Below are 136,369 nucleotides of genomic sequence, written 5' to 3'. Positions count from 1 at the left end.
TAATTTTATGTTCTGTCTTTGACCCTAACTGTGTACTGTGTCTCTCTGTGTACAGTATATAGTACCATAGTACTGTGCAAAAGTCTTGAGTGGCCCCTTGTTTCTTTCTATTTTGTAATGAACATGGGAAACAAGAGTAGTGATTTACTGAAATGTGCAAACATACATGGAAATTCAATATATAAGCCAAAAAAAAAAAAAAGAGTTTGCACAATTCCAATGAGCTTGACAGTCACCATTTTTGATGACCACCTTCATTCTTCAACACAGCCTGAGCTCTGTTAGACAAGCTTTCTTGAAATCTCTTTAAGTAGTCATCAGGAATAGTTCTCCAGGCGTCTTGAAGGACATTCAAAGCTCTACTTTGGATGTTGGCTGCCTTTTGTTCAGTTCTCTGTCAAGATTATCCCACACTGCCTAAATAATGTTAATGTCCAGGCTCCGGGGGTGGGGGAGCTGTTGCCAATCAGATGCTTTCCAGATGGATCAAATTGTGATTGTACTTTTCTGCATTCATAACAACGTAATTTATGACGATCTTCAACACCAGTGATTAAAATACAATGCCAAACATGGCAGAGCTATCACCATATTTTACTGTAGACACTCACTGTAACTTTCTTTTGACCACCTATGTATATCCTTGAAAGTTGTTTTTTGACAGCCACCCTTTTATTGCAGCCATTTCTGATGAGGCTTCAGTGAACTGTAGATGGATCAACTGAAGGGTCAGATGCTTCTCTCAGGTCCTGTGTCGCATCTTTTTCCCTGTTTCTTAAGGACATTTAAGGACTTTCCGACTGTCCTCCACTCGTCCAGTGTCCTCATATTCTTTAATAACACACTGCAGAGCGTGCTGAGATATGCCAAGTTTTTTCTAGTAGCTCTTTGGGAATCACCTTGTTGATGCAAAAATAGTATTTCATGCCTGTCACACCATGTTATCTTTGCAGATTGTAGATTCAGTGAAGGAAATAGGAGCAACTGTTGTGTTTTTGCAATAGCCTACAATAAAAAAAAGTGGCTAAAGATAGCATTTAAATTTGTTTCTTTGCTAAGTTGCCTGTTATGTTTAGACACAACACTGGTTCATCCCCTGAGTTAGGTGCCTTTTTATGCTGGAGTGATTCATAGGTCAGTGTTAAGAGGCTTAACGAAAGAAAAAAAATCATTTGAAGATAGGGTACAAGGAGTGAAAATGAGTGGGAAAGACGCCTGGAGAACTACTGCTTATGACACCTTTTGTTTTTAAATAACAACAAAGTCTGGCTCCTTGGAGGGAAAAATAAAGAGATGAGATTTGCACAGTACTAAGTATATAAACTATATAGCATTTCCATGAATATGTCAGGTCCTAAGACAAGACTGATCAACAACATATGGGGCGTGTGTGTTTGGCACAGCAGAGAGGTGTCAGCTTCTTCCCACTCCCAGTGTTTTTCTACCTGTGTGTTTATATGTGTGTGTGAAGGAGACAGAAATAGTGCCAGGGCAAGAGTGAGACAGAGTATACAAACAGAGACAGAGGGGAAAGAGAGAGAGAAAAGGAGAGAGTCTGCGAAATGAATGCAGATTGCTGGCCCTTAAATCTGGAGCCATCACAGTAACAGTAAGGGCTGGCAGACATGACTCATCCACTATTCATGCTGGGGGATGTGTGTGTTAGTGTGTGTGTATGTTTTCTGACAAACAACTGTAGCCTATATACATGTGTAAAATTGACTGCACTGTCACCTTATAATGATGCTGCTCTTGTTACATCAAAGGTAATTTACACCGCTTAGGGCCTTACTCGTTTTTACATTAAAGTTTCTAGGGCATCAAAAGTAGTCAATAAGCAATAAGTCATTCAATATCAAAAAGTCCTTTTATATCTATTCGTACATTACTGCCTTGTCTGGCTTGTCAAAGGGTGTGCAGACAAAGCTGAACAAAATCTATTTATAAATGTCTATTTAAAACCGTTTAATAAACAAATCGAAACCACCCAAGCGGAGTGTTCAGTGCTTCAGTGCAGCCTTTGATTCTTTTTCAGCTATTTTGATTTCGACTACAAAAAAAGTAATCACATCCTATATTGTATTCATGAGTCATACAAGGAGATTAAACTGATGCTTTTTATAACTGATGCTTAGAGTGATGGTTCTTTAAAAACCTGCGTTTAACGAGAAGTCTGCCTTTTTTTGTGTGTGCCCTGAAGTTCACACATCAGATAACTGTACATGTGGCCGTTTGCCAAATGTTGTCATATTAGGAGCATTCAGACATTCTGTGGACTATATCAGCACTGAAATGAACATCTTAACCTACACTCATTGTATCTCTTCTTATTCTTTGTCTGTTGTTTATTGTGGGCTTTTAGATGCATGTCCCTTTTCCTTTCTTTTTTCCCCCTGATCTCAGTGATCTGTCAGCATTTCAATCCTCTTTTCTACTACCATCATCCGTCTTCTTCCTTCTCTCCCTTCTTTTACTTAGTAAACCCCGTAGGGTTATTCTCATGTGCACCCTTCTTATTTCTCAGTTACCACCAGCCTCTCTTCCTCTTTTCCTCTCTCTCCATCTTTCTTGCCTTTTATCTGCCTGACGTCAGACAGGAAAAAGAGACAGGCTCAGCATCTGTGATTGGCCAGAGAAGACAACGCCCTCAGCCCAGGCTCACATCCTGAGTGGATGTTACAAATATGATATAATGTTATAATGTTCATGCTTAAACTGTATTTTTTTATTTCATGGAAGAACTATCATTTGAATAGAAAAAATATATAGTTAGTCATAAATACCTTTAAATCTTTATTACAGACAGTGCTGTAGGAGGAAGACAGATCCTCTCTGACCCCAGCCATCCTAGACTCTTCGCACTCCTGCTGTTAGACTAGTGGTACTGGATGGATGGAGACCTGCAACAGCAGCTTAAGAGACCGATTCTACCTGCAAACCATGAGGCTACTGAAATGTTGAAAACTTAAATACATTCCACAATCACCAGAATTACATCCCCCTTAACCTCTACAATAGAAAGTACATATTCATGTGTTTTTATATAAGTGCATATATATGTGCTCAACCCCAATTCCAAAGGAAAAAAAAACTTGTGACAGTGCAAAATTTAAATAATTGGAGAATGCAACGATTTGCAATTCTCCTAAAGCTGTATTTTTGTCACAATAGATCACAGAAAAAAATCTCAAATGTTTAAACCGGGGAAGTTATAGACCACAATATGTATAGCAAAAGAGTGCCTCCAGTATCTTACAAATCCAGTATTTTTGCACATTTAGTTTATAGCTACACTTACATGCACTGATACATCCCAGTGTAGCAACCATGATTTAGTCAGTGATGGTGTTTTACTTTACTGTATTATACTGAGTGCTTCAAGTATTCTATGCCCTCATGAATGCAAATAAGAGTGACAAAATGTAGCCATACTGAAAGTTTTCTAGAATTTTATTTATCATTATTATTTTCCTGATAGCCAGTAGGCTCCATATATTTATAAAGAGTGAAAATCAATTAAGGTATTCTCAAGATTTGATTAAGCCACTATACCTTTGAATTACAACACTGAAAACTTAAAGTATTATATTTTCTTTAGTATTTTCCATCACGGCTTCTGATACTTTTCAAGTAATCCGCAGTTCTTCAGAACTATGACTTTAAAATGCATACGTGGTATACAGTACACTGTGATGGATTGTACAACTAAAGAAATTCTCAAGAGTCAACCGATTGATTTTCAACCATACAGAGGTGGATGGAAACCAATATCTGCCTAGAAGGTAAGAAAAAAATCAATTTAAAACACTGAAATAGTACATCGGTATTTACATAATAGCCCACAAAGACGCAAAGTGTTTGTGTCGTTAAGACTATAAAATGGCTTAATGGTATAATCCTTGTGGTTTGGGGATGATGGGTCTGTTTTACTACATTTTGACTTATCCTATTATGAAAAGCATAGCTGTAACAATTATGGCCCCATTCCACTCCAGAAAGGTCCTAATTATGTTTATGCTGGTTCACCATAAGGGCTTTTGGGGATGCTTAGTTTAACTTGCACCTTCTATTTTGTGGGGGGGGCGGGGGGGGGGGGGGGGGGGGTCTTTTGGTAAACCAAATGTACATTCTCTAGAGTGCTCAAGTCCTTATTGGACTTGAGGGAGATTAGAGCATTGATGGAGATGCAATCATGCCGTACAAGCTCCCACCCGGCACCACCTCTCCTCAGCCTCAGGGTTTTACTCCTGTGATCGATTGGTTCACCACATTTCCATTCCAAGAATCCCTAAGCGGCTTATCAACACAGCTCACTTTCCCAAGGACACTGCCCATTCCTATATTCATGTTCCTGGATTCCTGGCCTATATTCCCAGTATGCAATCGGGATCTGGAATCCTCTAGCTTCAAAGGAAATGTTTCTGTCAGGGAAGATAGCTTTTACCCTGACAAAGAAACATACAAAATACTAATATGTAGTACAAAAGGATTGTTTTTATTGGATCTTGCATTTTTATGTGCATTATCAATATTCTGTGACAAAGAATACACAGAGATTATTTACACCCCATTAATACCTTTTATGCTTCACATCTTATTTTAAGCATTGTGCAGTGTACAGTAGTGATATGCATACAGTCATTGTTTGGTGCATTCACTGTGTGTTATAAGATTAAACGCCTTTCTGTATGTATGACAGTGTGTTTGTCTTCATCCTGTCTTACACAGATGTTGCATCATTGATGGCCTGAAAATGTATCCTGGGGCTCTCAGAGTCTTGACAGAAACCTTCATAGGGGGAATGATTTCACTTGCTAGGAAAAGACAAGAAGGTAGCAGGGATGATCACAGTACGGTACCACAGCACTTCTTTAGTTCTAAGACTATCATGAGAAAGCGCAAGTAAGATGTGTACATATTATAATGTGAAATAACCTTTTAATTGCATAAAATTACACAGAGAATTCCTTTAAGTTTATGATGGCTAGAACTCATCAGGGAATAACATAATTTTATTATCATTCAGGTTTGATACATAGATGTTTTAATTCAGGTCATTCTAGCCTCTTTTCTGCAAGAAAAGCACGAAGTCAGTCTGCCAGAGTAACTTTGCCATCAAGACAAATACTGCAGTAAGTCAATAAAAACTGGATGGATTATGATTCCCCGATAATTAAGTCTAACTATGGTTATCATCAGACTACTCTTTTTATGGTAATCTAATCTATTAATCTAATCATAAGCTCAAATTTGCCCATTACTTTGGTTTTATGATGCAATTCTAGTAAAAGTAATAACATTTACATCAGCCTCAGATTTACTTTGCTGATATTTCTTTTTGCCAAATGTTGCTATGTGAACATTGCCACAATCTACTGGACTGAAAAATGAAGGCCCTCCAGAAGTGCAGTGCTGTTTCTTGAATAGCCACTTACAGCTTAATCCAAAAGTGAGTCAGCAACCATATGCTCCAATTTTGAAATGCAGAAAGAGCAGAAGAGAAACGTGTTTACAGCCTGCCACCAAAGAAAAAGAAAAATCCTTATATTTTATTGCATTGTTATTACCACTAATTAGCAGCTGTCTGTGTGATCTACGCTTAAAGTCTATGAAAGTCTTTCCAAACAGGATTGAATACTTTGCGCAATAACTTAGCAGTCTTTCTTTTGTACAAACATAGGCACGTAGGTGATGTCAACAGTCATAATAGTTGAAGGCTTGAAATGCTTCAAGAAGCCAGTGCACAAACTATAAACCATGGGCATGCAGTGAAGAGAAGCGGGCAAGCAATGCATCAGTTTATTATTTACAAAAGTCAATGTGAGCTCTCTCTGTATGTGCTCTGTTTTGTAAAAGATCTCTTACTGTCTGTTTACATCCATCCTGGAAATAGTGAATCTTGTACCCACAGTTGCCTGTGGAAGGTAGCATGCTGGTCAGCTGCTAAATCTCATAGGTGTGGCAGTGTCACATCAGTGAAGGCTCAGAGGTCCTCATCAGCTTGATGTTTTGAATCTGAGTGTGGTGACAAATCACTTGCTAATAATTTATCAGTAACAAATTGTTAGCCAGTGAACATGTCCTGGATAGTCCTGTTTAGTGGCACTTAGAATGACTAAAATTAGCAACATTGACTTTACATGTTATTTAGTTTGACCTGAAATGAGTGACTAAGCCTGTTAACTCAGTGTTTATCTTGTGTGACGTGAGCTTACAGAGGTCCCATTTTCCCATAGACATCCATAGGATTGGAAGGCTTTCCATAATCATACCTATTATCTCCTGGTGGCCTCTGTGTTGGCTTTGCTATATGTAAAATTGTACATCTTTTATATACAGTCTGTGCTTACCATGCTTAAATAAGAGCATGAATTTGTCATAAATATACTGTATTTGCTTAATGTCATGTATTGTTGTTGTGAGCAGGTCAGCCTACTGATATGAGTTCAAAGAAGAGCATTACAGTGTTCCTACTGTGGATATAGATATGGTGACTATTTGACAGGGGCTCACCATTGTTACATTTTAAAATTTGTTTGAAATTTGACTTAAAGAAAATAATGATTAAGCAAACCAAGTATGTTTGCTGTGTTTCAATAATGCACAGATACACAGCCTACAGATTGCTGAGGAGATCTCCAGGTAAGGGAGAATGGCTCCCTGAAACATCAGCTTTAGCCTAAGTGTAAACAACAGAAGGCAGGGTTTACAGGAACTCCAAATCCCACGGTGAGGCTCCACACTCCAGCTGAGAAAGTGGGCCAAGCCCAAGAGTGTTTATGTCACCAAGTACCCCTAATGTCATACAACATGAGCATGAAGTAAAGTAACTAATTTCATCTCAATGCCTCCCATCAGTCCTTGCTTGCTAGTCTTCTCCCTTCACTTTAATTTAAACTTTCTTAATAGAGATCAAACAAATGTGAAGTAGCTGTCTTTCTGCACCTGCACAGTGCTGCTGGCATCATTTGAATTCAGTATACCTTGTGTGACGTGAGCTTACATACATTTTTTTATATGCTGAATTTAATAGGACAACAGCTAGAAGATCTTGGATGAACCGTTTATTAATGCAAAGCGTTATAAAGACTCAGTGTGTGAGCAATGAAATGAGCCTTACATTTTAAAATGCTTTTGCCTCTCACTAATCTGTGCTGTCAGAGAAAAGCACCTTCTGATGAAAGGAATATGTCTGCCCCTAGATCCAACAGGAAAGTAGGGGGGAAATGCATATTTCAGCCTTTGAAGAACTGGGAGTGAAGTCAAATCCTGGCTAACATGGATGATGAGTAGCATCCAGTGGCAAGGCCAGTCACCTCTCATCCTGTAGGAGTTGTATGTTCACAGAATAAGCATGCAGCTACCCAGATTGCGCTTTGGATGGATCTGGAGGAAGGCCAGTTTTCGCTCTACTGCAATCCCCCAGCTTCATCTCTGTTTCCCTTTCCTCCACTCTCTTCTGTTTTGGAGTATTTACTGTGCTGAGCCTCAGAACATCACCAAGCAGCCACTGCCACTGTGGTCTCACTGGTCCCACTAAAGCCACCACTGTAATTTCCAAGATGATCTGCAGTGAAAAATGCTGAAATCAGCATATATCTATATATCTATATATCTATATCTATATATATAGACACACACACACACACACTACATTTATTCACACTGCAATAAGAGCTTTGAACTTGTACATGCATACAAACTGTGTTCACACTATAATTTACTAAAGTACGGCATTGCCTTCAAAGTAACGTTTTATTTGATGCAAGGGGAGTAGGAAGGTACTTATTCATCAGTGTGTGGTAGAGCAGGTCATGCTCTAAATGAATCCCGCTGCACTGTGTTGCAAATAAAGACTAATAGCCCAGTTGGGGGCAAATAAGTCTACTAACACCAAACATTCCTTTTTAGTCACTACAGGCTTAACAATAAGGCATCCACTTAAAACCTTGCAGCCAATTCACTGGACAGTCTGACTGGCTTTGATGAAAAGTAAATGATCTGGGAGTAACTTAAGTAGACAATGTGATTTTCAGAAGGTGAAATACTTAATTATACACAGTCAATCTTTGATGTTGAAAAGGTTGCAAGAAGGTTGAGTGAGGAAGGGCAAAAGTAAGCAAGGATGACTGAAAGTGGGAAGCCACAATCATGCCCTTGTAAAGATAGTACCATATGAGCCAAGCATCCTATATCTCTCCTTTTTTCAGTTATATGAAGATCTATGTAGTAAGCATATCCAATATCTTTAGTTTGGGCAACCTTGTGCTACAATGATAAGAGTTTAAAGCTGTGAATCTAAATAATATCACATTGCCTTCCCTTCTCACCTTGCCCTTTTATTTTCACAACTGTGTGTCTTAAAACTACCTTCCACCCACACACACACATAAACATAGACCCATGTACACACCCCCGGGGCCAACACAATAAGAGCTTAATGAAAAGGTACTTTACACTGGCATCTGTGCACTGGGGATATAGCTTTGAATGCCACTGTTAATGGGAGGAATTAATAGAGAGCAGACTGTTCTGTATCTGTATGTGAAGATGTGCATCCCGATGGCAGCATGTAATACTTGGTCAAATGAGTCACTGCTCTTTTTTATATATATATATATATATATTGTGCTAGTTCACCAACAAGCAGTGTATAGCTGCAGTTCATCCAGCTGATTTATGGTCCCCAGCTCTCAGCTCAGTGGACCCTGGCTTGATTACAGTGTATGACTGCAGCTCCAGCCATGACCCCCCTGTGACCCAATAAATTAGCCCCACTGTATGAAGGAAACTCAGATGATACCGATCTACTTGAGCTGATTGATTTGACTACAGATATAATTTCAGTATATCAGGTATGCTACCCTGCTCTTTTCCTTCAAATCGAACATCTCGGTGGTGCAATCCATCACCGTTCCAGTGAGCCTAGAGGACCAGATGAAGATGATTGATGTTCTTTCATACGTCACCACTGAGAGACTCTGTTTAATGGTTACTGTAATGGTTCAAATGCTTGACAGAAAGGTGTAGAAAAATGTAGGCAGATCATGTTGCCGCTCTCTTATAACCTTAGCAGTAGTGCTAGAAAAGTAGCCACATTCTTAACTCTGGTTTTATATTGAAACAGGGTGGACCAAACCACTGCAGAATTTATCATTTTTGACCTTTTCTTGATCTTTACTCTGTCTGTGGCAGATATTTACAGAGTGTCACGGAGAGAAGCATGACTGATGGAGGGAGAGGAATAAGTGTTGTAGAGAGAAAATAATTTTTTTGTACGAAACTTTGCTCTTGTTGAGATGGCTAGCTTCTTCCACAACAAATGCGCTTTTAAAGAGCAGTTTGCAGAGCTGCAAATGGGCCACTAACATAATTTACAGTGACATAATCATTGTGTTTACCGTCACCCCGGGCTAAATGAGTTTACAGTGATGCATGTTAAAAAAAAAAGACATGTGAACTGCCACTAATGGTGGTATTCTTTCCTGATTGTCTCACTTAGGCTTAGATTTTAGATTGCCAGGAGAAGCACAGATGTGTGCAGTGATCAGAAGTAGAGCAAGCCACCACAGGGGGAGAGGGAGGGAATCGCACGTGACTGGTAGACTGCAGAGTATGTCTGCAAAGTCATCTGAGGTCGGTCAGTCTGTGTGATGAGATAAATGACGCAGAGTTTGGGCCCAGCTGAGTACAACACAGTGATGCACAGGCGCTTTGCATAGCGCTTTGCATAGCAGAACAGATAACAATTGAACCTTGGCTCTGTTTACAGACAAGAAAGCCACACAGAGAGTTTAAAGTGAGAAAGAAAAACTGGATTTATGCAGTGATATAAAACTGGATTTATATCACTGCATTAAGCTACACAATTAGGCTTCAGTACTGGCGGAGCTTCCACCTGGAGTCTGTAAGTGATAGAAATGACTTCTTGTGTTTCCCATACACATTTCTCGAGTCAGTGGAATCTATTCAGATAAAAACTTGGGGTAAAAGTTGTGCCTCCTTTCTTCTCACCAGCATCACCATGTAAGAATAACGTGAACACTGCGAGTTGCAAGTATTATGTTTTTGGTCTCTAGTATATATGTATATATATATATATATATATTAGGAGTGCAACGATATACAAAATTCACGGTTCGGTTCGGTTCGATACTTTGGTGTCACGGTTCGATATTTTTTCGATACAAAAAAAAATGTTCATGCCTTTTTAATTTGTCATTTATTAAAATTATAAATTATAATATAAACATATATTTTAACTCAAAAGTACAGTTTTTAAATTTAATGTTGCTGAAACAACAAAGTAATAAAAATAAATAAATCTATCTGATCGAGGAATCACTCATCTTTGGAAAAGAGAGTTTATTACAGAGAAATGGCTCTTTCCAAAATAAAAGCTATACTATACACTTCTTCTGGGCTATATTCTCAGCTGCATATTAAACATATCAGGACCCCATAAGGAGAATCATGTGCTAACGGCTGTCTAAATGACTCAGGTAAAGTTTGTAGCATGCGTGCTTGTTGTTTTTGTCTGCTTCCAGTCCTTGTCTACTTTAGTCCATTATGCACTTACCTTCAGAGTCATACGCCACATGAAAACCAAAATAGTTCCAAACGCCACATCTGACTGAGGGTGGGGGAGGTTCAATTTGCCATGTTGCAACGAGAGCTTAACTTCTGTCTCGCTAGCTTGCTCTGCGCTCAGTGAATCTGCGTTCGACTACTCCGCCTAGGCTGCACTGTCGAGCGCAGATCCACTGAGCGCTCAACACAGACAGCATCGTCAGAAGGAAAGTTGATAAAATAAATTAAAAATTTTGTATTGTTCAATACATATGCGTACCGAACCGAAAGTACTGTATCGAACGGTTCAATATCGATATGAGTATCATTGCACCCCTAATATATATATTGTATAATATTATATTAGATAATATAATATTATATATATATATATGATAAGCTCACCGTTTACTCACTTTGTGCAAGGAGGGTGATCTGGTGAGACACCTCACTCATGTTTTCAGAGAACAGGGGTTACGGAACAGATAACCCCAAGTTCTCTTTCAAACATTGGCTTCAGTGTGTCACTATGGGGATATGCAGACTTCCGTATTCCCAGAGAAGCTCATCTTAAGAACTGCCTGTGCTCTTAGGAGGTCAGGCAGTTCCCAAAAGGTTACTAGTAGAATGAGCACAACGCCCCCCGGGGGGTGCAGACCCATGCTGGAATAAGCCAATTGGATTGATTCCACAATCCAGTGGGAAATGCGTTGCTTGCTAACAGGCTTGCCAATATGTGTTTTAGCCCAGGAAACAAACGGCTGATCAGACCTCCTGACAGCCCCTGTTCTCTCAATATAGGTACTTAAAACCCTAACTGGACCGAGAGCATGGGGCTGCAGCCTGTGGAACTGGGTGGCAAGGGATTTTAAATCTCGACACACCGAGATTTAATGGTCGGTGACCTGGGCAAACGTTCAATGACTGGGTGGAGGTGAGGGCGGAGCCTGGGTCTTCCCAGGAAACTCGAGCAGGTAGGGTACCATGCTTTTCCCCCCAAGAGATCCAACAAATTCAACCATCTTCCACTCTCCTGGAGGACTATGATGTGGAGAGCTCTGCCTGCCGCCTACACTGCTGCTCTAGTGAAGTGGAGACACTGGTTCATAACAAAACCCAACACTTTCCACAGCTCACTAGCATCGGAGTTCTCACCTGCCTGGTCCTGGGGCTGTGCTGAAATAAAGGAGAAAGGTATCTTTGACCACAGGGGGGAAAAGAAAATGTCCTCATCCTCGTCCAAAACGAGATGTTCCGACCTCCCTCAGAGGATTTGCTGAGTAACTCCTTATTAGCCTTGAGTGAATCAGATATCGCAGCTTTGCAGTTGATAGCTATGGTGAGCTAGGATGACCTGACACTCCCTCTGTCCCCCCTATGCATAGTATGCAAGCAGCTACCAAACAGCCATTATAATTCGTCATACAATGCGAATAGGACAAATCAACAATTGACAATGACTAATTAATATTGTGGTGAACCCAGTCCAAAAGATTCAGTAAGCTACATCAGTGTCTACTGTTTACTATCATAGCCAAGTGACTAACAAATGTAAACAGACGTTTTCACTATCCCAACTAATTGATGTTATCTTGTTGTATCTCTGTTGTGGCCAGTGCTATCCTCTATGCCATAGATGTAAAACATTACATTTGGCCCGCGAAGCCATACCAAATTATTATTAGAGCTGGACTACTGGTATTATACAGCTAATATATATTGTTTAGTATTAAGCTTTGCTTGCTCCATATTCAGTTTTTCAGCAAAACTTGTTTGAGTCCATAAGAAAAGATTCATTCTTAAATCTGGAGGAAGATTTTTTTTTCAATAAATATTAATGTTAGCCCGCGACCTTGTTCCAGTTTTGAATTTTGGCCCACTGTGTATTTGAGTTTGACACCCCTGCTCTATGCTGTTGCATGCTGGGGCAGCAGGTTGAGGGTCACAGATGCCAACGAACTAAATAAACAGATCCACAAGGCCAGTAATGTTGTGGGGATGGAGCTGGACTCCGTTAGGGTGGTGTCTAAGAGGTAGATGTTGTCCAAGATAAAGACAATGTTGGATAACACCTCCCACCCACTCCATGACATACCGACTAGTCACAGAAGCACGTTCAGTGATAGACTAAGATTACCCATGATGCACCACTGACCTATCTTCCATTGGTTTTAATTTTGCACTCCAGTATGAACACCCATCCCTTTCGACAGGTTGTGTGAGACTTTAAATTATCAAACTGTAAATTATAAATTTTAAATTGTTATTGATCCCTTTACCCCGAGTCCTAAAGTGTATATTTATTTTCTTACTCTTCTTGTATTTATTGTTTGTTTACTTGCACTGCTGTAACTGGAGCCTCGTCGTCTCGTCTCTCTATATACTGGACTGTATGTAGCGGAGATGACAATAAAGTTTACTTTGACTTCAGCACAGCAGCAAGCAGGGGCACCGAGGGCTCTCGCGCTCACTTTTCGCATACATAATTTCGAAAAAACATCGGTGCAAATTATAACTCTGTGTCATAATGTCTGGTGTTTTTTACGGAGCCCCGCAGGGGACATGGGAGAAAAAAAAATTAAGACGGACTTTTGCGAGATCTCGCAAAAGTTTTGCGAGATCTCGCAAAACTAACTCGGGATCTCGCAAAAGTTTTGCGAGAGCTCGCAAAACTAACTCGGGATCTCACAAAACTTTTGCGAGATCTCGCAAAACAAACTCGGGATCTCGCAAAACAAACTCGGGATCTCGCAAAACTTTTGCGAGATCTCGCAAAACAAACTCGGGATCTCGCAAAAGTTTTAGCCGCATTCTTCCCATTAGCTTGAAGCTAACGGGAGGTCGAGACGTCCCGTTAGCTTCAAGCTATCGGGAGGTCGAGACCTACTACAGCCGGGAGGAACACCGCTTTCCCGGCACATCGTGCCTCGACCTCCCGGTCGGCTTCGAGCCAGCGTCCGAAGAATGCGGCTAAAACGTTTGCGAGATCTCGCAAAAGTTTTGCGAGATCCCGAGTTTGTTTTGCGAGATCTCGCAAAAGTTTTGCGAGATCCCGAGTTTGTTTTGCGAGATCCCGAGTTTGTTTTGCGAGATCTCGCAAAACTTTTGCGAGATCCCGAGTTAGTTTTGCGAGATCTCGCAAAAGTCCGTCTTAATTTTTTTTTCTCCCATGTCCCCTGCGGGGCTCCGTAGTTTTTTGTGTTTGTTGGTTTTTTATTTTGTTTTATTTTGCGAGTTGGTTATTAGATGCTGCTCCAGCCAGTCAGTGAATCCCCCACCGCCCCGCCCTCTCCTCCCTGTGCCGCAAGCAGCAGGTGCACCTCGCAAACGGAGGGCGCCCTTACTCCCAGCAAATGTGCGATAGAAAGCCAATCGGTGCCTATGCCATTCACAAAATGCGCTGGCTGACGTCGGGGCAGCATTTTTTTGCCGATGCCCGTGATGCCGCCCCCCACCACGATGCCGCCCCAGGCAACCGCCCGTGTCGCCCGTATCAAAAACCGCTACTGCACACACTTATTAAATGAGAAATGAGAAATGAAAGATGGCCTTTCCATCTCCACAGGATAAAACAGTAACCTTTAATCTGGACCACAACCCTGTCTGTTTCTACTGGCGACCAGACTCTACGTGTCCTCTGGTATCAGCTTAGTCGGGAATGTTCTCCCAAAACAACTCAACCAATCACTTATTACTGGTCTGACTGCTCTTCCTGAAATTACTGAGCTTTCTCTAAATCAAGTGAATTTAGTCTTTAAGTAGATAGTGGTTACCAACAAGGCCCCATGCACACTAACATTTTTACAGTTTACCTCACCTTTAAAAACCTCTTGACTTCACTCAGACAATGTAGCTGCATTTTCAAGGACAGTGGGTTCTCAGCAGAGGCTGAAGTCTCTACAGGCTAAATCGAACACATTGTAATTACAGCATGCCCTTCATATTGCACTTTTTTTTTTAAAATGGCCTTGCTGCTGACATTATTTCATGGTTGCACTTCCTTCACAGAGAGAATGCCCTTCACAGAGAAACATGCTTTGGTTTTTCCCAGTGTAATAATTTCTATGCTCAAGATATCTCTTAAGTAACTGTAATTAGGATTAATATTAACGGTAATGACTACAATCATTACTGCTGTAAGGTAAATTGCAATGTGTTTCATATAAGGATATTATTCTTTTTTAAATGTCTGTTGCAGATCTGAAAATTAGGTAAAAACTTTAAATGAACAACACATAGCACATTAGACTGTGGCATTATTTTATCAAAATTGAGCTAGAATGCAAAAACAGTGCATGAAAAATAAATTACACCCCCACTGATCCCAAAAGAAATAAATTTTCTTGATGAATTGATTCTCAGCAAGTGTAAGTACCTTTGTGAAAGTAGAAGTTTTGCAGTTTGCTCATTTGGAGCAACCAGGTGTGTGTTAAGACAATGCCAAGGTGGTAAGTCATTTGCAATGATCTTAAAGCAATTGCTGCTGCCCATCAAGCTGCCCATCAAGGGTTATAATTGCCTTTCCAAACAATATGAAGTCTAATCTATGAGAGTTTATTCACAAGTAGAAAACATTTAGAGAGTTGCCAATTTTCCCAGGACTGTCATTTTCAGTTAATTTATCCTAAGGCCAGAATCTGCAATGCTCAGAAAAAAATTGTGTCTCAGACACTACAGGCCTCAGCTAGTACTTTAACGCGTTAAATGTTAAAGTTCAAGACTGAACAAATACAGCTTGTCTCAAAGGGTTGCCACTATAAATAAAATTTAAAAAAAAAAACTCTTCTCTTTAAATTTAAAAAAACATAAAAGCATGATTTATGTTTGCAAGGCTGCATCTAAACAAATGAAAACAATGTGCTTAGACGAGACCAAAGTGGAGCTACATGGCATGTTTGCCAAAAAGCAAACACAACTCACCTGAAATCCTGGCTGATTGTGACCCACACCCGTTTTCACACCTTGGCTCATGTGATTAGGTAGAGGATCATCAGGGGGTCCTTTTGTCCATCTTTGGGGGGATACTGCCACGCCGACTCTCCACCATTTGACCCTAGAACTGAAGAAGCTTCTCGGATGAGAGGTGAAATGTCTTCAAGAAACCTAAAGAAGTCCAGACCCTTTTCTTTCCAAGCTCCTTAGACAGCATATCAGGACAAACACCCCATACCAACTCTCAGCATGGTGGTGGAGGAGTGATGATTTGTGCTTGTTTTACGCGGGACATTGGCACTTTGCAGTCAATGAATCAAACTCGTCTGTATACCAAAGTATTCTCGAGTCAAACGTGAAGCCATCTGACCAAATCTGGGTCATCCAACAAGACAATGATCCCAAGCACAGCAGTGATTCAACAACAGAATGGCTGAAGAAGAGAAGAATCAAGTTCATGCCCGAGTCCAAGTGCAGACCTTCACCTGACTGAAATGCTCTCTTTTTAATGACTGTATTTATTACCTTAAAGGAATTGTTTATTTATTTATTTTTAGTTTAATGAACTAAGATTGCTTTCTTACTAAGACTTAACCAAGAAGGTCAAGAGCATTCTCACAACTTTTGTGATTTTGTGGGGCAACTTCAACCCTATAATTTTGCTCAAAGACTAGTACGTTAGAGCTCACTAAGCCACAAAGATCTTAGTTATAGTGCTAGTAGACATTTTTTTGAACGTGGATACAGCCAAGCCAGCTTTTGCCCCTTCCTGCTTTTGCCAAATTAGTTAAATTGCATCCAGGCCTCCTGACTTCAGTTTCCTGCTAAATAAACAGCCATTAAAGTGGCATCAATCTTCTTATTTGGTCTCATCAAGACAGCAGATCAAAAAAAATTAAAGCATTATTTAATGCCGCAATAACTTTAAGTTCAATTTAAAAAAAAAAAAAAAAAAACAAAACAGTAAATTACAAAAGGTGAAGTTTTCATTTCGCTCTAACAAATGTGAAAAAATATACTTGTATGCGTTGAATTACTTTTAAGGCAGCTTGATTTAGAAACTGTGGCAAATAATGTTACAGCTGAAGAGGATTTTCAAGTGTCTTGAGAGCTGAAGAACGTGTTCTCTCAAAGTCATCTTTTCATTTTTATTTTTGGCACAATGGCCAAATGTGCTAATTATCTTTTTCTACCATCAGAGGAGGTTAGGCAAAGACCAGAAGAGGGATGATGGCTTAGATAACATCATTCTCACTCTAAAGATCTTGACAGGGGGCTTTTTTAGGGAAAATTGTGACTACTTTCCCTTTTTTTGTAAAAATGGTGACCACTTCATGCCTCACTTGTCATAGTCAGAGAGTGAGGAATAAAAAGTGTGAAATTCATTGCACAAAACCCCACCGATCACACTTAAAGCCACACTAATTAGTAAATCATGCCCCATTACCATGTAATTACCCACAATATTGTGGTTACTCCTTTATTACTTCACTACATGCTGCTGTTTTAAACTCAGCTCATCACCACTGCCTGTACTTAAGCACACACACACACACACACACACACACACACACACACACACACACACACACACACACACACACACATAAACAATGCACACACAAACTTATATCAGCAGGTTAATTAGAATGATTGATATCATCATAGGTATGACAGAAGGTTTATTTGCATGGGAAATGAGGGAAATGTAGCCTTTATTAGAAGTCGACCTCCTTGCCACAGGAGGCCTCCTAATTGCTGCCTGAGACATACTGCAATTTCCACCCAATTTACTTCTGGCAGGCATAGTGTATAGGGCACTCTTTGCTGCATGCCCACAATGCCAAGCAGCCTGCTCTATTTCATGTCACTGTAGCATAAAACTGTATAATGTAGTCTCATTGAATCTTGTTTAGTGCCTGACAGTAAAACAATAAGCACTACAGTACCTCGTGTGTTCTTAATTATATACAGATGTGAACAGAAGTTTGCATACACTCATGTGTCACAGTAATTTTGGGTTTTTAATGATTTCTTTGAACTGTTGTTTTCCAGGGTGGAATGACTTAATGACTTCAAAAGAAAACAAGAATTGGGCACACAAGTGTGTGTGTGTGTGTGTGTGTGCCTGTGTGCATGTGTTGTGTGTAAAATAAAGACTTGGTATTATGTAGCTGTCCTCTCTGACTCAAAGGAATACTCTGTCTCCAAGGTGACACTTTTACATTGTAGTCATGGACACAACCATCTATCATTCCATGCATGGCATGCTGAGAAATCAACAAATCAAAGAGGTGTTGCATGTTAGTATGGAACAAGCCAAACTATGTCCAAACGCAGCATGGCACAAAGATAATGATGGCAACTCTTATACGAAAAAAGTTAAAAACCTAGTGTCCGGTGAAAAAAAAGTTGCTGACTGACTAAATATCTCTGCGCTTAAATAGCTTGACATCTGCTGTGGAAGTTGTGTTATTGTTTTTTATTTTATCAATGGGAACCACGGGTCCCTTGTAGAAATGTATTCTATGGTTCTGGAGGCTCTAGAAGGCCACATGGTGCATGATGTGAGGTGAATGATAAGCATGTCCCCTTGGCTTGATGATATGATATTCCCAGCTGGGTCGCCACAGTTTTGCTTTGTCCTTCTTACAGCTCTGACTGCGAGTTATTGAGCTTGGGCCCTCCAGCTGTTTAGAGTGCTATATTTCAAGTAATTGAGTCGTGGGATACGAGAGCTGCAGAATAAGAGAGAGTGAGCGAGTGTGTGTGTAGTAGATGTTTTGACTGACATGTCAAAGGTAATTGAGTCATAGGTAAGAGGGAGTGAAGCTGCCAGCTGTCAGTCTCTTACAGGCTGAATGCAGCACTCACCATCACCTAAAGAGACAAGGTGTAGGTGTGTACGTGCGTGTGTGCGTGTATGTGTGTGCACTCATCCACTATGCATTCTGCTGCATAGATACAATAAGCACCTCTAGCAGGTAGGGTCAATGCCAATGACATGGCTACTACACTAGTTTTCTGGTATAGTAGATTTCCCTTTTTATTATTCAGTCTGAATAATGAATGGAGTTTGAACATGGTCATAATCTTAAAGTCAATCTGTTCAAGCTGGGAAAAAAAAACAGTTTCTCATTTGTAAGTCTGGATGATTCAGTTCAAAGAGCACTTTCCTTTGTAAATCCTTATTTAAAAATGAGCACAGCATTTTACTAAGGAAAAAGTGGAATAAAAAAAATACTAAACACAAATGTTTTTAATTTTTATATGTTGTTCATTGTTATGACATAAATAACACTACAGCAACAAACCAACTAATCAATCCATAAATTCAAAGAAACTGCTGACTTGCAGAACAGGCCATGGGCAGTTACACAGCATGTGGACACTACTTCACAACCATTTTCTCCTCAACAGCCTCCACAGTGCGACTTTAAGGTTTCAGCAAAAACTTGTGTCAGCACCTCTTACTCCAGCAATGATTAATACATTGTAATTGACAATGAGCTTTCATGTGCTGGCTGTATTTTTGGTGTATTCTTTTATGAAAAGATTTGCATAGCTTATGAAGCCGCTGCTGACTCGAACAACACGGAATCAAATCAGCGAACCCCAAGGAGAGAGGTGAACAGCCAACAGCTGTGCTGGTCTGCACATAATCTGTCTCCTCCAAGGTCACACTGAGTATCACCAACAAATCAATACCAATGGGCAACTCAGAATGGAAATATTAACATATACTATTAAAATGAAAAACCCCTTTGCAGCACGACTTCAACTGTGTTTGTATTTTCTAATTAGTTTTATAGATCACCATGAAATTTGAAAGTCACAAGCACGTACGACATGCAACATCATCCAGGTCCAAGTCAAATTCTCAGTTATTTTAACTTTTGTTGTTTGGTTGGCTTTAACTAAAAAAAAAAGCAGCTTAAGGCAGCAAGGTTGAGCTGTTCTTTCTTTGAGGGATTTTTTTTCAAGGACAGTCCCTTCAGCAGCCACAGTAGTGTTATGTTTCTCACACCTACAAGTGACCCATTTTTCGAAGCTTTGAGATGTGTCAGTTTTGACTCCACCAACACATAAAAAACTGTTCTTTATAGTCTGCTGTTGAGATCACAGCAGTAGGCTCTCATACATTTTCAAGTTATAAGAGACTCATTCTTGGGAACTGAATAGATTAAAACCATCTGTAACTTTGAGATCATGTTTTCAAAGAATGTAACTTGTTAGTGGATAGCCTATATCACTGTCCAAAATATGCATAGAAATGATAATTTCCTGCAATAGTTTTGTGTCATTAATGAAAAGCAAGTCACAATACTCTGCCATTTTGTGCATATGAGGTTATTTTATTTCAATCTAACAAGTCAGTCAATAGTAATCGTTTTTCTTTCTTCTGCTTTTCTTTCTGTCTGCTCCCTTTAGTGGTCATCACAGTGGATCATCTGCCTCCATCTTATCTATCCCTAACTGCTAACAATGAAAATCTTAGCATCTCCATCTCTGTCTCCTATCTTCAAATTATATATAATAACAGGCCTCACTACCATCTTGTAAACCTTCCCTCTGATTCTTGCTGTTATTCTTATGACACAACTCACCCCAAGTAATGGTCTCGGTCAGCTCTACCCTGCCTAGATTCTCTTCTTCACTGCTCTTGTGCACAGTATGTTGCTTTGGATGGTTGAACCCAGGCATCTGAACTTGTTCACCTTCACTAGTCCCTGCAACATCACTATTACGCGATCTCCTCTTATTCACACACAAGTATTCTGACTTGATTCTACTGACTTTCATTAATCTTCTCTTCAAAGGATACCTCCACTTCTCCAAGTAATCTTCCAGACGTTTCCTACTCTCATTACTGATCACAGTGTCATCAGCAAACATCATAGTCCACAGAGACTCCTGCCTGTCCTCATCTGTCAACCTGTAAATACCATCGCAAACAAGAACAGGCTCTGATGTCCTACCCCCCACCCTGAACTCAACTCTAACTCCTACCACATACCTTACAACTATTTCACTATTCTCATACATTACTTTATTCTCTGTCACTTCTGTCTTCCTTATACAGAACCGTTATTATTAGTAGTAGTAGTAGTAGTGATCATCATCATCAATAATAAAAACAAAAATTAAAAATGTAAATAAAGTAAACAAGTAACAACGCTGCATCGGTCATTGAATGTGCTCGCAAAGCATCCTTATTTTTTAATCAGTTTGCTTTTAGGCCCTGGAATGCTGTATATTCTATCTAATAGCAACACCTGGTGGGTGAAAATTAAATAGCAAACGCAGAGGCGTGAGCTCGGCCAATACATCGTATTTAATATTCTGCACGTCCCTACCACGGCGGCGTGCTATACATTACACGCTTTAAGTATCACCTGATCGATACCTAAATTAGCACGTGCTAATACTTTAGTGCTTTGTCACGCTGAAACGCAGTTTATATTGATGTGCGAGGACTGCAGCTTTACAGGAACCCATTTTCTTATTCTAAGCTCTACACGGAACTGAAAAAGGTTACACCAGTAATGCTAACCAGCTGTGCAGCTAGTGTCACCGGTGTTGTCGCTGACAGCCTGTCACTTACCTTGCTGCTGTAACTATAATCTTGTTAGTAGATACAGAGTTGAATGACAGTGGCTGTGTTGCCTGTGCGTTAGTGTTTTACTAAAATTTCGTGGAGCTGAGACGCTGAAAATGAGAGAAGGGTAAGTAGATGGCTCCGTAGCTAACATTGACGAGTTAGCTAGGTGGCTAACTTAAAAAGCTACCTATAAGACTGCTAACAGCACTAGCAAGGTAAGGACTGCTTAGTAGTTAGCATTTCAGTTACTCAGCTAACTCGGCTGGAGCGAGTGGTCATTTAATGGGGTTAAACTCGTTTGTATAGCCAGCAAATTCAAAGCATGGTGTGTCAGTCGTGACTGATTTGACAGGCCAAAAATACTGAGTGATGACTGGCTGCTCTTAACGATCGACGATCAGTTAAATTAGATACCAACTGCCAAAGCTCTGCTAACACCAGTCGTATGAGCTTTTCACCAGGCTGACAGCAGCTGTCAACGCTTTTCCTTGTGGGTGGGGTCGAGACTTTTTTTTTTCCCTTCGTAAGAGTTCCATCTTCATCTTTTCAGCATACATTACCTTAATTCCCCGTACTAACCTCACCACTGCACACATCTTACCGCCACCTGATAAGCCAGTATATTCACCAGGGTTTGGTTCCCATCACCTTTCGGTTGGCTGAGCACACCTGATTCCTCCTATAGGTTGCTGATATAGCAGGAGGCGGAAAACAGACCCTCTGCAGTCAAACACATTATCCAGTGATGTTTTACTATTACTGTTATTATAAAAACGATACAGTCCTGGTTTAAGTATATGAATGTTTTTAGACAGAATACATAGGGGTCCTTCCATGTCAACTAACCAAATGCCACGAGCTTTGACTTATGATAGTGAAATAAAATTGTGATAAAATGTATTTTCATCATGTTTTGTGTTCATTATTTCTAAAGCTAAAGACTGTAGTTCATACATATTTTAGCCTTGTGCATGAGACGCACAATGTTGATTAGAATATCGGAATATATGGTTGCTGTTGTAGGGACACGTGTCCTTTTTTATTTGTAACCCTTCTTTTAATGCTTAATTTAATTGAATGTCTGAGTTCAAAAAAATGTTTTGTACAGAATAGGTTTTTGAACAAAGCTTCATGAATTCCTGCAATAATTTAATGAACACTAACTGGTGTTTAATTCTTTTATTAGCTGTGATAACATAGTCTTCATTACTTCCCAGTATTGGTACATGAGCAGTATGTTCAGTTTTGCATCAGTATTTTTTTTATGAAGTAGGCTGATAACTGTTATGGATATTGTGCATGATTATATACTGATACAAGAACTTCTGTATTTGATGCAATTACCTGCCAAATCATCTTTGGTTCCCTGTGTTTTTTGATTGTGTCATTAATGTTTTTGTTTGGTTTTTATTGGTTTGTTGCAGAGTGTGTGGCCTGTGATTCAGCTCTTGTGTAGCCATGGAGAAGCCGTGGAGGTTGTGGGGGGCAATGGAGCGTTGCACCCTCACTCTGGTGTCCTGGTCCTGGGGTGCCTGTCGTGTCTCCCTTTTGGCCCTTATCCTCACCTTCCATCTATATGGAGGATTTTTTCTCCTCGCTCTCATCTTAGCATCTGTGGCAGGCATCCTCTACAAATTTCAGGATGTTCTCCTCTATTTTCCTGACCAGCCTTCCTCCTCTCGCCTTTATGTTCCCATGCCAACAGGAATCCCACATGAGAATGTGTATATTCGTACTAAGGACGGTGTCAAGCTCAACCTCATCCTGCTTCGTTACACAGGAGGGGACACATCTCCTGGAGTCACTGCTGGAAATCAAAGCTGCCCCACTTCTTCTGCTCCCCCTACGATCCTTTATTTCCATGGTAATGCAGGTAATATTGGTCACAGGGTGCCAAATGCCCTGTTAATGTTGGTCAATCTAAAAGCTAACGTGGTGCTGGTGGACTACCGTGGTTATGGAAAAAGTGAGGGTGAGCCCAGCGAGGATGGGCTCTACCTTGATGCCGAGGCCACGTTGGACTATGTCATGACCCGCCCTGATCTAGACAAAACAAAGGTGGTACTCTTTGGTCGCTCACTAGGAGGTGCCGTGGCTGTTCGATTGGCATCAGTCAACCCTCATAGAGTAGCAGCCATTATTGTTGAAAACACCTTCCTCAGCATCCCCCATATGGCAGCAACGCTCTTCTCCTTCTTGCCCATGCGCCTGCTCCCCTTGTGGTGCTATAGGAATAAGTTCCTGTCCTATAGACAGGTGGCGCTGTGCCGCATGCCTTCGCTGTTTGTGTCTGGTCTGTCTGATCAGCTCATCCCACCAGTTATGATGAAACAACTGTACGAGCTGTCTCCTGCACGGACTAAGCGCCTGGCTATCTTTCCAGAGGGCACGCACAACGACACGTGGCAGTGTCAGGGCTATTTTGCTGCTTTGGAGCAGTTCATTAAAGACCTGCTGAAGAGCCATGCCCACGAGGAGAGCGCTCAGCCTTCAGCTAGTGTCACCATTATCTAAAAAAGAAAAAAAAAAGTCAGGGACTGACTGTTCATGGGCTTGAGTGGACTGATTGGAAAAGCTTCACTGATTCTTGGGAAGAATGTACATTTTTTAATCCTTTTGTGTGGGGTTTTATTTTATTTCACTCTTTTTACCTTTCTGTAAATTTAACATGTCAAAATATTTTCACTGTTTCAAGGTTCTAAGAGAGGGTAAGAATGTCCTCCTGAGTTTGTTTGCAGATATGTATGCATGTATTTTTGATGTTTTTTAACGAATGAAGCCAGATCATACATGTCACAACACAGAAGACTTTGCTCTAGTAAGTCTGCTCGAATGAATTAAAGTCAGTGAAACAGTTTCTCTTGTTACTGCGTCCATATAGGGGCCTATGGTGTTTCAGTGAAAACTGATTGTTACTGCAGTTAAAATTTCAGTTCATCTGATAAACTGAGCTAGGCCTGATAATGCAGTCTAGGCCTTCAGTGTAAATATATTTAATTTTCTAAATTGCACTTTTCTTTTTAAACTTACCCAAGTGTTTAATTATATGAGCTAACATCTTCTGAGCAATACTTTGAGCAGTGTACTTTTTTCCCTCTCCCTCTTTAAGCGTTAATCTGATGTATGTGCAACAGATTGGCACAGAAGGATATTGTTGTGATTACTGTCTATACACATACACCCTTTGAACTTTACTTTTAAAAGTAGCAGAAAGCTTCCTGTTGAATAATTATATTCAGCCACAAGTGTTTGCTGAGATGAAGTGGTCAGGAAGATGAAATGACATGTTTGATACTTCTGCCTGTCAAAAATAACTTATGGACCTCTTATTTCCTGTCTAGCTGCTTCTGTTTCATTGTGATTAAGATAACCTACAAGCTGTTCTCCCTGGTTAAAATGCAATGCGCACACAAGAAAAGGTCTTTAATTGGGCTTTAGAGGTTATTATGCAACATTGGCTTCTATAGTTTATGGTAAGAACCTTTTACAGCAAGTTACATTAGTGTGGATATATATCTGTGCACCGAAGGAGTCATCGGTTGGTGTAATGGTCTTGCCCCTGCTGACCGCTGGAACACAATAGGGAAAAATTACATAGTTCTCATTTTGTGCAAAAAAGTATTCAGAAGATTTGCAAATATTATAATAAGTCCTCAGTAGTCTGAGCAAGAGAAATTTAGTGGGTAATTTCCCAAAGTTAATACTGCAAATCAACAAGAAACTGCAGTCCAGCAAATTCTAATAGGGGGATTTTGAGGGCGGAAATTAACTTTTGAAGATTAATGAAATTCTAAGAATTATTTTTTGACAAAGACTGAGGAATGTGAACTTGCCCTATACCTCTCACCCTTTAGTCACACCATGTGAGATTTCTGGGAGGCATTACAGACATGACGAATGATTACCAAGAAAGATAGTTCTTAAAAATTTACTGTACAGCATATGGCCATTTGAATACTGAATTGAAATAATTTTAGGGAGCAAAAAAACCCAAAACCCTGAAACTGTTTTTTTTTTTTTTTAAGAAGAGGTATATTTAGGAATGAGGTGTAAGCTTTTTTCTTAGCTTTTATCATCAGCATTGTAATTGTTAATTGGATTCTGTCACCCCATGCTTATTTGCAAAACGGCTTTACTCACTTGGAGGGCTTTTAATGAGCTAATTAACCTTTCCTGCATGTCTTCCATGGGATGGAGCGGAGCTCGACAATTAAAACGCTATTATCAGCTCTTGCTTTCTAAATGCAGCACGCGGCAGTGCAGTGGTATCAAAGCCATTTGAACAAACTCAACAGATCTCCTTAGCCATATTTAATACTGTTTGAGACGTATGCTAAACAAAATCTGACAATGCCAGAAGACCAAATTTGTGCATCACTGTAACTTGACAAATGATCGAAATCCTACTATGAATGTAAATGGTGGTCTTAAGTGAACATGCTTTATAGAAATCGTATATTGCTGGTCTTTTCTTCCTTTTTCTTTGACTTATTTTCCTGGCGGCACTGAACATTTTGGGACATTTTTGTATTATATCAAATCCATATGCTGAGTTAATGCACATTGTGCATACAACCATGTGAATATACACTCTTTTGGCTCCACTAGCTTTGTTTTACACTTCTGCTGTGACTTAGAATTGCACCATCCCATCATTCAAGAGAAGATTGCGGAACTTGTTGTCATTCACTTGATTTACCATTTTGTAGCCTGGTAGGAAGCAAATCTAATAATAAATGGAATATTGAGTCTTCATCCTAGCCAAATGTGCTTTTACAGTCCAACACCCTGTGGATGAAAACAAATAAAATTGAATGTCTTTTAAGTTTTGATAGAAAATCATTGGCCGATCGGATGCGACAGTGCACTGTGGGACTTTTTTTTTTCTTTATGTGAATCTATTCGGAACAAATGCTGGCGAAAAATGTTGCCATAACTCAGAATTGGTACGTTGCATTTTAAAGCTGGCATGTAATAACATCGAGTCTTGGCAAATTTGTGTGGAAATGAACATGCACAGTCTTGACATACTTTGTGTATATCTGCCACAACCGCTCCGCTTCTGTATACTCTGAAGAAAAACTGATGATTTATTACTACAGACAAACATCTGAATGAGTCATCTTTTGACTTCTGAGTACAGCGCGGTCAGTTTGAGCAATTTTTTCCATTTTCCAGTTGTTTCTTTACAATTTTTAAACAATGTCGACAACTTCTTTTGTAAGCACACATTTTCACTTTCTATTTTCTGTACTGTAACATGCAATAAATTGATACATTAAAATCTTTTTTGTGGTTTGAGTTGGACTTTGCGTGTGTGTGTCTGTGTGTGTATGTGCTTTGTTATTCAGGGTGCTAAAACAAGTAACTTCACACTTCTGAGAATAACAGTTTTGTATGTTTTGCCATGTTGTGTTGCTGTTCACAGATGAATTTATTCACTTCCTTATTTTAGTGTGCATCTAATTCTGAAATAACGGTTCCATTATACGGTATTATTTTCACTTCTCAGTCTTAAATCACTTTACCTGTTTCACACCTTGGCTGTTTTCCATTTTGCTGCCAGGTTCCCCTCTTGTGCCCACTCGCGTGTCAATTTTTATTGTGTGGAAGAAGACGTGTGTTTTGTGATGTGAAAACCGAGGAGTGAGAGAGAGATTTGTCAAGGCTTCTGGTCAGGCAGGAAGCTGAGTGTGGTTAGCTTAGCGGAACAATAGAGGGGAAGCTCTTTACCATTTTTTTTGTAAAGTATTTATCCTGCGTAGTCCCTCAGACTGCACTGGGTCTGGCTTCTTAAGGACAAAAGTGAGAGTTAAGGAAATCAATCTTGCTTGCAGACGGGAGTTACGGTACTACTGGAGACTCTAGAGAACATTTGATAACAAAAGCAAACATCCGCCATTCCAAATACAGTAAGAAGACAGGGAGAGGATAGTTCAGGCGTGAAACTGGTCATGTGGCAAGTGTGAGCTCGCTCTGGAGATTGTATGGGTCCTGCAATGGCAGTTTTGGCAGGTCTTAAGCCTGGCTCTGGACAAGGGGATAGTGAAAGAATGCTGTCCTGGCCAGTTTTCCTGTTGATGCTGGCCGCTCTCAGCTCATCTTTTCTTTCAGCTTTGTCTCTGTACCAGCTGGTAGCTCTCAGAGCTGAAATAGAGCAACTTCAATCAGATGTCTCTTGTGGGAGAGAAGAGGGACAACCCAGCGCAGACAGATTGCAGGTGAGAGAACACTAGTCCACCCCCCACATGGGAACGACAGCAAGCACCCCACCTGCACAAGGTTACGAAGATGTGCAAAATATTGTATTTTAATTGCAGTTACTGTTTTTCTAAGAGCCATATCATGTCTGTGCAGGTGGAGATTCCAAACAACATCAAAGATGTTGCTCGCCAGCCCGAGTGTCCACCTGCCTTCATCCAAACACGACGAAGGAGAACGGTGTCTGGAGCAGAAGTGTTAAGTAAGACATAGAGGGTGCACTTGAGACTTACAGTTATTGTTCACGCATGAGATATTTGCAAAAATGTACGTTTAGTTTTTTCAACTCTGTTGCCTGATTAGAAAAAAGAAAAATAACACACACTTTTATTACTGGTACTATGCGTAGTGTATAATTTTCTGTACCATTGTTAACCCGTGTTTAATTGTGCATAGAGGTTTCTTTTTCTTTTTTTTTCTTTTTTTTGTGGGCAGGGGGGTAGAGGATGTTAAATCTAAGTTCCCCAGACACACTGTTTACTTTAACATACCAATGACCACGTTTTCTTAACAATCCCAAAAAATCTCATGTGGTCAGATATTGCTGTTAGTTGATTAATGTGCATAGTATAAGGCCAAATTTATTGAGCTGTTGGGCACCGATGATGCACTTTTGCCCAAAAATGGGAGAAAAAAAAAAGATGGATAAGAACGAACAAGAGCAGCGGTTAAGGAACAAGCTTTGTTGAGACAGAAAAGAAACAACTTTTAAAAATAGTTTCCTCTTGTTTTTGCTCGCAGTTTCTCAGTCTTTCCTGCAGATGCTGGCAAACGACAGCAGAAAAAACTACGTGAAAGGTACAAGATGTTAGACTGTTGTCTGTTTGTTTAACTTACCTCTGGTTTGTATTTACCTCTTGTTTCATATTGAGATCTTTTGGTCTTTGTAAACTAATCAGAGCCATTGTTACAAAGTCAGAATTTAGACTCACAAATATGGTGACTGTTACAAAAGATGTATCTTTATGTGCTGTGAGGCATTTTCCATACTGATGTTGTGTTTTGGTTTAGAAATTTTAAGAGATACATACACAGGCATCCCTTGGCAGCCTGGGTTAAAGAGAGGCACTGCCCTGGAGGCCGAAGGTGACCGCATTTTAGTCCGAGAGGAGGGCTTCTATTATGTGTACAGTCAGGTACGTCCTTTTTTGAAATTGTCATTCCATGATTTTGCCACAGGGGGGTGCTGCCAGTCCGTTTCCAAATCATCAGATAATATTTTCTCCCTTACAAACGGTGCAGAAAAAAGGGTGTGCTCAGTCTAAACATGCAGCTGGTTGAGAGACCTTGAACAAAGGTCAGATAAAGAAGAGAATATATAAATTATGCTTGCATAATTAATTAGGTACCAAATGCTGTAGCACCAATGCCCCCACCACACCTCGTGGTTTTAACCTGGTGGTTCTGATGTGCACAGGTCTTCTACAGGGACAACACCTTTGCAATGGGTCACGTGGTGTTCCGGTGGAAGACAAACGTTGTTGGAAACGAGCCTCAGTATGTGTCCCTGTTCCGCTGCATCCAAAACATGAACCCTGTCCAATCGTTCAACACCTGCTACACAGGAGGTGAATCTGTGTTATTGTATTTGCCCAGATATGTTCTTCCTTTAAACAACAGTTCTTGTGGAGGTTAATCAACCCACTTCCTCTTTTGTCAAGCTGTCAAGCATTTGTTTGTGTGTGTGTGTTTGTGTATGCATGTTGGTGCTTCAGTTTAAGGAGTGCGTAGTAATGGAAAATACCAATTCAAGGTCTGATGCAGACATTTACATCCCTCAGGTATTGTGAAGCTGGAGGCTGGGGACTACTTGGAGCTTCTGATCCCCCGGGCCACAGCAGACGTGTCCCTGAGTGGAGATTCCACCTTTCTGGGTGCTCTCAAACTGGCTTAAACTGTGCCACCTCACATCGGACCCAAGGGGAGACGTTAAAGCCACGAAGTGGCAGAGATGGGAGAATGGCAGCAACATACTACATTTCTTGGTGACCTTGACTGACTTGGTGTTGTGACAAGAACACAGGAAGCAGCCATTTTCACCACTGGCTGAATGATGTACTGTGCAACTTCTAGCTTGTTAAGCCTGAGCAGACACAAGACACACAGATGGTTAAGGGTTAAGGTCTGTCCTTTTTATTATGTTCATGCATTATATTCATTTGTGCCATACATATATACATTGTAAGCAACTGTTAGAATCAAGTAAGCTTTCTTTAAATAGTCGCACACGTGTCAAGGACCAAATATTAATCACATAATCTTTCATTCAGCAGCAGCCACATTACTGCATAACTCAGATGGTTCTTCTCATATGCTTTATTAGTCCAGATATAAAGACATAAGCCAGCATGACTCACTTGATATGAATATTCAGATGCAATAAATTGGCAATTCTTGCACAAGACATGAGTGGAGGCTGATGGTCCATCAATAACCACAAGAAGGAAAGAGTTGTGTGTGTGTGTGTGTGTGTGTGTGTGTGTGTGTGTGTGTGTGTGTGTGTGTGTGTGTGTGTGTGTGTGTGTGTGTGTGTGTGTGTGTGTGTGCGCGCGTGTGTGTCAGAACAAAAGCAAAGAGAGAAATAAGGTTGATCAGGAGCAGCAATACCCTATTTTTAGCCTGAGGCAAAACTCTAGGCAGATGATGTCTTCATTTTCAAAGGAACTGATCAATGAATTTGCCATGCACAAATGCATGAAAGCCCAGGAGAAAATAGTGACACTTTTTCAGTGTATTTTTCAGTCTAGATTTTGCTAGAGATGGAGTGAACGTTATACCCGAGAGTGTGTTCTTATATATTCTGGACAATATTAATACATTCGCAGCAAACAGTTTTAATTACAGTACATTATGTGAATCTTTTATGCCATAAATCATGAAGTATTATCAGTACTTTACATACTGTATAGGATCAGAGGGATTGTTTAGTTTTAATCTTTACTGACTGTCAGTGGTTTTGTATTATAATTGTCATATCAAAGGTAAAAAATAAACAATTAGTCACAAAAAAAGGTTTTCTCTTACATGAGTTTTTCGTGCGATATAACATATCAGGAAAACACAGATTTGTACACGGGAAAGGAAAATGTTAAGCAAAATGCTACACAACTTAACATGACTTTGCCATGCCATGATATGATATAAAATTATAACACATAGCTCAAGTATTTCCCACAATTTCCTTGTATTCAAAACATAATTCATTAACAGGAGAATCTGGCTTCTATCTGGCTGCCAGGAAACCCATATGAAAACAGTGACAGTCAAAAACAAATGTTTTTGTTCCACAACTATTCAATGGTAAGCCCAGTTTAAGTAAACTATTTAAACTGTTGATTTTAGACAAGACACACACCACTGTTTACATCGGTTGCTGAGCGGAGCAGGCAAACAGTTCAGCTTCCTGGGTTTCAGGATGTATGGTAACCATACACCTCTCCCTGTGGTGAATAAATCTGAGAAATGACTCAGATTAATGTAACCAGCTAACTAAGTGTGGTCAGAGGGTGATTAAAACTGCCAAGGACATAATTTGCACCAGTCTGCAGAGCATCAGCAATACCAGACCATACTGAACCCAACCACAGCTTTTTCACCTGCTGCCACCCGGGAAGCAACGTAGATGTATCCACTGCAGGACATTTTATTTTCTCCTCTTCATACTTCTCTTTAATACTTTGCTATTTATTAAATACAGTTAATATTTTTAATGACTAAATTATTATTCATAAATGTTTATTTTATGTGTTTTGCCAATACCATAAATGGTAAATGGACAGGTATTCATATAGTGCTTTTTACAACAAGCCTCATTCAGTCATACATACGTAAGCACCTTGTCCAGCATTACACAAATACTCACACAGATGCATTTGAATGTGATTGTGTGAATGCTAATGTGTTGACATGCAGACTAGAGTAGCCAGGGACCGAACAATCGACCCGACCCGCTCTACTTCCTCAGCCAGAGCTGCCTCAAATAAAGGGCCTCCATCTTCTACCTTGTTTTAAAACCTCCTGACATAATGGCAGTTAAATGAAATATGAATCTTCAAACTGTAGAGGTTGATTTTTTTTTAGTATTTTGGATTTCTCTTTATCTGAGATATTCTTTCTATGTAAACTGGCCGTCTGTCTGTCGTGGCAAAGAGTAAGACAAAGCCCAGTGGGTGGTCACTTCTTCAACAGGCATTCTGCCCTCGGAGTCCGTTTGACAAGCACTGAAATCAAAAGTGGGGGAGGGAAGAAGTCTAAGATAGAAGTCTTGAGAAGCTAGATGTTAAATTGACTCAAAGATCCCAAATATGTATCAGTGCAAGAGTACATGGAAGAGAGACCCTGAAGTTGAAATGCACAAAGAGAGTGGGTCAGGTCAGAGAACTGGAGCCATTGAAGTCAGAGAAGCTCTTTGATGATGCGGTAAACAGAGCGGGCGGCTGGGCAAACATCAATTGAGAAAAAAAGGGGAGGGAGGGGGGGTTAGAGAAGAGGGAAGAGTGGAGCAAAGACCTCTGCTATAAATGTGTCAAGCATGATGCTCCTCCTCCTCTGGGTCAAAAATGTCTTCGTGCGGTGCCATGGTGACGAATTGTGCCTTGGCGGAAACTGATGTCATTTTGGGCTCCGCTCTCAAAAGAGAAACCAGTGTCTGACCGGAGAATGAGGAAATGAGACCTGCTGTGCGCTCATGCTGGCACTGTGTGTAGTTCACACACCCGTGCACTCACGGTGCGTGTATACAATGTTTAAAATATCAAAGACGCACAAAGCAGATACTCCGAAACGTCTGTAAAATCATATTTTAAAGAGCTTCTTAAAGAAATGACCTTTTTACCTGTTCTGTTTTATTCAACAGCTACACAAGGCACATTATCTACTCTGACAGAGAAGTAAGATTACTTAAAGGAGCACTGTTATAGTAACAGTGGGTAAATTCCAAGAAATCTTCAGTTTCAATTCATTTATTTTCTCATTTCTCCAACTCTATCCCTTGTGGGTTTCACTATCTCTTTGTTCCCATCTGTACTTCCATTGCTTACCTCCCTGTTTGGTACCTTTGGGATAGGTGAGACAGATGACAGGGAGTAAAGGTGATCCCTGAATCCTGATTATAAAACCGAGCATGCCCCGTTTCACTAACATGCTTGCACAGGCATCAGAGTTTGCAGACGGCCATTCACTTTTGCAGAGCATTGACTCTCACTGTGTACATATGTAGATCTGTTGCCCTCCCACAAATACTAATGAAATGTGCACTGCTCATATTAGCTCACTGCAGCTAAATGTGCTATATGTTTGTTTCGTGTACATACTTATGTAGAATTTGAAGATTACTTCGATCTGCTGCTGTCAGCCCAGAGTAATCAGGCTGATCCAGAGCCCTCCAGCTGAACTGGCAGAGGCAGTGCATGGATTTCTCTTCTAAGTGAGGATTTGGTTTATCAACAAACAGGATTGCACCATCCGTTACTCTACATCCTAAACACCGTGTTCTGTGTTCGCCATGCAATATAGTTTGGGGGGTTTTTTGGATTCAGCTAGATGTCAATTGTTTCTGATTTGAAAAACGTGACTGACCAAGCCAAATAAGAGGTTTATCTGTCTTTAACATTGCAAACATGTGATTGGGTTTAAAAATGCTTTCCCTCTCTCCCCTGTCCACATGAGATCTGCAAATATAAGCTGATCTATAATTCATATATTCCTGCCAAAAAATCAAACCATCACAAAACAGCAGGCGTCCAATCTGCATGGGTACAAGGCAAGTTTGAGCAGATTTGAAAGTTGTCTCCGTTTAAGCTCTTCCTATTGAATCTTTTATTTTTCCAGGCATTTTTCTCAGGGGCATGAGCTTATTGCAGAAGAGAGCAAAGCACATCAGATGGATGATGAGAAAGGGGGAGAAAGATTATGGCTTGCCACAACTCTGCTGCTTCCCCCTCTCTCTTTCCTTCTTTCTCCATCTTCTTCACCGCTCCAAGCTGGGGCTTTGGATGACACACAGCCCGCAACATTTGTTTATACACAGACACACAGACACACACACACACACACACACACACACACACACACACACACACACACACACTTAGAAGCTGTTGGACAAAAAGGAATAAATTTTACCTGAATGTACCATCAGTTCAACAGTTGATATAAGAGAATAACTGACTTTACAGTTTTTTGGTTCCCTCACCCTCTCGTGGCTTCTGGGGGCTTGGTTTTATTTCACCAATTCTTGGTATTATACTGTTTACATGTTTTTGAGTCTGCCAGTAGTTGCAACTACTTTTATTTTGTTGTGATTGATTTTCAGTAGCAGGCACAATGTTAAATATTTTCACCATCTTGGTTAGTGATTCAGCGTGAGAACATTTTCTAATTAGCACCGCGGACCGCTCAGTTTTGTTTGTTCTTGTTTATTAACCAAAGTCCTGGAGAAATACTGAAATTTTGACCTGATTTCATGAAATCCATCCGATGCATGTGGAGATTCATTCTAGTACTCATTCTCATGCTGATGAGGAAGAGCAACAGGCACTGATACCCTGTGAGAAAAAGGCGACGTCAGGTGAGAAGGCACATACTATTTACGAGCTGTCCTCATTGTTCGGCATATGTGCATACGTTCCTTTTTGGCATGCAAACACACACACACATACATACACATGCACAAGCAAAAGACGGGCGTAACGGTGTAGTGTGTACAAAGTCCAGTGTCACCCATTCCTACCATCTGCTCATGGGCTTGTGATAAGCAGTTGTAATTAGAGATTTAAACTCCTGTCTTCCTCTCTTTCTGTTTTCCCTCTCTTACACAAAACCAAACTCATAAATCTCTCCCTTTCACTCTCTCTCCCTGACTTATGCTCACTCTCCCTTTCAGTTTTTCCCCTATATTCACCCAAGCAAGCACTCCCCCCACCCCACCCGCTCTCCTTTTAACTCTCTCTCCCCCTCTCTCTCTCTCAGATGGGATGTGAGTGGAGGATTTTAGCCTATTGGTGTAGATCTAGAGAGAGATGGGAGTTGAGTTCTCTCTGGCTTTCTCTTTCTGAGTGTTTCAGATCTCTGCAGCTGAGACCAAATTGTCTCTGGATTTTATTTGCTATCTGCACAGAACCACAGGGAGATGCTACACTGAGGTACAGCGCTAAATGTCCAATGCTTTTCGTGTGTTGTGTTGTTTAGTGACTTCAGAGCTCCTCTGTCTCAGTCGGTCACATAAGGCCCGATGGCATACTGTTGGGTCACCGGCAAATATTTGGATGAATCAAAACTATGATTGTGAATAATTTGCCCTTTGCATGAATGGAATTTCCTAAGCATACAAGTAATCTGCAAAGGGTAAAATGCCTGCTATAGTTTGATTTGACTTAGATGTTTATACATATTTTGAGTTTCTTTTTGCTTGTAGGTATTGCCTTTGTTTGCTGTCTGTAGATCGGCCCTTGTTTCTATTCATTTTTTTTGTCCCTCTTGTATGCTGTTGTTTGCCTGGAGATGTTCCATGTGTGCTAACTGACAGAGCAGAAAAAGGGAAACAGGTTTGTTGGCTTGTCAGCTGCAAACAAAAACACGCAGCCCTCCAAAAAACCTTTAGGGTACTGAATATCAACTGGGGATTGCCCCAGTTTCAGATGACCTTGGGCAACTTTCACCTAAGCTCTATGTGGTTGTGTGATGTGTACAAACAGAGCCTATGTGTAAATATTTACAGAATGTGAGGGAAAGAATCAGAAAAGAAAAAAGAAGTATACTATAGAGGACTGGAGAGCCAGGAAAAATAGGGGTGACAATGGGTGGTGAATAGATTTTATGGAGTGTAAAGCCTTTTCTTGGTGTGACATAAGATAGCTCAGTATCCGACAAGATGATGACTCTGGCTGTGTAGAATAAAAAAACTGCTTTTGTTTCTCTGGAGCTCACAGATGGTCTCATTCAGACTGAATGTGTGTGTGTGTGTGTGTGTGTGTGTGTGTGTGTGTGTGTGTGTGAGAGAGAGAGAGAGAGAAAAGACTGAGTGCATGCGGGTTAAACTTGTTGGTGTTAAACCCTTGGGATGATATGATTCAGGGCTGTTACTGATAAACACAGTGTAAAAAAAATCACCTCCTTGTACACAAAATGTACAAGGAGGTCCACTTGTTTTAGTCACAGCGTCCCTTTCAACAAGCTGTATCTGTGTCGGTGTGCTATTCCCATCTGTCCTGTTGCTCAGCCAGACTGTGGGCCTCTCTGTCTGGCAGTATCAGAGGTATCATTCTCTTTAAACTCAAAAGACTGCCTCCACCACGTTACTTTAACAGTACCATTTTTCCAGCAGTTATATTCCAGACTCTTTTTTTTTGTTTTTGCTGCTTCTTTTCTTTTCTCTGTGGAGCATTACTAAATGCTGTGTAATCCGCACAAGGGCGCCCAGTTGCCTGTCCTGTGGTCAGCTGTTGAGCCACATGGTCTCAAGACTTAGTCACCACCCTCCCTGATAATTATAGGTTGATTTATGAGCTCGAGGAGGATGATGATGAAGAGCAGGAGAGGGTGGTGGCTGAGCAAAGACCTTTTGCTGCAAGCGAGGTTTTTGATGGATTTGCTGCTATCAGAACTCCAGTGGTGCTCAAAGAATATACAAACCACCAACTGTTTCACTCATGTAAAGTAGCCCACCGGCTGTGTTGCAATGCTGAAGCCCCATGGCTTTGACACGATTTAAATGACACCTTTTTTGTATGATTAAGGGGCGAACCGCCTTTCAAGAGAGCTCTAGGAGAGAGTGTCTGGTTCTGAAAGTCAACGTTATATAAAATGGAGAAAGGTAAAGGTAGAAGTTGATGCCACCACTTAGATATCTTTTTCCTCCATCTAATAAATGAATTCAGAACTAGAGAGTCTCACTATTGCTTCACAGCACAAAGGCCCTGGGTTTGACTCCACCAAGGAGGTGGGGCCTGTGGAACTGACAACAACTGTTCCCTTTGAGTCTGCACGAATTCTCTCCATGTACCCCGACTTCATCCCACAGTCCAAAGACATGCATGGGGTTAGGTTGACCAAAGCCTGAATGGGAGCTTGAATGGTTGTTTGTCTTTCCATGTTAGCCCTGCAACAGACTGGCGATTTGTTTAGGGTCTGCTTGGCCTTTTGTCCTGTAACAGCTGGCGTAGGCTCCAGCACAAATTTGACCCTTGAACTGGATAAGTGAGAAGGGATGGATGGATGAGTGAAACTCTGTCTTTCAACACCTCCAACTGGGAGATGGGATGATTAAACATCTTTGTCTATATTTTTTGTGCCTGTCCACCAGCTGATATCTTCATAGGAACTGCACGGTTATCACGCTCACTGAAATTCCTTGGCGTTACCCTGACAGAAAGCCTCCAAGCCTCCTTTTGAAAAACAAACAAACAAAAAAAATCATATCTTCACAGACATTGAGTAGATAGATGAATTTCATGCGCCTGAGGTCAGAGGACAGACAGCTGACTGGGCAGACAAAAGAGGGGGTAGAGGGGGTTCATCTGGGAATGCCATGGATTAAATTGGACTGCTGCCAGATGTAATTCAGAGCAACTATGCTATTTATTTGAATTACGACTTGAGATGGAATTGTGCAATATTAGGAGTATGTTGTAAAGAAAGGGACTGTTTACTAACATGATCAGGATTGAAAAGACTCCTGATCTATGATAATTATTTCATTATTTGTTTGTTTCTTTTGTTTGACAACAGTAAATCCACCAAATTCCCACTGTATTTTCAGATTAATGACAGTTAAAAAAAGAAATAGAGTTATTGCCCTCTCCCTTGCCAAAGCTTTACTCCAGCTATGAAACCTTGGTTGTATTTGGGTGTGCTATAATAATAGCAGCTAATAAATCCAATCAGAAATCACATTTTTCATATTTCTGGTACTCGGCACAAATTTCCTAAAAATATGGAAGCAAAATTTTTGGGGAAAAGTGCTTTATTCTTTATCTTATAGATCATAAGCCTGAATTGGAAAATAAGCTTGAGAATGGGATGAAACTGTCTGAAAACTGCTATTCTTATGAGTAAAACCCATAGGATTGGACAGCTGCTTCAAACAGCAGCTAAAGTTAATGACAGGTGGTGAAAAGCACTCGTGGCATCAGCAGCAGCAAAAGCGTGTTTTTAGGAGTGGAACTCCTGCAGCAAGCTTTGGATTGGATCCAAACCTTTTGTCTGAGATTTCCCCCCATCTGATGAAACAATATCATCAAAGCAGTCTGCATGGGTTCAATGCTAAACAGGTGCAGCAGCTGACACAAAGGTTGACTAAGCCCTAAGGAGATGGAGGCTGTCCTCTATGTGATCTCACTTTATATAGAAGACTTCCTCACAGTAATACAGGCGTGACGCTGCTGGTATGTGACTGGTGGCCTTGCAGACTTTGTTTCACTTCCTATAATTGGACACTGTGTCATAAAGGGACATCAGTGTCAGGGTCGATGTCTGGGCTTGCCTGGGCTTGCTTTTGCTACATGTATTTATGAATTACCTTTCATCAGCTGATCGAGTGATGAGGGTAGGATAGCTTTATCTTATGTGAAAACCACAGTTAACACTGCTGGATTTTTCCCCCCACAGAGAGAAAAGAACAACACATAAGTAGCCTGCAGATACTTTAATGTTATGAAGGTAATTTAGGAATGGGAGCTGAGATCGCTCGATTGTGTAACATGGCTTGGATGGTGCAGAGGGAGGATGATGAATGCATTTCTCAGCAGGAAGAAACAAGTAGGATGGAAAGAGAGGCTGCGAGAACAGCTCATGAAGCAGCTGTTTCACTCGCCTGTCTGAAAATTGTTTGAAGGCAGGTGCGTAAAATGTGGCTACTCCATTTCTGCCATCGTATGGACAAGTGGACCCTCCGCCGTTGCACAGAAATAATTGTCCACCTACCAGGTTCTTTTGCCTGTAGCTACAGTGGCTGATATTAGAGCGCTGAGTGTGAGTGCATCAGCAGAGCCATGCTAATGATTTGAACAGGATTGGTTAAGTATTCCCTTTAAAAATGCCGCTTTGATCTATTCAAGGAGCCATGGGGGGAGTTTTTGCTGAGATGAAAGATAATGTCTAGCTGTGATGTTTGTGTGTCTGATTTCAAACATGTCATCACTCACATTTAACCTTAATCAAATTAAGGCATTAGCTAATGAGGCATGATGCCCCATTTGACAATGCTACAATACACTCCTACTTCCATCACTCTGATCTCCTGAAGATCCTCGTTAGACTGCTGTCCACAGAACGAAAGATCGAGGATTATCGACAGAAGTGAGGCAAAAGAAGTGAGGCAAAAAGCAGAGTGTGTGACCTAAATTCTTGAGAAAAAGGATGACTTACAGCAAAGCTGGAGTGAAATGAAGGAGAGAGGATTTGAGGTGAAGGATAATGTGTTTGGTAAAGAGAAAGTGTGGAGGAAAGGGTGATAAAAGATCCCAGTTAGTGTTATCATAATATCTGTTCATTTCTGCAGGTACAGATAAGAGTTCTGAAATGAAGGAAAACGTCTCTGTAAAGCAATGTCTCATACCATAATGTGGAAGAAATTGCTTCGGGATCACACATACTCCCAGAGTGTTTGTGTTAGTACGTGTGTTTTAAAAGTGTGTTTTTTTTATTTTTTATTTTATTGATCTTGTAATTGCATCCCTTTGAATAACCACCAATCCAAAAGGTAATAACCTATAAATGGTTCCCACCTGCCTTCTTTGTTTTTACTTTGTCTCCATCTTATAACTCCCTTACTCTCTCTTACATTTTCCAGTTGACCTTACACCAGACTACAGAGTGTGTAATTTAATTAAAGCTATAGTCGCACACGATCTGTGGCAGGAGGTGATAATAGGTAGTGCAATAAAGGATTTTAAGTACAAGCTAAGTGTTAGAAGTTCATATCATTGCCTATGTAGCCTTAGACTGAACAGCACAGGCTGGTATAGGGAAGTGTTGACATTATTAGGGATCACTGAGACAGTAGAATATTAAAAGGAAAACATTTCAGAGAGACTGATTAGAGGAACATTTTGCTGCTAATTGTGAGGGTGTCTAATCTTGTCACGTGAAACACATGATAACTATTAATTAAGTAAATGAATTAAATCAGCTCATTTTTGTTGTCCCTGTCTAAGCAGTTCATTATGAAAAAAAAGAAATTGATTCAAATCCCTGCAAGAAAAGTCTATCTGTCACACAGCACTTGCATTCAAAGGTGTTGACCTTTATAGTAATTGGAATACAAACTAAAATCATGTAGTCACGCTTTATGTATTACTAAAATTAGGGATAATTAAAAATAGGATTTGTTTAAATCTTTCTTCAGATAAGACATATTGTGTAGTTTCAAATTAGCATTTAAGACTAACAAGCTACATTACGTTACAGACATATGTAGCATAAGCTAATAATAACACCATTGTTTAAACTACTACGATAGAGAAAAATTGCCCTGCCTTGTGCATTAGCATAAAAACAATCTTTATATTGCTTTAGTCATTGGTTGCTTGTTTTAGACTTTAGATTCAACATTTTTCAAATGTTCATTGGAAATAGTGCTAACTAGCTAATTGCATGAACTACCCACAACATTGGAGGTTTGCTATTTTTCTAAAACTTCCTGAGATGTTGTTTACCCAAAGTACTTAATTTGCAGCTCCTTGGGCTTTCAGCATCACAAGGCACTCAGAACAATTACATTTACAAGTGAAAACAGGTGTGGTCATGACTACAATTTTTACATTTTTGTTAAGGTAAGGCAACTGGAACATTTATAATACCATGGCATCACTTGTAGCTAGTTGCTAACTTTGTCAACATAGCTAAATTCATTCTTTACCATTAAATTAGGAGTGATGGGACGTAACTGGGTGATAATGAAGTGAGACAGCAGTTTTTTTTGTCTTTGTGCTAAAACTACTGTACTGTTATTAACAAAGTCTTGGGATGACAATATTGCTCTAAAATAACAGCTAGCTTTCTAGCCTTACTTACCCAGTTTGAGGAAATATTAAATTGGATCAACAGCAATGAGTTGTTGTGCAATATATAAACCTTCATTTTAGTGTCTTGCCCTCACTTAATGTAGGCTTATAGTACGCTTTCTGCATATGTACGTGTAAAATACAAATTCTTATTGCGCCACCTCTCAGGGTAATGGATCAGTCAATTTGTAATTTAGTTTAATTATGACAATAATTGCTTTAATAAGCTCAAACAGTAGGTACTGTATTGGTGTTTGGGTAAGACTCCCATTAATTATATGAGCAGCGACTCAGAGATTAAGAGTGACAGACTAGGACTGATGCAGACAGATGGAGAGATTATCCAGGAGGAAAGCACAGGAAGCTAATTAAAAACAGCTGATGTGTGAAGATATGCAACAAAGAGGAGATCTCCCCTTTCAGAGGTACCCTCCTCTCTCTGTATCTACTTTAAGCATTTCTATTTTTCTTGGTATTATAATTACTTTCCCCCATGTTGCTGTCTGCTTTGTCTTTCTCATGATTACAGTCTCTTCAGTGACTGTAGATGTATGATTTTTTTAACCATTACTGTCAATGATTTTTAACTTTATTCCTTCTTATATGTGTTGTTGTTGCATGCCTTTCAGTGGCTCTCTCAGTTCTGCAGGTGACAATTAAAGCATGTGTGCTTGGAGATGAAGGAAGATAGATTTAGAATATTAAATCAGCAGCATGGTGGGTAGGTGAGTAGAACCTAACAGTGAAATGGCTAAAATAAGGCTGTAATGGACATGTGAAATTGTGAAAAGATGCTTTGAGAGAAAAACAAATGTTAACAAGGGGAAAATCCAAGGTCACTGTGGGGATTATTGCCAGTGCAGCTCTGTAGTAATGATGGTGATAGCCCTATTATCACCACTATTCATCACCACCACATTACAGGACTAAGTGTTTGGATTTATGTGTGTGAGCACATTAAGGGGTTTCAGACACACCTGTGTGTGAGCATTTAACCTCCATTATATTTTTTCGGTGTGTCTGGCTCCAAAAACACAGCTCATGTCGCTCTGTTTTGTCTCCTTTGTCTGGCAGTTGGCTTTGTAGCCAGTTTCTGTCTTTATGGGTCTCCTTGGCAAACTATCCCTGTTTGGCCACAAACTCATCAGGGCACACTACATGAAGCAAATCCAGGCGCCTCCCCTCTCCTTGTCCCTCCTCCTCATTTGTCAGAGCAGCATAGTGGGGAATAGAAAGAAGGGGTGGATGATTGTGAGGCTAGGGGTGTAACTGCACCCCTCAGATGGAGTGAGTGGGCTGGGCTCAGCGAGGTCTGGAGAGGGGGAGGGACACAGAGGGAGATAGAAAGACAGATGTAAAAGAATGATCAGCTCCAAGCGGCATAGTTACCATGGCTACGGGGAAGGGGAAGAGGATGAATGAATGACATCACAGTGGCGGGGAGGTGAGAGAGTGTGAAATTGATTTGGAGCACGGGCAGGCTGCTCTCGTAGGGTTTTCGTCAGGCGGACACATTTCTCTCGCCTGCGTGCCGTGGTGTCTCCTGTGGACGAGCTCTCACTGGTGAGACTCTGCTTTTTCTCTCCTTCTAACACTTCTTGTTCATGAGCCTGATGGTGAGTGTGATTTTTGTTTTGATTACAGTCTTCAGGTACTACAGCACAGAATGAGAACACGCATGCATGCGTTAAGGAGCATGGGTGTCATGTGTGTCTTTGGGAATGAAAGGAAATGCATATGGTGTGCCATGCAGTTGTCGTAGGTCTAAATATACCACGAGACACTTAGTTTAGTGTGTTATTATGGCTGGGAATGAACAGCTGATAGTGCAAGAAAGATTTCAGTGTAGCGTAAGATTTCCGTGCTGTCATGAGATCTATTTGATTACAGATTTTCACACTTTAAAGCTGTTGAGATTGCATCTGTTGTCATCTTGTTGCTGATGCTTTCAGCTGTTATGTCATTTTCATTTGGTCCTTAAGGTCACTGTCACTGTTTTTAGCAGCGTGAAAGAGACGTTCAGAAGCCAAACCTGGTTTCTGTTCAGAAAGCACCTCAGCTGCGGAGCTGTGGAGCTTTTCCACCAATGGAGAATGAACTTGACTCTTAATTTACGGGTGGTCTTTCTTAGCAGTGCACCAATGTGCTGCGAGTTCGTTGGCAAAGCTGGCTTTGTGATTAATGAGGAAGTTGACCTGTATTGACCCCTGAGAGACAAACAGACAGAGTTGAAGGGCAGGGGCTGGAGGTCACAGTAAAGTCAATCAAAGTCCTTGCTCAGTTTCTCTTCCTGTTGGTCAGCATCCAGAATGGTGACAGATAACAGATTACATTAGTGATCAAAGGATCAACATTAAGTGATTTTGAAAGCATAATCCATTATCCACGTATGCTGGTCCACATTTTTGTTGTAATATGCCTAGTCCAGATGGTTTGTTTCACATCTTTTCAGCTGTTACGTGTGTGCTGTCTATTCTTGTCTGGAGAGAATATGCAAAGAGGTACAGTGCATTAGCAATGATCCTTAACAGATAGTATTGTATAATTCAGCCACTGAATGTAATAGTTTAGAAGCAAAAGGAAGAATACTGTACTTAGTTATAAAAACAGTAGGAAAGGCTGAATTCCCCAGACAATATGCCTGTCCGGCATCAGCACTGTTGGTAGGCTCAGGGCATCAATTATGAATAAAGAGAGGATGAATATACATGAGGCTCTTTCAGACAGTTTAATGTGAAACTGATAAAACTGTCACTGGGATATGCAGGCAACTATACCGTAGATGTGGGTCACACTGTGTTTCTATGTGTTAAAGAAGAAATGGTATAAAAATTTCAAATCACAGTTATAGTGACCAAAAGGATTGTGGTTATTAACACAGTCACGGTGTGGTTTGAATGTGTCAGATAAGTTTAATGTTTCTTATGAAACCAAAAAGTTTCCTCGGTTCAGGTCTGTGCAGTTTATTTTGTGTATTTTGTGTCATTCTGTATGACATCTGAAAGTGTGAGATGGACCCTTCAGCCCATTTATTCAAAATCTATTTTTAACAAAAGAAACAACTGAGCAACCACAGAACAAAAGAGCAAAGCAAACAAAACAAACACTTCTCTAAATCAAAACATGGGAATCCATACGCTTCAAAAACATGTTTTCATAAAGAGAAAAAAGAGAATCGCATGTGTGAAAGCCACATCGTCTTTTACAGTGTTGCAGTCTGCCTTTGCCTTCATGCCAAATTCCTTTGATGTTTTTACAAACACAGCGAGACAGTGTTTTTTAGCCTCTTATAGAATATGAACCTTTATTGTTTTCCATTTTTTCTTTTCTTTAGCATGTGCATTAACACCATCTACGCTTTTACATAATGAGTTGTTAAGACACACACTGTAGGTAAATGATGGATGTAGCTTGTGCATCAAAAAAGTCAAGGTACTGAGGATACAGCTTAAACCTTCATACTTTCTAAAGGCCAGCAGGTGGCATCTCTGCTAACTGGAAACAGAAGTCAGAATCAATCAAGATTGTGAGGATCTAAAATGTTGGGCTCAAATGAATGGGTGACATCATGGTGACTAGATGGACCTCATTTATATACAGTCTATAGGCTCACCAGATGGGAGTAGCTAGTATGGATGTTAAGGTGCTCCACTGCAGGCAGTATACAGTTGTACTGTCAGTCTCTTTTAGGTCATTTTAAAAGTTCAACTGAGTGAGTGTGAGGCTGCTGGCATTCTGGAAAGCATCACCTGAGACAGAATGCTTGCCCATGAAGGATGTCCAATCACTCGCTCTGAACACAAAACTGCCCTGTAGCAAAACAGTACCTAAGATAGTGCTTTTGTTTCAGTGTTGTGAGTAGATAATCTGAAGTCAGATCTAGGCCATCCCACTCTGTGTTACTGCATGTTTTCTTGTGTCACTTACACAGTGTCTTTAGGTTTTTTTCAATACCTTGCTCTTAACTCTGGGTCTCTTCTTCTCTGTTTATGACTACTACAAAGAAGTAAGAGTATGGTGGTTGCTTAGCAACATGAAGAGTTGTGCCTATACTGTACCTGGGTGATATAAGTATATTTATTGTGTAGCCTGCAGTCTACAGTTCCTCGTTGGGTTTAGCTTTGGAGAGAAATCAGATTACTGGATAACTCTGACATATTGTTCGTTTATGTTGTGGGAAGCTGCAGATGACTGACTGCTGACAGTAATCCTGGAACCTACACAGTGAGCTTAAAATAAAATTACACCTACAAACTTGGTAATGCAGCATTAGCTTATCAGCATGGTTGTGGCATGTCTCCATAATAATATTAGTAATGATAATAAGTTATTTTTGTACAAGAACCAGTGTCATCATTTAAAACATTGATTCATTAGATATATGATGCTTCTTATTGCATTTGTTTTACTTGGATAGCGGCAAAAGCAGCAAAGTTGGTGGGATTTGGTTCTTTCACAGGATTCTGTGTAGTGCAGCGGAGCTGTTTGTGCAATGAAAACAGACAATCTCTTGATCAAATTGTAATTTTTTGTGTGTGTCTTTTTTGTTTATCCTTAATGACAAAAAGTGAATCAACCAGTATTTTTTCTTTATCGTCTTTATTGACAGAATTACAGTATGTAACGCTATTGTGTCGGCTGATCGGTTAACAGAGACAAATAACGAGTTTTTGCGGAGCATCATGATTAGCTGCAGCATGTTTATGTAATCATACTGACATATTTACATAGTGACTTGGACAGTTCTCTTATAAACTGTCTCACTCTGTCTCTCTCTTCGTCATATCATCTCATTTGTTTGTTCCACACAAAAGGCCTGTTCACTGCAGGAGCTTCTGTAAAAGCTCCTGCAGTGAACAGGCCTTTTGTGTTCTTCTCAAGATTTACAAAGATTTGAATACTACTGTATTTAATCCATCTCAGTTGGCTACTCTAACTTGTGTGTGAATGTGTGTATTAGAAGCACAACACACAAATATAGCTGCACAGGTTTCTTCTCATTACTTTTATGGTAGACTTACAGCTTCCATTTAAGCTGTTTTGCAAGAGTAGAGTGAAATGCAAAATTTGTTAACAAACACGGAAATGGTTCAAGAAGCAACTTGATTAGATTTGCATTAAACTGGTGAAGCTTCCAGACTATAATTATGCTGTGGTTGTATTGGGGAAACATCACACTAGGGGAAACAGTGGTTGGAGAATGCAGTAAGACCCAACTTATTGAAGCTGTGAGCCGTGAACTTGCTGCCTCTGAAATGGTTGCTTCGAAGATCTGTGGACGCTCACAGTCAGCTGCAATAAAACGACAACAAGCTATGGTATCATTGTGCTATCAGTTAGAGATGAGTTACATGCAATCTGTATGCAATACAGGCAACACAGGTGCCTTCCACCAGCTAATCTGTGTGATCGCTCAGAGTTTGTGTATGTCGCATGTTCAGCCTCTGGGTGACCAGCTGGTCAACGCAACTACCTGTAATCGGTCACCAATACCAAAAACTTTTGATGCAATCAGGCAACCATTGATTTTCCTTATATACAAGAAGATTGCTGTCCTATTTACAATCTATTTTCCTATTGTGACTGCAACACAATAGTATCCACGCTATTATTCCCTGTATTTCATTGGAATCACAGCTGTCTTTTTCCATCTCCTTTTTTCACATCTACACTCCTGCTGTTTAAAGTCAGTTACGTAACATGAAATTATGATATAATTATAAAAGACTTCAACTGGAGTGAACAAAAGGTGCGCTCTTTTTAGAAATGGACTCCTTTCCTTCAATCTGATCGCATCTCAAAGTGACAGCCTGTCACTTTTTCAGTAAAAGTCTGTTTTGTAAAATGTGTTTGTTTACTTAAAGTAGTCACATGATGCATGTGATGTAGCGTCGGCCAGTGCGTTAATATATATCCTGGAGGTTTGTGTGTGTAGCCCTACCCGCTCTGTATCATTGCCAAAAAACAGCTGGTCGAGCGTTGTTGTGCATGCGCAGTAGAGTGTGCACAGTGTGTGTTTGTGCACATTCGCTCAGATACACAGCAGGCATCTTATGGAACATTAGTACTTGAATTTAAACAGCTGTTTGTAGCATGATAACATGAAGCTGAACGGTGATGTAGATTAGTAGATGAAGCCAACTGCGCGTGAGTCACTGTGAGTCACTGTGAGTCACTCACACAGTGTTGTGTGTAAGACACCAGTCACTCATTCAGCTGGGGCAGATTGAGAGCAGGTGAGAGTAGGATGCTGTTTCTTCACTAAGTGCTGCTTGACTTGGAGCTGTTCACATGTTTGCTTGTACTTTTCTTTTATTTGTCTGGTTATTGATTGTCTCTCACCGAAGCTTTGTGTACCGGCGTTTGTTTGTTGTGCCAGCTGCTTGGCGCTGGGAGGATAAACAAAGTCAAAGCGAGAACTGGACTCTCTTCCAGTTTTAGGGATTGTGTAGTGGGAGGAGGGAAAAGGAGGGATTTAGAGAGAGACTCATAATTACAGGCAGAAAGCGAAGCCTGCACGAGAGGAGAGAATCTAACTCATAAGTTATTAATTGTTATAGCTCTCATCTGTCTCTGCCTTTGTCATGTACTAATTTATGTAATTTGTCTTTCAAGTCCTCCTCACTCTGACAGTTTTTTTCCCTCGCCTTTCTCATGTTTCTCTCTCGTTCCTTCTTTCTTCTTCTGGCCAGCAGTGATAATGAACTGTATCAGTCTTTCAGCAATCAACGGACTAGATGATGCTGAAGTGATTACTGCAGTCTTTTGTCATTTGTTGACTCTTAAACTGTGAAATTACAATCAATCCTGTTTACATGGCTGCCACTTTAGTCCAGCCAACCTATGCCTCAACCATCAAAATAAAAAATAGCTGCATGAATCTTGATCAACCACTTAATCAGAATTTTCTTTTGTCTTGATTGTCAGTTTCTTTGGACTTCGTCTAAGGCGAGAGAATTACACTTTCAGAGTGGGGAGCTTTTTACCATATTTGAGGGCGTATTGAGCTGACTGAACTCCCAAACAGATCGTGTTTGTCTTTATAACTGCCTACATTCACGATACAACTGTAGCTAAATCATAAATTAATGGGGATGACACACGTGATTGGCACGGAGCTCAAAAGCAGATTGCAGGTCTTGTCACACTGGTGGGTGACTGTTTCAGATCTTTGAAACAAACAAGTCGTCATACGGGTTTGAGCATTACTATAAACATTTTATTTAATGGCTGTAATGCTTTGATTCATATAATCACTCAGAAAATGCCTGAATTTTGGTGTTGACAGCAAAGCAAAGCATTTTTATGTGCCTTCCTTTGAAGAAAAAAATTGCTCTTTTTTTTTGCTTTTTTTTTTTTTTTTACAAAAAAATGTTTCCATTTTCAAAACTGTTTCATCTATGATTTTTTTCTTTCTGGCAAAAAATAAGTTGCTCTTCTATACAAAACCAGCTGATTAGTCACTACCAGGTGAAAATCAAAAGTTTTGGTCTTTTGCATCGTATACTTGTGTGTTCATAAAATACTCCAGCGAAAAAATTCTGAAAACAAGATTCAGCTTAGTGTGAGCCAGCAACTGAACACAACAGGTATTATTTTGTTTGTGCTTGTTAGTTTAAAAATGAATGGGTCAAAGATGAAATTGCCTGCCATGTCTGAAGCCCATAAATCTGATTTATAAGAACATGCAATTCTGCACTTGTGACTGTTAAGTCAGTGCCTGGGAGCTGCTGAAGCTCACAGGCTCAGCATAGCTTGTTAACACCTGTCTGTTATTGAGTCACCCTGACATAGCTGACTGGTACTGGGACTGATACCATTTTACCTTCATCTGTTCGACCTCTGTTCATCATTGTATATTCAATTTGTTTTCCACTAATGCACTGTGACAGGCCGCAATGTCCTTGAAATAATTGAGGCAACCTTTTATGTCACTGATGCATAGTAACAAACAATCAAATGAAACAAAGTGGTGCTTTAGTAAGACCAGTAACAGGATAAATGAGAGAGGATAATGCTGTTTGACCTCTTTTCTGCATTTATAGGTAGTTTCTCTGTGATCTGCAGCATTGTGCAGAGAAATGCTTAAATCTTCACCCTGCAGGCAGCAATCCACCTTAGAATTAACTAACATTGATGCTATGTTATTAACTGGTATTAAGAATATTAGATAGTTTGCCATTTAATTTAAACCTGGCTTGAGCTGCTACTGTGTAATGATCAGATTGCACAATTATTCCGTTTAGAAGGTGATTCAAAAAGATTTAACACATAATGTGTGTGGCTTAGGAAATATTAGTGTAGTTATTAGTTCAGTAATTTGTCAGTTGTATTAGTGTAGCTGTCTGTAATCTTGTCAAAAAGTAACAAAAATATTGTTTGAGGAAATTTGGCAAATTTCTCAGTGCTGTTTAATCTTCTTGTTATTAATATAGTTTAAAATATTATTTTAAAAGCGAAACATGGGCTAAAGTATTTAATGGTTTGATCATGTTTGACAGCAGTAGACATAGATCTATACCCATATGTCTCTCATTGCTTTAGTAGCAGTTCAAGAAAACCAGCATGAGTGCTGCGCCATGCAGGGGATCAGTTTGTCTGAACTGTGTTGACATTCAATGAAATACTCTTGAGAAGGTAGATAGGACAGGCGTTTCACCATCTAAATGATGTAGCTGTTTGCATTGCCAATGAATATACGTTGACCTTTTTGATTACATTTGAGTGTAACTTGATATGTACTCTGTCAACACCAATACTGATACCAATACTAATCTTACCATAAAACCTGCAGAAAAAAATGTGCATAAAAATATGATGAAAATAACTCTGACAGCAGATTGTAAGAGTACACACAGAATGCAGGGAGAAAAATATAGAAAGCTTGGGCAGTATGTTAAAAATTGTCTACTGGCAACCATCAACAACAGATAGTTGCAGTTTTTTGATACATGTGCAGTGCCACCCACTCCCCCATGCATGCACATGCATGAATGAGCTTGCTGCAAAAAAATAAAATAAAATAAACTCACATACTTGGGATTATTTTTGTATTGGACCAGACAAATGTGATAGACTGAGGCACCAGATGGTAAACCCTGGCAACATTTGGTCACTGAAGAGAAAAGTGTGAAAAATGTGTACTCCCAGATTGGCTGGCCAGAAGTTACTGGAAGTTGCTGGGTGATGCTGAGTTAAATCAGTCACAGAGAGGGTCCTGCACCAAAAACGTCTTTGTGATTGCTTTGGCCACTAGCAGAATGCTTGAGTCACCTGTAGTTTGCTGGGAAGAGGCCAACTTGTCCACAAACACTTTCTAACTGAGTAGAAGTGAAACTTGAAAAAAACGGTTACCGGAAAAAGAGCCTGTTCACTTTCAAAGGAAAAGTTGCACCTATTGAAACATGCTGGCTTTAGCAGTAAGAAGCTCTAAATTTGAAGGTAGAAATTCTCAGATTCCAGTTTGTGACACACTTTCTCAGGTTTCGCTACCTCTCTGTGGTTATTTCGTAAGTGGTTGTAGACAGATCTTCCGTTCAAACTATGGGTGACTACAGCAGTCTGTTAGCAAGCAAAGCAGTGGGGAGTATAGCAACCACTCACAACTAGTGGGGAATAATTGTTTTTCCCTAGGGACCAGTGGTTGCCAGGAGGTCACCAACCAGTCTCTGGGAACTAGATGAAGAACACCTTGAAGCTTCTGAATGAACAAACACATGGGGTTAACAAATATCATTAAGTTAATGGTGATGCACACCAAGTTAGCAGCTAGCTTGTCTAGTATGGATTGAGCTAGCTTCTTAGCTCAAAAATGTTTTGGACACCATACAATACCAGGTCTCCATGGGACTAGTCATTACCAATGAGAGTCTCAATAAGTGTCTCCACTGTCGTTCTCCACAACCTAAAGGAAGAATCTTGCTCCAGTATTCATCAATTGTGCTCTACAAGTTAATTATTTTTCATGCCCTCACAGCACAAGTCGGCAATGGGCTCGACCAATTGTCATGAACAATTATGACCAAACCTAATATAGAGGATTTTAAATTGAATCCCAAATGAAGAAAGTACTGTCAGTAGCACAATTACCATAAATTAAAAATGATACCAATGTAAGAAAAACAGGACAGATTAGCAAAATGATAATAACACTTTGTGCAGTGAAAAAAAATCAACAAAACAGAACAAAAAAATACGATTGCAGCTGTTAAACAGATCATTTAAAAAATACACGAAATAGCAAATTATGTTTGGTGTACGTTTACTTGAGCACCTTGTGTCAATAGCATGATACAATATATGGGATTGTAAGTAGCTGGAACAGATTTACACAAATAAATCTATCACATGGAAATGAGAAATACTTAATTCACAGTCTCCTTTAATATATAATACCTCACACTTCACGGTGCTAAGTGCCTTTGGCGTTGCCTTAATTAGGAACCTTTCCTGCACCTTGGATCCTTCACCACTGAACTCAGTTGAAGAGATCACACGTAAGAACAAATGTACTCACTCTCTAGAGTGTCAAGCACAAAATTCATGGAGGTAACACAGTTGCAGCATTGACTGACACCTGAGGGTGATGATGGCAGAGTGACCGCTGTGTCAAAGTGAATGAAATTTATGATCTGTGCATCAAACGCTGCCTTAGTGAAAACCTGTCAGTGCTGCACAGAAGAAGAAGAGAGCCTCAGTCTCTACCAGAAACAGCATGTGCTACAGTGTGAGTGACTTTGAAACAATAAAGACATAGATAGATAATGCCAAGAAAACAGATTGTGGATAGTTACACAAGTGACTGCAGCCGTGCTTTCCTTTGACAGAGATTTAGATGGCTGTTATATACAATGGAGTCCTTACATCTGTTGTTTTTATCTCTTTTCTTCACTCGCTGCTTACTTGCGGCTGCAGAGAGATAGAAATGATCATTACGTGTCACCAATTTATTGTCCTGTCTCTGTTGCCACAGACTTGACTTCCCTTCTAGGGTGATGTCTCACTTTGAAACTCTGTTTTACAGTACCTCATGTTCCAGTTTTCCAGCAAGCCACCGCTTTCTGATACGGCATCTTAAGTCTCTATTACTGCAGGCACAGATAACATGTGCCATTAATGCTTAAAGACATTTAGATGGGAAGGCATGACATTCCCCTGTCAGAATGTACTGCTGTGCGATCTCTATTTCAAAAGTGATAATGGGATAGTCATTGTGTCATCCCAAAAACACTTTACTACTTGGCTTGCAAGTGCAGTAAAGATGTGAATTTGTCTGTTGTCTCTGTGTTTGTGTGCAAACACATGTAGCAGTACGATTGAATTACTCTGCATAGTGCAGTCTTTGCACACACTCGAACACAGGCACCTGATTTTACTCCGGTAGTTGTTGTAGTAGTTGCTCAAGCTGTACTTTGCATACGATGCAGCGAGCAGTTGCTTTGACCTGATTTCCTTTGACAGGAATTACTCGAGTATCCAGTCTGACACACATACACACAAATCTAACTCCCAGTGTGTCTTTTCTTTTCCCCCAGTCTCTTTCAAGTTTGCTCTGTTACTCCTCACTGTTCGCCACCAACGCAGAGTGAACCTCACCTGCTTCTCACGTGCTTTAATCCCATCTCTGCTCGCTCATATTCGACAGCGATTGTGCCTCAAAATCTCACACGGGAAAATCAGCATGCTATTCAGGCTGTAGACAGATTTCTAAAACGCGTGTCGCAATCCAGATTGATTCACACACTGCACACCCTGTTAACCTCTACTACCATCATCCATATTTTTTAAGTGTGTTTCAGCTTCTCTCTGTTCTTGTTCTCGTTGTGTCTCTTCTTCCTCCTTCTTTCTCACATTCCCATCCTGCACAAATCCCTTTTTAACACAAAGCTTAGTAAATGCAAATCAGCCTTAAAGGACAAAATCATAGAGATCGCCCTACAGACACACATAGTTCATATTGCACCATGCCCTGTGGTGTGTTGCTGCATGATAGGTGCATTATAGTGGCATCTAAACGTACTGCGCTCAAGCTCCAAGGTTCTATAAACTATCTTTATCGGTAGTAAATTTGAGGCTAGTTTAAAACCGCTGATGAACACTTAACCTGTCACCACACCAAAAGCCGCACTGCAGCAGCTTCGCCTCTCTTTCTCTCTATGTCTTTAGCTGTCCTATCAAATTTAACACTCCCCTCTCTTTTTGCCTCTTGCTTATTTTTCTTTCTCTTGCTCCCCCTGCTGTGTCTGCAATTCTTCAGTTTAATCAAACAGCCCTCCTCACAATCTGTCTGTCTCACTCTCTATGCGTTATATCTATAATATAGGTTAGCTCAATGGATCCTTTCTTGCCGCCTTTTTTTTTTTTGGGCTGAGAAGGTAGAGGATAGTCCAAAGAAGCGTGCATCTGCATGAGTCACTGCCTATGTGTGTGTGTGAAGAAAACCAGGAGGGGGGTGTGTAAGGAGGCGAAGAGCATTGCGTCATTGGGGGTGTGTTGAACAGGAGGTGGGCTGAGCCGGCTGCCAGTCAGTGACGCCAGTGGAGCACGTGTGTTGGCTATGGCTGGGAAGACGTTGTGCAGCGGTTATCCGGCTGTAGGCGAGAAGAGCTAGAAACAGCCGCAGCTCCGTGTTGCCGAAGGGGTGACCGAGAGAGTGCATGTCTGTGTGTGTGTGTGTGTGAGAGAGAGTGTGTGTGAGAAAGCGAGAGATGAACCGTATGCATGTAGATGCTGCATGAGCTGCAACCGGAGCTGCTACTGGTGGTGGTGAATAATGCAGACAGGGGAACAGAGTTTGGATAGCATGCAGTGAGCCAGATTAATAATGTATCGTGCCGGTTATGAGCTCTGCTTTAGTTAGTTTTTCTGGAACCTGTAGCTGCCTACTATCTGCCTGCCTTCCTCACTCACTGACTCCCCCGCATACCTTTCTGCCTGCCTGCCTTTCTACCTGACTGTTGGACTGTCTGACTTGCTCAGAAAATGTCTCACTACCATTTCATCAAATGTTGTAAGTAGCCATTCAGCAGTTCTATATTTATGCATGCAAGTAGACTTGTCAGCCATGGGTGTGTGTCTGTTGCATTAGCACTTACTGTATGTTCAAGCTGCCATACTGTATGAGTTCACATGCTTAAGAATTCTGGTCATTTGCTGCAGACGCAGCAGCGGTGTGGTCTAAACTTCCAATGGGTATTTGTGCCCCCCCGTGTGTGTGTGTGTGTGTGTGTGTGTTCGTGCAGTAAGTGGGTGTGTGAGCTTGCTGCAGAGAGCTGCTGCAGATGAGTGAAGTTGACCGGTGAATGCGGCAGGTAGCAGCAAAACGAAGGAAAGAAAGATGAAGTAAAGCCACAAAGATGCAGCTCCCACGCGTGTCTGGCATATTCACATCACACTAACAGACTCACAGAGAGAAAGTGGTTTCAAGGAGAGAAAGACAGATGGAGAGAAAACTGATGGTGGTTTAGAGGAGCACGGGAGAGAGGGAGGGGATGGCATTATTGGGAAAGGGATGGAAGGAGTGACATAAGGAATGTGGCCAAATTTTGAGTGATAGATGCAGATATTTGAGAGGCAACAGCAATGAAGACTGGAAAAAGGGAGAATATAGGAGGAAAGATAATTGAGTGCTATGATAGAGGTGATGCAGGCTGTCAAAGTCTCTCCTTCACTCTAAGAACCCACCTCACCTCTTAATCATCCACATCCCCTCTCCTACATATCCTGCATATTTATGGTGTCTGCAGCTTGCAGACACCATAAATGTGAGTTTGTGTGCATGTAACTGTGTATGTGTATGTGTGGTATTTTGCAATTTACAACCTCCTGCAATGGTGTTTGTGTTATTAGCCAAAGCCTGCTGGAGCCTGCATGGGATGCTCTACATTTAATCAATAACTGATAGCTTGGAGATGGCAGAAGAAGAAAGCTCACGCTTTCTTTCCCCGTCTCTCTCTCTCTCTCTCTGTATATCCACTTAATCCATATCCCAGATTCATTCAGACCCATTTCCGATTAGTCCTTTCCTGGTCTGGTGTATTTGTCCACAACCATTCATCACATAGTAGCAAGAGTCAGTGTCTCTTGTTATTTTAACCACTTAGTGCAGACGTTATGTTCTAATATTTGAAAATAAATTGCAGGTCATTAAAAGGTGATGTGATGTGCACGAAATTTTATGTGGAAAGTGAAGTGCACCTTACTAGAAGCTGAACAAAAATGTTCAGTTTCTAGTGATATACTCTCCTCGTTTTTAGCCTATTTTTATACCCATCTATCTTACATGCTTTGTACACCTACAGTTCATGTGTGGGCTGTCTGCCCTAATATGTCATCTTATTTGTTGTCTGTCATGGACTGGGAGTTTATGGATTTGTGTGACTGTAACCTTGAATGTATGCTTAATAGATGATGTATTGGGGTGACAAAGAGTGTGGACAAAGAGGATACAACCAGGCTGACCAAGGAACAAGCAGTAGGAACAGTGAGGACAGAGACTGAGGCAAGAAACAGTCAGCTGATCAGAAAACGATAATCAATATTATTGGGGGGGGGGGGGGGGGGGGGGGGGTATTAAAAAGTTCAAGTTATTGAACAAAATATCAGTATGATCTAGATGTGACTGTTGCTGCATTTGTTTTTATTTTACGTAAAAATGATTAATTGTTGTAATCAAGGAAATAACATGCCACTTCTTCTCCTGGGTTTGGACTGAAAAGTATTCTGAGGTGTGCGCATGTGTATGTGCAGGTGTGATGCACTACACGTGTCTGGTCTTGATGGTCTGTTTCATCTTTTTCTTCTTCTTTTTTATCTTCAACTCTGCTGTGAATGGAATAGATGCGATGAAACAATACACACCAGTGTCAAATTAAAGGAAAAAACCCTTAATCCTTGAACGCCTACAGCAAGGTCATCCTCTGATATGTCGTAGGAGGTATTTTGATGCCACTGTTAAGATTCACGTGTATCTTTCCTGTGTAGAGTCACTATAAATTAATGCAAGATTGCTCAAATTGATCCCTTTTAACCTATCATGAAGCATTCCTTTCCTGATGGTAGTGGTCTCTCTCAAAATTATAATGCTCCCCCTTCCGTAGGTCATGAAGGATCACTGATTGGTTTAATAATTATAAAGTTAATATGAATCACATACTGTCTTCGCAGCCAATAACTCTCAGCAAAATTGAAGATCTATGTGAGACTTTAGATGAACGACCATCATGTGAGGGGATATCCTTTGGCAGAGTGATGTCTAATTCCCCACAGAAGAGATATAGAGACTCACTGAATTAATGTCATGTTGCAATTAAGCTCCTCTGTAGGCATGTGGTGACCCAACACATTATTAAAACAATTTATGATGGCTTTTCCTTTAATTTGTCACGTGTGCATATAAGAACAGGAGAAAAATAAGGCAACAACTGTGGGACTGAGAATGCAAGACTGTGTGTATATTATTAGAAAAAGCAGTAGGTTGAGTGTGTTTCTGTGTTTCAACCGTTAGCCAAGTTCCCAAAATAAAATACAGTTGAAGCACCTGGCATGAGCAGTATAATAATGACCCCCACCCACCACTCCCGTCTGGAACTTGAATACAAAAGAACGCTTTTTTTTACATGTCTGTCCAGAGCAGATGGCACTGATGTATTGTGAAGGAAGTGTGTGTGTGTGTGGGGTGGGGTGGGGGCAGGTGTTTAAATGAATGTGTAGATGTATATCAAACAAAAACAAACAAAAAAGGCACACAGAAGCATCTTTTTGTCTGCTAGGACGTCTTTGTTTCTGCCTGATAAAAATCTGAACACACCTCGGCCCCTTCGAATGACAGCTTCTGGTATACTGTAAAAAGTAACAGCAATGTACTTACGGCTCGACAGTTAAGGACTTCTTTTATTGTTAGGTTGCTTTTTACTGTTGAAAGAAAAGCCTCAGTTTAAAGTCTCAGAAAGTTGGCTCTAGTGCCAAGATTCTCAGGTGGTAGAGCAAGTGCTGGACTGGGGAACAAATGTGCATATTGTGCATATTACACTTATATGAGATAACTTGCAACACTCTCTAATGTGTAAAAACAATGGAAAACTAACATCACAGATACAAAGTAAGAAACAGACAGAAAACACCCTGGGACAGAAATAAAATAATAATGTGTGTCTGATACTGTTATTTCCTCTGACGGTAAAGTGTGACCAGTCACAGTCTGGAGCTCTGGAAAAATAAGATATTTAAGACCTGATAAAGTTGTGACAAAGAAACAGAAGGTGCTGGAAAGCATGCAGTGCTTCAAAAGTGCCCTGCTAACAGTATTTTTCACCTGCTGAAAACACTGATGTGTGCTCAGTCACCCTAAAAGAGAAGCAGACAGATGACAGAGAGAAAGAGCGCTACATCAGTGAACAGACAAAAATACTCAAAGTAAGAGAGAACTAAATCAAAAGTGGGCAAAGAAGAAAAAAGACAAGCACAATAAAAGAAGAGCAGTTTGAGAAATGTAAGGAGTGGGATATAACATGCCCAAAGAGACATAAGTTAGTGAGTCATTGTCTGTGCAAAGACTATCTTGTCTTCATGTTTTGCTTGTCCTCTGGGCTGACTATGACCTGAATTTGTCATATTATCAGTGCTGTCATGACAGTTCGGCTTCTGTTTGCACTTTAACTTAATTTGTAACAGATTATTATTCGTAAAAGTGTTAGCATCTTTTGATTTTTTATATTTCTACATGAGCTCTTTTGGTCTTCCGAGGCTCGGCCCACCTGCTGTAGAGTCCCGCTACTTTACATCACCCAAGCAGACCAGAATAAGTTTAGCAGCTGCCTTGTGATGAGATCTGTTTGGCTACGTTCCACTGAGAGGCAGATAGATTATGCACAGTCAGAAGATTTGATACACTCTGTTAGGACAGAAAAAAAACAGCACATAAAATATTGTGGTGTCTCGCACAACCCACCCCAGAGCTAAACAATGAGCAAATATCCTTCACAGCCAGGATGCTAAACGATTGCCTGCACACAACTGGGCAAAATGCTGACACAAACAAAAAAGGATGCAGCTTGGTTTAAAAAAATGTTTTTAACAGTGTAAATCAGGATGCCATCATTCGCAAATTATTAAAACTGTTAACTAACTGAAAATTACCTGAGAAAATCATGTAGTCATTAAATGCCTGCAAAGGTCAGGGCAGGAAGATTGGAAAGGTCGTGTAATGAAAACAAATAAAAGAAATTAGACTAATTAGTAAAATGATTGGCTATAAAAAGAAAGAGCATCCCAGAGAGGTTGATAGTTTCAGAAGTAACGATGGGAGGCTTTTACCACTTTGTGAAAGAGCGAGTGGGAAAATTGTTCAGCAATTTCAGAATATTTTTTTAAATTTAAAACCAGCAAAGAATTTATTCTTTTATGTGCAAAGTTTAGAGCTGTACTAAACAAAATAATCACACTTACTCTGCACTAATTGTTTGGCGTATGGAGTGCAGCATATTTTCTAGAATTATTGTCCTCAGTGAATTATAAATAAGCATAAAAAGGAGCTCTTGATTTGTTTCTTATATTTTATTTTTGCTTTTGTGCCTTAAGGCAAAGCTACACAGATTTTTTTAAATGTTTTTTTTCTCTTATTTGTTAAGCACATTAAGTTTACATAATAAAATGTGCTTTATAAATAAAATTGCTATAAAAATCTGATATTTAGAGCACACATTACCGCTTCAACACACCTGAGGACATGGATGCTTCTTATTATCTGAGACATGTTTAATAAATCAATAAATAAATAAGATCTCAGTGTGCTAACTACTTTTTTTTAAATGTAGGCATTCTGGATAATAACTTTCTTCTAATTTATTCTGAACAACTAAATTCATAAGAAAACATCTGTGATGTTTGGAAGTGAAATGTTTTGAATTCATCCTCATTACTTTTTAAAGGGTGTGTTTGTGGTTTAATTTTCCTCTCGCTGGGGTGTTGATGATTTGTCCCAAATGATTGAGTAGCAAAGTAAGCTAAGACCAAAATACACATATTTACTGTAGGGCTTTTTCTTTTGGTTCAGTATCTTGGTGAAGAAAGCTGAAGAACTCAGCTGACACTGTTTTGTTGCTGTGAGTATTTACAGTTATTACATAAAGATATCCTCCACTATGACCCAATGCTATCGCGTTACATCTCTTTAACCTCATTATGCTTGACTGAAAACAAGATCACAGGCCAGATCCGATCACTGAGCACCTGCCTATATTCATTTGTTATCCAAAAATAGAACTACATCAGCTGGTGATTCAGCATAAGAGCTGCTGAGGAAACAAGCAATAAAGCAATAACAAATTCTGCTATTCCCCCTGTGATATCACTTTCCCTTCCAATGAGGGAGACAGCTTGGTCTGTGTAGCAGCTGCTACTGATAGACGCTGGAGTTTGTACAGCTGTGGTGGATGAACGTGTCAAAAAAAAGGAAAAAAAAAAAAGATTACTAGAACAAATCAAGATGAAAAATGACAGTTCTGCTGCACACTGATGATATGTTCATACTTTTCAGCAATGAACTGTGAAAAGGTTTATACTTGACATTTTGGCCGAAAACGCACCCACACAGAGTGCTTCTTTGACATGATATGATTGAGTCGGCGTACGCTCTCTGCTAAAGCTGAACAAATGTAAACATTGCATACGTTTGACCTAGCAGTCTCTATCGAGCTGGCCAAGTACAAAGCTGTGAAACCGTGTGGGTGATAAATCCTCGACTGCTTTTGATAAAGTGTTGTCTCCTTATCTGAGTAACACCGGCTATTTTCTGACCAAGGCTCGTTTGCATATCATCCAAAAAAATCAACAAATCGAGCCTGAGACCACGGCCCTAATAATAAATCTGGAAGATTCAGAGTATCCACGCTTGTCTCTGCTTGTCAGGAACAAGACTTAAAATAAATGACATGCACAGCTGCATCTTTAGGTAAATTTGTTTCTGTTTTTAATCAGAGAACATTCTCTCATTTACTGTGTAAACTATCATGGCAGACTTAACCATGTGGGGACCATGTGGGCACCGTAGCAATTTTGCTCTTTTGTGTGGGGTGTCTGGGGCCCTCCACAGTGGGCCCACACCAGCACCAATAGGACATGTTTAGCAGGATAGTGTTTTCACTCATTCACCAGATTGTCCTCCTCACTGAAGCATGGACAGCTTGCCTTCAGAACTTGAATAAAAACAAATCTTATGTAAAAAAAAGACAAATGACGCAACATAATTTCTTTTGAGATAAAACATTGCTAATGTTATTTTGCTGTTTCTGGCTTTCTCTCTTTGTCTCTAGGTTGCTTCCAGCTATGTAACGTCTTTCGCCAGAACATGGAGATAGACCAGTGTCTGCTGGAGTCTCTTCCCATTGGCCAGCGCCAGAGGCTGGTCAGGAGGATGCGCTGTGAACAAATAAGGGCGTACTACGAGAGAGAAAAGAGCCTTCAGCGCCAGCAAGGTGGAGTCAAGGTTCGAGCCCTGCCCACGCACCGCAAGAAGCACCACGTCCGCTTCAGGCCCGCCGATATTATACAGGATGCCATCGTTCATCATAATGACAAAGAAGGTGTGTGTTCGGATTTTTCTGCGAGTGGGCGTGTCTGCTTCTGGTTAACATGAGGGTGACAAGAGGGTAGCAGAGATGGCAATACCTGATTTTGAGAGCAAAGTGTTGAAAAAAAATCCCACCTACATCTGCTGTTCAGTGACACTGACAGAGAGCTAGATGACATAAGAATGTTCTTCAACAGATAAAGAAAGAACATGTGATACGGCTGTTTGATTGGCTGATAGTTAATAGTCCATCAAAGCATTTAAAAATGGTTAGAAAGCTTTCTTGTGGCTTCTGTGATTTTACTGATGTCGGTGAAAAGCGCCGTTGTCTGCCCTCCTGTGTCGGTTTCTTTGTTCCTGTCTGTGTGTGTGTTTATTTATCTGTTACCAGCGAGAGAAAAAGGAGTCTGCAAGCTTTCCTCAGACAATAAAAACACACTAAGTTCTGATGCTGACATCATTCTGTCACAAAACAAGCCTCTTGAAATTTAAAGGGTATTCACAATTTACTCCAAAAGGCACATCTTTTTGTCCAACCTTACCATTTTTCTTTTTGTTTATGACAGTCACTTGCCAGTCACCGACACATCTGTCTGAGCATATCTCCTTCAGTCCTTCCGGCAGACTTTGCAGGTCACTGTGTTAATCTCTGCTCCCTGGCTGCCAGTAAGATTCAGCTGGGGTCTGTGGGAGCAGCTGGTGTGCCACTGCTAAAGCCAACCTGAAAACAGGGTTCATTGGCTTGGCATGGATTGCATACTCCTCTGCCTAATCACCTAAGCCCCACCATGGTGCTCAAGTGGTACCAGGCCACCGTTTGTCTTGCTATGTGAGGGCTTTGTGACCATTTGGTGCTCAAAACAAAAACTGGCTCCAAATGAAACAAAATAGTAGATTCATGCAGAGGCGTCTGTAGATAAGGGAACACTTTATATCTTTGTCTTTGAAGAAAAATACTGCCTTAAAGATTCATCAGCTGTTCTTTTTATGTTAGCCTGTCTGGTTCTTTTGGGTCTGTGCCTCTGCGTAAGGATCTGTCCAAACCACTTAGAGTTAACACTTGGAAGTTGGATCCATCAACATTCAGTACTGTATATCCTGACAATGCCTCTTCTTTAGTATTCTTCAGTGGTGCTGGTGCTCGAAGTGATACGTTTTTCTCACTATCTCTGCTCGTGTTAGCCTTTTTTATAAAGAGTGATAGGATTTGCTTCAGGCCAGGACTGTCCCCAGAGTAATGTGGGAACATATTTGGCACTGGCAAACTTAAACTTAGGGTTAGAAATTAGCAATAGCTATGGACTCTGTGTGCCGCACATCAGTTTCATGCTCTATACTGGAACTATAGCTATGTGTATCATGCCTGGCTGATTTCCAAAAAGCTGTTGTTGGGGTTTAAACACAGTCACCATTTAAGCAGTAGATCATATACTGTATGACTGCCAAAAAAAGCCAATATTTTAATTATTTTATGCTTTCAGCATTACGATTACGCTATCATTTCATGGATCCCTTCTAGAGTAAGCTCAAGTGATATACTTGTTAAAGATACACTTGTATCTTTAAAATGTCTGTTATCTTGAATACATTTAAATATCTCAACTTAATTTGTCAGCGCCGTCTGCTCCAGACGGTGATGATTATTGAAAAATAATTAAAGATGTTTAGGTGACTCATAGCTCTTTAAGAAACTGTGACTGAAAAAGACACAAAAAGAGAGATTAGCAAATAAGACTCAGCCTTAACTAAAAAATAAAATTTAAAAAATCGAGGCACGAGGTGCTGAAACTTTGTCTGCTGACACGACAGCCAGATAATAAGAGATGCACACACACTCTACACACACGCAGTCACAAAAGGATTTTGTTTTTCTTATCATTCGTCTTGTACAGGAAGTAGGAAGAGGGAAGGGCAAACACACAGAGAAAAGGAAACATTGGAAAATGGATGAAACTAAATAACAGCAACAAAGATCCTTTTGGACTACGAAGGATATCGCAGGGTTAAGGTTAGATATACCACGGACACACAGCTCTAGCTGTAGATCTGAGAATACTGCACGTCATCTTCGTTCACGGGTTTATCTGTCATATGCAAACATCTGGCTCGCTTGTGTTTTGACATTTGGTGAAACTGCTTCTTTTTTTTAAAGCAATCATCAGAATGTGAAGCTGTTGCTCTCGTAACCATGGAACCTACTACTAATATTTACCATGTCTTAACTTTCCAAAAATGCTATTTAATGACATTTTGAGCTGGTTTCTCCAACTTTGGTTATCAAATCTTAAGAGGTTTTTGGTACCTTTTTTTGATTGGTACCATTCAAAAACTCATCTTAAGACACCTGTGGACTGTATCCGCATCTTTCTTTGAAGCACTTTCTTTAAAAACCGAAATCTCATGAGCTCCAGTTTTGCACTGTGCACCCCATTCATATATCAGATCTTACACAGAAAATCACCAGTACTTTGTTGTGTTAGAACGATTTGTTGTTTTCTAATGATTATTGTTGTTTTGCATGCATGTGTATGTGTGAAGCCTGCAGCTCTGCTTTAGAACATCAATTCTTTGGACCAGTACTGTTTAATGGCTTGTCATTTAAGACATTCATAGCCTCATGATCCTTTAGTGTCTCTTGTTTCCTGGCCTTTTTAGCTCCCGCAGACCTCGGGTCAAACCTACTTTTCTCCTGCTGGCAGTAAAGATTACCTGTATTATGCAACCGTATGCATTCACAGTCCCCTCAGTGGGGACTCCAACTCAAGTCAGAAATATTGTTATTTGGATCGGTTTCTGCACCAGTGGGCGAGCGTGTTTCCCCTGTGCCTGTGCTGCGTGTCTGTTCAGTGTGCACTATATGGAAGTGTAATTACTGTGTGAAGTGTGTCTCAATGGCCATCTTTCATTATTGATCAATGTGTATAGATCCATCCTGCAGGCACAGCACAGGGACTCATAGTGCAATCACTTCTCCACAGTGAGGAAGTCGGGAAAGTGGAGGTAATAAAAGCTTCCAGTCATGTGGAGTGTTTCGGAGCACTCCTTAGAAACATATCACACCTAAAGTACTAAACACCATGTGTTTATATCAGTGAAGCAAAAGCTTCAATACAAAGTTTAAGGAATCTACTTGACACTGCCTGCGAAATACATTTTAACTCAAAGGAATTCTCTGTTATATCCATAATCATAACTATATCCATCTGTTATCATTAGATACTGTGTACTGTTTGTGCTGGACCACAGTTGAAGTCACTGTGATGTGTAGTGTAGTCTTATGGGAAGTTTCAGACACTTAGCTGTGTTCTGTTAGCCTTCCATCTATATATAATCTCCCCTAGATGGTGAAACTTAAACCAGAGAGGAAGAAAAATAAGTAAATATGTTAGGGATGTTAGGGAACATCACTTGATATCTCCCTCAGTGCACCACACTGGGATTAAAAGGGTGTCAGACATCTGTCATGTTTTTGACAGAACAGGGCCTAGGCCCACAGAGCTGATAGAAAAAGAAGCCCTTTTTCTGCCATCCTTCATAAATGTGCTTTAATGACAACTTCTGTCATGTTGCAATGAAACTTTACACTGGAATTCATACTTCTCTGACCTTCTAATATTAAATGTATACTTCATTTGATGAGTCATGAGTGTCCCTACAGAGGCTCATCCAGACAGGTAAAATGAGCAAAGGATGTGAATGTTATGAAGTAATTTCTTACAGTTGTGCTCGGTTTGAAGATGGGATTTAATTTAGATGTTTTTTTCTATGTTTGAGTATTTAAATTAAAATTACACAAAGGAAGAGAAGTACACATAATGACAGTTTCCCCTAAAATGGCCGGCTGTAAAAACGGATTAAAATGCATTCACATTCAATTTGCGGTCCCACTTTCCCTTTACTGTCACAAATAAGCAATTTAAATTTTTCTTTTCAGTCTGCAGGCATGATTTTACGAGGAGAATTCCAGTGCTTCATTGTAGAAAAAAGAAAGCGAAATAAAATATGCACCAGCACCATTTGTCTGAGAGTTGTCTTTTAGAGTAATGTGTTTCTTTCACTGGAGGACGCAACTTAAACAAAGTTGCAAGTCCACATTTATGGAGGGGTTTTGTCTATTAAATACTTCAGATACTGTGAGCGTGCATTGCCCCCCTTCGGTGGCATTTATTACATGGTTACAGAAGCTGAATTCCATTACATGGCCTTTTCTGGGGATAAGTAGGCAGTGGTTCCCTGTTCCATCTTACAAGACTCATTATCTATTTGAAAACTCTACACTTGTGTTTTTCCATCATGAATGAAACAAAGGAGGAATGAAAAACTCATTTCAAAAACATGGGGCAGTGAGGTGAGACGGCCCCCCGTTTGTGATCATGACTCTGTGATAAGGACCCAAGAGACAGACGCATTTATAAGAGTAAGGGATTTGAACGTAATCTCATATAGGGCTGCCAAGGAATGATAGTTTACATGAGAAGAATGTGTCTGGTTGCCATACGAAGAAAATTGGCAATGCTGATGTAAGTGGCACATTATGGAGCACACATTACAGAGATTTGATCAGATTCATAGAATGTCCCGGTGCAGCAAGAGAAAGAAGAGCCAGAGAATTGAAAAGAGAGCCATGAGAAAAGTACATCCAACCTTGCACTGTATCTGCACAACAGTCAGCGTGAGGCATTGTATCTATTTCAAGCAGTTCCAGTTCAACAATATGTAAATCTAATTTTCCTGAGTGGAGAACTGCTTTTTTAACAGTGAATTGCACATAATTTGCAATTTACTGAGTAGGCAAAAGGTCCTGGAGAGCTCTATTCAGGTGCTGAACACAAGCATGAGTTAATATCTAAATGAAAGCATGGATTTTCAAGAGAGCTACTGATTAACTTCGTGTACAGTTTTATGTATTGGCTGTAGCTGTATTTATAATATCTTACTGTAGGGATGTAGCTGTGAAGTATTTTTTCCATGGAAGAAGAAGAAGGCCAATAAGATGTCACAGGTTTGGCTTTTAAGAATCTGAGTAGTTATCAAGGTCATAATCCTCTATTCATGTCCACCTGTCAATCTGTAGCTAATTTAGATTTCTCTCTCATCTTTCTCTCTCTCTCCATCGCGCTTACTCTTTTTCTATCAGGTCCTATGTGGTTGCCATGGAAACTGCACATACGTCTTAAACAGCTGTTTTGTGGTTGTCCAGAAATGATAGTTGACTTTAGTTTTTGCGTACTCTTCATTTCACTGCCTGATTGAAGGGTGGCACACTTACATACACCGACTCACATATAAATTTTAATAAATATATAAAGACAGTTAATGTTGTGGCTGTGCTGTGAGATAAATATATAGCTGCTGCAACTCCAGGGTTCCTTTTGCATTTTAGTTACGTGATAATGTGCCATCACCTCATAATGTAAAACAGCTTGTCGTTAGTAGCTTTAAGACAAACAGTGTAATGTATCCCTTTTGCTATTGACTTGTCAAATGGCTTTCTCCTTTTGTAGTTAAAATCCTATTACCTAAGCTGATTATTGGGATTATAGAGTTATTGAGAACTAATTTAGTCTGTCAAGCCATGATTTAAACTATGGATTCACACTGTTTCATCTTTCTTCAATAAACTTTGTTTGTGTTAATCGTTACTTCTGTGTATGCAGGACTTTGACAGATCCTTTGCGAGGATGATTCCATAGGAACAAATGGGGGATAAAATTAATAAACATTCAGGTTTTTTTGGAAGCTCATGGTATTAAATTTGACTTTCCCCTGCCTACTGTTTCTGCACTTAGTTATTGTAAAGACTTAGTGACATAAAAAGACTCAAACTTTGGGTGACACCTACCTGAGCTGTCTAAATCAGGCTTCTGAAGTTCTGTATAAACTTTATCTGAACTTTGGATTATACCATGTTTATGCTGAGAACAAAGTCTTGGGATTTTGTTTGCTATTGTCTTCCATTATTTGACGTACGTTAGACAGGGATAATTGGATGCCCCTAGTTTGACTTGACAGGAATATTGCCTACAGGAAGCAAAACTTGTTTCAGTGTTCATAGATAGATAGATAGATAGATAGATAGATAGACAGACAGACAGACAGACAGACAGACAGACAGATAGATACTTTATTGATCCCACAAGGGAAATTGTTGTGTTACAGCAGCATTATAAAGTATAAAGTATAAAAATAGTACAGTCTGCAATAAACATCAGTTAAGTTAAAGTGCCAAAGGCACCTGGTAAGAGCCTTATGCTATGGAGATATATACAGCAATGATCAAAAGCGAAAAAAAGTACAAATGAAGTTAGTTTAAAAAAAAAAAACAGCAAAAGTAAGACATTGTAAGAAAGCAGTGAAAATTACAATAATAAATAAAAACTGTTATATTAATCTAAGCTACATAAAGGTATAATACAAAATATGTTTGGGATCATAAGACACACAAAGCATTTTTAAATGAAAGCCTTCAATATTAGTGATATTTAGCATAGCTGGCAGCTTTACTACTAATGCACACAACAGATGGACACGCGTGCAACAGTACTATTGATTCCCGATGACCATATTGTCGGACAAACATTTTTTCCCCATTTGCTACTTGATATGAACCACTTGACCCTTGACCTGTCTGCAGCTGTGGGCCATAAAATTTAGGCAGGTTGAATGAAAGCTCCTAATTAACTAACTCCATCAGTTGGGTCATTTTAAAACCCGAGTCTATCCTAACCAGGAAAATATACCAACCTTCAATATACCAACTTTTACCATTTGTGAATCACAAGATGCTTTACATTCTTAAAAACTGCCCTTCTGAGTTCACTGATGAGTTGTGATATATTGTTTAATAGACAAGAAAGCAGGAACATTATCAATTCCCCCGTAACTAATTCAGCTTTAGATGTACTTTAATTGATGTTTTACAGTCTTGCGTCTCCACAGCATATGGAGACTTGAGGAGATAATTATACTGATTGGATCCAGCACTGGTCTGTTTATTACTCATCAACCACTTAAATGCTATTAAGCACTGCAGCCATGAGAAGGATGGAAAAACATTCTTTGTATAATGTCTGGCTTGCTTGATATGCGTGCATGTGCCTCTACAATGATAGGCCAACCAAGTGATTAGTGAATATCCTCTTCTTCCATCTCACCCTTTCCCCTTTCTTATACCAACACATGAACCCTCTGCACACCAACCCCCTGCATGTCCTCCTGCGTTACATCCATCAACCTTTCCTGCAGTCGTCTTTTCCTCCTTTCTGACGACTCCATGGACAACATGCTTTTCTCAATATATCCACTATCCCTGCTCTGTATGTGTCCCAAATGATCTCAGCCTTTAACTTTGCCTTCAAACTGCTCAGCCTAAGTTGTCACTCTCATATACTCATTTCTAATCTTGTCTTCAGGTCTGCCATGTCCAAACCATACATCATATTACGTTAGATTGATAAATGTATAAATTATTGAGATTTTTTTTGCTTTGCTTAATATCTGAAGATAATTCTGAATTTTTATTGCCAACATTGTTAATTGTTCCGTGATTTCTGATTTGGTGTTTTAGTTCGTTAACATATACTGTAGTTGTGGATGGTGTGTAAATGCACGATGCACACTTCAAACAGTTATCTGTGTTTATAAAATACACATATTTATTGCAGGTGAATCCATTTGCAATGCTAGTAAATTTTAAGACAGTAATGTTTAACAGATCCTTTCCTTTAGATTTTTGCAAAAACTTTAAAGTGTAATATTTTGCCATGGCTCTGTGTGGATATTCATGTATGTGCTAATGCAACAGACTGTATGCGTTTGTGTATGTTTCTGGAAGTATGTGTGTATATGTGGTGGGATTGTGTGACAGTGTTGGTATAAGGTCTTCCTCGGTTCAGTCAGCAGCCGTCTAGTGCTGTCAGTGTCACTGAATTCACATGTGTCCAAACTACAGCGCTCCACCTGCCTTTCTTGTTTGACTATCAGTCTCTATTCCTCTGTTGCACACCCCAGTGTCCTGTCGCTCTTGCTCTGTCACTGTGTGCTGCTACGTTCACATTTATTTCTTTAAAAACACATCAAATTTATAGCAAAATCTTGGGACCCTGCTTATCTGTGTTAACCATGTCTGCTTATCTGTTTATGTCTGACTGTGTCAGCTTGTTTGTAATGGTTTATGTTTCCTTTAGTAGATCTGTGTCAGTGTGTTATTGGGTTGCGTGGCTCGCTGTTGCCACAGCAGCAGGTCAGAAAACAGGGGTTACCAAACATGCACGCACAACTTAACACTGATCCGCACTGACGTAACAAGGACAGTCAGAGGACACTCACTCCACACACATCGGTTTTGATAGTGATGCCTGTGTTTGTGTATGTGTCTACTGTGCTTGCCTTAAGCACGCTGCCTGTCCTCGCAAACAGCAGGTGCTAACATATGGATGTTTGGTGTGTTGCAGTGTTGCGCCTCCTGAAAGAAGGTGTTGACCCCAACACTCCCATTTCCTCTGGGGGATCCTTGCTGCACTTGGTAAGATATGTCCCTAACAGGAAGTGGCATTTTTTACACTCACATTCATCTTCTCTGGAATTCCTGCATTTCTAATGCACAGATTTACAAAATCAGGACATTGTTATGTGTCCTCACAGAATGATATTGTCGCTCCTATAAATGTAACATGTTTATACTTATAACCGTTCTCCAGGCCTTTATTTTTGCAAAAATGTATTACATTCCTCCGTGACAGTGGCAAAATCTTATTTACTACTGCTGGACATTTTTCCATATTTACAACTTATTAGTGTATGTGCACTGAACCACTCCTGTGGTTCCAAAAAATCTAACAATTCTGTAATTTCCTTCTTTTTGCATTCTGCAGTGTGCCCGCCATGACAATGTCTTTGCAGCAGAACTTCTGATTGAACGAGGCTTGAGCGTCAACCTGCAGGACGAAGACCTGTGGACAGCCCTACATGTAGCCTGTGTGTGTGACCATGCTGATATGGTGCTGCTGCTGCTGGTGGTGAGAAACACACATTCAAACATGACCATGCAGTATATTGGAAGGAAAAAAGAAAACATACAGAGACATTCAAGGACACACGTTTTGGCTGTAGTTGTAATTTTCTGGTTGATCTTTGCAATTCCAAGTGTGTCAGCTACAAATTCGATTAGTGTGTTGGACCTGGTTGGTACTCACGCTTCATTTAAAAGTAGCTTTGAACTACTGGCTCACATTAGTCATCAAGAATTTTCTGTCCAAGTGGAGCATCTTCCATTGATGAGGGGTTTTGTGTGGCTGAGGATCGGAAACAGAGCTTTTTATTCTTTCACAAATCCAGTTGAATCTCCAAAAATTAGAATATTTGGAATTCGGCATTTGCATCATATCAAAGAGAGAGTCTATTCTGTGGAGAATGTCTTGACAAGAGCCCTGGTTGTACTGATTAGGTCCATAATGAGAGCAGTGCCAGCTGTAAGGGAGGGCATGCACATGAAGCCCAGTCACTGAGTGGGCTGAGTTTGCTGCGCTGGTGTTGATTAGACGCAGAGAGGGTTGCATGTGGTGTAGAACTGTGTAGAATCCAGTGGATTCTGGTTCTGCTGATTGGGTCCTGAGTGACTGGTGTTTCCTGTCTGTGGGAAAGGGAAGAGATTTTCCTGGGAGGAATGTGTACGTTTGAAGTATTTCCCAGAAAAAAAGAATACAGATAATTAATAGTGTTTGTTTATTTGCGTGCATTTAATATCCCTACAAGCATGTGGGGTGTCTAGTTTGTTTAGGGAGGGTGTCCTGTATGTATCTCAAATGCACTTTAATGCAGTGACTTGTGTTTTCATGTGCTTTCATGATGGGTAATGCCATGGGAGAGAAAGAGAGAGAGACAGAGATTGATTCTGTACTTTTTCCGTTTGCTATCAGGAAAGAACTAGTTCCTCATAAATTGGGCCATATTGACGCATAACTCTACTCTGTTGGAAGAGAACAGGGGCAGAGGGAAGAAAAAGGAAGAACATTTGTTAGAAATTAAAAACTATGAGAAGTTCATTTTTACAGCTTACCAACACAAAGTACAGTAAAGACTTGAGCCGTCCCTCATTTCTTTATATTTTGCTAGGAAAATGGGAAATGGGTGCAGCAATTTATTGAAATATTAAGACACAAGGGATCACAGTAAATTAAACAAACATTGACTTTGTGTGATTTTAGCTTGAACATTATTATTTGGTGTTATGTGTATTTTGTTCTTGTAAATTTCTTTGTCAGGTCTTTTCTGGAATTCTTAAGTGCATTCAGACACTGTTCATCTGCTGCAGACTGGTTTTTAGACCTGCAACCTATTTTGTCCTCAACTTGTCCTCTGATTTTTTTAATTTATCACGGGTTAAAAAATACTATTTTATGCTCGTCAAATTTTGTTATATTTGAAATTTTTTGTAGATTCAGTTAAAGAAACAGGAATAAACGATGTGTTTTTACAACAGGTTTCTAGTAATAAAGTATATAATAATAATATTTAAAATGAGTTCTTTGGTAAGCTGTCTGTTATGTGTAGACACACGAGTTAGGTTGCTTTTTATGCTTAGTAGTGTTAAGTGGTGTAATAAGCTAGAAAAAAAATTCCTCTGAAAATGGTACAAGGATGGGACTGAAAATGAGTGAAAAAGCAGCCAATGTCCAAAGAAAAACCTTGAAAGACCTTCAGAAAACCTGGAGAATTGCTCAGGACCACTTTAATTAACACAGTACAAGAAAGCCTTACTCTTTGGATGCTCGTGACAACATTTGGGTGAAAGGAAGAAAACACTTTCAAACATTTGAGTTTTCAAAATGGTGCAAATTTCCTTGGGGTGAATTTTTCACTTCATAGTAAGACAAACGTTCGAGTTTCTTTTTTCTGCTATGAACAGCAAGGGAGTATAATTTCTGAAAGGAGAACCAAAGCTTTTTCAGTCTACCATGGCAAAAATAGCTTCAGTCCAACAGTATTTCCGATAGAGATCCAATATCCCTTTTCTCTGTTTATTCATTTTGACACCCGACTCCTTCACTGCAGACTCTTGCCAATTCCCAGTCTTTCTGCTCTGTTGTCAGGCTGTTCCCTCGTCAGAGCTCTAATTGCAAGCTCTTCCCTGTGAATGTAACGGCTTTATTTAACAATGGCCTCGCTCAAGGAGCTTGACTGGCACCCTTATCTTTGATTGGCACAAGAAGGAATAATGTTGCTAGTATATACTAATCTATTGTCTCCACTCCATCATCTCTTTTGCTATTTCCCTCCTTTTGTCCTCTGTTTCCCTGTCCTTGATTTCCAGTTCCTTCTCAGAGCAACAGAGTGTTTTTTTTGCTGACAGAGATGTTACCAAGCTTGTCATGTGGAAAAGTAGAGGGATGGGGGGAATGATTAGAAATATGAGTGAATTGCTTTTCTGCATCCGGATTGGCAGTAATGTTAATTCTCTTATCTCCTCCCTCCAAACAGCAGGAGAGCGAGCCATTTCTAAGCTCTGTCATTCCCAGCCCATTTCCAAACCCCTTCCAGAAACCATTGACACTCCAGTTCTGGTAAATGTTTGTTATTGACACCCTAGTAGCATTAACTCGCAGTTCAGAGTGGAATGTGAAAAATGCTACAGCTATATTTCCCGAAATTTATAAAATGGGAATAAAGATTAAAATATTTGCAGACCTTTAAAACCCTTTGTTTAATTGTAAATAGGACAGAGGCTACAATTCATATTTCAGTTGCTCAGCAGTTTAGAGGCATGGCTGAAGCCATGTGACTGGTGTACGTTTAGACAGGCCTGTCCTGACATAGGTGTCGTCGAGATGGCAGCATCTGTGAAAGCACGATTGGTGCCTTCACAGACATGCAACATACACTAACACACCCCCAGTGTCACTGGAAATGTTGGAATTTCTGTGAAAGTCAGATTGTTCCTCTTGTCTTTAGTCTGGAGGCTCTGTTTTGGTTCCTGTCAAAGTTTCTACCTTTTGAAACAAAACCACTTCTGTTTTTTTTTCCTTTCTCATTTTCTGTGAAATGCTAGCTTTCAGTCTTGTGCTAGGAGAGGAATGGAATCATGTGATCGACTGGAAGCAGGTTCTCTTGCAAAATGTAATTTCCTGTCTTACTGCTCAAAATCCAGCACGGGTACAGTCGTTGAATTAACCCACTTTCCATGCTTGTAAATAATGAATTTAGAACTTGTGAACTCCGAGTCCTTTGAAGTCAGACGTTTAACAGCAAGCCTCTGGCTGCACTGAACTTCACTTGACATCAGTTGAAATCACTCTCTCTGCCTCTCTGCTCATAATGCAGTGCAACCCCCAAACATCACAGTGGTTCATCAGGCAACTGTTGCTTAGTCGTATAGTGCATTATAAGCTAGGTCCCAGAAAACTGCCTGTAATATTAGCAGGATAGGTATTACGTACTCTATTTTGGGACATTCATGTTTGCATTAATCGGATAGTTTTTCATCCCCCTCGCTTTTTCATTCAACCTATACTTTTGACAAATTAATTTTTTTCATATATTCATTTTTGTTTTTCAGTAGAATGAAAAGATTTTCTGTGCTGCACATTACTTAAAATCTTTATGAAATCATGATTCCTTATTTTCCTGCAACATCTGCTCTTTTTGTAAAAGCAAGCAAAATTGTCACAAAAGTAAAACATGGGAACAGAAGAGTAGGTTGAAGGTCTAAATGGTTCTATGTGTACAGAGCAGATTGCACTGCTGTTCTGAGCTCTGGTTAGGGCTTTGCCTATGATCCGACTACAATCGATTTCAGTAAAAGTAGCATTTTTTTAGTCTAGGCTACATAAATTGTCAGAAGAACAGCTGTAGACAGCTGTATTGATTAAGACAGAAGCTTACTGGTCTGTCAGGCATACGTTGGACTGATGCCTCATTGTATGCGAGCTGTCAGTGCTGGTTAGCTTTTCACACCGAAGGTGTCCAGCTCAGCAGTAACTACCCCAGGGACAGCTTTCAACACACATTTACTAGTTGTTATTGATTTTTAGCAGTCACTGTGTTTAACAACTGCCATTATGAACCACAGGGAGTTTGGCATTAACAGATTTCCATCTCTGGGATGTCTTTGGTGGATCCATCATAATGGTGCTGGCTTATGTGGGGCTCACAACTCAACTTTATAACCCCTTTGCACTACGCTTGACTGCCAGACAACACAAACCCATTTATATCTGTCAGCAATTATCATGTGTGATTTATGTCACTGGATTGGTGGTGCCTAGTGCTCCTGCTTCATAACCTGTGTCTGTTGGCTGAGGTCTATGTGCCATAATACCTTTTTTGTTTCTAAATGACAGTTGCTTGTTATTGTTAGAACTTGTACAGCTAAACCAGCATTTTTACATTCATACAATGAGTTTCTCTGCTGATTTCCTTCTTGTGATTGTTTCACTCTCGGATGAAAAGCCCTGTCTTATAACAGTATCAAGTGCAGGATTATGTCCTGCTTGTGCAGTTTTAACCTTCTCAGAATGGGCAGCAACATATTTCCACAATTTTGTGGTACATGTACAGTGACAGTAAAGGGCTATTCTATTCTCAATTTCTATATGTTTAAATGTTTTTTCCGGATGCTTTTTGTAGAGGTGTATAGGTGTGGATGTTTAGAGAGGACATAATGTATCTGTCTGTCAGGTAATAACTTCATTCTGCCGCACATCTATTTACCGTTAATCTTAATCTTGATGGTAAACGTGTGGATTAGCACACTTCTTCTCTTCCCACTGTGTAATACTCACATGTAGGGCTGGGCCATATCATACCGTTCACGGTAATACCGGTATAATGTCGGGCAATGATAAGAAAATGAAATATCGCGATAGAATATGCATACGCACATGGCAGAAAAAGCATGGCTGCAACAGAGAACGAGAAGGGCGAAAGCGGATCGTTGAATGAAACAGATGAACCAGAATTGGTTTGTAAAAATGCTGCAACTTCAGTGGTGTGGAACTGGTTTAGCTTTTGCCCGTCAGATACACAACAAAGCACTATTTTTGGTAGAGCATGCTAGCGGGCCGTCGATATTACCGTGTTTTTTGGAAAATACGGCACACTTAAATTCAATCCTTTGATTTTTCTGAAAAATTATGTAGGAATTCTGGTTGTGTTACTGACCTCGAAACGATTTTATGTGGTACACGGTGCTGGAAAATCTGTCAAATGTTTTAGTACGACTTTGCTAAGCTACGAATCCGCACCGCTTGGTGGATTGTCGGAGCCTTGCGGCTATCGTAGGCAGGAGCCTCGCGGAGTGATACGTACTGCGCTTCAACATATTACCGTACTGTGTGTGTATAACCTCTTTTTAAGTTTTGTGGATATTATACATGGTTATGCTGAGGATATGTCGGCCAGTTTCCACTGGAAATGCCTTTTGGTTAAACTGCAAGGAATTTGCATTTCCACTTTTAATTTTTTATATAACTTTAATGCAAAAAACAGCTGCTTGTTTTTTTTTTTTGCACAAATAAAGTTGTGGAGTTGTAAAGTATTTTGTCTAGCGTCAATTATATTGTCAGTTATATCGTTATCACAAATTTTCAAATGTATATTGTGATAAATATTTTTGGTCATATCGCCCTGCTCTACTCACATGCATGCTAAGAGAGGCACCATGAGAACTCCTTTCAGGTTTATTAGGATGATTTGCAGATTACCACTGGGTGCAAAGCACCATAAGTGTTTGAGGGAGTGAGGGGGGAGTGTGTGTTAGTGTAGTTGCAGTGTGGGTTTGGCAGAGGGGGGATAATTGTGCCCCCTTAATGCGCACTCCCACTCTGACTTACTCGTCATCATCTCATATCTTGCTCTTCTCAAGCTGTGTTTCACATTGTGATAAGGCTTTTTTTCATGAATAGTCATGAAGCACCAGCTGATAGTTAATGTTAATTAATTCTCTTTGTTAACCCCCAGCTCACCCTCATAAGTGAGCAAAAAGAGCTCCCGCTGGATAGCACAGATGGATGCACAATGAAGCTGTGGATCTCACTGGAACACATTTTCAGATCAGTCAAAACTGAATTCAGTGTCCCTGAATCAGAAATGTTCCCTTTTCATTTTATTTATTTCTTTTAATAAAATACGTCTGTTATTTGTAAGACAACTGGACAGATAAAGTTTATTTCGAAGTTTGTTTTTTCTCATGATTTTGCTGATTGGTTTTCAGAGCACTAAGGTTAACAGCTTTCGTGCAGTTCAGTCAGCTTGCTCCCTCTTTGCATTTTCAGTTTTCTTTTCTTTTCCCAGCCCTCCATCGCTGCCTGCCTGAGGACTAGGCCATAAATCTCTTTGCCACACTCCAAACAGGTTGTTAGAAATCTATTAACTATAAATATTAAACAAGGGCCGTCAGTTAGAGTCTCTCATCCCTATTGTCAGACCTCGTCCTTCTATGAGAGCTACATTGACTTGCTTTTTTATGTTTTACTCAAACAGCAGGAAGCATTTTATGGTTGGATGCTGACAACTGGTAATTACTAAAAAAAAAAAGAAGAAGACAGCGGGAAGGCGATGTCAGCGTCACTGTAACTAGAGTACATATTGCTCAGCTTGCACACCTTTGTGGTTTACAGGTTAAGAGGTGCGTTTTTGGTGGGGAATTTCCTTTCAAGAGAAACAATAAACCATAGAGTGAACACTGATTGTTGACGACTGTCATCAGGCAATCATTAAAGGTTCCAGAGGGAGGCCTCTTGTGTTATCTTATGTTCTGGCAGCATCCCTGTTGAATGAACACATATTAATCTTGTCACACATACACACTGACCTGTGTGATCCCAGGCAGTGTTAACCAATGCACCCACTTTTTACTGCCCCCCCAGGCAGTGATTTAATAATGCCTTTAGTTCAGTGTATTGTCTGTTAGCATCTCCATGGCGCTGCTCAGGTATATCCCTCTGGGAAGCCAAGATAATTACTCCCAATTTATCATCTCTTCAAGTCTGATGAATGGCTCAGGGTACATGCTTAAACAGAGTTTGCTCGTAAATTCTTTTTCTTGTCTGTTTTCTGTCCTGCGTTTGGAAGGCTGGAGTGAACGTTTTGCTTCAGGACATCAATGGAAACATTCCTCTGGACTACGCCATTGAGGGGACGGAGACCAGCTACATCCTCCGAAAACACTTGGAGGAAAACGGTAAAGTTGGTATTTAATGTGTGTTAACTCTTCCCAAACAAATCCAGTGGCTCACTTCCGTTATGTCACACCCTTTTTTCAAGGAGAAAAAAAATTCCTAATGACTACATTTGTCTTGCTTGGGACGTATTTGGATGTTATGTCATACCTGCAGCTAAACATGAATTGCTCTGTGTGTGTACTTGTGCATGAAGGTGAGGCACACCCACAGGCATAATTGTGGTATATCGTGAATGGGGCTCTAGTCTCTTAAAAAAGGTGAAGGTTAACAGCAAAGTAGGAAATGAAAGAGGGAGAGGAAAGCGGTATAGGGAGAGACGCATGAGGGCAGAAGGAGAAGAAAATATATAGAAAAAAATATCGAGAGACATGCAGGGAACGAAGAACGGGAATCATGCTGACAAAGCTGGATAGAAACAGATGATGACAATGATTGAGGGTTTTCCCTCGCCCATCTGCCACACATGAGCCTGCGCTGAATAACATGACAAATGCAAGCTTGTGAGTGGAGACGGCGAACTCATCGAGCTCAGACCACCCTGCACATGGGCGCACATCCAGCCTCTGACTCTTTTGAGTCTGCTTCTGTCTGTCAGCCCGTGTGGTGATCCCCCCCCCCACCCCCCGCGCCAACCTGCAGCACCTCTGATTCTCCCCCGTCAACCCAAGCCGCCACCACCCATCCACCACACCACACCGCCCAATCGCATTTGGTTTTGCCACCATAAAACATACTTTTTCTCACACAGCCTCGCTCAGCCTCTGTTGCTATAGCAACCTGGCTGCATGCGTTCTCACCCCATCAAGTTTGCGTGGTTATAGGAGAACGACAGACTTTCCGTGTGTGTCTGCATCAGGATATTTTTTGTACTCCGCCATGCCATCGGTTTCTTTAAAAATTGTCTAGCTCATTCTCACTATTCTCGTTAAGTCACTGACGGTTTAATCCACCACTGGATTCCCACAGTTTCTGGCAAGCTGTGGATTTTTTTTATTATCAGTATGTCTTAAAGGCCTCCACACCCAGAGGCTCTAATTTGTTTGCAAACACAGTACTATTGATTACCTGATTTAATCATGGCTGTTTGGAAAAGTCCTATTAGTTAGTGCCCTCAAGCTTATCACACTGAAATATAGATTGATTGACAATCAATCTACATTATTACAGCAACCAAAGTAAGGTGTGCAGTGTGTATGTAATTATGAAAGGATACATAGATCTTCATTGTTTGGGATAGATGCTCTTGTAAACCTCTGTTTGTCTTTGATGGCCTGGCTACAGAGGTCACAGGGTGGAGCAAGTGTCGGTATTTTAATTTTCATTGTTGAGCGCACGGCCAGCTCTCTCCTTATATGATGTTGTTCACAACTGCTAATATAAAACAACGCGTGAATCTCAGATTTAGTCCCGTAAACAGTTTAGCTCTGCAGGAGTGGGCACTTGGTTGTAGCTCATTCCTTTAGACTGCAAAAGTCAGTAAACCACTTTGTTTTAAGCAGTTTAGTGTAGTAAGTTTAAAAGAATATGTATCTAGCTTTGATTTATTGCTGCAGTTAAAAGGTCAAAAATTGTCTGGGATCAAACTACATCAAAAATGTTTCTTTTACGTCAACATTTTTGCACATAATAAGTAAAACAAGTAATGGCTCTTTCCAGACAAGCTTAGCTGTAGACTCAAACCTTTTGTCAGCCGAGAGCTTTATTGAATATTTCTCTTAGTCTAGGGCAAGGCATGTCTGGGAAACTAGCTGATAGTGTATTTGTCAGTGAGATGTAGGCTTTTCCCCTTTGTTGCGTTAGCTGCTTCAACCTTCATGCAATGCTGAGTTAACCATTTCCTGGTTCCAGCGTTATCCACTGAAATATGAGTTTTATCAACATTCAATTCTTTGCAAGATAATGAGTCAGATTATTTGGAACTATTCCTTTAAGCATGCCAACTAAAGACTTACTGTAACACAAGTTTCTCAGTTATGGTGGTGTTTTCTTTTAGGTGTGGATGTGTCATCCATCCATGCCATGAAGATTCAGAGACCCAGCACCATGCTCTCTGATGTTAGACAGCTTGTAGCCTCAGGGGGAAGCCTCAATCAGCCCAATGAAGAAGGAATTACTCTGGTATGTAAAAGCACATATGTGTTAGGATGTAAAAGCTTTCTGTTGCACTTAAACTTACAATTTCTCTTTGCTGCTCTCTCTCTCTCTGAAGCTCCACATTGCATGTGCGAGTGGTTACAGAGAAGTGGTGTCTGTGCTACTGCAGAGCGGAGCAGATCCTCATCCTGCTGACAACAACTTTTGGACCCCTCTCCACCTGGCTGCTAAATATGGACAGGTAACCCACAGCTGCACAGAAAGCCAGCATGTTATGGACGTTGATTAAATAGTCCCCTAAGTTAAACTCAGTAATGAAAAGATGAGAAAAATTTGTGATAGATTATTCCAGAGAGAAGCGCGCCTCCTGTTACCTTTTACACACTCTGATAAGCTGTTCTTCTTCGTTCAGTCGATCAGAAACAGGCACACAGGAGGACTCTGTGTATGAATTTGTTACAACAAATGCATACAGCACTCTAGATTAGCAGTTTAATGGCTTCTCTCAGAAGAGAGGAGATTGATTTCCAGATGAGATGGTGGAACAGGAAGGGAATAGGATCTGCTGGTTTGGGAGGGTTCCAGCTTTGAAGAGAAGAGACTGATCACATTCAGATCTTGCTGACCCAACTAGTTATTTAATTACATTCTGGGCTGTGTGCTTGGCTGCTGACAAAGAGAATTTATTCATTTGGTGTGTTGAGTCATTCTGTCTTTGGTTTATCTGTTCTCACGCTATGTTTTTTTTCCTGTGTGTTTTAAAAAATATTTTCTTTATCTCTGTGCCTTTTAGCCTTTCCCAGTTTCATTCACAGGGATCTTCTGATTTAGTTTTCTCTCTCCCCTCTTACTGAATTCCTCTCTGTAGTTGTTTCATGATCAGATTATAGCTATTCAGTAAGCTTAAATGTATAACTCCACATAATTCTCTTTTTAAATTGAATTTTAACCTTCTTCCATGTCTTTGTTTTTACAAAAGCCATGCTGTGTGTGTTTGTGAGTGTTCTATGTAACATGTAAGTATATTTGACTTAAGAGTGGCAGTGTGGAGGATTGGAAAATCGATTAGGTTTCCCTCGCAGTGCTTAATATCCTTAGCCATCAGCTCTTTACTGGTGCCAGTGCTTTCTTTCCTGCATACAAACTACTCCCAGAGCCTGCTTAACATTTACCTTCTGTTGTCTTCTTCTTATACTGGTTAGTGTGGCTGGCACAAGACTTTATGGCTGCAAATGTGTGCAAGTATCCAGCTAAGTAAATTGTTAGTTCTACTAGTAAGAAGTTCTTCTGACACGAGTCCAAAGCAGACGATTTCTTTGTAAAGACTCGCTGGAAACTGTAACACCGACCGGTGCATTAGACCTAAAAACCCCATGTGGAGTGTGGTATTCACACTAGACTGACCCTTTAAGAAGATGTATGACCTTATTACTGTAGCTAATTAAGCTTACCTCTCTCAGTCTTGTGATAAGTTAGACCCTGGCTCTTGGCTTCCCTGATTTGACTCAGGGCTTTTCAACTTGTGTTCTCTCGAGGGAGACATTTTTAAAATACTTTTGTGTTGGATTTTGCAACTAAGTGACAAGGTATTAAAATGCGGCGCTGCAGGGATTTGGATTAATTTATTCAGTTTTATAATGAAGTTACACGTGAAGGCTGTGGAAATATAGCAGCAGCATGATTTTATATAACAGGTTCATTTTTCTGAAGGACTTTAATGTTAATGTCAGCTTTTGCAATGTGTGACAAATATTAAAGAGACATTTGGGCCCAAAACTACTCTGTCTGTGGGAATCTACATCACCACTGAGTTTGCCTTGTCCCTGCTGAACCGCCGTGTACTGATAGCCATTTCGTAGTGCTCCTTTAATCTTTGACCCACTCAGGAGTTCAGATCTCGTGGTGCTGCTGACGAGCTGTCAGTATTTATAGAGTGCGAGTGTCGCTGACGGCGTTTGTGTACAATAGAGACGCTGTAAACTGATTGCTGAACAGCTGTTGACATGGGTCAGCGCAAGTCAACAGAATGTGCTGAGTCACTCCCCCATGTACTTTGATGATGTCTTGTTGCTATGCAGTACTTCAAAGAATCTGAAATGTGAACTGTGACTTACAGAAAAGTATGTTGGTACATTTGGTATTGGAGATGCATGAAGTTGGGCAGTAGTATTGAATAAAATGATAAACATCAGCACTCCAGAGACCAAGATATCCTGACCTTTGGTAAATCGCAATTTGATTGTGTCATTTGTCAGACTCTTTCCACATTGTTGTTCCCAGGACAATCCCCAGACTTGGAAACCTCCTCTGGCCTTGCAGGACACAAAACACAACTGCCTTTATAAGCTTACAAAACTAACCTTGATGTGTAAAATGTATGGAGGGCCTTGTTATTGATTTCTTTTCTTTTCTTTACAAAGTAGAGGTCTAAAAGTTTCAACACTGTGCAAAATGGGAAGACATTCACAGATCAATAAAAAATGTGTCTTTAAATTGTGGAACAATTTCAGAGTAATGTTCCTCAATGTAAAATTGTAGAGACTCATAATTGTCTCATGAATATCTCCTAATCTACAGTACATAATATCATCAGAGGATTTAGAGGATTTGGAGAAAGCTCTGGGTGCAAGGAACAAGGCTGTAAATCGGTATTGGATGCCCGTGATCTTCAGCCCCTCAGACTGCACAGCATTAAAAACAGGCACGATTTTGTAATGGAAATCTCAGGGCTTCAGGAACAGTCTGTGAACACTGTTCAAAGTGCTATCCACAAATGCAGGTTAAAGCCCTATCATCGCGAAGAAGAAACCAAATGTGAGCATGATTCAGAAACACTGATGTCTTCTCTGGGCCAAAGCTCATTTAAAAGCTTTACATTTTCTCACTTTAAACATTTGATATTATTCTAAGGCTCTATTATCTATCTGTGGGTTTATGAGTCTTATAAATCATTCTGTTTTTATTTGTATTTTACACAGCATCCCAAGGTTTTTTTTGGAATTGGAACATTTAAATATTTTGTTCTCACTAAAGGACACTTTCTGTTTATTGGTAGTTTTGCTGGATGGTAACCTTTAGTTAGAACATTATTACAGTTATTGCTGCATAAAAATGTAAAGTGCTCTCTTTTAACAGCGCTTGTTATGTTAGAGTTAAATGGAGCTGTCCTTAAACTCATTGCATCTCTCCCACGTTGGAGTGAAAAATTTAATCCTTCTTTCCAGTCATTTGAGTCCCACTAAAAATACCTGCTGTATACTAATCCAAAATACTTTATTCATATCAAGCTGTGCATCACACTTTGTGAGCAAAGACGGGTGGTGAAAGAGACAGTTGCTCTGTGCAGAAATGATAGTAGACAGCTATGGGGTTCTTTCACTGTGACATGTAATGGGAGATGGGCTCATTATTAAAGCATCTCTTCGGTCAGAGGCAACACTTGTGTAGACTTGTGATGTGTGACATATGCCGTGTGTAACATCTGCGAGTTGCTTGAAATTCTAAGTCTGTGTCTCGGTAAACTGTACTACATTTGCATACCCACTCTTCTCTTCACGGTAAATATAAATGTGGGTATAACCGCCTCATCTCCCGTGACCTTGTACAGGAGGATGTACAGATCTGCAATGACATGTTTTTCTAGGTTTTAATGGAAAATGGTTGTGTTTGTCCCATCTCTTACAGACAAGCATTGTTAGCCAGCTCCTAAGGCATGGCGCGAACCCGACTCTGCTGAACTGCAACCAAGACAAGCCCTACGGTAACGTATTTCACACAAATATACACGTGTGCCTAGAAACACACACAGAAGTGGCAGCGGGAATGGGCAAACACATTTGAGAGAGTGGGAGGTAATGATGCGAAAAGAAGTAGGGGCATAAATTTTGTCTTATTCAACTCAGCCCATTCAAAAGCATTAACAGTCACTGTGATGATATAAAACAAAGAGGCATGCACAAAAAGAAAACAATGACACCCTGTGCTAAACACAAAACATTTTTTGTCCTGATTAAATTTGGTTGGTAGCAGTAATTATATACCACCGGTGGAAATCATTTGCTAATGGGCATAGAGGTAGCATATTATTATCAAAAGCATGTTTTGTTTGTTTGTTTTTTGTCTTTTCAGCAGAATAATTGGGTGTTAGCATGCTGCAGTAATAATAGAATCAACAGAGACAATTAACCGTTGAGCACATTTGGTTCACTACTATAGAAGTGAACATTTCCTGGGTGACAATTCTCCATCCACAGGGGAAGAGGCGTCACGCAGTGGTTTAATGATGAGCTTGAAAACGATGCGACTCATTTGCTGTGGTCGTCTAGCTCACCAAAATCTGATGAATTTTGTTGTCATGTTACATCTGATCTTTCCTATGAAGGAATGTTTTGACGTTTGCTCTTATAGTTGTGTCCTTGAATCCAAATCTCACACTGTTGAATGAACAGTTGTACTTTTCTAAATGTGTTGGTTATAGCTGTGAGGTTCAACTTTTATTTTGAAGATGGGTTTTCTCCATTTCTGGTTTCCCTCCCACTATTTCGAAGAGTAAATAGTGAATGTTTCCATGCAAGCATGTTACCAACCAATCACAATGAGGTGTTGGATGCAGGACCCATATTTCCGATTTCACCCAGTGAGAGTCAGCCACTACTAGCAACCACTTGCCAACTGGTTGGGGAATAAGAATTTTTGTCAGGAGATTGCTAACCGGCCTTTGGGCCTGTGAGATTGAGGCCTTACATTAAAAAACCTGTAATTTTAGAGTTGAAGCCATTACTGGCTGATGATCCAGATCAATGTTACTAATGCTGTTGAAGAGCAAAGAACCACTGGGATACTATCCTGTGAGCGTGTTTAGAAATCTTAATAATTCGTTGTGTCGTAGTGATGATATGTTTTTTGTATGTGGACTTTGGATTTACCTCCTAACTGCTAAATTGTGGGATAAAATGTCATTTCTGCCTCTTACCACTTACTCCCATGGTGTAATCACTACTCTGACTGCCTCACTTGGGTCTTAGTCGATACCCCTTCTAGCATGCAGTCTTAGAAAAGAAGTGAGACAAGCCCTTAGAGAATGAGACTCAGGGTCCAGAGCCCCACACCCCTCCAAATGACGAAAGAAAGTCAGAACAAGAGATGAGTGTCTACACAGAAATAAAAAGACAGCTTCAAGCCATTCCAATCCCTCGTACCCTCTTAGACCTCATTACAAAAAAACGATCTTAACTCCTTCATCTGAAGCACGGTTGCATTGATCCACAGAGTGTATTCTCCACCAGTGAACACTCATTCGCACAAATTTTAAAGGAGGTTTAACCCTGGAGAACCCATGGGGTCAAATTTGACCCCATGGGTTCTCCAGGGTTAAGCTTGGGAAGAGAACAAAAAGGTGTACCTGTGGAGTGGTGTGACCCTTACAGTCTTTTGAACAACATCATTAAACTCTCAGTGTCTTTAGCCTCTTAGATGATAGAACTAGAACGTACAAATCTGACATTTTAAAATTTGTATCTATTGAATTAAACATGCCTCTGTGAATTTCAGATTCCATAATAATTTATCTCATATTTTATTTCATGTCATTAGATATTGCAGTGTCAGAGCCCATAGCAGATATGCTGCTGAATGCAGAAGAGAGCTGGCAGCAGAGGCTGAAGGACCCCTCTGCTCCTTTGCCCTCCACTGACCAGCGCTATGATAGTGGTTCACATGACCTCAACACCCCTGTCAAGAACTTGTGGGTTCACATTTTTCAAAATCACAAACATTGTCACATATTATAAACCTTTTTTTTCTCTTTTGCTCTAGTTCACCTTATTGCCTAACCATCTTCTATGCCACCCTATACAGGAACCCCCTGGGTATCCCAATCGCTAAGCGGGACAGTCTGCTGGAGAAATGTGCCATGTTCAGAGAGGCAGCTGGAGCACTGAGGCGACAACCCTCTCAGGATAATGGCCTAGATAGCCCCTTTGGCTCTGGAGCCAGCAAACTGGAGCAGGTACCTTGTAATCTTACATGCTGCAAAAATCAGAGTAAGACAGTAAGTACACAGAAAATCCCAAAAAGTCCAGAGGGGTTTACGCAAGACAGAAGAAAGAAAGTTCCATAAAGACAGTTTATTTGTCCTCAAGGAGAAGAAAAATATAAACAAATAAAGCACACAGACTTGTACATAGTTATATGAAGCACAGGGTTTACTTGCATGTTGTTTACAAAACTCTGAAATTTGACATCATGACGTTGCATGTGTCAAATTATGTTTTTCTTTTCAAATTTCAAATAAAACAGTCACAAATAAATACATTTCAAACATTATCCATCCTCTCTGTTGTCTATTCACGCCATTTTAAGAATAGATAGCTCCAAAATTAAGCATTTGAGACCCAAGGCCATTGTAAATCCTCAAGTTATCTTTTCAGCCCTTTCATCCTTTCTGAGACCACTGTGAGAGTTTGCATTAAACTAAGTGTATTTTCTTCAGGTGAAACTGATGCCTCCGGCACCCAATGACGATCTGGCGTCCCTCAGTGAGCTGACTGACAGCAGCCTCCTCTACGAGATGCAGAAACGTTTTGGCAACGACCAAATCTACGTAAGACTCGTCTGTCCTTGTGCTACTTAAGAATGAATTCCACTCAACATTAAACATTCATTAGAGCCTAGAGCACACAGAGAGCACTGACAAACACATGCTCTCATGGGCTTAACAATGACATCTAGTTGTTTATTTGTTATGGAGTGTGTTTTATACCCTGGTAATTTTCTAGGTGTTTGGATCACATCACTAATTTTTTATACCCATGGGCTCTACAGTCACCTTCCCTTAAGCATATATGCATGTACAGTATACACATATAAACACCACGCACAGTGCATCACAGACTCTGAACACTATAATGTAGATTATTTTATGTTTTTTTATATTCTGTATTAATTTTTACAAATTCAGAGAAGAACAAAACCAACAAATATTGCTGTATAGTCAAAGCATGACGATATTTTCTGTAGACCTACAGTCTACAGTCAATGTCAAACAGTCAAAAACTGCTAAAACGTTGAAGTGAAAGATTTACTGTGCTCACTGCATAAAACAAAGGACAACCAACTACACCATCTTAATGCTGTGACACCAGTATACAGGACTGGTAAATTCATTTGAATTCACAGTTTGTAAACTCGGACCTACAAATGCACTTTTACTTCTGTTTTAAATGCTTAAAAGTGGGGAATGATCAGTAGAGTTTAAATGATTTAAAACATAATAAACACGGTTCTTGAGCCACCTCTCATTTCTTTATATTTTGCATTGAAAATGGGAAATAGGTTCAGACTTTCAGACACTTTGCATCGGTTGTAGATTGTTTTTTAGGACTGACACTTCGTAATATAGATATTAATCTGAAAATGGAATGAAAACAAGTGGAAAAAGCTGGCTAATGTCAAATGAAAAACTCTGAAAACCTTCAGAGAACTATTGTTCAAGATCACTTGAAGACATTACAAGAATATCTGGCTCCTTCGAAGCAAAATATAAAGAAATGAGGAGTTGCTTAAGACTTTTGCACAGTACTACACAATAACATTCAACACAATCAGGTGTTTCAGTAATCTGTACATGAGACTATAATTTTTAAGCTGAATCATTTCCCTTATCTGTTCCGGCTCTTTGTGGGTGTAAGGGTCGTATCCCATTCCAACACACATACTGAGACACATGACAACTGCGAAATCGATACCATTTAGATCGATTGGGAGAAAAAAATTAGAAGTAAAATGCCTTCATCTCCAACAATTGGTCCATTTTGTATCTCTGTTTTATAGCCCTTTCCTTTAAAACTCCACTCCAGCTCCACAGGGATGGAGCTCTATAAAGACTGGAACCAGATCAATGTGGAGCTATCAGTGCGCTCTCTTCGCTGTGAAGAGGCAGTGATAGTCTGTTATTATCGAAACCCAGATGGGCCACAGACATTAGGGTTAGTCACAGCGGGAGACGAGGATGAGGAGATGACAGTGAAAGGGAGTGCAAGCGGTGGATGAAGAAAAGAGAAACAATTGGAATTCAGAATATTGAAAGCTGGGTACAGGAGGTGCCCTAGATTTAAATGTGCAACTATCACAATAATATGGGAGCATACCTATGTTAATATTGTAGAGTTGCACAAGAAACAGTCATTCATTGTGTTTCTTTTTATATGCAACTAAGATATTCTTAAACCCCTCAAGGAAGCAAACGCTAGCTTGACTGGCTTTAAACATAAAGTTGATGAGAAAAATAAGAGACGTTTTATTCCCGTTCATTATATTTCGTCCGTATGCACTTGATATTATGTACGAAGTAGTTTGAGTTTTTAGAAAGAAGGTGAAACCGGCCGAGATATGATGAAGGCAAGAACAAAGGCACCGAGGGCTCCATATGTGCCTAGCAGGGTGGTCAGAGATGGGGCTTTGATGAGCTGTCACTGCCTTCTGCCATTCCACTGCTAAACCCCCGATGAGAGTGGCAAGGAACTGAAGAAATACAGAACAGAAGACTCTGGTTATTGACAAGCATGTCATGAGATTAAACAACAGAGTTAGCTGGTAAAAAAAAAAAAAACTATAGAAAGTTTTAAACACTTAATGAAAAAACACATGAAGAACATATTGTAAATTTTGCTCTGTGTCTTCAAGAATTGGGAATGTGTTCAAGTCATTAAACTGAAGCCATGTTCTTAGGTCAGAGCAGCATGTTACACAATGTTAGCCCGTACTCTATTAGGGAACAACAGAGTCTTAGCTTTCAAACAGCCTCCAGGACTCTTTGTCTGGAACAGAGGGTTAGCAGTTTAGTGCAAGGGGTCAGAAATTTGGAGCTGGTGTTTTTTTTTATCTAGATAGATTCAGGGTTTGCCTGTGAGAGGACAGATTTGTTGTCTTTATTAGAGAAAGGTCATTACGGGGGTTATTGCTGGAGGTCCCTGCTTGACCTTTCTCTTCCACGACATTAACATTACCTTATAGCAATGGAAAATGCCCACACAGTTAATGTAGCTGGTAAGGACAGAGTGGGACAGCACTTTTATTTCTAGGTCAGTGTTGGCTTTAGGCAGGTTGAGAGTAATTTTAAGCGGTGTCAGCCTATTTGTGTCAAAATGGTCCATCAAAGATATATTTTATAACACTGAATGAACTTGTTGCTTTAGTGAAGATGACTTACGTGTATTATCTGCTCTTTTCTAGACTTACATTGGCCACATCCTTCTGCTGGTCAATCCAAACAAGGAGCTGCCCATCTATTCCACTTTGGTAAGAATGCATTTGAGTGACCTTACAGGTATGTGCACATATTTGGCCTCACGCTTGAAATTCATGGCTTTATATTTGACAAACTACATACTATGCTTATGGAAGTTTATGATAAACGGGGCATGTATGCAGTACAATAAGCAGGGAATAAGCAGATAAAATGGACCTTGTAGTTGATAAATAATGCAGTCTTCCTGTCAGTTACCCTGCGTAAGGCTGACTGTGCATCAGCCACGGAAAAGAGAAGCACTCAGGCACACGCATACACGCTACCTCTCACCTTAAAAAAAGAGCATATATACGATAAACCAGTAGAGAAGCATGTCAGTAATGGGTCTTTAGTTCTTTATTAACATGTGAGCCCAATCATAATAAAGAGGGTTTTGGTTTATTTTAAATAGCACTTAGCTCATTTTGAAATAGCTGACTTTCTGCCAGGTAGAGGCTTGCCCATGTGGATCCCAGGAGGGGTTTCATGGATCTTCTGCTACCCTGACAGAATGAAGCCAAGCCCCTCTCTGGCTGTCCCGTTCTTGCCTCTGTCTGGATTCACTCCAGGCATCTATACCCAGCTGAGAGGATGTGAGGGGGCAGGGAGGAGCTAGTGTAAGAAGGACATATGTCACAACATGTGTGATCTGCTGGCCGTCTGTCACCTCCTCTGGTCTGGTGGTCCAAAAACCATCCCCCTTTGCCACAGCCACTAACACTGGCACAGGGCACACATTGTGACATTACAGTCGGCTCGCAGTTTAATAGGACAGATACTCTCAGAGACATATAGTTACAACTAGAAGTTTTCTTATTTATCCCTCTTGGATTTTTTTTCAGTTTTTCATTTTGGTTTTGATAAATATTATTGTAGTGTAAAACTACAGATTCTAATGACTTAAACAGGATGGTAAAAGACCGCTTCTTTGTGAAGTTGATACACAATTACAGTCACACACAGAAGGTGATACCCAGTATGGTTTCTCTGTTTTGGTGAAACTGAATCCTTATCTCTTAGCTAGGCCATGTTTGTGTCCGTTTTATGTAACATCTTCTCTTCCTCAGGTCAGTCAGTTGTACCTGAGCTCCACGGGTCGCCTTTGCTCTTCTCTGCCGCCTCACATCTTCTCCTCAGCAGAAAGAGCTTATCACATGATGCAGCAGGAGAAACGCCCGCAGTGTTTCATCTTGAGGTACACCTGCTGCTCATTCATTTGTACAGTCACTGAATGGTCTGCTTCAGGATAATGTAACATAAAAAGTCCCTAAAGTTGAATGACTGCGGGAATAATAGTGAGGGAAAGTTAAAGCGGCCACCTGGTTGTATGCACCCCTCTGCCACGCACCTGTTTAGCACTCCCTGAGAGGTTAATAGCTCTCAGCCTGAGCTGAGCTGTAGGCTTGTTCAGTGTTCACACTACGATGTATGTTTACTGGGAGCAATGCGGCGTCTTGTTCTTTGTCCTCGACTGGACTCAGGCAGCTCCCTGATTGCAATTAAATCCTGTTCCGACTCTCCAGTGACATTCCTGCTGAGTTGTAACCAATCTGGCAGAGACTTAATGCACCCTCGCCATAGGCTATCCATCTCACTCACATGCACACCCCCACACACACACGGAGCCGTAGTAACTTTGCACTGTTCACATGTACACGCATCCTTTGTCCCCTCAGTCCTTTCCTTTATCATTTCTCTTCTTGTTTTGCTTTTGTTCAAGCTTTCTGTTTCACTGTGGTTCTTCTTGTTTCTTGAAGTACACACATGCACGCACACGCTCCGAAGCACAGACACACTTATACACATTTATTGGCAATCAGTCTCCAAGATCCCCCGAGGCAAGTGTTCTAACAAAATGCCCTTGAAATCTAATAAAAACTGGTAAATGAAAAGACAAGCGAAAAGAGCGTTGAACTTAACACTCAGCACTGTTGTTAGTAGGAAACAAAGGGACACACGTACACATAGACAAACTGTAATACAGCACACTGCGGTCATTAGTACAAGCTTCTGACCTTCTCGAGCCATCTGCTTGGTGTTACTATATGGGTCGCAACTCTCTGCATGTCGGAGAGTGTCAGTGCATGTACTGTAGAGGTACCTTATGTCAGACTTAATATCCACTCAACAGAAAATTAAAAACAGGACCTCACTGCCAGATAAGTTGTGACCTTAGTGGTGCGAAAAGGGGGACTCAGTGGAGCAACGTTATTGAAAGAACAGATTATGAATTTAATGGGAGGGAATCCCTAAAGGGATGACGTCAATAGGTAGAAATTTGATGACTAATAAGTCATACTTATTCTTCCAAGGCACATACACAGCAGTGTATCACAAAGGTTAAGTTGCTCCCATTACTCTTTCTGTTTTCATTTGTTGTAAAAAAAAAAAAGAAAGAAAATCCCATTTAAATACACGAGATGGATAGATCGCTTGTCACTCAACCCTAATTACTGCCAGACCTTTTGAATCAAGAAATCACTTAAATAAATGATAAAGTGAAGAAGGCTAAAAGATCTCAAAAAATAACACATAATGACACAATCTGAAGAAACGCAAGGACAGATGAGAAGCAGTCATTGACATCTATCAGTCTGGAAAGAGTTGCAAAGCTATTTCTAAGGCTTTGGGACTCCAGTGAAACACGGTGAGAGCCATTATTTACAAATGGAGAGAAGCTGGAACAGCAGTGAACCTTCCCAGGAGTAGACGGCCTAACAAAATTATTCTAAGAGTGCATCAACGACTCATCCAGGAGGTCACAAAAGAACTCAGAACAACATCTAAAGAACTGCAGGCCTCACTTATCTCAGTCAAGAATTCATGAATGAACAATAAGAAAGAGACTGGGCAAAAATGGCATCCATGGGATGTCATTCATGGGAGGCTCGTTCATGGGAGGCTCGTCTCACATATTTTCACATTTTTAGAAAATATTCTGTGGACGGAAGACATGAAAGTAGTAAAAAACAAACAGCATTTAATAAAAAGAACATCATCCAAACATGGTGGTTGTAGTGTGATGATCTGGGGATGCTTTGCTGCTTCATGAACTGGATGACCTGCTGTAAATGATGGAACCACAAAGTCTGCTCTCTGCTAGAAAGCCCTGAAGGAGTAGCACAACCTGATATCCTCGTGTTGGTGTCGTTCCCAGATCATCATACTAAAGGTTGTTCCAGGATCAACATTGCAAGTGATCAATCAGAATGTTGTGATGTCATACTTTTGCGACTTCGGGAAAAACCGGCGTAAAACAAAAAACTGTACTTAAGCTGCGAGAAACCGCCTTTGTCCGCCGATCAACGGACCCTAACCCTAACCCTAACCCTTTAATAAACGCTAAGCAGAATTGATATTGTCCTTGCAACATTGGAATTTCATAAATGCACAAATGGGTTGGTGCGCAAAAGAATAACGTCACAATAATGTGATTGGTCACTTGCAATGTTGAACCTGGAACAACATTTTCATGATGATCTGGGAACAACACCAACTCGAGGATATCAGATCATCCGAAGGAGTACGTCCAGCCATCAGCTTGTGCCCTGAAAAGCAGTAATAATATTAATTATTTTATTATTAGTACCACCAGAGATATAAATGACTTTAAATCTGCATCTTTTGTCTCTCCCTTTGGTTCCATAGTGGCGAGAGTGGCTCTGGAAAAACAGAGGCGTGCAAGCACATAGTGAGACACCTGACAGCCCGCTCCAACACCAAAGGCTTTATGCTAGAGCCCAGAATGAAACATGTAAGTTAGGACTTATCTGTCTACAAGCTTTTCTTTTCTTTTACACTTCAGTCAGTCAGCAGGTTGGGTGTCCTGCAGCCTGTCATAACGAAGGACCATGTGCTGCATGTGTGACTAAGCAGTCATGTATCATTTGTTTTTCGCAACGGCAAAATGCTGCCATACTAATCCACTGACAAACTTAATGTTTGTGCGTTTTCCTGATGCTTATGTCTCACTGTGCTTATTACTTCTTTTTCCTGCAGTCCCTGTGATTTAAAAAAAACTCCTCCAAAATAACATAGCACACAGCGAAGCAGTGCTCATAACTGTGTGAATATATCCTACTGTTCCTCTGTCGCTGTGGCAGGGGAAATAATAAGTGTATGGATTAGCATATCACAGTACTGTAGTCTTTTCTTCTCTGCTTGTTAGCTCTTCATTTGTCAGATAAACCATTTGCGCATTAATAAACTCTTTGATGGCATCATAAACACTTACAGCCTGAAGAGGGATTGTTTAAAAAAATGACTGTAGAGCACTAATGATCACATGCCCTTAATAGGATATGTTCTTGTGAATCTGGAGAGGCTACAGCTAAGAATGCCAAAGAAGAGATAAGACAGATAGACAAAAAATATATATGTACTGAAGTTTTGTTTGTTTTTTTACTGAAACATAAAAGCTTCTAAGCAAGTTCAGGAATTAAGTGTCCTGAAAGGCGAAAGCCTTCACCTCGTGAAGGATTCAGATTCTTGTTGTGTTTCCAGTTGCTGTGGTTCAGATTTGTTGAAGGCGTTTAAAATGTGAGGCACCTGAGCTGCACTCACTCCGTCTTCCAGTTAGTTTGTCAGTCATGTAACTATGTGTAACAAAACAGCATGTAGCCTGGGAGTCCTGGGTTTGGATGAAGTCATCGTTATGCAGTTAATATCTGGGTCAGCTTGCTCTTATAATTCTGGTAGCATGCTGTTTTGAGTGCTCAAATAATGGATGTACACTGACATCTAGTGGTATAAAGTGGAAGCAGGGCTTTAAGTAAGTAATAGATATATAGAGATAATAAAGGAATTCTAAGAGACCATAATGTCATATGATTGATGGGAAATGCAGGTCAACTGTGTACTGGAAGCCTTTGGCCACGCTAAGACCCAGAGGAACAGCAACTCAAGCCGCTTTATCAAGCTGCTGACAATCCAATACTGTGATAAGAGGAAGACACCACTCAGAGGTAACCTGCATTTCACACAGCCATAGTGCTGGATGTGACTCTGTTGCACGTACCAAAACAAAAAAACTTCAATCAGAATGTCTCTGTTCTGATTCGATTCACACAAAATAAAATATTTACCATTTTTGTTCCACACATTTATTCTTGAATATTAAAATTCTTGTCAAAATAACAGAGTAAATTTCCATTGTTTTCACATTCTCAGCCACTGTATTTGTGATTAAGATACTCTACTATTAAATCCACTTTCTTCAAGATCAGTTGCACACCAGCAGAGGGCAGCAAAATCCTATATGTCTGTTTCTTTTTATGTGAATCACCTTTTTTTTTTCTTTTACTCCAGTTTATTTGATACCTGTCGACTGGTCTTTCAGTAGTGGCCACAGATTTACATTTTTCACAACTGCCATTGTAAAAAAGGGATTTGGACTCCCCTGTTACTGAATTATGATCACAATTTAATGTTTAAGCCCATGTATACACCTATATGCTGGAGAAGTCCCGTCTAGTCCACCTGCCTGCTCAACAACACAGCTTCAAAATCTTCTATTTGATGGCTGAGGGCCTTTCAGCTGAGGAGAAGAGTGCACTTTACCTCAACAACGTCTTGGCTCATAGGTATGCAGCTGTCACGGGCTTTATATGTTCTATATTACTAAATGATTTAATACGTTGTAAAAATGACTGTCGGTTATGTTGCTGCTAAAAATTTTGATCTCACAAGCTACAGTTCACACAAGCCTTGATATAATACACGCATATATGGTGTCCTGTCCATAAAAATAATATGTGTCACTTATTAAAAATAGCTTTATTTTATGAGTATCCTTCACTATAGGTTGTGTTTTTCCGTCCGTACTGCAGGTATATTAGCGGAAGACTTCCAGGGGAGAACCCTCCAGTAGCTACAGCCTCTACCCAGAGTAGAGAACATCTTGCAGCAGTCAAACAAGCCCTGCGAGCCCTCAGCTTCAACAAGCAGGTATTGATTTGCACAGCTGCACAGCATGGTGTTGAGCCAAAGGTTACTGACAGCAGGGAGAAATAAACGTTGTCGTGTCACAGGCCTTGAAGGCACAAGCCACACAGGTCACTGATGAGATATTACATCAGATTTTCTTTTCTGAGAATGCAGCTGCCTGAAACCAGGCGATGGAACTCCAAGGGCTTTAGGCGGACCTAAAACTGTAGGCTGAACCTTCCGGTTCATCATACTTTGCGAGTAGAATTAACCGTCTGGCTTTGGTTCATCTGTAAGGTGAAATATTTCAAACAGATATCCTGTTATTCCTGTTAAATAATGAAAAAGATACAAGTAGCTTGATTCTTGATTGCATGAAATAATGAATTGAGGGATAAAGAGGGCCGCCAAGCACCAAAAATTTGTGTATTTGCAGTTAAAATCCTTGAAAAATTTCATGAAGCATCTGTCTACAGAAAGCATGAAATGTATGTGACCAAACACACCCCATTCTGTCATAGCACATGGCTGCCCCTCCCTGAGCCTGTATCTGAGGTTTCTTCTTGTGAAAATCAAGTTTTTCCTTTCCACCTTTGCAAACTGCCTGTTAATAGAGGGTCATTGGGGTTTTCTATTGTGGGGTCTCTGCCTCTCAGTATCAAGCACCTTGAGATGACTGTTGTTGTGTTTTGGCGCTATATAAATAAACCTGGATTGAATAGAATTGAATAGTCGAGGAGACATTGATTTATGCTTACAGAGTGCGTGCAGTGGTCACTGGTACAGTCCGTCCTGTCCACCACCAGCTGTGCTCCCAGCCCATTATCAGGTTCTATACTTAGATTCCAGTCAGCATCTATCAGCACTGAGTGACCATCATCTCACCTTTTAATTCAGTAGCAGTCACAGACAAGGCATAAGGGACAGAGGGATAGAGCAATAGATAGTGGTATTATCAGAGGGCATTACTGTCCTCTGGATAAGCGAAGGACCAAGGGACAGAAGAAGGGGTGGGGTAGTAGGAGGGAAGTGATAGACCCCCCATTGGTCTCTGTCTAAGCTCTCATCAGGGGATGGCTCCCAGTCCAGAACCAAAGGTCAACTGTCATTAACGCTCCCCGCAGCGCCTTTTCTCTCCCCTGCTCTCTTTCTTCTGCTCCCTAAGCGGAAGGGTCTTTCCATGTATAGAGTGTCAGACAGAGACTAATGCTTGTTTATCTCAGAGATATCAGCTCCAATATCCTGCCTGGAAAGAGTACACTCGCAGACATATTTGCATGTACACAAGCACACATCCTCAAACTCAGACATCCCCCTCTCAGAGATTCAGTGCATTGTTTAATGGGGTATTCCATTAAGCGTCCTCTACTCAAGGGCACAGAGGAAGAGAAGCGGGTGAATCGAGTTAGGAGGACCTCTGAATCATAACTGTTGAATTTCCTGATATTTGTGCTGTTTATTTGCATTTTGCATTTTGCTTGTTAGCAAAAAAGAGACAAAGATAATGAAAACAGCGTATAGGCCAGTCTTTTTATATCTCCCAAATATTACCCATACTCTCAGCGCTATCATTGCTGCTAAAAGAAAATAAACATTAAAAAAAGCAAAATTATTTCAAACCTCCAGGATTCCATTCCAAACCACAACCACACATGTTCTAGTATGTTTAAATTAAATTAAAATAAAAACATTTTAAAATGAAAGTGGTTTCCATTAAGGCAACTGCTTCAGGAACAACCTCACTGTGTACTAACATGCCTGTAAACACATATCTATACATGACTATACATGCACACTCAGTATCTGTTGGCATAAACAGGAGTCACACGTTGCTTGCTTATATAAGACTCTAAAGAAGAAGAACAGAAAGTAAAACCAGATATTTCTTTGGAGGACGATCGTGTGAACACATGAGTAGCAGCTGAGCAGTGGTATAGCAGCGCTCAGACAGACAGAATTAAAGTGCTTCTTGGCTTAAGTTTTGTGACGTGATTCAATACGGTGTTCTGTTCATACATTGTCATATCGGCATACGTGTAGCACAAAGTGAGCGATATTTGTTAGACAACCATATGCTGTGAGACCAGCAGTAACCCTAACCCTAACCATAAGCATACATCAGTAAAATAAACATCTTTTACTTACCGTTTATCATCTCTATGCTGAACTAACAGCTCATGGTGGAATTATCATACAATGTGCATGTGAATTAACGCAATGTATTCTACTTTGATTTGCATGCTGAAATGACTGAACACTGGAAGTGAATGTAGGTGTCTGCATCATTTCCAAAATCTCCATGCTGCTCCAGTCAGTCCAGACAATCAGCAGCATTTTTCAAAGTCAGAGAGTGATTCAGAGAGTGACTCATAACAGTAGCAAGAGGTGGATGCTTTAAATCTAAAATACGTTGGTATTGCCCTCAGGCTGGACAGGTAGACGCTGAAACTTTTGGAAACAATCGTGCATTGACAGTTTGTGTTGTTCGCTCATTTGTCACACAGCCGTCAACCTTGATTACAAATGCTTACAAATGACAGACATTGCTACCCTTTTTTTCTATGCTGCCAGATCGCTATCCAATCAAATTCTATATTTGATCATACGCCAACTGCCTACATGTATAAATGGTCATGTGATACACATTTTCAGGCGCTTCGTTAAGGATAGAGATTACTTTTTAACTGGTGATGATATGCTGATCTGAAAAGAGATTGTTTGTTTTTTAAAATGAGTGTGGTGTGCAGCATGAAACTGTTTGAAGTGGGGCTGAAGCTAGAGGATACACAGCACAGACATAACAGGATGTGCGCTTAATTTAAGGGCAGCATTTTTAAGCTGTTGATTTATGCATACCTTAAAATAAAAAAAACTAGCACGTTTATTCCACACTATCTTCACCACCAGGGATCAAGGTAATGAGCGAACCTGGCCACTGAATTATAGAAGTGAGATTAATTGGAGGTCTGAGGCAAAGAGGACTGAACTTAATAAGGCTTTGGCTCCGTGTGCTTGTTAGAAGGATCACTAGGATCATGAAGTTGACATCAAATAAAGACTCATGTCCCTCTGAAAAAGGTTGGATTTGATAACCGTTTCATATAGTTTTTAATTAGTAGTTAAAGATTGTAGTTAATATCATATTCTCTCAACTTTCTCCTGTCTCTCTCTCTCTTTCGCTGCTAGGAGGTTGACACAGTATTTACGCTGCTTTCTGCTGTGCTCCATATCGGGGACCTGCGTTTCACAGCACTGACAGATGCTGACACAGCCTTCCCTTCCGACCTGCAGCTGCTGGAGAGAGGTCAGTGCTTATGCCATCACCAGGGCCACATTTCCACCCTTAGAGGAGGTGGAACTAGGCAATGGAGGAGGGGTGGATCTCACTAACTCATTCTATTTACCTTGCTGTCAGAGTGCCTCCCTCATCCTCCCTTAGAGTAGTCTTCTTGGCAGCTTGCCAGCAATAGCTGAAGGCCAGGCAGTTTCCTGTTTGGTATCCACACTGAAAACGAAATGTACATGTACAGATTTCTCCGTCATCAGGGACAGGGCTAGCACATGTTTGATGTAAACAAATCACATCAGCACCTGATCGGGAAGGAGACATTGTTACCTTGGAGATGTATTGTTACGGCTAGTGATGTCAGCGAAGGGTTGCTGTCACCTGTTTTTGCTGCTTGTTGATGGGTTCTGCTCAGAAATCCAATGATGACTAATTGCTGCCAGCTTCATCGATCGGTTAAACGGGAATGAGCTTTAGCAGAGTTCAGGCTGTTATGCTGTCAGTGTGATATCATCATCAGAGCAGTGGGCTCTGGGATGTTATCATCCCTATCTTTCTGATGCTCGGTTTACATTTAATGGCGTTATTTTGATGCTTTTTTAACCTGTCACTGTGTCACTGTCATTTACTTTGCCTCTTCCTTGCTCCCTCTCTCTTTTTCTTCCTTGCAACAGTTTCTGGATTATTGCTGGTATCCTCCAGTGACTTAAGCACCGCCCTCACCTCTGATGTTCAGTATTTCAAAGGTATTGCTTTATCAGCCTTTTCTTGTGCATGATTCGCATTATTTTCATCCAACCTTTCAGTGAGCCGTGGTACCATATGGATAAGGGGCATTGTCATCCTTGAAGAGACCACATTCATCAGGATGGAAATGCTTCAGCGCACAATCAAATAATCACCCAAAATAACTTTACTATGGCTTTACAATGGTCCTTCCCCCAAAGGGATAAATTGACCCAGACCATGCTTGGGAAATACCCCTTACAGAATATCCCTGATGTAGGCCTCAAATTTGAAGGGTTTTCTGTTAATATGTCAAAAATCTGTATATCTCTTCTATCCTGGGACTGTCTTTGGAGTCCTCAAGAGAGAGGGCATAGAGAGATAAGTAGTATTTAGTGGTGCAACGGATCAAAAGTCACGGATTGGATCAATTTTCGAATCAGCAAAAAAAGAAAAAACACAAAATTTTAACATTTACTATAGAAGTATTTTTTGCCTGTTAAAAACATTCAACTCAAAACTCATTCCACGCAATTATTAAAAAAAAATAATGGTACAATATAGGGCAGTACAGTTTTTGTATCTACCACTCAATTCAATTCAGTTTTATTTATACAGCGCCAAATCACAACAACAATCCCCTCAAGGCGCTTTATATTGTAAGGTAGACCCTACAATAATACAACGTTCATTATATCGCACTCCGCTGTGATATAATGAGCTGTCATGGTCACATAGCTTTCCATTGCCCTGGAGATCCACCCATTTGTAGTAGTTAGGGCAACAGAAGATGCCTGGGACAGTTCAGCCATAACTTAAATCTTTTCCTGTTCATACATGCTTGCCACTAAAGTGGACGCGCAACGGGATATCATGGCGTGGCTCAAGCATCATAGTTTAAACCCCTTGTCTTGCACAACGGAATACGGCCTCCCGTCTGCAGCTAAACACCCCAATAGCTTTTGTATTAGCTTTAGCCCGGTCGGATTGGGCAGCAAAGGGCTGCTTAAATACCGTAAACTCCTCTGCTCCTCCACTTGGACCGCTAGCACTGACCATAACTATCGCTTGATAGACCCACCACGCCACCATACGCATACTTTTTTTTCTTCTTTTTCGAATCTTCGGATCACGTGCGTGCCGAACCGTGGAGTGGGATCAGTTCGGATTACGAATCAACCGTGATCCGTTACACCACTAGTAGTATTCATAGCCCTAAGGAGATTTAACCTTTTAAAGAAAGAAAAGTGTAAAAACCCCATCTGTCAAATACCAGAAACTGTATTTTGTGCCTTTGTGCAGGTGATGTGATCACTCGGCGTCACACAGTAGAGATGTCAGAGCAGTACAGGGACCAGCTTGCCAAAGCCATCTACGGGCGCCTCTTCAGTTATCTGGTCAACAATATCAACGACTACCTTCAGGGACAAGATGACACCATCAGGTATAGAGTGGTGTGTGGTGTCTGTGTCTAGATGTGTTTCCGCGACACACCACAATAAAAACCTTTGAAATGACAGATTTCCAAAAGCAATCACTCATTTGTGTAAACTGGAGTGACTAACACTAATACTGTAAAGTAATCCTTAGTTTAGAGCAGAGATAAACATTTAAATAAACTTGTAGACTAAAATCTGTGTATTGAACCAACAGGTTAGAGATGGAGGACACATCCAAGGCTCTTTTTTTTAAATGGAGGCCTCAAATACACACAAAAAACAACTTGCGTTCACACACACCCAGGTGAAGGACATAGGATCCTTGGTGTTGTTGATGTTGTGAAGCCTTATCACACTCTGATAACCTGCGCTAGATCTTCTGGAATGTGTTTGTGAGCTGCCTTGTTTACACACCAGCCACAGAATGTAATAAATTTGTCAGCCACACACTCGTGGCACACCCCTTTCAGATTTTATTGCCCACACATGCGCATACACGCGCACACACGCACGCGCGCAGACACAATAGAATGAAATGTCTCGTTAGTGACATAAGCAACACTTTTCTCATGTTGACTCGGGAAAAATAAAAGTGGCTATTTAATAAGTAACATTCATTTCTTTGTTCCAGTGATCCTGCTTGGGAGATTGGGATCTTGGACATATTTGGGTTTGAAGAATTTCAGAAGAATGGATTTGAGCAGGTGGGACAGTGCTTTCTGTTTTAAAATTCAGCCAAAAAACCAAAACATTGCTATTATGTTCCTCGTCCCTTTACGCTGTGTGATTATTCCGCCTAATCGAGCCAAATGCATCCCCTGTGGCCGTTCTCTGCTATTGAAATATCTCTGAATGGTACTGTATGTGATCCTAATCAAATTTTTAAAATATTTGGAGTTCTTATCTGTTTTAGCCCGGACATTTTTGTCTGTAATTGTAATGAATGTGGTGAGGTCTGTGGCTGACTGTGGCGTGATTTTCATCTGTCCTCCAATGAACCAATGGCTGACACAGTGTCTGTCTCTGTGCAACAGGTTAGTGTAATAGGCAGCCTCAAACCACCATGTGGGTGTGTGTGTGTGTGTGTGTGTGTGTGTGTGTGTGTGTGTGTGTGTGTGTGTGTGTGAGGAATACAAAACCTGTTTTTAATAAAATACAACTTTATATATTTGGCATTACATTACTTGCCAGTACAGGCTATTGAATCAAGTTAATCTTAGTCCAGAATAGTTGATCCCATTTATTTTTTATTTTTGCACCCAGATATGGCTACATTAGTAACAGGCGGTGTAATTATTGCTCACTACCAGAAACATTAGTAAATAATTCCATATTTACATAAGTGCATGACTTTTAGTTTTGGTTTATGAGTAAAGTTTTCTTAATATTTAATATTAAGAAGTCTATCTATGAAGACAAGCAGATTTGCTTAGTGTGTAACAGTGGTGTACCTGAAACTGGCACATAAACTACTCCTTTTTTAAAAACAGGGTTTTTAAAGTCCTGCATCTCATGTTTGAGACATCACTATATTATTTATTTTTAATGTTTCTATGTATCTGATGTATTGTGGTTCCTATAGTATAGTAGTTAACATAAGGTTGCTTCAGAAATGCCCTTTGAGACTGTGTCAGGAAACATATCTGGTTTAAAATTCAGCCAAATGAAACACGTGGAGCTACCTGCTGTGGCAAGGAAGCTTTGGAATACATGTTACATACATTTGCATGCACAGGCTGCTCAGCATGTCTGCCATCTTTGGTTCTATAGATTGTGAAGTCTGCGAAGTGCAACATGTGCCGCTGTATACAGCTCACCTGCTATAGGCTGTAAATCTGCCATGTTCTCATCAGGCATGCACTGTTAATAGACTACTCAGTTGTAAGATCAGCAGGGATCAGACAGACAAGACAAGTTTCTGTGTGTGTGTGTGTGTGTGTGCGTGCGTGCGTGCGTGCGTGCGTGCGTGCGTGCGTGCGTGCGTGCGTGCGTGCGTGTGTCCGGAGCCTCAGAGTGTAATTCATAGTGCTCAAGAGGCTAAGTGCTTATTTCTGCTACTGAGAGCTCACACTTCCTCCCTGTGGAGCTACTAGTTTTTCACAGCTTTTATTAAGAGAGTGTCTGTTTGTATTTGCTTTGTATGAGTGTGTGTGTCTGTCACTAAGATAACAGTGGCCTAGCCCATCTGGATTTTTTTCCAGTCCAAATGGAGGTGAGGGATTATTTCACCTTTTCTATTTAAGTCATGGAAAGTGCCAGAAGAGAAAAGAAAGTAACAGGATAAGAAAATCTAAAAAAAAAAAAAGCGAGAGGAAAAACTACTGTGTGTCTGGCACTGCATGCTTTCTTTCATCAGACACTAAACCCACAGAAGAGGGAAGAGGAGGGGCAAGTTCCGGATAAACACAATGACCTCGTACAGTAGACGTGGCACTTCAGTGACAAACAAGCTCTGACATGTTTGTACACACATGTGCACACATATGCAGCAACGTACCCGAGCACGCTCCACATGCGCACAAGGATCGGGGTCATTAGAACTTGTTAATTAGAACTGTATTTGCCAGGGATGTGTTGTACCTGCTCAACACTTTGCTAATGAGCTAACTCAATCAACCACCTGCTGGGGCTAAGCTGTTAATGGACTAAACTAGCTTGGAGTAAAAGAATAGACTGAAGATGGGACCGCCTGCACCATGAAAAATATATTACGCCTGTTAGTTAATGATTACATGCATTACAATGCATTCAGCAAATCAGATTTTATCCTAATATCCTATAATTATTGTGATATTTTACTTCTGCTGTATTGGAGTAGTTTCTGCCTTGGACTAGTCCAGTTATAGTACACTGCCAACCCAGAGAAACTATAGAAAGGAGAGTTGATGTGACACTTTGCACTGCAGGTTGACCACTCTATCCTGCTTCTCATTATTCCTATTAAAAGGGCAAGCTATGACAGTATGTAGCTGGCCCTGAGTACCTTTGAGTGGTCTGTACCTATTGAAATTGCGGCTGTGGCAGTGAGTGCTGCTCGGACTTTAACTGCATTTGTTATTGAATTTACAATGCTATGGATATGTCTCTGGTTACTCTGGTGCTCCTATTAACAGTAGCCATCAATAGGCCACAGATGATTTGCATCTGCAGTGCTTCTGTTAGATATGACAGTTGCATTGTTCAGGAGTACAGTCGCATCATAATCGTGCTCAGTAAGCTCAACCAAGACCTGCATATAATTAGTGTTACACATGTTTTATAGATGTTTATAGATGTTTCACAATCTCTTTCAATCTTTTTTTGTCATGTGTTTACAATAAACTGCAAAGTGTTTTTATTTTCTGGGATTCCTGGGAAAATTCATCTTCAGTTTTCCCAGGAATCCAGGGACTTAAACATGTTTCTTTTTAATAACTTCAGCTAAACTCTGGGTATTTAAAGCAGCTCTAATACACCATGGATAATCGGGCATGCATGTGTTCACAATGACATTTTCTACGTATTTTTCTGCTTATTATTAAGGCAAAATAGACAATTAATGTTAGCCAACATTAATATAAATGCAAACTACATTCGCATCCAGCATGCTGCATGAACTAAGTAATATGGCAACACTACAGGTGCAAAGTAGACTACCTGCTATAACAACAAAGCAATAAATCGTAGCCTAGTAAAATCAATGAACACTCACTTGAAGTTAGCAGAGATAATATTAGGACAGGACAGACTAATCTATTTCTTTTTGGTTTATAACATTTTGAGCATATAAAAATGTATAGTGGTGCAAAAATGAACTTGCAACAACAGGCATCATTTCTTTTAGTCACATTTGTTCATTTTGCACTCACTTTTTTTCTTCTTCTGGATGTGTGCATAAACAAGGCCGCACCATACAAAATGTGTTACCGTGGAAATGCAATCCCACAGTGTCAACTCAGAAGTTGGAACATGTGCTATTGACCCCAAACGCTTTGTATTCATTAACAGGCTACATTTTTTAATAAACCGCACTCAAGTTAATTTTTTCTCTATCTTTACATTTCCTGGGAACTGGGGAAATAATCTTGCTAGGATTTCCCAGGAATCCCATTTTCTGGCATTAAACTTTAGTCTACACCAAGGTGTCAGACATTTGTAATAGTTTACTGGTCAGCTGTTACAAGAGAAGTCAGCTCATTTATGCCCCTAGCAGCCGATTGTGTCCAGCATTGTGAGCATTTTTGTTCTTTAAACATAAGCATTCAGCAGCATCTCTCTGATGAACGTCAGCCATGCATGCTGAAGAGTGTTTACATGCTGGTGTGTGTGTGCTCTGTGCATTCCAGCTGTGTGTGAACATGACCAATGAGCGGCTGAGGCAGTACGTCTCTGAGGTGCTATTCCAGCAGGAGCAGGCTGAGTGTCTGCAGGAGGGCATCGCCATGGAGAACGCACGCTCTCCCAGAAACCACCCAGCCATTCTGGACTTCTTTTTTCAGGTACTGTATGCTTCTAGTTTGGACCAGTCCAGTCCAGTTTGATCTGACATTATGTAATGCAACAATCCCAACCACACTTTCCCGACCTAACTTTTGGAATCACAATTATTCAGTTTTCTAATGTACACAGTTAAAGTCTTGACGTTTTAATTGAGACAAAAGGCAAAAACATAACATGTTCAAAAAGTCTATATAAACATAACTGCTAATGCCCCTCTACGCCAACTGTCTGCCTCTGTTCTAATTGGTGCGAGAAATCTCTAAATCAAATAATATCACTGAATCTCCTTCATGTCACACGAAAAAAAATATCCTATGTGGCTCTCTGGAAGTGTCACAAAATATGGATTACTGTTATTGCTTAGTGCTTGTAAATATCTCCTAAATAAATGATAATGTGAACATCTGTTTGTTCCTCCTCCAGAAGCCCCAGGGGCTGTTGTGCGTGTTAGATGAGGAGAGCCAGAGCCTGCGGCCATTAGAGCAGACCTTGTACAAGAGGCTCTCTGCCCAGTTGGACTCCAACCAAATTCATGGGCTGTCTCTCACTACCAAGGATGGCAATGGGAACCCCCCACCGAAAGACCAAGGCCCAGCCTTTATTGTCAGCCACTATGCAGGACAGGTCTGTGTGTGTATGGCGATTTTATTTCAGTAGATTTTGCAAAGGATTAATGAGGATGAAGTGAGGGCAGCTATGCATGAATGCATGAATGTTAGAAACGCAGTTAGTCCAGATGACATACTTGTGGAGGTGTGGCGATGTCTAGGATGTCTTTTTGAGCACATTGTTTTATACAGTGAGAGGAGATTGAGAGTGAGAGGATGCCTGAGGAAGATGTGTGTGAGAAGAGAAATGTACTGGTGTCAGTTTTCAAGCATAAGGGTGATGTGCAGAATTTACAGAGGGAAAGAGGTGATGACTCATACCAAGACATAGGAATGAGTCGCTGAAGCTAGGTGAAGACGAGAGATGATGATCAGTGAGCAGCAGTATGGCTTCATGCCAAGAAAGAGAACTATAGATGTGATGTTTGCTTTGAGGGTGTTGATGGAGACGTATGCAGAATGGATTTGTGAATCTAGAAAAAGCATGTGAAAGAGTGCCAAGTGAGAAACTATAGTACCGCATGAGAAAGTCTGGAGTGGCACATGAAGTATGTGAGGGAGGTGCAGGACATGTATGAGGACAGCCATAAAGTGGTATGGTGTGCAGTAGTAGTGACAGATGGGTTTAAGATGGGGGTGGGATTACACCAGGGGTCGGCACTGAGCCCCTTGTTGTTTGTGATGGTGATGGACAGGCTGACAGATGAGGTCGCGCGGGAGTGTGGACTGCGATGTTTGCAGACAACATTGTGATCTGTGATGAGAGTTGGGAGCAGATGGAAGAGAAACTAAACGTGAAAGTATGCTCTGGAGAGAAGAGGAATGGAAGTCAATAGAAGCAAAGCAGAACACATGTGTTAATGAGATGGAAGCAGGTGTAACAGTGAGCAAGCAAGGAGAGAGGTAGTGAGGAGTTTAAATACCTGGGGTCAACCATCCAAAGCAACAGCCGGTGCACAAGAGAGCTAATGATGATAGCACAGGTAGGATGGAGTTGATTGAGATGAGTGTCAGATTTGTGACATAAAGATGGAAACAAGAGTAAAAGGTTAGGTTGGTAGCAAGACCAGCTCAGTTCTCATCATGGAGATGGTGGCACTGAAAAAAGACAGGAGGCCAAGCTGGAAACGGTACATCTTAGAAATGAGGCAAGGCTGAGATGGTTTGGACATGTGCAGAGGAGGGATGGTGGTTATATTGGACCACACAGAAGGTTCATGGATGCAATGAAGGAGGATTGGCCCGACAGAAGGAGAATGCTAGAGAAAGGGCGATATTGAGGCAGGTGATCCACTATGGCGACCACTAAAGGACCAGCCAGTTACTGGGCCTGTTTGTCTGTATCTGTGGTTCATAGCACATTTGCGAGATATGAACTGAAAGAATAAATATAATGGAATATTTTTTTATACTAGGCAAGTATATATTTCTTGATTTGTATTTATTTGTTTTTTTTTCTGCCAGATTTCATACAACCTCACAGGATCGCTCACAAAAAACAAGGACTCTCTTCCTCAGAATCTCCTGTTTACGATTAAGTGTAAGTACCCAATGAATAACAGACATGCGTGCACATTGTGGCGTCAGCACGCGCTTCATTACAAAGACGCACTCTTGTGTAAACAAACAGCACACAAAACCACTCGTTGTCCAAATGTGGTTGTGTTTTTATATGTGTGTTTCATCCCCTGTGCAGCAGACAGCACCGTCTGTGTGTATATTGTCTATAGAAAGTGCCAGATGTGAGTTGTTGTGGTTAGCAGGACACAGGGACTCGCTGTGTGACTGCCAGGCTAGCCTCGTGTCCAGAAGCCTAATTGCTATAATTTCCATGATGAGGCTAATCTTCTAAAGGCTAGCTCGTCTCTTAGACTTGGCTGTTATCCCTCCATCTGACAGGTCGATGCATCGCTGCCTTTCATCCACACTGAGACATAAACAATGTGTTTTTTTTCTTTTAGGTGGAATCCTCTCGTCACTTCTTGTTTAGGGCTTGAAGTTAAAAGGACCAAAGTGTCTGCTATGTGCATTATTACATGAAATTGTAGGCTGTGGATATAGGGTGAAGATGATCTAAAAATAATGCCCTGAATGTTTTTATAATCAGTTTACCTGAAAAAAATGCAAGATTTATTCCTTGTTTTTCTCACTGTTGCTGTAGAGAGCTCTTTATGTTTGTTGTTCTTATTGCTCTTTGACTTAAAACCAAAACAGTGTGCCCAAAATGTTCGTAGTGTAGTTCAGTGTTCTGAATCCATGTAGCTTATCTCCATTTTTGAAACAAAACACCAACTGTAAGAATAAGTGGATGTTTGTAACAGCATTTTAAAGGTGGAAATTATGACTTTTTACATATAATTGGGTTCTTAAAATTGAATTGGGTATTTAAAAAAAGGTTACATAATTTGGATACATGTTTAATGTTTGAACCGTTCCATTTCGCAGATATGTCTTATGAGATTTCATTACAAAGATGGTAGGCTGATTAAGCTATGCGAGTGTTTGCACACAAAGACTCTTTATTATTATCTTCCCTTGTTTATAATTCTGCAGAATGCTCAGACATTTTGCAGTATACTGTTTCATGTTTCTGGCTAGCTATTCACTTAACCTTTGTTTGCTCTTCACAGAAGCACTCACTTAAGGGTTTAGCCCCTCTTAGTGGGGGCAACAGCTCTTGCTCTTGTAATTTTACATGCACTATACCACGGATTGGAAAACAGGAGCACGGCAGTGTTGAAAAAGGTTACTCATGAAATGTAATAGGCTATAAATTGCTAGTTACGCTGTTATAATTTTAAAAAGTTATATAGATATTTTAACTAGTTTTTCAAAGTATAAAAGTCAAAGTGGTTAACAATCTTTATACTTTACAGCCGCAATAGAGTTATGGTTTACTTTCAGAAAGAAAAGAATGAATTTTATGCACTGCCGGTGTTCTTGTGCTACAACATGATCATCTGCTCCTGCGGCAGTCATGGCAGACTCAGGTCACTTAGAGCAAAGTGCACTGATTTGTTTGGCAGACAAGAGGCAGTGTAAATTGAAACAAGAGAGCCAATAAAAAACAAGAGTAGAGATTTAAGTGCAAACTGCCAAGTGAATGAAGTCTACCTAGACAGCTCCTGTTAATCTACCCAACCCTTGATGATGTGTCCATAAATGTGATAAAACTAAACACTCCTGCATATTTTTTTAATATAGCGTGTGAGCTGTTTATAAAAAATGATACATTTGAATATAATCATCGTCACTTGGTTAGTAATTGTGTCATTGTCTGTCATTTTACACCAAAAATGAAACAAAAAAAAGCAATCCTGGTGTCTGTTTTGTGTCACCAACTGCTCTGATTTATATTTTTCTTTAAAATGAGTGAAAAAACCTTTTAGTTAAGAACAAAAAACTGTTTCCAGATTTTTCTTTCAAAATAAATTATTGATCGAGACAAAGCTACATGGATTATTCAGATGATCGAAGTGATTGCCATGAATGAAAAGGCAATTAGCTTGGAGCTTTTAGTATTTAAGTCCTGAAATAAGTCTTGTTTTTTATTTGCTTAACTGCCACCATCCTTTACCACCACTCCCTCGCTCTCTCTTTCCTTTTTTTCTGTGTCTTTCTCAGCCTTTCAGATTAGAGCCACACACCCACGTTCACACACATGTTGTTTGGCTTTCTGAATGAGCTCATTGTTGTTGCGAATCGCTCCACGTGTTATAGAGTGACATGGTCCACCCCCTCTTGTTGCCTAACTGATTGTTGTTTACATGCAGATTAATTTTATGCGTCCTCCCTGCTTACACTCCTCCACTATTTTTCTCTCTGTCCTTGTTCATTTTTCTTTCTTTCTTTCTTTCTTTCTTTCTTTCTTTCTTTCTTTCTTTCTTTCTCACCTCTCCATATTCTCTTCCACCCACTTTTTCAACCAATGCTATTGCTTCTCTTACCCTTATGTTTTCCTCCCTCTCTGCATGTATGTGCTTTGTGCCCGGCAGCCAGTGAGAGTGTGTTGCTGCAGCAGCTCTTCCAGTCAAAGCTGACTCAGACTGGTTCCTTGGTGCCAGCAGCCCGGAGCTGCATAGGGCTGAGGGGGCCTAAAGCTGCCTTGTTGCTCCACAGGATACCATCAGTCTCCCTTGTCAGTGCTAGCTCAATCCCCCAACAGCCCCGGAGGTACCATGATCTTACCAAGGTACGGTACCTTGCACACAGTGGGATGAGTCCACTACTGTGGCTACACCCTACACTTGAGCCAATACACTGACATCAGTTCACCTTTATAGTATTTTTAGTGCGTGACCACTAGATTTAAGTAAACTAAAATATTACATGGCCACTCCCATTTCAACTGCATATTAGAAAATAGAACTTGGTGACATGTTTACCCAGAAATCTCTGCTGTAAAGTTACCACTAAAATTAATCGATGGAAAAACTGGGGTTGTATTTTTCAGGCACAAAAAAAGTCTAATTTAGGCTTCTTCCCACCACATTGCTATATATATAAACATCTGGGAATTAGATTTGTTTGTGCAGCCCTGCAAGAGATAAAAGCTCCTCAAGAATGTATACACGTGCACATGAACTGGGGGCATTAGTGTGTTTATACACTTTTCTCAAAACACAAAAAAGCACACCTGTGTCCCAAGTCTCTTTGGTCAGCTGTTTTTCCCTCTTTATTTTATCTGTTTCAATGTTTTGAAAGTACAGTGTAGTGGTGCACATATGTGATTGCTGGTTGTATAACGTTCAGGAGGCCCTGTCGGCTGTTTCTGTGGCTCATTAGCCATCTAGAGCAAAGGCTTATATAAGGCCCCTTTAACCTCACTGATCTGTCCCAGCAGCCTTATACGGTAACACTAGGCAATATTGTTTTGCTGCTCGGTGTATAAGCCTGTAAATATAACAGTAAAGCACTGAACCTCTTCTTACATATGACAAATCATAACTGTGTCTGAATTCTATATATGCTACATATTTAATCTGATTGCAAGAACCACACCAATTATCAAAGATATCAACATGGTTTTATTAAGGCTGCACAAATTTGATGATATGTGATGATAATGTTCCATATTCATCAATGGCCCCTTCCAGAGGTTCATCTGTCTAACAAGTTCCTGTATTATCGCTTCCTGCTTCCAGATCTTGAAGAAAAAGGGCTCCAGCTCCTTCCTCCAGCGACTAGAGCGTTGTGGACCCACCACAGTGGCAGTCCAGCTAAGGGTATGATCTCATCCCATTACATAATTCTTCCAGTTGCAAGCGAATGAAATTTTACAGGAATAAAGCAAAGGAATTTATGTCAATCTTGTGAATTACTGTGCATTTGCAACAATGCAAAACTAAGTTTAGAATTGGGTGTTGTGATTTCACAACTATATAAAGAAGCACAAATTTTCAGTTAGAGGAGAGCAGGGGAGAGCGGCTTCTTGGTGGTGACGCAAGAAGCCTAAAATGTGGTTGAGAGAAGCAGTACCTTTGGTTTCAATGAAACCAGTGTATTGCACAATCAGACTTGTGGACTTGTGGTCAATGAGTCCCTCTGGGAATGGCAGGGAAGGAGAGAGTGGGCTGAAGAATGATGCTGTACCAAGCCAAACATGAAGCCCTCCACATGAATGAATGAACAATGAACAAAAACCACTGTGTTCTGTGGGCACGTATTTGAGTGTGTGCATACGCATGTTTGGAGGGAAGACAGTTATGTGAATGCTGCTAGTGGCATCCAAAGATGAGGGGTGAGGTATTGAGCACTGAAACCTAAGGGTATGCAGTGCATAGACTGACGTCAGTTTGACGAATGGCAAAAACACAGATGTAAGTGTTTATGCGTCTACGTGACCTTGAATGGAGCATCTTTGAATTCAGAGTTTGAAGAAAAGCTCTTTCTTGCGTTCTCCCTCACACACCCATAGACAGAGCAAAGAGCTCTTTGTGCTTTTGTTTTCTCCAGAGGCAAAAACACACCCCAAAATCACACCACTTTGTTACAAACACATTGTAATTTTGCTCCAGTTTGTGCAGCACACACGTCAAACATCAAATGATGTCAGACAATCCTTCCTTCCTCTCTAAATTACTTAACATGTAAAAACAGCCACGAGACTATTGTGATCGACTCGCTAAAAATGTGCAATTGAATGCATCTCCTCTGTGTTTTCTTTCTCTTCCAGAACACACTGTCAGAGTTGGTTAGCAAACTGCAGGCCTGCACTCCCCACTTCGTGGAGTGTGTGCGACCCAACTCCAGTTGTCAGCCAGACAATTTTGACAGCTTCCATGTGTCTACCCAGCTGCAGTACATCGGGGTGCTTGAGATGGTGCGCATGATCCGTTATGGTTACCCCGTGCGCCTGTCCTTTCCAGGCTTCCTCAGCAGGTCAGTGTTAAAGCAGCGGATAAAAGTGCTGCAACTATCGAAACTTCTCCTCTTAATTTACTGTTATGTCTCCGTATGCTGATCCACTTTATGACCACATCTATCTTAGCTCTCAGATGCTACTTTTAGGGAAAGGTCTTAAATTTGACATATTGCACTGCTTCTTTGTCTCTCTGACTCATCTCAGTTATACTGAACCATTCCCAGCAGGTCACTGCGAAACTTCCCTTTATCTGTTACACATCCAGCAGGTGTAAGTAGACTTAAAGATTCAGAGCAAATGACTCTGCCAATGAATGCATGGGCATATACCCTACAGTACTGCGAGTTCACAGGCAGACTGACATATTTGAATTGAAAAGTCACTGCGGCTTATTGTTACGAGTGCAGCGTGACCCAGAATGTCTTTTTTTAGGTATAATGGGAGACCATTGCTGCTAATGAGTACCACAGACATTTCCCATGTCAGCGTGACACACAGGCATTAACCAATTGTACGTAAGGTCATTTTGTCCTGCACTTGACGGTTATTTTTGACAGTTACTCCACATCACCTGACTTCCCTTACTATCTGCTACTACCCCTTTTTTTTAAAAATACGCTTTGCCTTCATGTGTTACTCATTGTACTTTTTTTGAGAAACAGAGAGAACAATGTGATTTTGACATTCCGTTTCTCCTCCATTTCTATGTCTCACTTCCTCGGCTTCAGTTAATTGTCTCAGTTTTTCCTGTCTTCTGATTCTGAGAACCAGTAAAATACTGAGAGGATTTACCTCTAAGTCCAACCACCTCCCCACCCCCTTTCCCTTTCCCTCTCTCTCTCTCATCCTCTGTTCTCTTAGCTTCTCTCTCTCTTTTTGAGGATAAAGGGATTAACATGAACATTCTTGGCAGATAATGAGAGACGACAAAGCTGGTCACATGACCCCCTCAAAAGTTTCCACTACTTTGCTGTAAACATCACCCCCCTGGACACACACACAATCCTCCTACCCACCACCTACACACACACATCTACACATACTCATACATACAAACTTGTGCAAACCAGCTCCTCACTTCCTTAACCTCAATTGAAAGAGTGGATGAATCAAAAACCTGTTCAGTATTTGCATACTCGCTAATGAGTTTGAAGCAACATTCTTGAAGTTGTCAAAACATAATTATGAAAAGTTTAAAAAAAAAGGAATGGCTGTGCCTCTTAATGTTTGGTTTAACACTATTCAAAGTAACTCACTACTGTAATCACATTCAGTTTTTCTGTAATGCTGTAATCTTAACACATTAATTAACAAATTCAGCTATGTCGTTTTTTTTGTTACACATGTTGCAAGTTCTTCAATTATCTGCACACCGCACACTGAGCAGTTAGAAAGAAAAAACAAACATGCACTTTTGCACTTTCACTACATTCAGCTCAGTTTGGTTGGTGGGTTTAGTGATTTTCTAGTGGACTAGAAAAAACACTTAACCACTAAATGGATTTTGAAACAAGAAAAATGAAAGCAGTGAGTCAGACATTACATATTGTCCACATGATTGACGTTTGTAGATTTTACTGTACACATGAATCCATCACACAGTTTTCAAATAGTGATAGGAACACTTAGATAAATATACCCCCTCAAAGTGTTTTAATGAAATCAGGAAATAGGTTTGTTGTTTTTGTATGATACACAGAAACATGAGGCTTCAAAATTTTACAATGATCTTGTATTTTGACCTTGGGAATTTGAAACAACACTGGTTTTATTGTTTCCTGTTTCACTATCTCTCTCTGGATTGTCTCAGGCACAGCCCAGTATATAACAGCCTGCACCTGCATAACAGCCTGCACCTGGGTGGGGTCTTGCCTGGTATGGTAGACCCCAGCCTCTATGGATCTTGGGCTTGGAGCTTGCTCCTCTGCTGCCATGATTAGTGCCTCTCTGCTATCTTTCAGTCCAGTTTTGTCCAGCCATTGGCGAGATTTCTTGATATCAACCATTTCTATCAGCAACTGGTTCATGCTGTGCAGGGTCCTGTCCTTCCATTATGGTAACTCTTCTTGCTCCTCTTCTTTATCGGGTTTCTGCTACCTGAGGTATTCACTAAGCACACTATCTTTTGTGGTCATCTTCTTGATGTACTCATGGATCTTTGCTGTTTATTTCTGGATAGTGGTTTTGACACTCACTAGTCCTCTACCACGCTTAGTGGACAGTCTCAGGGTGCTGGCCTTGGGATGAAACCCTCCACGCATGGTAAGGCTTCCTTGTCTTGATGTTAGTGGCTTCTATCTCCTCCCTTACCCTGATCTCAACAGGGTATCTGACAACTGGCAGTACATAGGTGTTGATTCTCCAGATCTTGTTCTTCCCATTCAGCTTAATTTCTGCAGTTATTTGGTATTTGCAGCTTTCCTAACAACATCTTCATGATTCCCATTTGCCTGTGGGATTCCCAGATACTTGTAACTGTCCTCACTCTCTGCAATGGTGCCTTCTGGTATTGCAGTTCCCTCGGTTCTGACTACCTTCCCTTTTTTTTTCACCATCTGACTACACTTCTCCAGTTCAAATGACGTTGCAACGTCATTACTGTAGATTCTAGTGGTTTGGATCAATGAGTCAATGTTTCGTTTACTCTACTCCATGTAGAGGAGGCGCCAAATGATTCCTCAATTCTGTAGTCAGTATCCATAGCCAGTCTTGTAGCAGAACAGCAGTGGGGACAGCATCTCCTTGGTAAATCCTGCACTTGATGGTTGTTCATTTGGCTTAAAGTTGGCCTCTAGTGTTGTTTGCCACATCCCCATTAACTTTCAGGTGAAGGCTCTTAGGGTTCTGTTGTGTGTAAATAAAATATTTATCCTTAATTTTTTTGATAGGTGTTCCACAGAGTTCCTAGTTTTATCAGAATTTAAATCAAGTTCATGTATGATAGGACATTTCTGAAATTATAAAAAAAAAGAAGCAAAATGTAGATTTGTAATGGCAATGAATGGAATGCCAAGCAGCATATAAAATAGTATCATCTGCATAAAAATGTACATTACAGTTTTGGGTGGCGGAGGGTAAATTAAAGGGGTTTAAGAATAGATCTTTGTGGAACACCTGTCCAGATGGCAAGTGGACTTGACCTGAAAACCACTGGACTCTCCTGAGATCTGTCAGAAAGACAACAATGAAAGCATTTAAGGGACTGTTCATCTAAACTGACTAAGAATTGTTTTTCTAAAAATGATGTGATCTACTGAATTAAATGCTTTTGGTAGATATGAAAAATGCATTACTAATGATTATCAAGGGCTTCAATAGCATTACTACATGCTACAATAACATTGTAGTACACATACTGCAGCTATTGTTGTGTTTTGTATCTAAAACATGACTTTTCTGACTATAAAATGTTTTTTCCAGATACACTTTCCATTAGGAACTCAGAATTAGACCATTTTAAGACAGGGCGTCAATTATTTGAGTCACTTGGGTCACCACCTCTATGCAGTGGGCACACCGGTGCACCCTTCCAGATTTTGGGAACTTTGCCAAAGAATATTAAGAATATAAGTTGCAGTTGACTTAGCACTGATGTGAAGGAGGGATGGATTTAAATTGTCCTTAGATTTCTTTAAGCTTTAAGATAGTTTACTGTAGACCTCTTTGTGATTTGTAGATATAAAAGAGAATTTGTTTTCAGAGTTACGATTCCAGCTTTTGTGAGTTGTTTCTGGCATTAGAAGCAAAAGACAAAATTTGTTGAATGCCTGTGTGGCACTTTTTTGTTTGTTGTTGTTGTTGTTCATACAAATGTACCATACATACAGTAAATGGTGTGTGTTCTGATGTGTGTGTGTTTTTGTAAATCAAAGCAATACCTGATTTAAGTGGTTGCCACTCACAAAACACCAGTCAATCCAGGCCATTTGCCATTCATCTCTCTCAGCTCCACTGGGTTCAGCACAGACAGTGCCAACCTATGATCACTGCTTGGACTGCTGATTTGGGGGTGGATTGCACTGCTGTTTTCCAGAGCTCTTTCTCACTTGATGTCTCATTCTTTCCTCACTTACTCTCTCTTCTGAACCACTGTTTGTATTTTTCCCTCATCATCACTACCTACTTTTGTCATGTCCACACAGTCATTCCAGTTTCGTACCATTTTTTTTATTCCATCTTTTCCCTGCAATGTGTGTCTCCTTCAGAAATAATCCCAGGCTCTAGACTAATCATAATGGCAGCCCATTAAATTACTCATTATCCTTGACTTTGCTGTAGTCTCATGAATACAAACAGAGCCATGCCTACACAGAAATACACACTTACACACTGGAGCTTCACAGGCCACTTGACTAAGTCAAAGCGGCAGCCTGAAGCGAATTACATTAGTGTCCTGGTAACCAGGGTGATTTACGATGAAATCTGTTTTACTGTTGCTTTTATTTGTCTTTTATGATACCATATGTGTTTTGTGGCCAGGTTTATTTTCTGCAAATGTGTGAGGTCAAATAGGACCATTTGAACCTTGTTTCTTCCAACCCCAGCCCTCGATGTGTGTTGTTCTTATCATTTATCCAAAATTGGATGTGAAAGATTTATAAGTATTTACAGAGCGAGGTACAAATGCAGTCCACAAGAATAAAAGTCATTTTTAAATATGATTTTTTTCCAAGTACATCTTCATTACCTTCCACTGACAGATAAAAATACAAATTTCTTGGTAGTACATAGAAAGTAATGTCAGCAGATATTATTGACTAAATGTTGCCACCATGCAATATGTCTAAGGAGCAGCTTCAGAAAGGAAGTAAGAGTTTAAATTACAAATGCACTGTCATTACCACCTTTGTGATGCTCAGTCAACGAGGTCAGTGACAGCCCTCTGGTCACAGTGAACCACGTTAGCACAGTGTAACCCTCCATTTAAGCTTTTTTAAAAGGGTTATTTCACTTCTTTGACTCCACATGAAGCCCCCTTAGGTCTTGTTAAAGCAGGGACCATCGATGGTTTTCATATCCTCGTTGGAGAGGTCATGGATTTACAGAGTTCCTTTGTATTTTATGGGCCCACAGGGACAGCGTGTGCTGTCTGCAGAACTGGTATTACCATACAGAGAGAGGGTTAGGGAGAGTTCAGACATAGCCCTCTTCTGTAAATCAAACACATCCCACATCCATGTACACTCGCGTACTCGCTATTGACAGCGCAAGTGGTTTATGTTTCCAGCCATCTGCTTGTTATATATGTCTCGTCAGCAGAGTGGCATCATCAGCTAGTAATGCTTCCCATTGAGAACAGAAAAGACAGACTAGTGTACTGATAACTGATTTTTAATAAAAACAAATGTTCAAAAACCAGTGTCTGAAATAGTGTGTAAAGGAAGCTTTACTTACAGCATTTATGGAAAAAATAAAGATAGCAATTCAGCATATTAATCTTTAGCTCTTTGGCCCCTAAAAATTTAAAGTATTTTGCATAAAACATGATTCCAAAATGTACATTGGAATATTTATTAGACGTATTATGTAAAATATAAAGTTTAATTATAAGATATAATGATAATTGTAGTGTACATCGACACTTCTGGAATCACCTTGTTTGTGCCAAAATACTATTTCATGTTTGTCAAAGTATGTTTTTTGGGGGCATTTTTCATAGATTGAACTAAAGAAATGGAAACAAATATGTGCTTTTACAACAGGTTGCTAGTAACAAAGTGCCTGAAGATAGCTGTCTTTTATATGTTGACACAAAATTGGTTAACCCCTTGAGTTAGATTCCTTTTTATGTTTGGATGATTCATAGGCCAGTGTTAATGGGCTTAAAAAACAAACAAACAAAATATTCCGTTGAAAATGGTCAACTGCTGGACTAAAAATCTGGTAAAAATCAGTCAATGTCAAAGGAAAAGACCCCTAAAAAGCCTGGAGAGCTAAAGAACTTTAAAACATAGGAAGTATTTTATACTGTATTTTATACTCGTGAAAAAACTGTGTTTTTGTTGAACAATACAACAATCAAAAATGACATAATGGTGTTAATTTGTAAGAAAGTTTAAAAAACACCTGAATTAAATATACTGTATTTGAGCAAAATCTGTTATGTAGATAACAACCTTGAGTACTTGCTTAAGAACAGTTAAAACATTTGAGGAAAGTCTGACTTCTTGGAAAGAAATGACTCAAGACTTTTGCACAGCAATGTTAGTCAAGTCAGAATTTCTGCTCAGAATAAGCCTACTGTATTTACTGTATGCACTTCATGACATGACATACTTTCAGTTATATATTCTGTTAATGACACGTGCACCTCGTCCCGTAGTTTTATAAATATTGGGATGAGCTTTGTGAACCAGTTGTCCGTCACAGATGGTAATGCTGTAAGCTGTCGAAGATAAACAGCGCAGTTAGAATATTTACAGCTCATCCACATTGGTATGGCATCGGGTGTGGACCGGTGCGGTCCCCCAGTGTATAACAATCAGCTGTGTATATATAGATAATTACTTAATTCACAGGAAAAATTGCTTCTTTAATTTTTAATTCTGTAATTTTTTTCAGTTAAAGAGCCAGAAGCACTTCCTATTGTACAAAACAGTCTTTCCTCAATGAGAGTGCAGACTGCAAGCCTACGTTTCTCTGCAGGGAATAAGGAAAAGTCAAACTGAATTCCCATTAAGCTGAAGGCTTTACTATAGGTTTAAGCTGAACCAATCACAGCAAGAGAAATCTTCATACCTTATTGAGTACATTTGTTGTACACTTATATTCACACCAACAAAGCATACGGTTGCCGCTTAGTCTTTAGGGATGATGTGTTTTCAGTTCAGTCACATTTTTCTATGTGGTCAGTTTATTTCCTTCATAATTCATAATCATTCTTTCTTCTGTGTGTATTCAGAATTCAGAATATATAAAAACATCTACTCTTATTACACATTAACAGCTATATTCACTTTTCTTACTTTCTGCTTCTCTCCACACCACCCAGTGCATAAACAAGCCACTGACTCCATCCAGCTGACCATTCATAACAACGGTTGCCCTGGACACTGCCAATAGGAACAGATGCTGTTTGGCTTGTCTTCTGAATGACCCTAATGACCCTTGAACCCATTGTTTCCAAAATAGGCTGCCTCCATGTCTTGTCTGGGTTTTTAGGTTCAGCGTGTTTATCCCTGGAGCTCTGATGTTTTGTGTTTTTCTTTGTCGTGTTACAGATATAAAGACCTTGTTGTCCCAACACTGGGAGACAAGAAGAAACTGTCTCCGGAGGAAAAATGTCGCTCAGTTCTGCAACAATCAAAACTCCAGGGATGGCAGGTGTGTTTGTGTCCAGTGTCCTTTTCTGTCTCCATCAATAATGAAAAATTTGCCAAATGACTTAATCCCTGACCCTCTGTTTCAAAGATCCCATGGAATCCTGACAACTTGTTCCAGCTGTCCCACCTCATCAGAATTCGACTCACACACACACACACACACACACGCACGCACGCACACAGCAGCACGGACCCCTCCAACCCCCCTCTCTCCTGTCTGCTAGACTGCTGTTGTGTCTGAGCGTGTGACCCCACAGGTCACACATGCATACACACTCCTCCACAATAGCCCGCAGACACTTTTGATAAAACCCTGCCATTCTCACTCACTCAGTCACTCACACACAAACACACACATGCACATACACACACACACACATTACTCCTACAAGTAGCTTGTGCTGGAATGAATAGGGGCTATCTGTGCAAGTATGTCACCCTCACAATTCCTTGCACCTGGTATAGCGTGACCTCTGTCACCTCTCAAAAGCTCTCTATGTCCAGGAAGTGAATGCATTATCAGCATGCAAACCCACACCCTATCCACACTCCACACCCACTGATTATCATAAATTACTGCTACATCACCGGTCTCCCATCGCTCAACTAGCAGGTCACACTCTTCTGAGATTTCCAAAAGAAAACAGCTTCACAGGGTCTTCTAAGTGCTCCTTTTAGCTGATGAAAAAAAAAATAGATATATACGTGTATGTTTTTTTAGATTGCTTGTTTCGTTGTCTGTGTAGATGGGCAGCAGTAAAGTGTTTCTGAGATACTGGCAGGCAGACCAGCTCAACGACCGCTGCTACCAGCTACATAAAAAGATCATCACCTGTCAAAAAGGTAATACTCAATACAACAATATCCTCTACCACCATCTTCTTTTCGAGCCACGACACCTCTGATGACTGTGTCTTCATCTCCACCCAATGTCTCAGTTGTTCGCGGCTGGCTAGCCAGGCAGCGGGTCAATCGCAGGTTATCGTTACAACACAAAGAGGAGCGCGGTGTGCAGCACTTCCTGCAGGGGGCAGAAGACATGGGACTGCGAACCTACGACCAGCTGGTTATCCAAAATGCCTCCGACATTGCAAGAGAAAACGACCGCCTGCGCTGCCATGGCAATAGCCTTCTCAACACCCTTGGCAGTAGCCCACCCCTTGGCGAAAGACCAGAGCCGGTGGGGAAGGAGGAAGATCAGCCAATCAGGAGGTAAATGAGCAGACACTTATACAGCGTACGCCCTTTTATTTAGATCAGAAAGCAAATATTTTGCTTGATCAAGGATAGATTTCCGCTATTCTCCTAGTTAGAACTAATTTTAAAATATGGATATTTCTTTTTTCATTTTCTCAGTGCAGATCTTCGTAACCTTTAGCCATTTTCTGACATTTTATAGTCACTGCGATCAATCAAGACCATATTCTCACTAAGACAGAGCTTTCATTACTCACTATAATGTGATTCATATTATGAGGCACTGACCTCATAGTAACTGTAGCATCATTTAGCCCGGAGAAAAACAATCGTAGTCATTTACAGGATTTATGACTGTGTGAAGGAATCATTTGCCTTCATAATTGTGTGTGTTTATTCATCTGCGTGCTTGTGTGTGGCCATGCCAGCACAGCATGTGCTTTCTGATTAATGATGTCACTGTATACCTGTGTGCTGCAGACTTTTAATTGTGAGGTTCATGATGGATAGTCAGATAATGACTCGCGCTATCAGATTGTTTTCGTATTGTGTTGCTCCTATGGAATACAATCCTTATCTCCACCTCACCTCATTCTAATATACCAGTATATTACACTTGGAGGAAATTAAATAACTCTCAAGCCTGACTTGAAAAAAGTGTAAAAAAGCAATAAAAAGCTTTTTAGAGGTGGCGCTAAATGAAGGGCCTTCATAATACCTGATGTGTGATTGGTATTTCAGCACTATTAAAGACGTAAGTACATACAGGTACTATATTCTTATGCTTTCTGCAGTATGCTTCATAAATATGGGCATTATTTCTATACGTTCTTTTTTGCCTGCAGAGAAATCAGTGCTATATCATTTCTATTGATTACTGCTGTTGTTGGAGGAAAAATACTTTTGTTTCAGTTTGATAAATACTGGTGGCTAAAATCCTGACAGGACAAAACATTTAACACAAAATAGAAAATTGTTCTACATTTCTTTAGGTTTGAGTTGTTGTCACACATGCCTAAAAAAAAGCACATTTAAATCTTTTTAAACGTGAAAGGAGACCAGAGATCACAAATAATATAAGACACATGTTTTCTATAAACTCTGTGTCCTTGAGCATGTAACAGCTGATAACAGGTTTCACCTCTGTACTGTAGAGGAGATAAAAATGTACTTACATCTACACATTCCCCCAGATTCCCCTACTGTAATCTCACTGCAGATTTTCAAAACGCCTCTCCTGAGTACCTCCACAAATGCTCATCCCCCACCTCTCACCCCCGACCGCATGCCTGCCTGCAATCAGGAAACTAACAGATGGCTCACCCAGATTAGCCAAGGAAATATCAAACTGGATGATATCAAATTACAGCAAGGAGATTAGGTTTAATCTCTTTGGTTGTTTCCTCCTTTTGCCCAATTTATCTTAAACCTCTGAAGTGACATTTGAGGAAAGCGTATTATGAGTTTGATTAATTATAAAGTTAACTCACTGTTCCTTATTTCCATTTGTAGAGTGGCAGAGAAAAGTACGAAAGTGCACGAAGGCCCTGCCAACGGCGGAAGTCGAGTCATTCGCCACTTTCGCTCCAGCTCGGTACCAACCCCGCTCGCCATTGAGAACATGGTCCATTCGTCTGCCAATCCACCCATCAAACCAGCCTTGCAGCAAGTTGTCCATATCAATGAGGACGGAGCAGGCGGGGGAGGTCTTTCCTCTCCTCGTAAGCAACCTCCTCCTAAACCAAAGAGGGACCCCAATACTCGTCTGAGTGCATCTTATGAAGCAGTTAGTGCAGGCCTGACGATGGCCGCCAAAGAGTGCTCCACTCCAGAGGGCTACGCTTCACCAGCTGGAAGCCCTCCTAAATCCCAGCTATCCCCCACAGACCCAGCAGGTAAATCATTTCTACTGGACTGTCAAAGATATAACAGATGGCGGTGCCTCATTGCTGTTACATATTGATTTAGCTTTCTTTGTTTTGTTTCTTCCTTAGCCTTGTCCAAACCCCGTCCCCATAGTGATGACTACACAACTATGAGAAAGGTACCACCCCCGAAACCTAAGCGCAGCCCCAACACTAAGCTGACTGGCTCATATGAGGAGATTAATGCTGTAGCACCCCAGCTCCATCAGCTACGCCCAGCTGATGTAAAGTTGGCCCTGCTTTCACGTGGCGGGGGATTTGGAGGCTTGATGCAGAGAGCAGCCTCTATAGATGCTCCACAAGGGGTTGCACTAAGTCTGTTCAAGGGCCAAGATGAAGAAGACATTTACATAGAGATGTTGGGATCCCAGCAGCGGGCACGAAGCCTCCAGGAGCCGCCTGATAGCCCAGAGCAAGCCGACTCGGAAGCTGTCTACGAGGAGATGAAGTATTACCCTTCTGAAGATGGTGGAGCTGCTGCCTCTGTCACCAAACCAGCCAAATTGGAGGCTCTAGGACTCAACTTATTAGGATTGGGGACATCCCCTCCTCAGAGTGCAGAGACTAAAAGACTGGCATTGGGGGTGACTGCTGCTTTGGACATCACTCACTCACATAGCACATCAAACAGTGGAGCTCCCAAAAGCCAGCATGGAAAAGATGGCAGCTGTGACATTCCTGCACCTTTTCCCAACTTGCTTCCTCACCGCCCTCCACTCCTTGTATTTCCGCCCTCCCCTGTCACCTGTTCTCCTGCTTCTGATGAGTCACCCCTAACCCCCCTGGAAGTAAAAAAGCTGCCGGTGTTTGAGACAAACCTCAACTATGCCACTGGGCCAGACAGCCCTCTGTCCCCACAGTACGCCCGCCAGAGGGCTGATTCCTCCCCAAGCCTCACTGTTCTAATGCCAGAGAAGAAGTCCACACCTCCACTCACTCCTCCACCTCCTCCTCCTAGTGCCCCACCTCCACCCTATAGACCTCCTTCACACTTCCCCTTCCCACCTGAGGCCAACTTCCTGGCTCTGACACGAGCAGCATCTGTCACCGGGAGCTCAGATTCCTCCAAAACGTCCTCACAAAGAACAGGCGGGGAGCCACTGGGAAAGCCTCCTCCCTATTCCCCTGTGAAGGTGTCTCGTCCTGAGCCTCGAAGAGCTCACTCGTGCTCCTCGTCTCCACTGCTATTCAACCCAGCCAACGGCAGGCCCCTGACCAGCCCCCTGGATGAACTCAGCACCCTGTTCAGCTCTGGACGTAGCCTACTGAGGAAGTCTGGCCGCAAGATGAGAGATGGAGGTCTGTTAGTAGACACACACTCCTCGTGTACATACACATTATGAAGTACATGCACCTCCCCCTTTTTCCTTTTTCCTTTAATTATTGCATATGTATTAATTTGCTTCCCAAACCACCAATATATGAACCTTTCATATATTGGTGTATAACAGTTTCCCATTCAGCTGAATGCACGTGTGTTTCTTGCTGTTGTCTGCCCACAGCTGTGAGGTTATCATCAAAATCCCATCCTGACCTAGGTCAGATGATGTATTGCATACCATCTGATTACCTTCTGTACAGCAGGAGTAGTTTTACGTGCTTAGATAGGTAATAACAATAGCTTTTGTCAATAAATCTGTCACAGATTTTGTTTTGTTTTCGAGTAGTAGAGAGGTAAGATGCACTGTTATCCAGACCTACATTTGGAAACCCCTTACATTAGATCAGATGTTGTAACCAGCAACCCCTTTTGGCCTACTTGAGGCAACCCATTTGTTACAGCCTCCTGTGTAGTGCCCTTTGGCTGCTGCAGCTGCCTTCTAATATGTTAGGTAATGAGCCAGCTTGTGTAAATCACTTAGCATCACACTGCACTGTAATTATGTTTTAGCTTTGTTATTGTGTGCTATAGCTCTGCACGTATGTAAAGTACATAGAAACTGTGTGTAGTGATGAAAAAGCTGACCTTTACAAAAGAAGAACAAACAGTATTTGTCACACGTAGTGAATGAAATGAACTCCGGTCCCTTAGGTCAAAGGTTTCAAACCCAGACAGAGAGAGCGTGAAAAGTAAACTTATCACTGATATTCCACCTTGAGAAACTGTCGCACCCTACTGTCTGAGGCTCTGTTTCCTCAAAGTGTATTAGTTGTGGCTGGGTTAATAATACATGAGCAGGAGAACCAAGAGGATAGCTATGAAATATTTAACAGCTCACTCAGGTTCTACTGAAGGGAGCGAGACTGCCTCGCAGCATTGAACAGCATGTCCTGGACTATTATTTGCATATTGGAGAATTCAGGTGAAAGCATCAGCTAGACATCATGCTAGAAGGTGATTGTGAAGCTAGCTGAGCTGTGATCAAAGCTGTTGTCTCATAGTTCTATAAATATAATAAGTTCAGTGGGCAAAAAGTTGAACTCCTTATAAGAGACGGTATGAGGGCAAGTGAATATGCTTACGCATTTGCATCACATGACATCTTGCGTCTGACCCCTCGTCAGCACCTGCAACTGTACGGGAAAAGTGCTGGCGTCATGGAAACGGTGTGTGTGACAGGGGAACCAAGCACTGGTGTATTTTGAGTGGGCAAAGCAAGGCGGCCCTCTTAGATCCATGCGTAGAGAGATGCCAGTGGGCTTAACAGAACGCCCTACTTCCGTTCCCTATCGGCTGTTAAATAACTGAATGTGATACCTGACGCTGTGGGACTGCCCAGGGGTTGCAGTTGCTATCCTGGACATGAAGTGAAGAGCAGCTGACGCTCTTTTCTCCACGCGCCTTTCCTCATCTTCAGGGAATGAGAAAACCACAGGAATGCAAGGGAAAGAGGGCAGGGGGTCTTGGCAGGCTTTAGGAAATCAGAGTCATGAGACACATCATACCTCAGCAGCAACATCCGAAATTTCCAATTTCATTTAGCTTTTATTATGGTCTTTGTGCCTGAATGACTCATCTTTCATAAGCATGAACACTCGCATGGGCTCTGTCTCACTGCAAGGCCTTGTGTTCCTTGTAAAAACTCACCTATCCCATGGGATAGTACAGTTTGGTAACTTTATATTTAGGCATCTTGTGACCATGGATGGACCGGGAGGCAAACATTCTCTGTGTGGGACAGCAGCTGATGAATTCTCATTCACACTGCCACACACATATGCACCCACAGTTACTTATTCATGCAGTGTGTAGCATTTGAGCCCCAAGGAGCAGCAAAAGGGAGAAAGGCAGATAGATATTATGAAATATATAAAGAGAGGGTATTCTGATGATATTATGCATGATGGATATTACCGTTTGTAACATGCACCGATATGCAGTTGCATTTCCTCTTGTTATATTCCCACCAGGATTCAATTCTAATATCAATCTGCCAGGGAGGGAAGACTGTGGTTCTGCCCCCACCTCACCATCTCTCCAGCTACAAGACAAGAACGCCAACAACCACTCTCCCCACTCACAAAGCCCTGCCCCTGTAGAGAACGGGAACCAGATCTCAAACGGTAACAGCCCAATGTTGCATATTCACACTCACAATCTTAGGAACATATTTTTAAATAGCAATGACCCGCTATATTATTCAAGGTTACTTTGGTAAAGCTTGGCGTGGACTTGCTAGTGGTTTTTAAGCATGGCAAAAATAGAAATCCAAAGCTGTGCACATACAGAGCCTGGATTGAATCAAATAAGTTCTCCATATTTTATGAATGTCAAGGTTACCATGCGTTTTTGACAAATTTCAAGTATGACATTAAGGAAAACTGACATGGCAGCTTCATGACATTTCAGGTGATAAGCAAAGACACACTGAGTTTTTTTTGTTTTGTTTTTACAACCTCTGTTATCATATATTAAGGCCCTGCCAGCTTCACCACTGTCATGTTGGTACGTAACTATGCATCTAGAGATTAATGGGTGTCAGTCTACTTATAGTTTACAGTTAGTAAAAAGTAGTTAAAATGCCATGTGGTTGTAAATAAGAAATACAGTTCCACTGGCTCTACCTTTGGAGTGACAAAGTCATACACCAGGCCAGTCTTAGCTGCAAACTCTCCTTTTAGCCATTGTAATGCCAGATCCGCACAATCACTTCAATTCATCGTGGAGTGGACTGAAATAAAAGTAGTTGCAGGCTGGGAAGATTGGTAAGTGGAGTTAGAGTTACAAATAACAAGAGGGAAATTAAATGGTATAATCAGGTGACCTGAGAAACTGAGAAGGATTTACTGGAACCAGAGAGTGGTTACTTTATTCTTAAATACCCAGACAGTTTTGCAACCAAACCATACTCTTGCCGCAACATTTTTCTTTGCATGAAAACAGTTTCTTAGCCCTCTCTCAGATTGCTTGTGTTTGAAAAACGGTGTGTCCTTCAGACTGTACCTGCCTGTGTGTGGAAAGACTTGAGAAGACAGATATCCGTGATTTGTGAAACGCTTCTTTTTTTGTGTTCAGGGTCGCTGGAGGATGAGAGTCACAGCAAGTCAAACTCCTCCAGCACCCCCTCTTTGCACAGACACATGGATAGTCATCATACTCAGGTAACCACAAAGACAGGCACTTAAACACACAGACACACTTTTGGTGCCTTCATCAGAAGCTATGTACAGATGGCAACAGGTGCAGTTTTTTCTTTGCAACCTTACTCCCCAACACTTTACGTAACACACGGAAGTGCGTCTGACCTTGGTGTGTTTAAAACTTGTCATGGGATGCATATATGTATACAGTTAAACACACACACACACAGTTACAGCACGACTATATAAGGTTTCTGTTTGGGTTTGTTAACATTTTGAGTGGACAGGGAAGTGGCCTCTATCAGTGGCATGCATCACTTGTGATGTGAGCTTTTTGTGCTTCCAAGGACAGGTGTATGATTACAGGATAAAATATTTTTGGGTTTTTTTGTTTAGTTTTTTGCACCCAAGCTTACCCACATGCTTACATGAATACACATACTCTGAATCTCATTATGTTGAGCTCATTAACTACCGTATGGTTGTAGACGAGCCTTTTGAAAACTGAGCCTTACCACTGACTGATGAATGTGTGTCATAGAAAGTCTAATTTTAACTTTTAAGATGATGCACACAGGTGGAGCACAGATGAAAAATTGGTTTTATTTTACATGTTTAAAAAAAATGACCCACATCATAGTTTGGGGCCTGTACCAAAGTTAGCAGGAAAGAACTCAACTGAATAAATAAAGCAGCTTATCAAAATAACAAATAAAACCAATTTAAACTACCAGAAAAAAGTGACATAGGAGATGAGAGAAAAAAAGGGGAACAAATCAAATCAGTCCAAAACAAGCAACACCTATACCTATAGTTTTTGTTATGTCTGTGAAGGTTCTCAGTCATCCAGGTCATTTGTAGTCTAAAGCTACGTTCACACTGCAGGCGAAAGCGCATCAAATCCAACTTTTTTTGACCCTATGCGACCCATATCCGATCATGGTGTGACAGTGTGAACGGCACAAATCCGATATTTTCAAATCCGATCTGGGTCACTTTCGTATGTGGTACTGAATCCGATACATATCCGATATTTCAGAAAGCGACTGCTGTTTGAATGGTCAGGTCGCATTAAATCCGTCTTTTACGTCACTGACACAAGACAGACGCCAATTATCAGCGCCGGAGAAGACAAACGAGAAGACATCATGAACACTTCCTGGCCATCCAGTGAAACTGTTGGGAAGACAGCGTTGGAGAAACGTGACCATTTTATTTGTACTGTATAATCTGCAGATTCTGACAGAAATCCACAACTATCCTTTGAAGCACCGCTCCTCTAAAACAGCAGTAAGGATCATTATTAGGCCATATGTAAATAACAAAATAACTTAAAGTAAAATTGGGAAACGTAAAGTCCGAAACAAGTCTTTATGTTAAGGGCCATCTGTCAAACAATATTGTTTGCTCTGGGTCTAAACAGAGCGCGTTGTGTATGACGTCTTCTTTTGCGCATGTGGGCCGCTTTGAGGGTTCACACTAGAGCGCGTTTGCTGTCACATTTTATTTGTAGTTTGAACAAGCATACAAAAAAAAGCCGATTTGTGAACGTAGCCTAAGAAGCTTGGAAAGAAAAGTGCCATCCGAGTAGCTTCTTCAGTTCTAAGAGCAATTGGTGGGTGCCAGAGTCCCAGACTTAAGCCCTATAGGCAGTGTCCCTACAAGGGTCACTAATCACACCAGCCAAGATGTGAAAACGGGTGTGCGTCACAATCAGCCAAGGTTTTGGGTGAACCCATTATGAGGCTAAGTTTATACTAATCCTGCTAAATTTGAAAACTGCGTTTATGTCTAAAAACGCTCCATATCCACACTATCGTTTTCAGTCGTTTCTGAACAGTTATTCATCCACACTGGAATGACTGAAAATGGTACGTTCCTGTATCGCGCACGCGTGAAACATACGATGATTTGACCTGCCTCATTTCTGTCTGCCGTTTATTAACTTTCCGGCTCTTTGAAACGTTACAGCAAAATGTTGATGAAAAGCACCGAGTTTTTTAAATGGACTAACAATGAGGTGGAGCTGTTGCTGCGAGTAACACAAAAGTACAAAGTTGCAAAAGCGAGTGAGAATTAAAGAATTTGAAGAAAAGCTATCTGGAGCATGTACAGACTGATATTGATCTTTAATAGGGCTGTCAAAATTGAGAGCAAACAAAACTGCTGCATAATGCCCTCCGCCATCTTAGTTTAACTGGTCACATGACTGCATCATATGACTAAAATGCATCATCGTTTTAAAAAGTCTCCGTTTATGCAGTCTCCACTGCGCCGCAAAAACGCCGTTTTCAAATGTATCCGCTTTGGAGAGCGTTTTCAAAAAGCTTCATTTTCCTTGACCAAAAACGCCGTCTCAGTGTGGACGGAAAGCCAAAACAGAAAGAAAAAGATGCGTTTTCAAATGAAAACGTATTAGTGTGGACATGGCCTCAGAACATTATGTGACTTATTGTGATCAACTGACCCAAGGTGTGAGTGGGCGTTAAGGCGTCTGGGATGGGATCTCAAAACTGGATTATAGATGGCAGACAGTTGGTGACCAGACCACCGCCTCTGTTCAAATATGGTCATTCACAGTGGACATAGATGGCTTCTTTCACTCCTCTTTCAAACCATCTGTCTTTGTCCAAAATGTGAACACTGGCATGCTTGAAAGAGTGGTCTTTGTCCTTTAGATGCAGGTGTACACCCGAGTCTTGTGCTGTCAAGGTGGCTCTTCTATGTTGCGTTTATGCATTTATTTCTCTTAGAACTGAAGAAGCTTCTTGGATGAGAGGTGAAATGATGTCTTCAAGAACTTAAAGAATTCCAGATGCTTTTCTTTCCAAGCGCCTTAGACAACTTTTAGTTACATACAAAAAACATTTTATGCATTTGAGAACAAAAAAAGGCGAACGAGGAAGCTTGGTAACTATTATTTGTTATGTTCAGGACTGCTTCCCGGTTCCTGTTTAAGATTTAAAAAAAACATCCTATAATCATTGTCTGGGCTCTCTTATCAGGCCTTGAACATACCATGTAGGTCTTGGTCTTTTCAGACCAGACTGGGTGAGTAGCAGGAAGAGCCGCACAGGAAGAAAGAAACTTTGCACTTGGGAGAGTAGGGTTTAAATCCAATATCACACAAAAACTTAACACTGGCTTCTTTTTGGCTTCTTTCTTTTGAGTTGTTCTGTGCACAGATTGGTTTAATTTAGAATTCATTTGAAATCAAATTTAATAAAATCTCATACAAGGTCAAAAATCTCATATAAAAACCCCCCGAAAATTGTTAAACCCTTCTTCGATAGCTTGCGCTCCTTCCCATGTTTGTTTTGAATATGCCTCTATTTTGTCGCACGTCAAAACAAACATGGGAAGGAACTAAAATTAATTGTAGACTGTATCAGTGAGAGACTGAGTGTCACTCCCTGCTGTGTTTAATACACAAAGAAGCAAAGGACATTCTGTTCCACTCTCAGAAGAGTTCAGCGCCTGCTATTCGTAGGTAAACTTCACTAGAGATGTAAAGGCACGCTGTGTACCCACTTGACAATCCTCAGATTGATGAAATATTTTATCACTCCGTTCAGAATTGGATGAGTTCACCTTGTGGATTGAGTATCTAAAGTTTGTGACTGTGGAATAAAATAAAGACGTGCCAGCAAGCTCTGCTTAGTGCTCCTTTCTTACAGCATTTTAAAAAGTCTGAAGCACATGTAACCATCTACTTTCGACTAGGCTGTTGTCTTGTACATAAATGCCTGTTTTCTTTCTCTTTCTATGAATCTAATGAGCTTGGCTGTTACTCTCACTCCCTCCTATATTTTCCAGAGGGGTCATCTCAACTTTTCTCCATTCGGTGCGGGGGCTGCCCTCTAAAACAGCGAGGGGGGCACAGGGGGTGGGCTCGCTGTGAGCCCTCGTGCACATGTAGGGATGTGGTGAGTGTACGTCATGCCGCGCCCCTCTCTGCCCTTAATCGCAGTGTTTTTCATCAATCCAGTGTGCAGTCAAATCAGTAATGATTCATAAAACTTCCAGAAGGTTTGTCTGAGTCAAAATTAAAATGGCTAAAATGGTGTTTATGGAGTAAGAAGGGAATTTGTTGTTTTAGCTTTTATGAAAATCGGTGGCTGCGGTTACCTGAAATTAATTCTAGTTTAATATTACACAGGATTTTAAGTCTGAACTCATGGCTGAAAATAAGATGTAAAAATTCTAATCAGAATTTCTGGCAGTTGTCATAAAAAATAAAAAATAAAATCTTATAAATCTTATATTGAAAATATGGGTCACTGGAGAAGCATTTTTGAAAACCACTGCTGTTGCAGGACATCATCTCGGCTCTCAGGAGTCAGAGGAATCCTGAGTCGATGACATTTACGCTCTTCTGTTTTTTTATCCCTCATTTCTGGAAGGAAACTGCAGCTCACAAGTTAAATAGATCTGAATACCCACACATGTGGAGAAATCCTTTGGCAATTGCAGTTGTTCCTTTTTTGTTGCTGTCCTCCTCAACACAAAAAGTCACTATACAGTGTTTTTCCTGAGAGTCTCAAACTCGAGCTGCAGTTTTTATTGCTCTTCATCTGCTGGGATTTTTACGTTTACATTTGCTCCATCGTTGGTCCATCACTTGATTCCCTTTTAACCCTTCCTCAGACTCTCTCTGGCATCACTGCATCATCGCTGTTCACCGGTGTTACGCTTTCTTATCACCTTCATCACTGGGAGCTTATACACGATTGTGAGGTGGGAATAACTCTGTGACACACAATGTCTTTCAATTAGCTGCACTCTAGACCGTTTTTATGTAGGTTTCTCAGAACTAATGGAATAAATAAAAAGGAAAGGATGAAGGAAGATGGGCAGCTCATTTAAGAATGAATGGACTGGTTTGTTTGGGTCTTCGCCGTGAATAGCGAGCAGCAGTCTAGACTAATTATATAAAGACTTGACAGACTGCTAAATGATTGAATGGTACAAAGATTGATATTTTTGTTTATCCCTTCAGACAATGACTTGGAAGGGCATTTGAAATAGAAGGAGTGGTCACATGTGCTACTCAGGAACATGTGACATGTGACACCTATTCTTAAAATGTATCGGACTAGACAGAGATCCTCACATGACTCCACAGAAACTATTCAGGGGAATATCAAAGTAAAATGTCACACATAAGTCATCCCGAGATAGCAACATATCATCCTGTCTATAGTTTATTTTATTATACTTGTTGTATTCTCTATGATCGACCTGTCCTTGGCCACCCAGTTATAGAAATATTAGCTGTTTAGTGACCTTTCTCTTTTTTTCTATGTGCTTTGACTAACACATAAAAGAAACTCTTTTGGAATTTCACGTGTTACTGTTTGTCAGATAATAAAAAATGCAATTTATATTCTGTGAAATCCTTTCTAAGTCATATCTAGTGCTGTGAGTACAAACAATCAGAGAACGCGGTGTTTTAGTTTTCTGTATCTGAGGGTGTATACACAGTAGCGTGCATGCAGTAGCTGTTTACACCCGGGAATGTGTGCGTTTTATGTGGAAAAGCTCAGAGCTTATTGGAATATTTTGTGGCCTCGGGATATCCTTCCTGTGAGTGACAGTTTGGAATGACTACTGTCCCACATTACCATGCTATTACCATAACAATCCATTCACATGTTGGTATGGATCTAAACCCATCCCCCCACCACTTCCCCCAACACAGAAGGGTGTGGTTTAGATTTCAGAGTGCTGTTATCTGGAGTAAAGTCGCCATCAGACAGCTTTGAATTGCCAAAAAGCGATTTTATTTTCTAAACTTAACTTTGTCATCTCGCCTTGATGTCATGATGACATTTTGAAGACAGGCATTGAACTGTTTTACATTTCAGACAGAAACCATAAATGTTTCACAGTTATTAATTTGAAGAAGAAAAAAAAAACTGTATCTGATGTTCACTGAATGCCTCTGTGTGCGTGTCTCTGTGTATGTGTGTGTCCATGAACAGTACAGTCATGCATTGCAGAGGGACACAGTGTTCCTACTTATTTTCTGTTCCAGTAGCCGGTGTTCCTCGCTGGCGCCAGTGCAAAGAATAGCCCTGCAGGAAGGTGTAAATTATGGATTAGCTTGTTGAGTATTGTGATAGTGCAGGCAATCTATCTCGATGTATGTTTGTGCGTTTGGGTGTGCATGTATAGTAGGTATGTGCAGGTATGTTTGTCAGAGTATCCAATCGGTGCAATGTTTTTCCCCTGGTCTGTGTGTGTGTGTGGCATAGCCTATGACTTCCTCACTAAACACATGACATGTTTGGCAGTTGACTTGGAAAATGTTACATTGTAGGTACTACTGAGCTGATTTAGCTCACTGCTCCTACTTCAGCAGAGTGGAAAAACTGATAGGTGTGAAGAGAAACAACTTTGTTAATAGTTGTTTCATGGGGCCCGTGGGAGCACTTAAAGGTGTTTTTGAAGCTTTACATCGTCAGTAGCAAGCAGTAGGTTTAGGGTGCAGCAGTGGGGGTGAGGAAAGCTGAAATCACAAAGAGAGAGAGAGAGTGTTTTCATAGTATTTATTAAAATGAACAAAACAACAGTGGGATATTTGGAGCTTTGTCTTAAAAGCGTTCACCTTTGAGGTCTTTTTTCTTAGGCCACCAGCTGCCATCATACCACCCCACCTCCCAGTTTCTAATCAGATTTTTCAAATCTGATTGATTTACCTGCATATTGACTCACGGATGACTGATGAGACTCTATACAGACTGTTGCAGTTGTGCATGTACATTTTTGTGAGTGCCTGTAAGACACTAGAGGAACTACTTTAACATTTAACTCATATATTCTTGTAGGCGATGTAGTTAAACTCAAGTGACACAATATGGAAATTTGTTTCTGTTAAAATGTCAGTTTGGGATCCTGATTCCTGCTGCATCTACTCCCATGAGGTGGCTCAGTGCCAGACCCACATTCAGTTCTGTGTTATTAGAATCATTCATGAGAAAAAGTGACCCAGTTGTAGAAGATGGACTTCTTCTCCTTTTTTTTTAAGATGTAAAATCAGCCAAAGTTGTGCCTGTTTTTTTTTGTTGTTGTTGTTTTTGCCCCGTTAATGTTATTATTTTTACGATGCTTGTGCAGTCACTGTTTACCATCCCACCCCTCCGCTCCGATCATGGCTTGTCATGTGGACTTCCTGTCGTTAATCTTTTTGATTTTTCAGTGTGCTGCATCTCCTCAGCAAACCATAACCTCCTTTCCTAAACTTGTATTCTTCCTTCTCTGCCCCAGGTGTTCCAGCGGCTACGTCTGTCCAACGGGGATGAGAGCGCCGCCCTTGGAGAGCTTCTGCGATGGCGGCGATTGCAGTGTGAGGGGCGGAGTAACTGGAAGCGCCGCCGACCTAAGTCCCCACCCCTGCCCCCCACACTGCTCTGGACCAACAGGAAGGCCCCTCCATGATGGAGGTTTTCTGATAAAGTCACATACGTTGGCTATGAAGTTCCTCCCTCTTTCTTCAGCCACACTTGCACGAGCTTTTCAATTTTATTCTTTTCCCTTTTTTTTGTTTGTTTTTGATCCGTTAACCTCTGTCCCCATGGACTAAGCTTAAGCTCCAAGAATGAGCTTAGTCTGTGGGGTGAAGGTCTTGCTTTTTCCCTTTGCACTCAACTGTGGGGGATTCCCTTACTTATGTGATAGAAACTCAGCACCATGTGACAGCTAACTGATACTAACTGATATCCATGAAAAATGTCTGCAAAGCAGAAAAAGAATAGATGTGGTATAGTCTGTGATGACATATATGATCAAAAAGAGAAAAACACTGACGTGTCTATTTATTTTCAGCTCTTCTAAGATGAAATGACTGACGCTGATCAACAGGAAGCTTAATTTAAAAGCAAAGTAGTTGACCTGGGGTTTAGATGCCGAATAGCCATCTGATTTGGATTGTATGGCCTCATAAGATGAGCTGCTGCATTAAAATGAGCTCCACTCTAAAACCCGGTGCTGATTATACTTGACGTGCTGTGATGTTCCCATGTGATGCGTTCTCATATGTGCACACCTGAGTCTCAGAAAGTTTACAAGTCAACCAACGCCTCTGGAGACCTCCAGTTTTGAACAACACTTTACTGGCTTAGACATGGGACCTTTTTCAGGTACACAGCTCTCACTTAGCGTCTCATGTGTGGGCTCTAAGTGCTACTGCAGCCCTGGCAGCAAGCGGCCGGGGGTCAGGGTAACCTCAGTATTATCCCAGGGTGCACTTCTCTTCCCCCTTGTTACCACCAGCCTTTGAGAAAGCCCTCTGGCCAAATCCTAAACTACTGCACTTACCTTTACTAGGAGACTGGGATCCAACTAATGAGCATACTTTGGCTTTATGTATAAAGGTAAAGCTGAGATTTTAAAAAAAGAAAAGAAAAAAAAAGCTTTAGCCGATAGGTATTTACTTCATGTTCTGAACATGAAACTCTGTGCCAAAGTGATACAATGTGTGAAAGCTATATCTAAACTAACAAGTATAGTTATTAAAACTGATGCGTACGGTAGTCTCCTTATGCTTGTATACTGTATGTACAGACTGACAAATGACCAAATCATAGCTGTTGTTGCAGTTCACTGGTGATCCTGTGTGGACTAAAAACATTAAAAAGTGTTTAAAATGGGTATAAAACTGTTCACATTCTTAACGTGTCTCATCAGCATCTGAACAGGTTAATGCGTTTTTCAGGAGACCTCACGCACAGATGAACCCGATTATTGTACAGATCCCTACTTTGTTGGTGTGTCCTCGCAGGCGCCTATTTTTTACCTTCTGTGTCCTGTCCTCATCTTCTTTTCCTTTCCCGTACTTGACCCAAAATAAACAGACCCCCTTCCCCTTTCCCCTACTTGACCCACCCCACCTCCTCCAGTGGATCAAACCGGCTTTACGGGTGTTTCCATGGTAGCCACAGTGTAAATAGTGAATGGTGTCATATGTTTTAGCTTTTACTACAGAAGAAAAGCACGGCGGTTGACCTTGAAGATGAAGGACAAGGATGAGTATATAATACCGTGTATGGTGAAACTGAGATTGAAGAATGTCTCGGGTTAGATGCAATGCTGAGAGAAAGAGGTCTATTTTAAGATGTGAATATCTTTTTTTCTTTTGTTTTAGAACGACTGTCTACGGTTATGAAAATTCGTTTATACTCTATTTAATGATTTGTTTATTCCCCTTCGACCCCATTGTTCTGCTCCCCTGATGCAATGCAGATGTTCTAAATGTATATGGATGTTTTATTGCACAATGTTTATGTGGTGTTGTGTTGACCTCTGTAATGGGCTGGGTGTGTCTAGACAAGGTGTTCGATCTTTAAAGATCCAGTCTGAATTGTTAGAGCCTCCAAGTATCAATAGCTCTAATAGATTTCTCATTCCCACTGATCACCCACAAGGCATTTAAATTGGTTCAGATTTGCAAATTAGCAGCGCCATCGCAGGATCGATCTCGATTGTTGCCGGCGTACGAAGGTGCACAAATATTCAAGAGGCCGTTGAAGGCGAACTTGCCCAGTTGTGTTTTGGACTGACTGGCTGAATGTACAAATGCAAAAATTTTATTCCACCATCCTGTGCACATCTTTGAATCTCTTTGTATCTTATTACTGAAACATGCGCCTGAATCAAAAGAGTGTACCTAACTGCTTAATGTGATTATTGTCTTCAGAAGTTGTGTATGCAGTTCATTTTTTTCAAACAAGTATAAGGTATTGATTTGCCCCATATATCACACCTTGTGCACTGTGATTTGGGGCTGCATGAGCACTGCAATGGAGAAATATATCAAACACTTTCACACAAGTATTTGTGTGTTTCATCTGCGATCAAACAAAAGACAGGAACCAAGACTAAGCTCGTCAACCTTGCTAATGCCATTGAAAGAATTTCTAGCTTTGGTATTTATCCTTCAGTATAATCAGATTTATGGTTGGTCGTGTGCAGTTTTGTGTATACTTATGTTTATGGAAGTTATGAAATGAGGACATTTTAAAATTGTATTTTAAAACATATCAGTGGTTTTTACCTTGCATGACCACATGTTGGGTGTCCTCCCCGTATAACATGCTCGTGCAGAAAAGATAAAGGCTGTCTAATGTGAAGAACTGCTTCCCTCTGCACTGTGAATCACTCCACTGTCCCCCAATGTCTCGGCTAAACACATCATCCATCCATATCCACATAAACCCATCTGCTAATATGTCCACTTCATCACATACAAATCTTGATGAATTAGCTCACTCTGAAGTAAGCTCCGGCAGCCAAAATACTGCCAGTCATATTCGTTAGCCAGGAATCTAAAAAATCCTCTGCTCTGAGATCACCTCTCTGGTGCTACTGCCAATGTAGAATGGCCATCTATTGTCTCCAGTCCACTTATAGTTGTCCAGAGAGACATGATATTTCAGCACTGCCTTTCATATTGTTGTTGTTTTGTTTTTTTTATTGTAATCTTTCTTTTGTACATGACATACAGTATATTTTAATCTGCCTACATATGTGTTTGTGGAAAGAAAAAAATGATTGTGATATTTCAGAATTATTATGTTCCCAATTTTTTAAGTACTGTACTTGTACAGCAATAAAGCACAATTGTGTCGATGCGCGTCTGTGTGTGTGTGTGTGTGTGTGTGTCTATATTAAAGTAGCCACTGTGACATTACCCATTGTTTGTAAAACCTAATTGTGAACCCTCAGTTTTAGCATTGACCTTTTTTCAGACACTCACAATCAAATGCAGCAATACAACTGTTTTAAGATGCCAGATTTAAATCCCCCTTCTACTTGCATTATTTGGCCGGCCGTGTCACTTGAGCATCAGCACAAAATCAGTTTCAGGAAAGAATAAATAAAAGTTCAGATAAAGCTTATTTCTAAGAATAAAAAGTCTGTTTTGACAAAAGATTTTTCCGCTTGCTACAAAGAGTAACCTTTTTTTTAACCCACATCTGCAAGCCATCATTTGCGAAATCAACAAACTGTGCAAGACGCTCTGCATAACTGCAATTTCAAATAAAAAGCTACAGCATTCATCTTTGTATGGAATTTAGGCACGTTTG

At 40.6% G+C, this 136,369-nt stretch overlaps 3 protein-coding genes across 11 annotated transcripts; all 3 read left to right on the top strand.

The window, feature by feature from the left end:
- The first annotated feature begins 21,003 nt into the window (after positions 1 to 21,003).
- On the top strand, positions 21,004 to 26,370 carry abhd13 (abhydrolase domain containing 13). 2 transcript variants are annotated; one of them, XM_006788333.3, is made up of 2 exons: positions 21,004 to 21,227; positions 22,528 to 26,370. In XM_006788333.3, exon 2 carries the CDS (start codon positions 22,562 to 22,564, stop codon positions 23,615 to 23,617), a length of 1,056 nt encoding a protein of 351 aa, XP_006788396.1. In that variant the 5' UTR covers positions 21,004 to 21,227; positions 22,528 to 22,561; the 3' UTR covers positions 23,618 to 26,370. The 2 variants fall into 2 exon arrangements, with proteins under 2 accessions (XP_006788396.1, XP_006788397.1); XM_006788334.3 differs by lacking the exon at positions 21,004 to 21,227 and adding an exon at positions 21,266 to 21,318.
- Positions 26,371 to 26,877: 507 nt separating this feature from the next.
- Positions 26,878 to 29,920, top strand: tnfsf13b (TNF superfamily member 13b). The gene is made up of 6 exons (XM_006788332.3): positions 26,878 to 27,324; positions 27,461 to 27,566; positions 28,106 to 28,162; positions 28,376 to 28,500; positions 28,782 to 28,932; positions 29,146 to 29,920. The coding sequence occupies exons 1-6, from the start codon at positions 27,091 to 27,093 to the stop codon at positions 29,256 to 29,258; spliced, it is 786 nt and encodes a 261-aa protein (XP_006788395.1). The 5' UTR covers positions 26,878 to 27,090; the 3' UTR covers positions 29,259 to 29,920.
- Positions 29,921 to 34,431: 4,511 nt separating this feature from the next.
- myo16 (myosin XVI) lies at positions 34,432 to 135,909 on the top strand. 8 transcript variants are annotated; one of them, XM_087853099.1, is made up of 36 exons: positions 40,709 to 40,790; positions 40,995 to 41,090; positions 59,676 to 59,945; positions 68,386 to 68,456; positions 68,806 to 68,949; positions 76,001 to 76,109; positions 78,104 to 78,228; positions 78,320 to 78,445; positions 81,889 to 81,964; positions 83,797 to 83,947; positions 84,061 to 84,211; positions 84,695 to 84,805; positions 87,436 to 87,501; positions 88,558 to 88,685; positions 91,139 to 91,244; positions 92,337 to 92,454; positions 92,925 to 93,072; positions 93,319 to 93,436; positions 96,602 to 96,719; positions 97,376 to 97,447; positions 98,730 to 98,871; positions 99,498 to 99,570; positions 103,192 to 103,344; positions 103,769 to 103,969; positions 105,418 to 105,493; positions 107,949 to 108,145; positions 109,098 to 109,178; positions 110,129 to 110,334; positions 117,538 to 117,640; positions 118,386 to 118,482; positions 118,578 to 118,851; positions 120,349 to 120,731; positions 120,831 to 122,060; positions 124,113 to 124,265; positions 125,218 to 125,303; positions 132,552 to 135,909. In XM_087853099.1, the coding sequence occupies exons 3-36, from the start codon at positions 59,711 to 59,713 to the stop codon at positions 132,720 to 132,722; spliced, it is 5,799 nt and encodes a 1,932-aa protein (XP_087709225.1). In that variant the 5' UTR covers positions 40,709 to 40,790; positions 40,995 to 41,090; positions 59,676 to 59,710; the 3' UTR covers positions 132,723 to 135,909. The 8 variants fall into 8 exon arrangements, 6 of the variants coding, with proteins under 6 accessions (XP_087709227.1, XP_087709225.1, XP_087709224.1 ...); XR_015720782.1 differs by lacking the exons at positions 40,709 to 40,790; positions 40,995 to 41,090 and adding exons at positions 52,932 to 53,374; positions 129,099 to 129,208 and having other exon boundaries at positions 132,552 to 132,688; XR_015720783.1 differs by lacking the exons at positions 40,709 to 40,790; positions 40,995 to 41,090 and adding exons at positions 52,932 to 53,374; positions 129,099 to 129,214 and having other exon boundaries at positions 132,552 to 132,639.
- The last annotated feature ends 460 nt before the right edge of the window (positions 135,910 to 136,369 follow it).

This window comes from Neolamprologus brichardi, chromosome 16 (genome assembly GCF_056152115.1).
Source record: "Neolamprologus brichardi isolate AB-2024 chromosome 16, ASM5615211v1, whole genome shotgun sequence".
Taxonomy (NCBI): domain Eukaryota; kingdom Metazoa; phylum Chordata; class Actinopteri; order Cichliformes; family Cichlidae; genus Neolamprologus; species Neolamprologus brichardi.
The sequence above is the reverse complement of the archived record's forward strand: the minus strand, read 5'-3'. Positions and strand labels throughout refer to the sequence as shown.

What these genes read in the sequence shown, in the direction of transcription:
- abhd13 (XM_006788333.3), top strand. Translation starts at nt 22,562, where the DNA reads ATGGAGAAGCCGTGGAGGTTGTGGGGGGCAATGGAGCGTTGCACCCTC.
- tnfsf13b (XM_006788332.3), top strand. Translation starts at nt 27,091, where the DNA reads ATGGGTCCTGCAATGGCAGTTTTGGCAGGTCTTAAGCCTGGCTCTGGA. An exon ending in CAGAAAAAACTACGTGAAAG is followed by an intron (nt 28,163 to 28,375) that starts GTACAAGATGTT and finishes GTTTTGGTTTAG; the next exon opens with AAATTTTAAGAGATACATAC. An exon ending in TCTATTATGTGTACAGTCAG is followed by an intron (nt 28,501 to 28,781) that starts GTACGTCCTTTT and finishes TGATGTGCACAG; the next exon opens with GTCTTCTACAGGGACAACAC.
- myo16 (XM_087853095.1), top strand. Translation starts at nt 53,347, where the DNA reads ATGTCTCACTACCATTTCATCAAATGTT. An exon ending in GAAGATCAGCCAATCAGGAG is followed by an intron (nt 118,852 to 120,348) that starts GTAAATGAGCAG and finishes TTCCATTTGTAG; the next exon opens with AGTGGCAGAGAAAAGTACGA. An exon ending in TGGATAGTCATCATACTCAG is followed by an intron (nt 125,304 to 132,551) that starts GTAACCACAAAG and finishes TCTCTGCCCCAG; the next exon opens with GTGTTCCAGCGGCTACGTCT.